Here is a 113,690-nt window from a genome sequence, read left to right as displayed (position 1 = left end):
TCCCATTTGTGACAACATGACACAATAAAGATAACAAGTAAGGTTACACACTTTATTTAAAGCCAACAGAAAAGAGTCACTGGATACATGAAATCTTAGAAGGAACCCTAACCCTTCAACGATGGACAAGAAGTGAGATGAAGGCAGTGAGTGAGTGTAGCAAGACAAAGGTAGGTATCCACTACATTTTTTCGTAATGAAGAACAATGGATCAGTTTAGCAAGTTATAACAGATATAGCCTAGAACATAGTCATAACAACTTATGGTTAATATAACTATTTAATTTTACCCTAGAAACACGATATTCGGCAAAAAATCATAATTGACAAAGAAATGGTACATATACTTTGTTCAAGCATACAATGGAAGCTGATAAGAGATATACTCGATACAGTACCCCTGTCTCATGACACTGCAAAAAGAACTCAGGAGTCAAAATGCTAACATGTACCATCTGAAAGAATACAATGAAGTAGAACTAACCTATCCCCCGTTCTTTTAAAATTTCTCATTCAATCTTAAATAACCTGCACCAAGCAACTCAACGCTACAAATCCCATGAATTTGTTTATGCAAGTAATCCTTAATTACTACAATATCGGAAAAAAAGGGTACAAATAAAAGTTATCGGTCTTAAAATCTTTGAGCCATAAACTTTACAACTCTGAATTGTATCAGTTATTTTAGAATCCTGTGTTTAGAGTAAAAAACATCTACATGAGGTTTTATAGATTACATTTCAAATCCATAAAAGACATAGCTTGAAGTTATGTTTTATGATCCGAAGTCCTCACACTAGTGGTTTAAGTATAGACAAGATGCACATACAAAATCACGAATCGACAAGATTTAAAACAATATCTGAGACAAGCATCTAATAAGAGAATTCGACACGAGCTTCTCAAATGAGAACCCCAACACACATACCCATCTACGAGTTTAACGCATTCAAGTTCAAAATCTTCATTAGAATAAATAATGCTAACGTAAGAAAAATATTTATATCTTTAGAATAAGATTTTGAATTACAAAATATTTATTGGGAGTTCCCTTATATAAATCCAATCCATTGTAATATATCAACTTTTTATTAGGCTAGAGAGTTTATACCTGTCCCCAAGTTGAGCCAATCTTTTAGAGTTGGCGTCACTGTTAGAGTGTCAGACATAAGAGTTAGTAAGGGAACACTTGGCTAATCCGGTTATCAACAAACATGTCCAATCAGGGAGTTTCCTTGGTCAATTAGGCGAATCGGCTCGCTGAAAACTTGGACGCCTAAAGGTTGAAAAGACAATTGGACATCATGTGGTCCAAAACTATTTGGTAACTCAAATTTGTTTGTTCTACTACTTTTCAAACAACAATATGTATATTTATACATATACTATTATTTTGTTTTTGTAGTGCTCTATTTTGTAGGTGTACATATATCATTATGACTTTCACTCTCATGTTTATCCTTTAATGGATATGGGGAACGCGACTTCCTTTGCGAGTGATGGAAACTCTTGAGCCTCCAACAAAGTAAACCCATCTTTCTTTTTCTAATATTTTTCATTTGTAAATCGGACTAGATGTAAAATGCTTATTAACTAAATCGTCATATTCGAAACAACAAACCAAATCGGTGATGGTGTATAGTGTTGGACGAAATATTATCAGAGCATTTGTACCAGTCTGATCGGATTATCTCTTAGTATCGATTCTCTATTCCCATATGTTCCTCTGTTTCCTTTTAATATTGTTTTTGGGTGATCTCTAGGGCCTACCTATTTTCAGTTCTATATTTTTAGTTTTAGGTTTTTATATCACTTCAACATCTGTGAATCTAAAGTTTATTTATTGTATCTTTTACATTGCAGATTTGTAAACGTACAATCTTCCCTGTAGTTCTTGAGTGTAAATATCATAGTTGCACATTTATCTTACTCGCTTATTTTTCAAAATGACGTATGTACTCAATAACATGGGTACAGAGTAGTTGGATTGATTAACCATAACCTAGAGAAACTCCGACCTCCAACCAATCTCAAAACATAATAAATTCTCTATTGCAGACTTGCAAAGGAAAAAAGTGCAATCTTCCCAACAGTTAATGAAATGAAGTAAATGATCCGAAAATTTGTTTGTTACGGTGTCTAAGAACTAATATCGCATAACCAATCAAAAACATTATTGCTACTTCCTTAGCTTCTAAACTAATCACAAAGAATGTAGTAGAACTAACCTAATTCATGTTCTATTTGAATTGCTCATTCAATCTTAAATAGTATGCGCCAAACAACTTAATGCTACACATCCATAGATTTGTATACGCAAGCTATCCTTGATTAGTACAATATTCACAAGATTGCGGTAAAGATAAAAATTATCAGGCTTATAATCTTTAAAGCAAAAAAAACTTCACAGATTTGATTTATATTAATTATTTTGAAATCCTATGCTTAGAGTGTTTTAGCTCATAGTTTTGAAATGAAAACATATTACAGTAAAAAGATCTACATGATGTTTTAACGATGACACTTCAGGTCTTAAGTGTCATTCGATCTTACCCTCACCTTAACATGGGCTGTATATACCTGTACAGCTTACAAGCGTTCACATATAGATTTTTTATTTTTATTAGGTTTTCACCTGGAATTCTAACTATTTAATCAACCCTGGTCAAATTATCCTCGAAGACGCCAACTTAAAGTGATGTTGATCATCCTAAATTCTAACACTATAGATTGCAACTACACACAAGATGCATTTACAAAATCGTGTACCGGACAAGACTCAGAAGAGTATCCAAAACGAGCACCTTGTATGAAAATCTAATAATATTATCCATACCTAGCATGGCAGAGAATCTACAAATACAATTAATGCATTCAATTTCACAATATTCATTAGCATTAATATTTGCTAGAATAAGAAAGAGACTTGTATCTGTAGATGAAGATTTTGAATTACTAGACACTTATTGTTTGTTCCCTTCTATAATTCCACCCATCCAATCTTCAAAATTTTGAACATTTTTAAACATTTTATTGTGCTAAGAGTATTTATGCTTCTCACAAAGTTGAGCCCAACGTTTAAGAGTTGGTCGGTCTTAGATGCATATTCATTTCATAGGAATTTACGAGGATAAGTTTGAAATTACATGACACCTTTAAATGTGCTCATTTTTAGACCTTCACTTGGAATACATGTTGCTAAAATTGGAATATATATATATATATATATATATATATATATATATATATATATATATATATATATATATATAATTAAACCCAAAATAGTACTTTTTATAGGCATCAACCATATCTTTGAATTCTAAATTATTTCATACCATCTTATAGGCTAAAATGGTAATAGTTCTTCACCAAATAAGCCTAAAGGTGAAGCAACATTGGTCCTATAAGTATAATTCTTAACCAAAAAAGTCATTACCTCGAGAACTAGCTCAATTGGTTCATACTTGGATTATTATACCAATAATTGAAGAAGAAAGAAAAATTTAAGATCCCACAGATTTATTGTCTAAATCAAGTGAAATTTAATACTGGTTTGATGTTCATTGGTTTTGACTATGTCTAGCATCTTATAATTTCATTCAACACATTATTATATTTTTAAGGTGTAGGGTTTTATATCAATTTAAATTTTAACGTATTATAGCTTCACATTTACATTAATCGCTTAATTGAACAAGTACGTGATGAAAACGATTCAGTTATGAAAGAAGGCAATATAGCATGTGAAATTTAAGTACAACTACAAAAAGTATATATGTTAAGTTATCAAACAACTAATATTGCATAACAATCAAAAACATCATTTGGACATTCTATAAAGAATGTCGTTGAACTAACCTAATGCTTGTTCTTTTAAATTGCTAGTCCAATATTAAATAGCCCGCGCCAAACAATTTATCGCTACAAATCCCATATATTTGTCTATGCAAGTTATCCTTGATACTACAATGTTTATCAAATAATGGTAAAGATAACAATATCGGGATTATAATATTTAGGACAAAAACTTCACAGTTCTGAATTATATTAATTATCCTTGATTACTAATCTTTTAAGTATTTTAACTTGTAGTGCTGAACATAAACACATATTACATTACAAGATCTACAACAAGTTTTAATTACGATACTTAAAATCTTAAAAGACATTTTATGTTACCTGCTACTTAACACGGACACTACATGTCTTACGGATTACAAGGGTTAGATATCTTTTCATTTATAAGATTCCCTACTTCTCAACTACAATTTTAACTATTTGATCAACCACGGTCACGTTATCCACAAAAGACGTTAACCTAAAGTGATGTTTTATGATCCCAAGTCCTAACATTGATTGCAAGTCCACACAAGATGTAAAAGAAATCATGTACTGAACAAGACCCACAAGAGTATTCGAGATGAGCATCTCGAACGAGGATCTTACAAAATTATCCACGTATCCACCATGTCAAAAAATTAAAAAATTTAATGCATTCAAGTTCGAAATATACATCAAAGTAAATATTGTTAAAGTAAGAAAAAGACTTTTTTTTTTTTTTTGATGAAAGTAAGAAAAAGACTTGTACCCTTAGAATAAGATTTTGAATTCCATATCATCTATTGCGTGTCCCATTATATAATCCCACCAACCTAATTTTAAAACATGGACAATTCTTAACATCTCATTAGGCTAGGGCATTTATACTTGGAGTTGATTTCATTTTGGCCCCTAAAGATGACCAACTCACTGAAATGCCCCCTTAAAGATTCACCTATACCCTTTCCTCTTATATTTCCTTGCCAACAAACAACGGCAATAGACAACTGGCTGGCCACCTGCCGAAGAGTTAGTTTTCTTTTCTCTTCTTCCTTCTTTGAATAACTTATATTGGCCACGTGCCAGCACCCCTACTTTATAAAAGAGTTAGTTTTCCTTTCTATTCTTCCTTGTATCATGAATAACTTACATTGGTTTGAACTTAGAAGGTAAATTAGTGATTCCATTGTATAACCATTTGATTTTTGTAAGTTCTGATTTATTCAGTTTTCTGTTTTATTTGTAGAACGATACGACAACTATTATGACTTTTTTTCTATGATTAATAGAAGTGTAAACCTTACTACCATAATATGGGGCATTTCAAAGGTGATGGTCAATGCAATTTTTAATGGAACAAGCAGCGGGACACAAAAGATTATTAAGGACCTCCAAGCTCTTCTTTATCATTAGAGCTGAAATGACAAGTAAAATTTTTTCTCAGGGTCGTGTGGTGGGGGGTGTGGGCCGTGCGCCCGCACAGGGCCCTCCACCACACGAGGCCCCCATTTGTTAGCTAACATCTAAACTGTAGCCGCTCCATTGGTATGATGCTTACCTATCCACGCAAGAGGTCTTGAGTTCGAGACCAATTGCCGAAAATTTGGACTCTTTTTAATAACACAATGCTTATGTGCTTTGCTTTTTTTCTCTTCGAGCACAACACTTGGTGCTTTCTGTCCTCTTTTCATTTTCTTTTTTGAGAGAACCATACTTGTGTGGTTGTTAGTTGATTGTGCCGTACTCAATTTCAGTTTGATTTTAATATCTTTTAGTTCGTTAGTTCTTGCACATCAAATAAGTATTAAAGACTGCAAATAAATCACTCTTCATCACTCTCTAGCGTACATATCTCCAAATTTTTCTTTCTCTGCTCATAGACCTCACCTCTCTTTCAAGTTTGTTCTAGGTCAAAATATAATGGGCAATCATAAATTGAGAAGATGATAGTTCAATATTTCTCGTATCTTATCGAGCACTAAGATTTGATTATCTCAAAAAGAAGTTTTTGTGTTATCATGGAAAAAGCAAACAAGCTTAAATGTTAATTTCTTATTCTCGTAGTAAAATTTTCATGTTGTAAACTTAAAAAGAATGTTCTACGAAAAAAAAGACTCGTCAAAAAAGAGAAGTTTTACACAAAGAGTGTTACGTCAATCATATATTAACATCATACATTGAGCTTGGACTCGTCAAAACAAAAAATTGAGGTAAATAAAATTTCAATTCTCGTGTTTTTCATATAAAGGGGCCCCGTTTCAAATTTGGAACCGGGCCCCCTAAGTTGTCAGGCACGACCCTGTTTGTTCTTTACTAGATTTTACTGTCATTAGATGCTTGGATAGGAACATTATAATGTAACTTGTAGTTTTTGGCCTGCGAAAGCCTCCTCTATTTCGTTCTCATTCCTTTTGAATGAGGTTTTGTAAACTCCCTTTTGTTTTCAATTATAATTTAAATTGTTAAAAAAAAACTGATTACTTTATTAAGCTTCTTCATTCTTACTAGATATAGAATTTTAAGAATGTTTTAGGTCTCTTAGTTATATTTTCCAACTAAAATGAAACATAATGTTGGTTTGGCAATAATGTGTTTTCAGCTACTATCATTAATGCTATAAGTTACATTAACATAATGGCACTAAATAGGTCGACTGTAACTTTTTGCCTAACCGAATACCTATTAACCACTTACAATTTGCAGATGATGCCCTAGTGGGGGCAACCCAGACGCGTCTGGTGAAGTCTCCATGCATCTTGGACCAAGTCTGAGATGCACCCGGGTTTACATGGGGTGCGTCCTAGACGCGCCCTTAAACCCGAGACGTTTCCAATCGAATGTGAAGACCAATAGCTCCAATTATAGCTCCTTTACTTGAGACACCCGAATGATCAACTTGATACCCTACTGGTGTTGTTAGCTAGAACTCCAATGGTGGTTTGATTAAAAATTCTTCTTCTTTGACTAGATAGATAGTTGGGAGTTATCTCTCTTTCTTTCTCTACTTGATGTTGTAGAGCTAGAAAGCTTATTGAGATTATTTCGCACCTTATTCAAGTCTTAATAGACATTATATAGAACCCTAAGTCAGAGTCCAACCCTAATTAGGTTTCCTAAAAGTCTCTTTTTAATAAGATTCAGGAAATAGACAAGAATAGAAACTAGTTTCTGTTTTTCTGAAGTCCCTCATTATGACCGGCCAGAGTAAGTCCTAATAGGGAAGATCTGGCTGGCCCCTATAGGCTGGTCACCCAAGCATTGCCGACCCCTATAGTGGACCCAAGAGGTCGTTTTAGGTGCCCGGCCCAAATTCCCTTTGTTCGGGCCGTTTGTACTATCTTTTTCTAAACTTCCTTTAGGCCTTTTGGACATATTTATGGATCTAACCCATGACTATATGTATCATCCCTCTAGTCATATCATCCGATCAAATCGTCATTCTTTGGTGTAACCCGATGTAGGATACAGTCGAAATTAGCCGCGAATCACCCCGTGATTCGACAATCGTAGTTGTTTTCTAGCTATACACTAGGACCCCTAAATCGTCTGGACTTGATGATCTTCTTCATCAATTGTCCTATCCGACAAATCGCTTGCATTGCATCTTTGATCGAAAGACGTCTCCTTCAAAAATATATGTTGAAAGTGTTCTTTTTATAGGCATCAACCATATATGTTGCTAAAAGTGAGAGTTGAGATTGTGTGGTTGAAGAGAAGTCTAACTCTTGGGGGATAATGAAGCCTGTGAAAAGGTTGGCTTAAATGTCTACATGTCCTTGCATGAGTCACATGCGATTATGTTAAGCATTTGGGCCTCAGTAATGTTTGGGCCTCAGTAATGATGGATATAGTGGAAAGTCAAAGATTAATCCAATGGTTAAAATCATTGGGTCAACATCTCACCATGTGTGCGCCAATTGGTGTGGATGGATATGTCCACTCAACAGTGGCTCTTTTTTCAACATTCGTCTTCACATATTAAATATGATATAAATACATCATAAATAGATATATGAATTCAATAAATCTACGAATTTATGAGAACATGGGATTGCCTCCTTAAAATGCGACGACATGATCAAGAGTGTCGGAAGCAGGGGCCGCCTAGTAGAGCTTCTTACTATTTGCTATGTTTGTTTCTGGGAGGGGGGGTTTCCATTGACACTGAGTAAAGAACTGAAGCAGCAGCTCCTTCGAGTTCACTGGGGGTACTCGGGGCCAAAGAACAAATGGAATTGACTTTGTCGTTGTGAAACGAGTCCAAAAGGAAGGATAGAAGCTCCTCAAAACTGTACGAAAGAATGTGTTCCAAATATGGCAGCTATTGGAATGATTCCTCTCTTCGTCCGGATAAAAAAGAAATTCTCGGGCTCGACTCAACAACCAGAACAAATAGGACGCCTGTCTACTGGAATTGTTGTTCGGATCAGGGCCGGGGCGTGACAGGTGACTTAGAAAAGGGCAGATACCCCGATGCGAATAGTTTGTTTTTTGATTCAGGCTTGCACTTGATTGATCTCACAACTTCCAATATAAATAAATAACAAATATAATTCAAGTGGAGTTTGTTTTCCCTCCTTTCGCTTAAAGTAATATCTAAGGGGAAGCAAGATACAGAGACAAAGATAAACCTATCAAACGGAGAAAAATATACAGGGGAGGGAAAAGGAAAGAGGAGAAAAAGATAGATAAAGTAACAGACCCATCTAGACAACTCTTCTTTGTAGACTAGTCGATTTCAGATACTTTCTTAATAGAAAATATAGGGAGGAAAGTTATTCTGAAAACATGACAAGAAAATGAAACTAATCAAGAAGATAAAAGTTAACTAACAAAACATACGATTTGCGGAGGTGGTCAATTTTAGATGGTCATTTTAATGAGTTAATCATATTTAGGGGCCAACCCAAAATTTCTATCCTTCCCTTTAATTTCTTCACCATCCCTCTTTTCTTTAGTATGAGAAATCGAAGATAAGTTGAAAAGAAAATATCTCATCTATAATAAGTTAGGAGTGAATAATCTGCACCGTCTAACTCTATTGATTGCAAGTATAGACAAGATGACCATACGAAATCTAATATCAGACAAGATTTCCAACAATATACAAGCATTTCATAAGCAAATTCGACACGAGCATCTCAAATGAGAGCCCGACATGCAGAGGCGGAATCAATATTTCATACTAGACAGGGCAATCTCTATAAAGTAAACTTCTACATATAATACGTATGACTTTACAAGATACAACACAAGACAGTTTTTTTAAGAACATCCTTACATATCATGATTTTTTACATTTATCTTAATAATCTAAATAAAACAATAGAAGTAAGTTTTTGACTTAAATTTACAAATTAACTTAACATTGGATAACTGAATTGAGTACTAAAATATCGATAGATCTTATCAATTATTCTACATCTTAAAGAACAAAAAGTCGCATAATTTTATTGATGTTTAATCTAAGGTCTTCGTGTTATAATTATTCGATGACACTTGAAGTAGAAAAAGTTACATAGCTAAGAGTGTACCCAAGCTAAAAAAAAGATTTTTTCTAACAATTGGTCAATTAATTTAGAAAAAATGAGTGAGAGATCCAAATTTTGGGGGGTAAATGAGAGCCCAATCCATTTTTGGTCAAAAATGTGAAGCAGGTCCAAATGTCAGAAAACAGTACTATTTCCTGGTTTTTTTTTCCTCCCCTTCTTGCCCTTGGACGGGATATTTTTCAGTTTTCTGACACTCTGACGCGAGTCAGCGAATTAATTAGTTTCCCGTACATGACGTCACAACAGAAAGACATTCAGATTTTTCGAAATTTCAAAAATGGCGCCATTTTTGGCGAAATTTCGGCCATTTTTTTTGGATCCCGCCCATTGTATTCTGTTTCAATTCCTTCTTTGTTCCTATTTATAAATCCAAAAATCTTCTTCATCATTCTTATTTTGCTTCACATTTTATCTTCTCCATCTCTTTCAATCTCTAAAAACATCAAAGTTTCCAGTTCTTTCTCTCTCTAAAAATTTTATGGTCTTATTTATCTCCTTCATCTCTTTCAATCGATTTATTTATTTCTTCATCACTTTCAATCTCTAAAAACATCAAAGTTTTCAGTTCTTTCTCTCTTTATGTTTTATGTTCTTATTTATCTTCTTCATCTCTTTCAATCGATTTATTTATTTCTTCATCTCTATCTTTTTTTTTAATTTATTTTGTTTCCAGATCTTTCCAGATTTATACATCCAAGATCTTCTTCATCATTCTTATTTTGTTTCACATTTTGGAAATATTTGGTTTAAAGTTTACCAGTACATCCAAGATCTTCTTCATCATTCTTATTTTGTTTCACATTTTGGAAAGATTTGTTTCACATTCTTATTTTGTTTCACATTTTGGAAAGATTTGGTTACAAAAAAAAAAAAGAAATTGGTTTAAAGTTGACCAGTACACAGAACAATTTCCGGTACACAAGAAAATTTCCACTACAAAAATGTCTAGTACAGAACCATATTTCCAGTAAACAAAACAATTTTCAGTACACAAGAAAATTCCCCAGTATAAAAATGTCTAGTACATAACTAGATTCCCAGTAAACTGAACAATTTCCGGTACACAAAACAATTTCCAAAAAACAAGAAAATTTTCCAGTACAAAAATGTCTAGTACGTAACCAAATTTCCAGTAAACAAAACAATTTCTAGTACACAAGAAAATTCCCTAGTATAAAAATGTCTATTACATAACCAGATTCCCAGTAAACTGAACAATTTCCGGTGCACAAGACAATTTCCAGAAAACAAGAAAATTTCTCAGTACAAAAATTTCTAGTGCATAACCAAATTCCGAGTACACAGAATATATGAAAACAAATCAATGGAAAACTATCAAAAATAAGGAAAATTTAATTTTAAAGAGATAAAAAATAAATCTGGAAAAAAGAAGGAAATTTGTTGAGATTGGAGAGAGAAATTTGTTGAGATTAGTGAGAGAAATATGTGTGGGAGAAAATAAAAAAAGAAATAAATATGAAAAAAAAAAAACGAAAATGGCAAGTTGGTAATTTTGTAATGGCAATTCTATAATTTTGTGGGAAAGTACAAGGTTTGATGTCAGTGCATCAGACTAATTTTCAAAAAATTTCGTGTTTTCCGGAAATTTTTCGGTGGCAATGTTGTAAATATGTGGGGAGTACACTGTCTGACAGCCTGGTGTGTCAGCTAGTTTTTCAGAAATTTTCGCTTTTCTGGGAAACTTTTTGATGGCAATTTCGTAAATTTCGAAAGGAATAAGGACTTTCCGGACATTTCATTTCTTGGTCTGACGCATTGGACCTGCTTTACAATTTTGTCCAAGTTTGGGTTGGGCTCTTATTTTGGGCCCAATTTTGGATCTTTCATCCATTCCCTCATTAATTTAGGGTCCCTTGGCAGTTAGAAACTAAAATGAAGAAAAAGAAGGAAGGGATTTGAAGCTATATCTTTGGGATGGAAGCATACAAACTCCACCACTAGAGCGAAAGTAAACTATAGCCCGGCCTGATCTCCACATAGTTCCGCACCTGCCAACATGGATACCCGTCTACCAACCACGACAGAAAAAGTAACAAGGTTAATGCCTTCAAGATCAAAACTTTCATTAGGATAAATATTGCTAAAATAAGAAAGATATTTATGTCTTCAAAAGAAGATTTTGATATTGAGAACATTTATTGGGCCTTACCTTTTATTCCCACAAACCCAATCTTTAAATTTTGGAATATCTCTTTAACTTCTTATTAGGCTAGAGCATTTATACTTCTCCATTCAAATTGAGCCTATCTTCAAGAGTTTAGGATTATAAACTTCTCGGGATAAGTCCACAACCACGTCCCACAATGACCACACCTTAAATTCATTCAAATTCTAGACTTTTCCTTGGAATCGAAGTTACTAAAATCGAAACTAAAGGATTTCTTTTTTGTCCCGTATACAAAGGTACCTACCATATCTTTGAATTCTAACAATATTTCTTACCAATTTATAGACTAGAACGTTAATAACTCTTCACCAAGTAAGCCTATAAAGTAGAACCGACATTGGTTTCTATAAGCATAATGTCTGGTTTTATACTATGTTACCAAGTCTTGACTCTATTGTTAAATTGGTCCAAACATTACCATAAAACTGCAAGATTTTCATTAATTTGAAATATTCTTTCCAGAAGATCTTTAAAATTTTAAATAGTTATTGTCCACAAGCCCAATATTTAATTTATAATCTCTCCTTATCAGTTTTCTCAACAATTTCTCGCAAAAGCAGAGCAAAAGACTTCAAATCCCACCCTATAAATAAATGAAACCAATCTATAGTTTCATCACAAGGTCTGCAATATTTTCTTCAATTTTGTATTCAACTGTCTGAGTACTTGGTACAAGTTACTTTCTCTCATATCTTTTCATTTCTCTTCTTTGGTTCACACAATAAGTAAGGGACCATTTGGTTAATCTGGTGATCAACGACCATGTTGAATCAAGGAGTTTTCTTGGTCAATTAGTCGAACCAGGTCACCGAAAACTTGGACGGCTATAGGTTGAAAAGACAATAGGACCTTATGTTGGTCCAAAACTATTTGGTAATTCAAATTTGTTTGTTCATTTACTTTTCAAACAACAATATGTACATAAATTTACATATAATATTATTTTGTTCTTCTACGTGTTCCTCTTGTAAGAAAATTTATTCAATATAAATTTCTATTTTGCAGGAGTACATAATCTATCATTATGACTTCCACTCTCATGTTTATCCTTCGTCGATGCGTTTGGGGAACGGCGACTTCACTTGCAAGTGATGGAAATTGTTTGGCCTCCAACAAAGTAAACTCATCTTTCTTTTTCTAATATTTTTCATTAGTAAATTGGACTAGATGTAAAATACCTATTAGGCTATTAACTAAATCGTCATATTCAAAACAACAAACCAAATCGGTGATGGTGTATAGTGTTGGAAGGAATATTATCAGACCATCTGTACCACTCAAATCAGATTATGTCTTAGTATTCATTATCTATTCCGATATGTTCTTCCGTTACTCTTAGTATTTTTTTGGGTTGGTCTCTTAAGACCTACCTATTTTCAGTTCTAGATCTCTTCATCTTTTTCATCTATAACTAGTAGAAGTTAACCCTAGATGGTCCCTCTAGTCAAAAGATCAATAATTCGATTTCCTAACATTGAGATTGCTTTTGATTTTGATTCAGGGGTTACATGACATGTCAAACTCTAGCTGATATGATTAGAGGAAAAACACTAGCTCAGATTCGTTCGATATTCGACATAGAAAATGACTTCACCCCAAAAGAAGAAGAAGCGGTTGAGATGGAGAACCAGTGGGCTTTTGAGTGATCGAAAGCCAGAAACCCACCAGATCTGACAATTCAAAAATAAAGAACAATCTCAATGCTATATGACTCCGACAAGATATTCATCGTAGAGTATCGGCTAGAGTAGGAGTTCCTTTTGATGATTTGTTAGTGTACTTTTTTGGTTACCATATGGTTATGAAATCAATATATTACCTCTTTCTCAAAAAAAAAATATGGTTATGAAATCGCAAATACTCTATTTGTTTTTGCTCTATATAAATGAAGTTCGGTAGGATATTCTGATTTTTCTTCTGTTTTATTGTTGTGGTCTAAAGGCTTGTTTGTTATCATCTATATCTGTATTCTCAACTGATTCCATTGTTGAAGTCCCACTAGGGCTGATAGAGTGAGAGGTAAGTTGTTGGAGCTGATGGCTTAATAAAGGAGCTTTATTTTCCGAAAACTATATCAACCGAATACAGTGAAACAAATCAAGTTTCTGAACTACCAATAGTCATTTATGGCCGCCAAATCTTTCGTTATTTTCATAATTTTCATGAGTTTTTATTTGATGAAGAAACTTTATTTTTTTTATTTTTTGAAAATTGGATCCCATCAAAGTAAATTTTGAAAATTGCTGAAAAAAGTAAAGAAAGTTTAGACGTGTTACAATTGTCTCGAGACTCCACAATAGTGTGGCTTACTAAAAGATTCATCAGGGGTATTTTAGGTATCAAAAGCTGGCTCACTAACGTGTGAAAGAAAAAATGACTGGAAAATGAAAAAGGGGGTCGAATTAGAAGTTGGTCATCTTTAGGGGGCCATTTTGGTGACTTGGTCATCTTTAGGGAGCCAACATAGAATTAAACTTATTGAATATAAGTGCAATCTTCCCAACAGTTACTGAATATAACCAATAATAGTTGCAAAATTCACATTACTCAGTGAATATGATGTAGAATTTGAGTAAAATAATTCACGATATATCAATTATGTTGTCCAAGAACTAATACCGCATAACTAATCAAAAACATTTTTGGGACTGTTTTAGGCACTAAACCAATCCTAAACACTGTAGTAGAACAAACCTAATTCATGTTCTTTTTAAATTGTTCATTCGATCTTAAAAAGTCTGTGCCAAACAACTTAACGTTGAAAATCCCATAGATTTGTCCATGAAAATTATCCTTGATTACTACAATATTCATCAGATAACAGTAAAGATTTGTCGGGCTTATAAGCTTCACAGATTTGACCATCTCAATTATATCAAGTACTTTGAAATCCGGTGTTTACATTATTGTAGCTCATACCGAAAAGATTACATATTAGTACAAATTTCGACATGAAGTTTAACTATGAAACTTCACATCTTGGACGTCATTCTATCATTACCTCGACTTAACATGGACATTAGACATCTGTATGGCATTGGCGCCTAGGCCACCCATCTTTACCTCGTTTTCGTTTAATCTTGGACAAATTTCCATGTATTAAATCTAATTTAGTTAATAAACCTCCGTGTTTTATTTGTCCTCTTGCTAAACAATCACGTCTACCATTTAATCGTAGTACTACACGATCACGTAGACCTTTTCAATTAATCCATGCGGACATATGGGAACCATTCTCTATCCCCTCTCATTTCAGATGTCGCAATTTTCGCACTATTGTATACGATTTTTCTTGATGCACGTGGATCTTTCTCATGCATTCGAAATAAGAAACTACAAAAATCTTAACAAATTTCTTTACCTATGGGACAACTCAATTTCATCATAAAATCTCCTTTATTAGTTCCGGTAATGGGGATTTATTATTTCCACAATTACAAACTTTCCGTTCTAATAATGGTACGGAATTTTTATCTAATGACATACAACGTTAGTTTCAAGAAAAGCGTATCATCCACCAACGTAGTTGTGCCTATACACCTCAACAAAACGGGGTTGTTGAAAGAAAACATCGACATATCCTCGATGTTACTAGAGCTCTTCGCCTTCAAGCAAATTTACCTCTCTATTTTTGGGGAGAATGTGCCCTTACGGCCGTCTATCTCATAAACAAATTACCTACTCCTCTCTTGAATAGAAAATCACCTCATGAGATGTTAATTGGCTCTCCGCCTTCGATTTCACCTTTGGGTGTTTGGTTGTCGTTGTTTTGTCCACAAGGGCAAAAGGGCTATCGTATTTACGACCCCACTAGTAATAAAATATTCTCCTCTCGTAATGTTGTCTTTCACGAGAATATCTTCCCTATGCACTCTAATACCGGCACCGATCGCCCTCCGCGGCCCTTCATCACGCTGTCGGATAACGGGTCTTTCGTCTATCCGACGCCCGTCATTCCTCCCATCATCGGTCCGTCTAGTGGGTGCCCACAGACAGAAGACCAACACCCGGGCCTGATCGCAAACGATCTCCCTGCAGGCACTACCGAGCCAATTTTGGAGGGTTACATTCCTGTTTCTGACGGCATCCCCTCACCCACTGTTTCTAACGGCGCCTCTGTGCCCACATTACAAAACACATCCTCACGAGACTCTGTAGGCACTCTTGTGCCAGATTCTACAGACACCTCGCGAGATACACTCGGCTCTACTCTGCCGACGCCATCTCTGGATCAGGGACAGGGTCGACCGACCCGGTATCGCCGTCCACCAGCTCACTTGGCCGATATGACTGCAACGCTATCTCGTTGCCTTTTTCGGATAACTCCGCTTCTGTTAATCACCCTCTCTCACACTGCCTTTTCGTATCGCAGTTTTCTCCCTCTCATCAGGTTTTTCTTGCTACAATCCTTAATGCAGAAGAACCCACTTCCTTTAAACAAGCGGTGACCTCCCCCTCTGGCGAGAGGCTATGTTTAAAGAGATCATCGCTCTTGAATCTAATAATACTAGGACTCTCACTGAACTCCCACCTGGTAAAAAAACCTATTGGATGCAAGTGGGTCTACAAGATTAAATTTAAAGACGACGGCTCGATTGAGCGTTACAAAGCTCATCTGGTTGCAAAAGGATACACTCAAATTGAAGCACTTGATTATCATGACACTTCCGCCCCAGTCGCCAAACTAGTGACTGTACGTATCCTTCTTTCTATAGCCGCCATTAAAGGCTGGCCTCTCCATCAAATGGACGTGAACAATGCCTTCTTACAAGGAGACCTGGATGAAGAGGTTTTTATGAAACCACCTCTAGGTTTCCACAGTAAGGGCGATAACCGAGTCTGTAAATTAAATAAATCCCTTTATGGTCTCAAACAGGCTTCTCGCCAATGGTTCTCCAAATTCTCGACCGTTTTAGTCAATCATGGTTTCAAGCAGTCACTTTCTGGCTACTCCTTATTTACGTACTCTCACGAGTCTGTTCAAATCAATGTACTTGTTTATGTAGATGACATTGTTATCACCGGAAACGATTCCAAGACAATTTCGGACTTAGAAATCTTTTCTGGACAACACCTTTTCTCTTAAGGATCTTGGTCGTCTTCAATATTTTTTAGGCATTGAAGTTTCTCGCTCTGACAAGGGCATCTTCCTTTGTCAGAGAAAATACATCGTGGATATTTTACACGATTCTGGCCTCACGGCTTCTAAAGTCTCCCCATTTCCTATGGAACAAAAATCTCGCTTAATCGTTTCAGACGGTACGCCACTTCCTGATCCTTCGATTTTCGACGATTGATTGGACGTCAATTGTACCTTACAGTTACTCGTCCCGATATCTGTTATGCAGTAAATAATCTTCGTCAATTCATGCAAAAACCGACTGACATTCATCTCTCTGCAGCTTATAGAATCCTGCGTTATCTTGAAGGATCTATCGGCAGAGGTTTATTCCTTTCTGCTGATAGTTCCCTCACTATTTCGGGCTTCACTGACTCAGATTGGGTAGGCTGCCCAACTACCCGTCGCTCTATGACTGGATATTTGACCATGTTAGGTTCTAGTCCGCTGTCTTGGAAACCAAAGAAGCAGCATACGGTCGCTCGTTCCTCTGCGGAAGCAGAATATCGAGATCTGTCTACCCTCACTTGTGAATTACAATGGCTAAAGTCCCTTCTCCATGACTTTGGCATTCCACACTCCGATCCAATGCCTGTGTATTGCGACAACAAAGCAGCTCTCCATATTGCTGACAATCCAGTTTTCCATGAACGAACTAAGCACATTGAAATTGACTGTCACTTAGTTCGTGAGAAGATAAAATCAAAAGCTCATCCTCCCTCATTACACGCCAACTTCCGAACAACTCGCAGACTTCTTTACGAAGCCACTTGGAGCTGAAGCCTTGCAGCGAAGTTGGGCCTCATTGCAATTCCTGCTCCAACTTGAGGGGGAGTATTAGGATAGGCGGATTGCCTATCCGACCCGACTGGGTCCACCGACCCGGTCGGTTAGAGTCCATGCTTTATGGTTATCATTATTAGGATAACTATCAAGCTAGTTTTTGTATTTATCAAAATAGCAATAGTGTTTGTATTAGGATTAGTCTCCCAGCGGGTTGCCTATCCGACCCGACTGGGTCCACCGACCCGGCCGGTTAGAGTCCATGCTTTATGGTTATCATTATTAGGATAACCATCAAGCTAGTTTTTGTATTTATCAAAGTAGTAATAGTGTTTTTCTTAGGATTAGTCTCCCATTACTATAAATAGGGATGTAACCTCATTATTGATGTACAAGAAAGATAATTTACCAAGTTCTCTCTCTCTCTCTGCCATCTCCCTCTCTCTCTCGGCCGATTCTCTCTCTCTCTCTCTCTCGTCCATCTCTCTCTCTCCCGGTATTTACTACGTGAGTGAGAATTTCACAAAGGTGTCTAAGAACTAATATCACATAACTAATCAAAAACATTATTGCTACTTCCTTAGCTTCTAAACGAATCACAAAGAATGTAGTACAACTAACCTAATGCATGTTCTGTTTAAATTTGTATATGCAAGTTATCCTTGATTAGTAAAATATTCACCAGATTGCGGTAAAGATAAAAATTATCAGGCTTATAATCTTTAAAGAAAAAAAACTTCACAGATTTGATTTATATTAATTATTTTGAAATCCTATGCTTAGAGTATTTTAGCTCATAGTTTTGAAATGAAAACATATTACAGTACAAAGATCTACATGATGTTTTAACAATGACACTTCAGGTCTTAAACGTAATTCTATCTTACCCTCACCTTAACATGGATAGTTTACACCTGTACAGCTTACAAGCGTTTACGTATAGATTTTTTATTTTTATTAGGTTTTCACCTAGAATTCTAACTCTTTAATCAACCATGGTCATATTATCCTCGAAGACGCCAACTTAAAGTGATGTTTATCATCCTAAATTCTAACACTATAGATTGCAACTACACACAAGATGCATTTACAAAATCGTGTACCGGACAAGACTCAGAAGAGTATCCAAGACGAGCACCTTGTATGAAAATCCGATAAGATTATCCATGTACCCACCATGGCAGAGAATCTAGGAATACAATTAATGCATTCAATTTAACAATATTCATTAGCATTAATATTTGCTAGAAAAAGAAAGAGACTTGTATCTATAGATGAAGATTTTGAATTCCTAAACACTTCTCACAAAGTTGAGCCCAACGTTTAAGAGTTGCTTTGTCTTAGATGCATATTCATTTCATAGGAATTTACGAGGATAAGTTTGAAATTACATGACACCTTTAAATGTGCTCATTTTTAGACCTTCACTTGGAATATATGTTGCTAAAATTGGAATATATATATATATAACTAAGTAGTAGATCTCAAACCCAAAACAGTTCTTTTTAGAGGGAATGGATGAAAGGCCCAAAACCGGGCCCAAAATAAGAGCCCGGTCCAAACTCGGCCAAAAATGTAAACCCAGTCCAAAGTGTCAGCCACCCACGAGAAATTACCGTGACCCCCTCGATTTTCCATCAAATTTAGGGAAGCTGCCATCCAGAGATTTTGAATTCCTAAACACTTCTCACAAAGTTGAGCCCAACGTTTAAGAGTTGCTTTGTCTTAGATGCATATTCATTTCATAGGAATTTACGAGGATAAGTTTGAAATTACATGACACCTTTAAATGTGCTCATTTTTAGACCTTCACTTGGAATATATGTTGCTAAAATTGGAATATATATATAACTAAGTAGTAGATCTCAAATCCAAAACAGTTCTTTTTAGAAGGAATGGATGAAAGGCCCAAAACCGGGCCCAAAATAAGAGCCCGGTCCAAACTCGGCCAAAAATGTAAATCCAGTCCAAAGTGTTAGCCACCCACGAGAAATTACCGTGACCCCCTCGATTTTCCATCAAATTTACGGAAGCTGCCATCCAGAAATTTACGAAATTGCCACTCTGAAAAATCACGGGATTCTCCACTCCGCATTTTACTTTCTCTCTCTACTGTTTTACTTTCTCTCTCTAATTCTCTTTCCAGATTTATTTCTTTTTATTTATTTAACCAAATCCTAATTTCTCTCCTAATTTAACCAATTTCTAACTAATTTAGATTTTTTTTCTCTCTCATTCTTATTCTCTCTCCAATCTCAACAAATTTCTCTCTTTTCAAAATTTTCTCTTCAGTCTAAACAAATATTTCCAGATTGGTTCAAAATTCTTTCTTTTTTTTATAGATTTGTTTCTTATCTCAAATTTCGATTTTTTCAAGATTGGTTCAAATTTCGAATTTTTCTCTCTAACTTTCCAGACTTATTAATTTAACCAATTCCTAATTTCTCTCAAATTTTAACCAATTTCTAACTAATTTCGAATTTCTTTCTAACTAATTTCTCTCAATTTTTTTCCAGATTGGTTCTTGTTTACGGAAATTGTTTAATTTACTGGGGATTTCTTGTGTACTAGACACTTTTGTGTTGGGAAATTTTCTGGTTTACTAGAAACTGTTTAATTTACTAGGGATTTCTTGTGTACTAGACACTTTAGTGTTGGGAAATTTTCTGGTTTACCGGAAACTGTTTAATTTACTAGGGATTTTCTTGTGTACTAGACACTTTTGTGTTGGGAAATTTTTTGGTTTACCGGAAACTGTTTTCTTTCTCGGAAATTGTTCTGTTTACTAGCCATTTTTGTACTGGAAATTTTCTTGTTTACCGAAAATTTTTCTGTGTACTAGCCATTTGGTTATATACTACACACTTTTCGAATTTATCTCTAGATTTTTCCTATTTTCCTCTAAATTTTAGTCTTTTTTCATATTTTCTCTCCACATTTTTCTCTCTCCATATTTCCTATTTTTATTCTTTTTATTTCTGTTTAAACATATTTTGTCTCTCCAATCTTACTACTTTCCTTTTCTCAAAAAGATAGAGATGGCAAGAATATAATCGATTTCGAAATATTTATATAGAGAGAGAAAATTTCCAGAAACTTTACATATCTTCTTCCTCTGTTTCTCTCCAAAATTTACAGAATTTTTTTTAGAGAGTGATATTAGAAGTTTAGAGAGAGAGGGGAAGAATTTTCAGAAAATTTTTATAGAGAGAAAGAGAGGAAGATTACTTCAGAGAGATAGAGAGGAAAAAGATAATCAACGTCCATGGTATTCTGAAAGTTTTAGAGAGAGAGAAAAAAAATTCCAGATTTTGAAATATTTATATGGAGAGAGGGGAAGAAGATAATCAACATCCATGGTCTTCTGAAAGTTTTAGAGAGAGAAAGAAAACGAGAAGAGAGAGTTTGCTCGCGAGATTCCAGAATTTCGTTTGAAAATTTTGAATTTTCAAACCAGGGGCAAGAGGGGGAGAAAAAGAAATGAAAACCAGCCAAAAATGAGTTGTCCTGACATTTTAGACTGGAAGCTCATTTCTGGCCGAAAATGGTGTTCCCGCTCATTTTCCCCCCAAATTTTGGATCCCTCACTCATTTTTCCTTCTTTTTATAGTCATGAACCATATATTTGAATTCTAAATTATTTCATACCATTTTATAGGCTAAAACGGTAATAATTCATCACCAAATAAACCTAAAGGTGAAGCAACATTGGTCCTATAAGTATAATTCTTAACCAAAAAAGTCATTACCTCGAGAACTAGCTGAATTGGTTCATACTTGGATTATTATACCAATAATTGAAGAAGAAAGAAAGATTTAAGATCCCACAGATTTATTGTCTAAATCAAGTGAAATTTAATACTAGTTTGATGTTCATGGGTTTTGACTATGTCTATCATCTTATAATTTCATTCAACACATTATTATATTTTTAAGTTGTAGGATTTTATATCAATTCAAATTTTAACGTATTATAGCTTCACATTTACATTAATCAATTAATTGAACAAGTACATGATGAAAACGATTCAGTTATGAAAGGAGGCATTATAGTATGTGAAATTTAAGTACAACTACAAAAAATATATATGTTAAGTTATCAAACAACTAATATTGCGTAACAATCAAAAACATCATTTGGACATCCATAAAGAATGTAGTTGAACTAATCTAATGCTTGTTCTTTTTAAATTGCTAGTCCAATATTAAATAGCCCGCGCCAAACAACTTATCGCTACAAATCCCATATATTTGTTTATGCAAGTTATCCTTGGTACTACAATGTTTATCAAATAAAGGTAAAGATAACAATATCGGGATTATAATCTTTACGACAAAAACTTCACAAATCTGAATTATATTAATTATCCTTGATTACTACAATGTTTTAAGTATTTTAACTTGTAGTGCTGAACACAAACACATATTACATGACAAGATCTACAAGAAGTTTTAATTAAGATACTTTAAAGATGTAACCTCATTGTTAATGTACAAGAAAATAATTTACCAAGTTCTCTCCCTCTCTGCCATTTCTCTCTCTCTCTCTCTCGGCCGATTCTCTCTCTTTCTCGTCCATCTCTCTCTAACGGTATTTACTACGTGAGTGAGAATTTCACATGGTATAAGAGGTAGACACTAATTAAAGTCGCTTGGTTTAATATTTTTCTCTATTTCCCTCTCTATGGCTTCCGAAACTGATACCGGTTCTGAAACTATATCAACTTCTTCAAATCCCATCTTTGATGTTCATCATTCGGATTCTCCGACTTCTATTCTCATCACCCCACTTCTAAACGGAGATAACTATGCCTCCTGGTCTCGTGGGATGAAGATGGCTCTACGAGCTAAAGACAAATTCGGGTTTTGTGAGGGATCAATCTCAAAACCATCCTCTATCCTTGACTTGCATGCATGGGGACGTTGTAATGACCTAGTAGCAAGTTGGTTGGTCAATTCCGTTACTCTGGATATTAGACAATCAATTCTCTATGATGAATCGGCGGCCGCTATTTGGCAAAATCTTTTTGAACGATTCCATCAAACTAACGCACCTAAGATATTTCAACTTAAGCGTGCTATCTCTTCTCTTAAGCAAGATGGAATGGACGTATCTTCCTATTTCACTAAGCTCAAAACTATTCAAGATGAACTTCAATCTCTCATGGTACTCGAAAAGCGATCTTCCAGGAGGCGCCTCCAACAACTTCCATGACCATGGAACAGTACACCTTTTTAAATAACCTCCTGGACCAATAGCATTCTGCTGTAGGCACCTCCGCTGGAGGCACTTCTGTTGTAAGCACCTCCGCTGGGGACGCCTTTGCTGTCCACGGGCAGCTCGCGCCCCCTAGCAGGCCTTCGGGCATCACCTCTTCGGCTGATCACACCTCCGCTGAAGGCACCCCCAGGTAAACTCTTCTCTTCTCTTCCTTAGATAGTAGATTCTGGTGCGGCAAGACACATATGTTGCACCCTTTCATCCTTTTCTAACTATGTAATTGCTACACCCAATTACTTTGTTCGCGTACCCGATCGTTCTCGTTGCCGGGTATTTCATATAGGTTTATTTCTTTTACAAAAGAATTATCTCTATGTAATGTCTTACATATTCCTAGTTTCAAATTTAATCTTATCTCCGTCTCCCAAGTTACCAAGTCTCTTTCGTGTGATGTTAGTTTTAACTCATCCTCTTGTGTCTTTCCGGACTCAACGACGAATCGAACGATTGGACTTGGTGATCAACTTGAAGGTCTTTATTTTCTACGCATGGAGCATAGGATTTTTTCTTTTTATTTTTGTAATACGAGTGATTTTCATGTATGTCATTGGCGCCTAGGCCACCCATCTTTACCTCGTTTTCGTTTTAATTTCCATGTATTAAATCTAATTTAGTTAATAAACCTTCGTGTTTTATGTGTCCTCTTGCTAAACAATCACGTCTACCATTTAATCGTAGTACTACACGATCACGAGACCTTTTGAGTTAATCCATGCGGACATATGGGCACCATTCTCTATCCTCTCTCATTCCGGATGTCGCTGTTTTCTCACTATTGTAGACGATTATTCTAGATGCACGTTGATCTTTCTCATGCATTCGAAATCGGAAACTACAAAAATCTTAACAAATTTCTTCGCTTATGCGACAACTCAATTCCATAATAAAATCTCCTTTATATTAGTTCCGGTAATGGGGATTTATTATTTCCACAATTACAAACTTTCCATTCTGATAATGGTACGGAATTTTTATCTAATGACATACAACGTTGGTTTCAAGAAAAGGGTATCATCCACCAACGTAGTTGTGCCTATACACCTTAACAAAACGGGGTTGTTGAAAGAAAACATCGGCATATCCTCGATGTTGCTAGAGCTCTTCGCCTTCAAGCAAATTTACGTGTCTCTTTTTGGGGAGAATGTGCTCTTATGACCGTCTATCTCATAAATAAATTACCTACTCCTCTCTTGAATGGAAAATCACCTCATGAGATGTTAATTGGCTCTCCGCCTTCGATTACTCACCTGCGGGTGTTGGTTTGTCGTTGTTTTGTCCACAATAACCATATCAAGAACAAGTTTGATGCGCGAACTATAGAAGGTATCTTCGTCGGTTACCCACAAGGCCAAAAGGGCTATCATATTTACGACCCCTCTAGTAATAAAATATTCTCCTCTCGTAATGTTGTCTTTCACGAGAATATCTTCCCTATGCACTCTAATACCGGCACTGATTGCCCTCCGCGGCCCTTCATCACGCTGCCGGATAACGGGTCTTTCGTCTATCCGACGCCCGTCACTCCTCCCATTATCGGTCCATCCAGTGGGTTCCCACAGACAGAAGACCAGCACCCGGGCCTGATCGCAGACAATCTCCCTGCAGGCACTACCGTGCCAATTTCGGAGGGTGACATTCCTATTTCTGACGGCACCCCCTCACCCACTGTTTCTAACGGCGCCTCTGTGCCCACATTACAAAACACATCCTCACGAGACTCTGTAGGCACTCTTGTGCCAGATTCTACACACACCTCGCGAGATACACTCGGCTCTACTGTGCCGACGTCATCTCTGGACCAGGAACAGGGTCGACCGACCCGGTCTCGCCGTCCACCAGCTCACTTGGCCGATTATGACTACAACGCTATCTCGTTGCCTTTTTTGGATAACTCCGCTTCTGTTAATCACCCTCTCTCACATTGCCTTTCCGTATCGCAGTTTTCTCCCTCTCATTTGGTTTTTCTTGCTACAATCCTTAATGCAGAAGAACCCACTTCCTTTAAACAAACGGTGACCTCCCCCCTCCGGCGAGAGGCTATGTCTAAAGAGATCACCACTCTTGAATCTAATAATACTTGGACTCTCACTGAACTCCCACCTGGTAAAAGACCTATTGGATGCAAGTGGGTCTACAAGATTAAATTTAAATCTGACGGCTCGATTGAGCGCTACAAAGCTCGTCTGGTTGTAAAAGGATACACTCAAATTGAAGGGCTTGATTATCATGACACTTTCGCCCCAGTCGCCAAACTAGTCACTGTACGTGTTCTTCTTTCTATAGCCGCCATTAAAGGCTGGCCTCTCCATCAAATGGACGTCAAAAATTCCTTCTTACAAGGAGACCTTGATGAGGAAGTTTTTATGAAACCACCTCCAGGTTTCCACAGTAAGGGGGAGAACCGAGTCTGTAAATTAAATAAATCCCTTTATGGTCTCAAACAGACTTATCGCCAATGGTTCTCCAAATTCTCGACTGTTTTAGTCAATCATGGTTTCAAGCAGTCACTTTCTGACTACTCTTTATTTACGTACTCTCACGAGTCTGTTCAAATCTATGTACTTGTTTATGTAGATGACATTGTTATCACCGGAAAAGATTCCAAGGCAATCTCTGACTTGAAATCTTTCCTGAAAAACTTTTCTCTTAAGGATCTTGGTCGTCTTCAATATTTTTTGGGCATTGAAGTTTCTCGCTCTGACAAGGGCATCTTCCTTTGTCAGAGAAAATACATCGTGGATATTTTACACGATTCTGGCCTCACGGCTTCTAAAGTCTCCCCATTTCCTATGGAACAAAAATCTCGCTTAACCGTTTCAGACAGTACGCCACTTCCTGATCCTTCGATTTTTCGACGATTGATTGGACGTCTATTGTGCCTAACAGTTACTCGTCCCGATATCTGTTATGCAGTAAATAATCTCAGTCAATTCATGCAAAAACCGACTGACATTCATCTCTCCGCAACTCATTGAATCCTGCATTATCTTAAAGGATCTATCGGCAGAGGTTTATTCCTTCCTGCTGATAGTTCCTTCACTATTTCGGGCTTCACTGACTCAGATTGGGCAGGCTGCCCAACTACCCGTCGCTTTACGACTGGATATTTGACCATGTTAGGTTCTAGTCTGCTGTCTAGGAAATCAAAGAAACAACATACGGTCGCTCGTTCCTCTGCGGAAGCAAGATATCGAGCTCTGGCTACCCTCACTTGTGAATTACAATGGCTAAAGTCCCTTCTCCATGACTTTGGCATTCCACACTCCGATCCAATGTCTGTGTATTGCGACAACAAAGCGGCTCTCCATATTGCTGACAATCTAGTTTTCCATGAACGAACTAAGCACATTGAAATTGACTGTCACTTAGTTCGTGAGAAGGTAAAATCAAAGCTCATCCTCCCTCAGTACACGCCGACTTCCGAACAACTCGCAGACATCTTTATGAAGCCACTTGGAGCTGAAGCCCTGCAGCGATTAACTGTCAAGTTGGGCCTCATTGCCATTCTTGCTCCAACTTGAGGGGGAGTATTAGGATAGGCGGGTTGCCTATCCGACCCGACAGGGTCCACCGACCCGACAGGGTCCACCGACCCGGTCGGTTAGAGTCCATGCTTTATGGTATCAAGCTAGTGTTTTTATTTATCAAAATAGTAATAGTGTTTGTATTAGGATTAGTCTTCCATTACTATAAATAGGGATGTAACCTCACTGTTAATGTACAAGAAAATAATTTACCAAGTTCTCTCTCTCTCGTCCATCTCTCTCTCCCACGGTATTTACTACGTGAGTGAGAATTTCACAAGTAAGCTTAAGGGTTTTGCTTTATTCGTTTATAAAATGACTGAGGAATGTAAGAAGGCATTAGAAGTACCGATTAAGCAGTTTGAAGGTTGTAAGTTGCAACGCCAAAAAGCAATTCAAGGGCTTAACAAGGAAAATAATAATCAAACTAGAGAGAATGTGGTGGTTTTGACAGGATCGGCAGTTCTTGCTTGTCAGGATCATGGTCTGGATGGGCAAGAACTTCGAATAGTTCGATCTGGGATTTTGGGCGAGAAAGAAAATACAAAAATTGTATTTATCCCTCCATTTTGGTCCCTCTCCCAGCCATCCGCCGATGTAGCGACATATCACTGGAATATATTTTCTCACAAATCTCTCTCCAATTGCTCCACACTCAAGTGATATGTTGCCACATCAGCGGAGGGCTGGGGGAGGGACCAAAATTAAGGGATGAATAGAATTTCTAAAGAAAATATGGTAACAATGCATGAGGTAATGGATGCGCAATGGGTTCAGGTTATTTACAGGGAGAAGTGTTATTTGATACGTATTACTATGCCGCTTGGGGTTCTCCTAATTTACAGAACGACCATGAAGCTTTACGAGAACGTTAGTTTGAAAAGGATTGCGAAGCATACTCAGTTCGGCAGAGAAAAGATGGATGTGATAGACTTGGAAGATGATAAAATATTTGTTGAGATTCTGATTCAATGGTTGTTTTAGAGGAGCACTTCAAGAGTGCTCTAGGAACGACCAACCCCTCATCTCTCCATGTAACAATCGTTGGAGTGCCTAATGTCGGTTGGGAAGAAATTGGTAGTCTTGAAAATATCAAGAGGGAGCTTCAAGAGACTATTCCATATCCAGTGTGGCATCCCGAGAAATTTGAAAGTTTGGTACGTCTCCTTCAACAGGAGTTATGTTTGATGGTCCTCTTGGATGTGGTAAAACACTTTTGGTTAAGGCAATTGCTAATGAATACCCAACAAACTTTATAAGTATCACGGGCCCTAAGCTTCTCAATATGTGGTTTGGAGAAAGTGAGGCTGATGTGCGAGAAATTTTTGTCACGGTCAGGGGATCAACTCCTTGCGTCCTCTTCTTTGACGAGCTTGATTCTATTGCTACCAAGAGAGGAAGCAGTGTAGGAGATGCAGACCGTGCTGCCGATAATATATTTGACCAACTCTTTCCTGAGATGTATGGAATGTCAGCTAAATAAACTGTCTTTTTAATTGGTGTCCTGCAAATTCAATGCAAAACTTGTTCAAAGTGGGAGTTGAGGGATAGCTTTGGTAACTTCTTTGTATGCGTTAACATCAAGTTTTTTTTTTCAGAAATGGTTCAGGACGAACCTCTTGAGAGAAGGGGAGGCTGATGCAGATCATATTGGGCCCTCGGCCAAGCCTAATGGCCTCATAGCCATGAGAGGGAAGACCCACATGGCCAAGTCTAGTTAGGTTAGATTTAGGGTTATTATTATTTGTTTCCATATTCATCAGATTAGATTATTTAGCAAACAAGAAACTAGAGTTTAGGATTTATATCTTTCCTAATTTATGTTTATCTAGGAGTAAGAGCCCAATAAAACGGAGTCTATTAGGTCTTGTTTTTCAGCTTTCGAATATCAATAAGAAAATTATCTTGTTTGCAACCTTGTTTATCAGTTATTTAGTCTAGTTTATTAGTAGTTTTGTTCGTAGTTTAAGTCTTCCGCTGCGTCTACATCACTTCTATAGAAGAGCATCTATGAAAGAAGATCAACTCAGCTCTGGGACCATCAAGATGGTATGGAGACCTCCAATCCCTCCAAGAATTCACCTTGTGGGAGGCAACTCTCTAAAGACTACCGACTGTGGATCAGCTCAAAAAGCGGGGAATGATCCTAGTGAACAGATGTATCCTATGCAAGCAAGCAGAAGAATCTATAAACCACCTATTTCTCCATTGCCAAGTAGCCTCAGAGCTTCGGACATATTTCCTCTCGTCCATTAAACTGAATCTATTAACCACCTATTTCTCCATTCCCAAGTACCCCTGCATCATGACATTGCATATAGAGCTTAAGTCGAAATGCTTAGCATGTACCGTTTGGTGCAGATAATTTAAGATCGAATGAGAAATTTAAAAAGAATCACATGAATTAGGTTAAGTAGTTTCTACTATTTGACTCTATACTTCATCACGTTCTTTCGTAATCATGCTACAGCAACTCTACTTCATTGTTTTCTGTCATATTATTGTATGTTAATCCTGTAATTTATTGAGTCAAAATAAGATTCCATCTACCTATTTTGTTTGACTATAAAGTTATACATTGATAATTGGTATAACAATTAAGATCTCTTTGTTGTCTGTCATGATGTTACTTCATCACTAGCAGTACTAATAACCTGACGATGGGGCCCAATGAGCACCCGGGGTTACTTTTACCTGCTACTCAAGTTCCTGGTAACCGGTTTATAGGTCATCCGGTTACTCTTAGTATCTATATAAAGAGAGAACCTTGTAAGATGGAGATCATCATCTTGTAACACAACAATAATAACTTTGAATAATATTCTCCTTCTTCCATCATCACCCTTTCTTCCACTAATCTTTCCTTCCACTAATTGCTTGAAAATTCCAAGCTAGTTCTTATTACTTCATCTTTATCTCTTTCTTCGAGAGAGTGGTATCAGAGCCAGATTAGTAGGTATGTAGTATATTATGGTTTATAGTTCCATTTAGTTTCGTTTAATTTCTCGTAAATTTAAATTCTCGAAAATTTATGTTTTATGTTTTTATTGTAATCTTTGTTTTAAGTAGTTGCCCAAATTAAATTTCTTTAAATACTATTATACTTATTAAGTCTTGAAGGGTGACTTTGGTGAACCAAAGTATTTTTGTCCTGTGAAACCCGGGGAAACCCTAAGTCGCGTAGCCTAGAATTCCCGTGTTAGCCGGTGAGGGCGTTGTAAGGGATTGGCATAAATCGTTGACAGTGATCAGGAGCAAATATGCTTGGGATAACCAGAGCCATGTCTAAGAGACATGATAAGGCTAATAGTAGCTGTAATAAAGAAATTTTGTTAAAAGAAAATTTTGAAAAATCTTTACAAAACTGGAATTTACCAGTTCAAAGTTCTGTTTATAAACAGAAAGGAACTTTTGAATTCACCTCTGATTATATCGTAAAGACTGTAGAAGAGGCTATACCCTTAACTGAGGGTTACAACTCATTCCAACTGTTGTCAAAAAATTTGATTGATAAACATAGACAACAATACAAATTCTTGCATATTGGGTTAATTCAAGTAGGTTTGAAACCTGCTACCCGTTTAGGCTTAAACACGTCCGCAATTATTTGTGTACGTGATAAAAGGCACAACAAATTTCATGACTCATTACTTGGAATAGTGGAGTCTAGTCTTTGTGACGGACCCATATTCTTTTCGTGTTTTCCAAATTTTACTCTGTCATTAAATGACCCCACAATTATGCACTCTCTTTGCCTTGACATTAAATCTGATGGATTTAATATGATGCAAGGAGCTGAAAACATAATCCTTATTTACAGGATTCAGTATAAAGTTATGAACACCGTAGTACCCAAGATGAAAAATATTTTACAAGATCAAAAGGGGTCTACTACTTTGTTTATAACCAATTTAGAAAAAAGCAATGTAAAGGTCCCAAAAACGATCACATGGGATCATGTTAATTTACCTGAAAAATGGATACTTGAAAAGGCTAATGAGCCTGTTAAAAAAGATAACCGTGAACTCGAAGAAATCAAAGAGTTCCCTGACGGTGATGTTGAAATTGTTTTCTCTAATCAGAGAATTGCAAGGTTAAAATTGGAAAGCCTAAACAACAAAGTTATTCCAGGTAGAAGTTCTACTTCGTCAGTTCCAACAACTAATTATGAAAAAATTTCTGGAACAAAATTTACCTCTGACAGAGTAAACCAACCTGAATATAGGGTTAATTTACCCACTTCTGAAATTAATAGTGAAAGAACATCCCCCACTCCTTCTGATATGGGTTATTATAGCCTTTCGCCTATAACGATCCATAAAGAAGAAAAATTCAAATTTAAATTTCCTTTTAGGGGACTTCCAAAGGAATTATTTTATTCCAAAGAAAACAAATTTAAGAGAACATGGTTTTTCCTTGTTAAAGACTCTAAGAGTCATGAAAAATGGTTTTCTCGTTATAAAAGGTTTTTAATAAAAAATGGAGAAGTTATTGATTTCTTCATTTTTATGGAACAATGTTATGAAAAATTTCCTGACTTCAAGGATCAAGATTTCATATTTTCTGTTGAAGCTTCTTATAAGAATTTTATTGCTAAAAATGGAAAAGTTTTTAGGAGTGTTCATCCTCCGGAAACCCAATTAGCAATAAGAATCAACAACGAAGAAGTTGTAGCAACTCCTTACAGGAAAAGCGACAACATTGAGGCTGTTGTTGAACAAAACAATTTTACAAATTTAACTCTCAGAACAATGGGAGATCAATTAAATAGAATTGAGAAAAATATTGATTTTGAAAAACAAGAAAAGGCTTCAAATGTTTCTAAAATTTCAGAAACTACTTTTGAAGAAAAGGTTTTATTCAAACCAATGAGTTCTGAAAACTTTGATTTCAAAATGGATCCTCAGAATTCTGAAATGGTTGATGAGATTATAAAAAGATTAAAAAATCTTGGAATTAAAGACAATGAATGTGCTCCTCTAGAGACACATGAGTCAGATTATAATTCTGACGCTTCTTATGATGAAGCAGAAAATTCTTCAAAAACAGAAGATAAGATCAATCTTCTGGAGAATATGTTCTTATCAGAACAAAAAAATAATGAAAATAAATTTCAAATAAATAAGCTTGCATCTTCCTACAAAAAGAAAATGGCTTATAATATTCCTGCAAAGCCCTATTATCATAGGCCTACACCTGTAGACCTTCAATTAGAACAACATGATGAATTCATGACTGTTCAATTTGATGGAAAATCCATTAATGAATGGAATATAGATGGCATGTCAGAATACCAAATACAAACGGTATTGCACTACATGACTATGTATGCAACTGCTTGTAAAGCACATGGTAATTCTGATCAAAATATTGCCAAAGCCTTAAGTCAAGGATTTACTGGTCAATTGAAAGGATGGTGGGATTTCTACCTTCCTGAAGAAGCCAAAATACATATTTCACAGGCTGTTAAAACAGAAGTTAGAGACAATCAGCCTGTACAAGTTACAGATTGTGTCAATACACTTCTGTATACAATAGCAAAACATTTTATTGGCACTACATCGTTGCTTATTGATAGATCTCAAGAGCAACTGATGAATTTAAAATGTCAGAACTTATCTCAGTTCAAATGGTATAAAGACGTATTCTTTTCAAAAGTCTTCACCAGACATGATAGTCAAAATGATTTTTGGAAAGAGAAGTTCTTATCAGGACTACCCCATTTCTTTGCGGAAAAAATACGCAATCGTATTAAGCAAAGACACAATGGAATTATTCCTTATTCCGAATACACTTATGGGGATTTATCCTCAGAAGTGGTTGCTGAAGGCATTAATTTATGCAATGAAATAAAACTGCATAGACAAATCCAAAAGGAGAAAGTCCTTGGCAAAAGAATTATAGGGGACTTTTGTGAGCAAATTGGCTTACCGCCTATTGGAACCTCTATCGAAAATAGAGGGAAAAGGACCAATAAGGTCTATGCCAAGCAGAAGTATTTTCCCAAACAGAAAAAGAAAAAAATTTTTAAAGAAAAGAAAAGGAAGTCTGAACCTGAGAATAATTCTCGGCAAAAGACTATCCCTGTCTGCTGGAAATGCCAGAAACCTGGCCACTACGCTAATAAGTGTAGAATGAAAAAGAAAATCAATAGCCTGAATATTGATGAAGGCCTTAAGAGGTCACTTGAAAAATTACTTCTTAATGAAGAAGGAAAAAATTTTAAAGTAGCCGCTATTGCAGAAGACAATCCTGAGGAAGAATCATCTTCAGAGGGATCTGTTGATCAAATAGAAGAATCTGAGGATGACTCTTGCGAAGGAAATTGTGATTACTACAAAGCCTTATGTCAGGCAAATGGTCTATTTCCTTTAACAAAAGAGGATAATTTCATCCTTGACCTTATTGATCAACTTTCTGATCCCATTGCTAAAAGACAAATGCTTCAAAAGTATTTGGAAGATTACAATGGAAAGAAAGGTGACAAAAGGTTAAAATTTGAAGAACCAGAGACTTATAGTCTAAAAGAAATTTTACAAAGAGCTAAGGCTTCAATTTCAAAAGAAGAAACTCCTGGAGAATCTTCTCGCATTAATGAATTACTGCATGAAGTCAAAGTCCTCAAAAGAGAAATTAATACTCTTAAATCTAGAGTAACTTCTCTTGAAATTAAAAAGGATAAATCTATTCTTTCTGAGTCTGATTCTGATCAAGATGAAGAAGAATGGAATTCCTTAAAGGAAAAATTAGATACTTTAACATCTGTTAAATCTTCAAAAGACGAAGGATCTTTGAAGGATGAATCTTTAACATATGTTAATATGTTAGACAGGGTTATTACCCATAAATGGCATATTAAAATAAAAATCATTGTTCATAGAGAATATACTCTCTCTGCAATTGCCATGGTAGACTCTGGAGCAGATTTAAACTGTATCAATGAAGGATTGATACCCTCCAGATATTTTTCAAAAACTACTGAAATTTTAAATGCTGCAGATGGTAGAAAAATGCTTGTAAATTACAAGCTACAAAATACTGCAGTTTGCAATAATGGAATTTGTTTAGAAATGCCATTTATAATGGTAAAGAATCTTTCTCATGATGTTATTTTGGGAAATCCTTTTCTTCACATGTTATATCCCATTAAAAGCATTAATGAGAAGGGTATAACAAGTTCCATTAATTCTCAAGAAATTACATTTAATTTCGTTACTGAACCTTGTTATCACGAGATTGATTTGTTACAAAAGAAAATTCAAAGAAAAGAAAATTTTCTTAACTCCTTATCCAAGGAGATCAGTTACATGAAAATTACTGAAAAAATCAAACATCCTTTAATTCAAAAGAAAATAAATGATCTTCATGATCTTATTGTCAAAACAATATGTTCTGATTTCCCCAATGCCTTCTGGGAAAGAAAGAAACATATTGTTAGTCTGCCTTATGAGCCAGACTTCAATGAAAGGCAAATTCCCACTAAGGCTAGACCTATTGCTATGGGACCTCGCCATTTGGAAATTTGCAAAAAAGAGATTGATGAGTTATTACTCAGAGGTTTAATTAGAAAATCATACAGCCCTTGGAGTTGTCCTGCATTTTATGTTGAAAATGCTGCTGAACTTGAAAGAGGTGTTCCTAGGCTTGTAATTAATTACAAACCTTTGAACAAAGCTCTTAGATGGATAAGGTATCCAATCCCTAATAAAAGGGACTTATTAAATCGGCTGTTTTCAGCCAAAGTTATGTCCAAATTTGATATGAAATCTGGGTTTTGGCAAATTCAGATCGATGAAAAGGATAGATACAAAACTGCATTCACAGTTCCATTTGGCCACTATGAGTGGAACGTGATGCCTTTTGGGCTTAAGAATGCCCCCTCAGAATTTCAAAATATAATGAATGACATTTTCAGTCCTTATACGTCATTCTGTATTGTTTATATCGATGATGTTTTAGTGTTTTCTGAGAATATAGATAAACACTTTAAACATCTTCAAGCATTTATTAATGCTGTCAAACATGCGGGTTTAGTTGTGTCAGCCAAGAAAATCAAATTATTTCAAACAGAAATAAGATTTCTTGGCCATACCATCAAAGAAGGGACTATTTTCCCTATTGATAGAGCTATTACTTTTGCGGATAAATTTCCAGATGAAATCAAAGAAAAAACTCAATTGCAAAGGTTTTTAGGAAGTCTTAATTATATTTCTGACTTCTATAAAAACTTAGCAATTGATGCTAAGCCTTTATTTAACAGGCTTAAGAAAAATCGTCCTGGTTGGACTAATGTTCATACAGAAGCAGTCCAAAAGATAAAATTAAAGATTAAGGAAATCCCTTGTCTTGCCATTGCTAATCCAGAAGCTTTTAAAATTGTTGAAACTGATGCTTCTGAATTAGGCTATGGTGGAATCCTTAAACAAAGGATTAATAACAAAGAAACCCTAGTAAGATTTACTTCTGGGATATGGCAAGGGCCAAGGAAAAATTATTCCACAATTAAAAAAGAAATCCTTTCTATAGTTCTGTGTATACAAAAATTCGAAAGTGATTTATTAAACCAAAAATTTTTGGTCAGGGTTGATTGCAAATCAGCCAAAGATGTTTTAGAAAAAGATGTTAAAAATTTAGCATCAAAACAAATTTTTGCCAGATGGCAAGGCATATTGTCTGTGTTTGATTTTGACATTGAGTTTATCAAAGGAAGTAGTAATTCACTACCTGATTTCTTGACTCGTGAATTTTTGCAGAATCATGAGCAAGAAGTCTGATAATGGAAAAGGGAAAGCTAAATTGGCAGTTTCTCCCTCAAACGCGAGTTCTCAGTCTTATAAGACTATGATTTGTAAAACAACGGAACAGCTTAAAGCTGAAGCCTTAAAGGCGACTCCTAAGGAGTTAAAATTAAGAGAAGATGCTTATTTAGCAGCAATTCAGTCTAATCAGACTAATGAATATATCTATCCATATATTCCTTACACTACTATATGGATAGCTCCTATTGAGCTAAAATACGCTCATCTTTCTCCAGTTGAAGCTTCATCCTTTTACCTTAGGGAATCAGCAGACCCATTCCTTTATCCTAAGGAATACAATTTTTACTGCGCAATCCTGCAAGTAACTCAATCAGTGGAATTTGATTCTGTCATAAGGTCAGGCGCAGAATGGGCTTATTCTAAAGCCTTTATTAAGAAAGTTGTTACCCCTGAAATTTGGCAGGGTGATTTATTCAAATATCATGAAATACCCAGAGCTGGAAGAAGAGAATTGGATAAATATTGGTTTAACTACTTCGACTACATTAAAGCCTGGGAAGGAGCCTTCTGTTATGAGAATAGACTAAAGAAACACAGTTGGTTCCTCCAATTTCGTGATTTCAACACCACTAATCTTCCACAGTGGTTCATCAAATGGTTTTACACTTGGGGATCACACCCTATAATTTTCCCTGACAAAGTTAGAAATATATTTGATGATTTTATTAAATCTAACCCATCATTAAAAAATCCCGAGCTTATCTTTGCAGCTTATTATCAGGTTCCATGGATAGCTAGATGGGACGTTGTTATTGCAAATTGTCCTATTAAAAAAATTGAGATAACAGTCTCTCATATCCCTTATTTGGGAAGAAGAATTCTTATTAAATGGTGGGATAAATTTGAATTCTTTAAGGATTCGATATTTTCTGAAAAAGGAATTATTTCATTTGAACCAGCACCTCCACCAAAAGCTCCTAAAAAGGATGTCTCAGATCTTCTTAAGGAACTGCTCGCTTCATCCTCAAAGTCAGACCTAAAGAAGCAGTTGAGAGAAATTTTAAACAACTCATCTGATGAAGATGATGACACTGAAGATGATGACTCTATGCAAGATTCCCAGGACCCATTTGCATAAAAGTCTAAATCTCAATTATGATCGCTTTTATTAAAGCCAAGCATTTTGTAAAAGGAAGGATATTATTATATCCACCACAATTATTCGCACTTTAAGTTGTCGGTTATTTTACTTTCCTTCAATACTACAATCATCAGAAAAAGGTACAAATAAAATTATCAGGCTTATAATCTTTAAGGCAAAAATTTAAAGGTCTAAATTATATCTATTATTTTGATATCCTGTGTTTAGAGTACATAACATGGACACTATCCATAAAAGACTTTTTTTGTGTTGCAAGTATCCATAAAAGACTTAACCTAAAAAAATGTTTTATGGTCCTAAGTCCTAACACTGTTTATTGCAAAATCACATACCAGACAAGATTTCGAACAATATACAAGCATCTCATAAGCAAATTCGACACTAGCATCTTAGATGAGAGCCCGGCATGGTTATCCATCTACCAACCATGACAGAAAAAGTTAAAAGTTTAATGCATTCAAGATCAAAACTTTCATTAGAATAAACATTGCTAAAATAAGAAAGATATTTATGCCTTTAGGAGAAGATTTTGAATTTCAGAAACATTTATTGGGCCTTCCCTTCTATGATCCCACAAACCCAATCTTTAAAATCTCGAATATCTCTTAACTTCTTATTAGGCTGGAGCATTTATACTTCTCCGTCAAATTGAGCCTATCTTCAAGAGTTCAGGATTATAAGAACTTCTAAGGATACGTCCGGCAGTGAACACACCTTAAACGCATTCTATTTCTAGATTTTTCCTTGGAATCAATGTTACTAAAATCGAAACCAAAGGATTTCTTTTTTTGTCCCGCATACAAAGTCATCGACCATATCTTTAAATTCTAAAAATATTTCTTATCAATTTATAAGCTAGAACGTTAATAATTCTTCCCCAAGTAAGCCTATAAAGGTGAACCAACATTGGTTCCTTTAAATATTATTTTTATTGTGATACTATGTTAGCGAGTCTTGACTATATTATTATATGGGTTCAAACTATACCATAAAACTATAAGATTTCCGTTAATTTAAAGTATTGTAGAAGATTCAACTAGCTGGTAAATGAGAATAGTTTAAAATGTAAAATAATTATTGACCACAATCGCAACATTAAATATAGAATATTTCCTTACCAGATTTCTCAAAGTCTTCACAATTCCTCGCAAAACCAGAGCAAAAGACTTCAAATCCCACACTATAAATAAATGAAACAAATGTATAGTTTCATCACAAGGTCTGAAACATTTTCTTCAATTTTGTATTCAATTGTCAGAGCACACGGTACAAGTTACTTTCTCTCATATCTTTTCATTTATCTTCTTTGGTTCACACAACTAGTAAGGGACCTCTTGGCTAATTCAGCGGTCAACAACCATGTTGAATCAAGGAGTTTCCTTGGTCAATCAGTCGAATCAGATCACTGAAAACTTGGACGCCTAAAGGTTGAAAAGACAAGAGGACCTTATGTTGGTCCAAAACTATTTGGTAATTCCAATTTGTTTGTTCTTCTATTTTCAAACAACAATATGTATATAAATATACATACTATTATTATGTTCTTCTACGTGTTCCTCTTGTAAGAAAGTTTATTCAATATAAAGTTATATTTTGCAGAAGTACATTATCTATCATTATGACTTACACTCTCATGATTATCCTTCGTGGATGTGTTTGGAGAACTCGACTTCCCTTGCGAGTGATGGAAATTGCTTGGCCTCCAACAAAGTAAACTCATCTTTCTTTTTCTAATATTGTGCATTAATTAGTAAATTGGCTAGATGTAAAATGCCTATTAACTAAATCGTCATATTCAAAACAACAAACCAAATCGGTAATGGTGCATAGTGTTGGACGGAATATTATCAGAGCATTTGTACCACCTAGAAAGTATTGATTCTCTATTCCGATATGTTCTTCTGTTTCTTTTAAATTTTTTTTTGGGTGATTGGGGCCTATCTATTTTCAGTTCTAGATCTCTTCATCTATAACTAGTACAAGTTAACCCTAGTTGGTTCCTATAGTCGAAGGATCAATAATTCGATTTCCTAACATTGAGATTGTTTTTTATGTTGATTCAGGCTTACATGACCTGACATGTCAAACTGTAGCTGACATGATAAGAGGGAAAACACCAGCTCAAATTTGTTCGATATCGACATCGAGAACGACTTCACTCCAGAAGAAGAATAAGCGGTTGAGAGGAAGAGCCAGTGGGTTTTTCAGTGTTTGAAAGTCAAAAACCCACCAGATCTGGTACTTGAAAAATAAAGAACAATCTTTCTGCTATATTATACCGACAATATATTCATCGCAGAGTATCGGCTAGGGTAGGAATTTCTTTTGATTAATTGTTTGTATACTTTTTTGGTAACCGTATGGTTCTGAAATCACAAATACTTGCTCCCTTTGTTGTTGCTCTATATAAATGAAGTTTGTTGGGATATTCTGATTTTTCTTTTGTTTTTATTGTTGTGGGGATTGTGGTCTAAGGACTTGTTTGCTATGTATATTTGTATTCAGAACTGATTCCATTGTTGAAGTCCCACTAGGGCCGAGTTGTTGGAGCTGATGGCTTAATAAAGGAACTTTATTTCCCGAAAACTCTATATCAACCGAATATAATGAAACAAACTGAGTTTCTGAACTACCAATAGTCATTTATGGCTGCCAAATCTTTCTTTATTTTCGTAATTTTCATCCTTTGGATCCCGTCAAAGTAAATTTTGAAAAAAAGGTAAAGGGATGATTAGACATGTTATAATTAGTCTTGGGACTCCAAAATATTGTGGCTTAAAAAAAGATTCAGCAGGGGTATTTTAGGTATGTAAAGTGTAGGATTACGTATGTATCTAATACACTATCTAGTGTTTATTGCGGAATCTCAAACATCTATATGTTAACACTAGACATCCAAGATCGATATTTACATGACTAATCAATGAACTAGAATGGAAAGAAGACAACAAGTAAGGTTACACAATTTATTTAAAGCCAACAGAAAAGAGTCACGGAACACATGAACTTTTAGAAGGAACCCTAACGCTTCAACGGTGGACAAGAGGTGAGATGAAGGCAGTGTGTGAGTGTAGCAGACAAAATTAGGTATCCACTACATTTTTCGTAATGAAGAACAATAGATTAGTTTAGCAAGTTATAACAAATTTAGCCTAGAACATAGTTATAACAAGGTTAATATAACTATTTAATCTTATTCAAGAAACACGATATTCGGCAAAAAATCATAATTGACAAAAAAATGGTACATATACTTGGTTCAAGCATACCATATATGAAAGCTGATAAGAGATATGCACGATACAGTACCTCTGTCTCATAACACTGCAAAAAGAACTTGAGTCAAAATGCTAACTTGTACCATTTGAAAGAATACAATGAAGTAACATCATGACAAACAATAAACTGAATCTTATTACTTATTATACTACTTAGCAATTAATAGCAACATAAACTAATACAATGATACCACTTGTTTAAAAAAACTAATACAGGTAAATGTGGGACTCAAGTTAAATATATCTCCAAGATACAGATACACTAGAATTAGAATTATTTCTATATTTATGTTATTTATTTCCAACAGTTGTGTTACTCTTCTATTATATATAAACCTGGAGGTATATGGTTTTCCTCAACCAAAACCAAAATCTCAGAGCTACAAAAATCTAAAGAGTATAGTTTGGATCCTATTCTGCTTCCGCTTAACCGGCAGCGGTAGCCGCTTCAATGACTACCGTCCGCCGGAATATATATTTTTTCTCCTTTATTTTCTCTTTCAGTTTTTTTATTAATTTTGTTCATACTTCTAAATAAATTTAGTCAAGTTTTACTGTCAAAATTTTTTAAAATAAGGTATCATTGGTGGAGATTCTAGTTATCAATATTATCAGCTAGGGGTTTGGGAGGCTTTTGTTATCGATGATGGACAAACTATTCATAATGTGAATGGGATCTTCAATCTTAATGAGTTTTGTGCATGGATTTAAATTGGTGTTCGAGAAAGTTTACAGTTAATTCATTATTGGTGCAAGAATAGTAAGAAAAAAAAAAGTGGTAGTTTTGGTTTTTTTTTCGCCGATCGATAATATCGGCCGTCGTAGTCTGTCGTCATTTAGGGGCAAGGTTGTTGCCTCCTCGTCAGTGCTTTTTGTCAGTTTGTCTTTACAAGGAAGATGTCTCGTGTTGTTGTCATGAGTCTCTGAACCCAGAGTGGTTATGCTCACTAAGTGCAACTTTTTTCGTTGTTACTATGTCGTGTTTGTTCATTATTACTGCCGTAATATTTCTACAGATCTACACCAAAAATAAAAGATTCTTCGTCAACCAATTCCATGATTGTCTTTTAACGAAAGAATGTGCCAAAGAATCTTCTTATGAGGTTATTTCCAAAATTGAGCTTTCAGTTTGATCCTCGTTCAATCTGCGCGAGGGTCATAAGGGTAAATGCGGGACTCAAGTTAAATATCCCTACCAAGATACAAATCAAGGGAAATATTATCATATATATCTCCAAGATACAGATACACTAGAACTAGGATTATTTCTATATTTATGTTATCTATTTCCAACCGTTGTATTACTCTTCTATTATATATAAACCCGAAGGTATATGGTTTTCCTCAACCAAAACCTAAATCTTTCATAGACAAAAAAAATAGGTCGATTAACTCTAGTTTTGACTCAATAACTGACAAGAATAACCCACGATGATATGAAAGAACACGACGAAGTAGAGAGGCAAATAGTAGAAACTACTTAACAAATCGTTCAAAATGTAGGGAGCAGTGGCGTAATGTGTATCATCAAGAGGACTTACATGGCCTCTAAACCATCATCCACAATGAAGTAGAATTAACTTATCACATGTTCTTTTTAAATTTCTCATTGGATCGTAAATAACCTGCACCAAGGAACTCGACGCTACAAATCCCATGCATTTGTCTATGCAAGTGATCTTTAATTACTACAATATCGGAAAAAGGATACAAATAAAAGTTATCGGGATTAAATATTTAATGCAGAAACTTTACAACTCTGAATTATATCAGTTATTTAGGAATCCTATGTTTAGAGTAGGAAAACATCTACATGAAGTTTTATAGATGACACTTCAAACCTTAAACGACATTCTATCTTACCCTTTACATAACATGGACGCTATACGTTTGTACAGATTACAATTTACAAGCATTTACATTATATTTTCACTTTTATATTAGGTTTCCTTTTCGCCTGCAATTTTAAGTATCTGGTCAACAATGGTCGCATTATCCGTAAAAGACTTAACTTGAAATCAAGATTTAGAAAAATATCCGAGATGAGCATCTCATAAGAGAATTCGGCACGAGTATCTCAAATAAGAAGCCAACACGCATACCAGTCTACGAGTTTAATGCATTCAAGTTCAAAATATTCATTAGAATAAATATTGCTAAAATAAGAAAAATATTTATATCTTTAGAAGAAGATTTTGAATTACAAAACATTTATGATTTGTTTAGAGGCTAAGGAAGTAGCAAAATGTATTTGATTAGTTATGCGATATTTTGTATTTTATATCTTTAGAAGAAGATTTTGAATTACAAAATATTCATTAGAATAAATATTTATACGTGTCACCAAGTTGAGCCAATCTTCAAGAGTAAGTCACTGTTAGAGTGTTAGACACGTGATAATTTTATAGGATTATAAGAACGAGTCGTGACTCACTGAGCTCAACCACATTCAACAGTTAATAAATTGAAGTAAATGATCCAAAGATATATCTGTTAAAGTGTCTAAGAACTAATATCCCAATATGGCGTAACTAATCAAATACATTTTGCTACTTCCTTAGCCTCTAAACAAATCATAAAGAATGTAGTAGAACTAACCTAATTCATGTTCTTAAATAGTTCGCCCAAACAACTTAACGCTACAACTCCCATAGATCTGTATATGCAAGTTATGCTTGATTAGTACAAAATTCATGAGATAACAATAAAGATTAAAATTACCGGGCTTATAATCTTTAAAGAAAGAACTTCACAGATTTCATTTATATTAATTTTTTTGAAATCCTTTGTTTAGAGTATTTTAGCTCATAGTTCCCAAATGAAAACATATTGCAGTACAAAGATCTACATGAAGTTTTAACGATGACACTTCAAATCTTAAACGTCATGAAGTTTAAAAATTTAAAATAATTATTGTTCACAAGCCCAACATTTTAATTTAGAATATTTTCTTGCCGTGTTTGCTCGAAGCCTTCACAATTCCTCGCAAACCAAAGGATAAGACTTCCCATCTCACCTATAAATAAACGAAAAACAGTGTTTCATACATCATAAGATATGCTAATACTTTCGTTCATTTTTTTTCATTTTTGTGGAGTCCTACATATTAAAAGATGATAGGACCTTCCCTTGGTTCAAATCTATTTGGTAATTAAGACTTGTTTGTTCTTTTACTTTTCAAACAAAAATGCGTATATATACCATTATTTTGTTCTTTTAGTTGTTCATCTGGTAGGAATTTATTCAATATAAAGTTCTACTTCTCATGGGATATTATCTATAATTATGACTTTCTCTCTCATGTTTATCCTCTCGTGCACTGGTTTGGAGAACTGGAATTCCCTTGCTGGTGTTGGAGATTGTTTGACTGTCTAACTGGTAAACTTATGATTTTTGTTTGCTATTTTTTCAGTCGGTAATATCAGACTAGTTGTAAAATGCATATTGACTAAATTGGTTGGAATTACTTTTGAGTGACTTAGATACGTTGGGGCAGGAAGACCCTTTTCCAGCTCTAGATAATCTCTTCGTCTCCTTCAACTAGTACAAGTTTACCCTCGATGGTTCTCTTTTAGTGACGGGATCGCTATTTTGGTATCCTAACATTGAGTTTGTTTTTGATGTTGATTTAGGACAAGGATGAAAAGCTGGTTCTTTCACGATGGGCCAGGGTGGGGAAGCTGTTGAACTCGACCCCCAAACTAGCGCAAGGGCTAAATTTTTTTACGGGATCCGAGTTGCATTTGTGTTGAAAAACTACTACTAAGAGCCATGTCTGGGAATATATTACTCACCTTCACAAGTCGACCATCGACAACGATTTGTAACACCTGTGCGAACATGTAAAAGATCATTGACGAAGTTACATTCAGGAGCTTCATTTCTCACGGTTGGAGACAAAACAAAAGTTATTACCTTGAGAACTAGCTCAATTGGGCCGTACGTGGATAATTATACCAATTATCAATATATGGCATTATAGACAAAAAAAAGGTAGATCAACGCTTATTTTGACTCAATAAATGACAAGATTAACACACAATAATAAGACAGAAAACAATGAAGTATAGTTGTTGTAGCACGATTATGAAAGAACACGATAAAGTAGAGAGTCAAATAGTAGAAACTACTTAACCTAATTCATGTGATTCTTTTTAAATTTCGCATTCAATCTTAAATTTTCTGAACCAAACTACTTAATGCTACAAAATCCATCGATTTGTCTATGCAAGTTATTCTTCAATATTACAATCATAAGAAAAAGGTACAAATAAAATTATCGGGCTAAATATGTTTAAGGCAAATAGTTAAAGCTCTAAATTATATCAGCTATTTTGGTGTTCTGTGCTTAGAGTACTTCAACTCAAACTTACGAATATGAAAACATCTTCATGAAGTTTTATTGATGACGCTTTAAATTTTAAACGTCATTATATCTTACACTTTACTTAACATGGACACTATCCATGAAAGACTTTTTCTTTTGTTGCAACTTGCAAGTATCCATAACGACTTAACCTAAAGAAATGTTTTATGATCCTAAGTCGATTACCAGTACAGACAAGATGAACATACAAAATCACGTATCGGACAAGATTTACAACAATATACAAGCATCTCATAAGCAAATTCGACACGAGAATCTCATAAGCAAATTCCACACGAGCATCTCAGATGAGAGCCTGACAAGAAAACCCATCTACGAACCACGACGAAAAGGTTGGAAATTTAATGCATTCAAGATCAAAACTTTCATTAAAATAAGGGTTATTTCCCAAATAGCCCCTAACTTTGTGACCGGTTTTCTGCCTAGCCCCTTACTTTATCAAAAATACCCAGATCTCTTTTTCAGATTCCGTTATAACACCGTTAACTAGTCATCATTTCTCTCTCTTCCATCTCATCACCTCTCTCTGCCACCTCATCTTCTCGCCACCTCATCATCTTCACCGGCCATCGCAAACCGGCCGGCGACCTTCAAAAAAAAATTTCTCTCTCTCTTTCTCAAAATTTATCTTTTTTCTTTCCTCTCTCTCTAGAACAGATCTAGAGAGAGGAATCACGAACAAACAAGATTTGTTCGTGTTCTTCACGAACAGACCAAGTTCTATTCGTGATTCCTCTCTCTCTCTTTAGATCTGTTCTAGAGAGATAGAAAGAGGAAAGAAAAAAAAATATTTGAGAAAGAGAGAGGAGAGAGAATATAATTTTTTTTTTTGAAGGTCGCCGGCTGTAAAATTGGTCGGCCGACGACCTTCGCCGGTGAAGATGATGAGGTGGCAGAGAGAGGTAATGAGATGGAAGAGAGAGAAATGATGACTAGTTAACGGTGTTATAACGGAATCTGAAAAAGGGGGTCATCTGGATATTTTTGATAAAGTTGGGGGCTAACCAAGAAACCGGTCACAAAGTTGGGAGCTATTTGGGAAATAACACTTAAAATAAATATTGCTAAAATAAGAAAGATATTTATGTCTTTAGAAGAAGATTTTGAATTTCATAACATTTATTGGGCCTTCCCTTATATAATCCCACAAACCCGATCTTTAAAATTTGGAATATCTCTTAACTTCTTAAAATTTGGAATATTTATGTCTTTAGAAGAAGATTTTGAATTTCATAACATTTATTGGGCCTTCCCTTATATAATCCCACAAACCCAATCTTTAAAATTTGGAATATCTCTTAACTTCTTATTAGGCTAGAGCATTTATTCTTCTTCATTCAAGTTTAGCCTATCTTCAAGAGTTTAGGATTATAAGAACCTTAATAATTCTAGACTTAAATGCATTCAAATTCTAGACTTTCTCTTGGAATCAATGTTCCTAAAATGAAACATGACATATACATATGAAAGATCTCGAAACCAAAGGATTTCTTTTTGTCCCGTATACAAAATTACCGACCATATCTTTGAATTCTAACAATATTCCTTACCAATTTAAAGGCTGGCACTTTAATTATTCTTCACTAAGTAAGCTTATAAAGGTGAACCGGCAGTGACTCCTATAAGTATAATATTTATTTGGGTTTTTTGAGCTTACCCCCTCACAATTAATTGGTAATTGAGTTTACCCCCTTTAGTAATTGGTAATTGAGCTTACCCCCTTGAATTTAGATTTTTTGTCAAAACTACTAAGGATATGTTTGATTTGTGATAATAAAATCAGAAAGTAAATGATATATAAACAAAATCAATCTTTACTAATCATATTCCTGGCCAAATCAAACAATAAAATGAGGTAGAATCCCTAATATGAATCGTATTGAAGAATAGTCGTTCTTGGTAGTGACAATTATTTCACGTACGCCAAACATAATCTTTGTGTTTTTGTCACTAATAGTAAGTCTAAGGGGGTAAGCTCAATTACTCATTATTGAGGGTGGTAAACTCAATTACCAATTAGTGACGAGGGGGTAAGCCCAAAAAACCCTATTTATTTTTATACTATGTTACCGAGTATTGACTATGTTGTTAAATTGGTCCAAACATTACCATAAAACTGTAAAATTTCCATTAACTAAAAATATTCTTTCTAGAATATTTTAAAATGTAAACCAATTATTGACCACAATCCCAACATTAAATTTTTAATATTTCCTTACTAGTTTTCTCAAAGTCTTTAGAATTTCTCGCAAAACCAGAGCAAAAGACTTCAAATCCCACCATATAAATAAAGGCCGCGGCTTTGGGGAATAAAGAAAATTCTCCGGGGAATAAAGACTTTTCTTAAAACTAGTCAAACAAGATTGACTTTTATGTTTTTTTTTTATTACTAAGGGACTTCTAATTTTTGGGAGTTCTCCTCCATCTCATCACCTCTCTCTACCACCTCATCGCCATCTCATCATCTTCTCCGGCGAAGGTCGCCGGCCGGCTAATTTTCCGGCCAGCGACCTTCAAACATAAAAAAAAAAAATAAAAAAAATTCATTTAATTTTTTTTTATCTCTCCTCTGTCTCCAAATTTTTTTTTTTCCTTTCCTCTCTCTCTCTAGAACAGATCTAGAGAGGGAGTAGATCTCCATCTACACGAACAGACCTGCCAGGTCTGTTCCTGTAGATGGAGATCTACTCTCTCTCTCTCTAGATCTGTTCTAGAGAGAGAGAGAGGAAAAGAAAAAAAATGGAGAGAGAGAGTGGAGAAGAGAGAGAAAAAAAATTTAATTTAATTTTTTTTTTTTATGTTTTAAGGTCGCCGGCCGGAAAATTGGCCGGCCGGCGACCTTCGCCAGAGAAGATGATGAGATGGCGATGAGGTGGTAGAGAGAGGTGATGAGATAGAGGAGAACCCCCAAAAAAATGTATTTTGTGTTCCCATAAAAATTTATTCCCCGGAGAATTTTCAAAATAATCTGGATTCCCTCGAGAATTTATTCCCCGGAGAATTTTCTTTATTCCCCAAAACCGCGACCTAAATAAATGAAGCCAATGTATAGTTAAGCACAAAGTCTGCAACATTTTCTTCAACTTTGTATTCAATTGTCAGAGTACTTGGTACAACTACTTACATTCTCTCATATCTTTTCATTTCTCTTCTTTGGTTCACACAACTAGTAGGGAACACTTGGCTAATCCGGTGATCAACAATCATGTCCAATCAGGGAGTTTCCTTGGTCAATTAGGTGAATAGGCTCGTTGAAAACTTGGACGGCTAAAGGTTGAAAAGACAATTCGACCTTATGTCCGTCCAAAACTATTTGGTAATATTCAAATTTGTTTCTTCTTCTACTTTTCAAACAACAATATGTATATAAATATACATATACTATCATTTTGTTCTTGTGCGTGTTCCTCTTGTAAGAAAGTTTATTCAATATAAAGTTCTATTTTGCAGGAATACATTGTCTATCATTATGACTTTCACTCTCATGTTTGTCCTTCGTCGATGCGTTCGGGGAACACGACTTCCCTTGCAAGTGATGGAAACTGTTTGGCCTCCAACAAAGTAAACTCATCTTTCTTTTTCTAATATTTTTCATTAGTAAATTGAACTAGATGTAAAATGCCTATTAACTAAATCGTCATATTCTAAACAACAAACCAAATCGGTGATGCTGTATAGTGTTGGACGGAATATTATCAACATTTGTAACACTCAGATCGGAGTATCTCTTTGTATTAATTCTCTATTCCGATATGTTCTTTCGTTTCTTTTAATATTCTTTTTGGGTAATCTCTTGGGGCCTACCTATTTTCAGTTCTAGATTTCTTCATCTTTTTCATCTATAACTAGTACAAGTTAACCCTAGATGGTCCCTCTAATCAGAGGATTTATAATTCGATTTCCTAACATTGAGATTGCTTTTGATGTTGTTTTAGGGCTTACATGACCTGACATGTCAAACTGTAGCTGACATGATAAGAGGAAAAACACCAGCTCAGCTTCGTTCGATATTCGACATCAAGAATGACTTCACTCCGGAAGAAGAAGAAGCGGTTGAGAGGGAGAGCCAGTGGGCTTTCCAGTGATTGAAAGTCAGAAACTCACCAGATCTGGTACTTGAAAAATAAAGAACAATCTCTCAGCTATATGATACTGACAATATATTCATCGTAGAGTATCGGCTAGAGTAGGAGTTTCTTTTGATAAACTGTCCTTTTTTGGTTACCGTATGGCTCTGAAATCGCAAATACTTGCTCCCTTTCTTGTTGCTCTATATAAATGAAGTTTGTTGGGATATTCTAATTTTGCTTGTGTTTTATTGTTATGGGGATTGTGGTCTAAAGAATTTTTTTGCTATCTACATCTGTATTGACAACTGATTGTCCCACTAGGACTGATAGAGTGATAGGTAAGCTGTTGGAGCTGATGGTTTAATAAAGGAGCTTTATTTTCTGAAAACTCTATATATCAGCCGAATACAACGAAATAAACTGAGTTTCTAAACAAAAATAGTCATTTGTGGCTGCCAAATCTTTCTTTATTTTCATAATTTTCATCATTTGGATCCCACCAAAGTACATTTTGAAAATTGAAAAAAGTAAAGGGATGATTAGACATGTTATAATTAGTCTTGGGACTCCAAAATAATGTGGCTTACAAAAAGATTCTGCTGGGGTATTTTACGTATGAAAAGCCAGCTCACTAACGTCTGACTGGAACATGAAAAATAGGGTTGAATTAGAAGTTGGTCATCTTTAAGGGGTCATTTCGGTGACTTGGTCATCTTTAGGGGCCAAAATAGAATTAACCATATTGAATATAAGTGCAATCTTCTCAATAGTTACTGAATATAACCTATAATAGTTGCCTGTTCACATTACTCAATGAATATCATGTAGAATTTGAGTAAAATGATTCACGATATATCAATTATGTTGTCCAAGAACTAATATCGCCTAACTAATCAAAAACATTTTTACTACTGTTTTAGCCGCTAAGCCAATCATAAAGACTATAGTAGAACAAACCTAATTCATGTTCTTTTTAATTTGTTCATTTTATCTTAAATAGTCCGCGCCAAACAACTTAACGCTGAAAATCCCATAGATTTGTCCTTGATTACTACAATATTCATCAGATAGCAGTAAAGGTTTGTCGGGCTTATAAGCTTCACAGATCTGATCATCTCAATTATATCAAGTACTTTGAAATCCTGTGTTTACATTATTTTAGCTCATACCGGAAAGGTAACATATTAGTACAAATATCTACATGAAGTTTAACGATGACACTTCACATCTTAAACGTAATTCTATCTTACCCTCGACTTAACATAGACATTACACATCTGCATGGGTTACAAACGTTTACTAGTATATTCTCATTTTATTGGGTTTCCTATTTTTCACCTGCAATTGTAACTATTTGATTAACAATTGTCACATTATATGGTGAAAGTCCTAACACTATTGATTGCAAGTACACACAAGATGCAGAAACAAAATCATGTATCGGACAAGACTCGGAAGAGTATCCAAGACGAGCATATTATACGAAAATCTGACAAGATTATCTATGTACCCACTACGACTGAAGATTTACGATTAATGCATTCAACTTCATAATTTCATTAGCATCAATACTTGCTAAAATAAGAAAGAGACTCATATCTTTGGAAGGGGATTTTGAATTCCTAAAACATTCATGGTTTGTTCCCTTCTATAATTCTACCCACCCGATTTTGAAACTAATCAGACTTTGAATTCCATTCGTTTTTGTTCATTTTGTAGGATTATCGAAATTTACGAGGATAAGTTTGAAATCACATGTCACCTTTAAATGCGTTTAATTGTAGACATTCACTTGAAATATATGTTGCTAAAAGTGTTCTTTTTATAGGTATCAACCATATATATATGAATTCTAAATTATTTGTTATCATGTTATAAGCTAGACCGCTAATACTTCTTCATCAAATAAGCCTAAAAGTGAACCATCATGGTCCTATAAGTATAATCTTTATATTCATACTATGTTAGCCAGTTTTGATTGGGTCCGAACTATTCCAGTAAGCTTAAATATTCATTCTATAATATTTACCAGACCTTCAAATGAAGTTCTTTTTAAATAAGCTATTATAGAAGTTTCTTAGTTTTACCCGTTCTGTTGTTCAACTTGGAGTTGTTAGGTTCCGCCTCTTGAATTCGAAGCTACCACGCAATACCACTTTTACCCCTGACAATAAGTTATCATAATAAATGTCGTACACTCAAAATTATATCAGGATATTTGTTCGAAGACTAAGCCATGTGATTGTTGTCAACAATCAGTGATCCTAGTGAATATCCATAAACAAGATATCTATCCACGAATTAGTGGCAACTAACTATCCCATTTGTGACAACATGACATAAAAAAGTTAGCAAGTAAGGTTACACAATTTATTTAAAGCCAACAGAAAAGAGTCACTGGACACATGAACTCTTCGAAAGAACCATAACCCTTCAACAGTGGACAAGAAGTGAGATGAAGGCAGTGTGTGAGTGTAGCAAGACAAAATCAGGTATCCACTACATTTTTAGTAATGAAGAACAATGGATCAGGTCTCCGCTCCAATTATGGTGGAACATGAAAAATATCTAGGATCGTTAATTCTCAAGAAAGGTAATCGTATTCAGAGTTATTCTTGGCTAATTGAGAAATTAAAAAACTCTCTATCAAATTGGAAAGGCAAGTATATAACTCAAGCAGGTAAAACTGTCTTAATTAAATCTATTCTATCTGCTTTCTGTACTTACCCTTGCAGCTTTCAGCTATTACCAAAAAAGATCATAGAACAATTGGAGAAAATAGAGAGGGATTTTTGGTGGAACCATTCTGATCAGGAGACAAGAATTCATTTTACTAAATGGGATATACTAACTAGTCCAAAACATAAAGGTGGTCTGGGCATTAGATCAATAGAAGAGGTAAACCAAGCCCTGATTGCAAAAATGACTTGGAGGTTTGTCACAGAGAGAAATTCAATTTGGGTTAAACTTTTAAAAGCAAAATATCTCAAGCAAGATGACTATTGGAATGAAACAACCACAACAGGAGCTTCAAGTTTTTGGCAAGCAATGGCAAAGACTAAAAATACTACCAGGAACAATGTCATATGGATGGTAGGAGATGGTACTAACATAAAGATAAGATCGGATCCTTGGATTCCAGGCATACAAAACAATACACCAATCATAACTAATGAAATGCCTACTTACATCTACTGGGTGTCTGATCTAATAGGTAGTAATCACAATGCTTGGAATATGGAAATCATAAACACATATTTTGATGCAACTACCATTTCTGCTATTCAAAACATCAGTTTACCACAATCTGTTCAAAGAGATAGGTTAATTTGGTGTCCTGTGGAAAATGGGAAATTTACCACAAAGTCTTACTATACCCAAATCAAAAATTTGCCTACAATTTCAGCATCAGCCATAACTTTTCCTTGGAAATTATTTTGGAAAAAGAATCAGATGGAACCAAAGGTTCAATTGTTTATATGGAAGATGGTGCATGATGGTCTACCCACGTTGGTAAACATTGGGAAAAGGGTGAATCATATCGTTCAAACTTGTAAACTATGCAACACAAATCAACAGGAAGATAGGTTTCACCTGTTTGGAGACTGCCCTAAATTCAGAGAGCTTGCATCGATGGCTGGGATCAATTACCTGTACCAAGGAGATCGAGAACCCATTAGTTTATTATCAAATACCATCACATCAAACCAACTCGATGATTCAGAATGGTACAAAATCACATACCTACTGTGGGAATGGTGGAAATCACGAAACGAAGCTCACTTCCAAAACAAAGAGATCGACCTGGCTAGATGCCTCTGGAAAGCAATGGATCAAATAAGGTATGTTTCTAACCTTGAACCAAATCAGGTTTCTAACAACTTTTTTTTTTTGAAAATTAGATTGAATATATAAGGAGAAAAAAACTATATACAATAGGTGGGGATTCAAGGTTGATGTCTCACATCATCCAAGTATCCCAGTTTAATACTACTTCAAGATAAGATACATTCTTATATTTTTTCTATTCTCCTAATCCAAGCAAAGATAGTGCCCTTCACGTCTTCAATGTCAACTGAAGAGTTGAGGTTTTTCTCTTTAAAAATCTTGTTATTCCTGTCGCTCCATATGCTCCATATGATCGCTGCAGGGACTAGTTGCCACACTTCCCTTCTATGGATTCCCCCTCCGATAGGTAAGATCAAAATAAATTTCGATGGAGCATATAGGGACAACATGGCTTCGTGTGCGGCCATTGCCAAGAACAGTGAAGGAGTAGCCATGTATTCGAAATCAAAGCTTTTACAACCAAAATCCCCAATTTATAGTGAGATGGAAGGGTTGAAGTGTGGCTTGGAGCTGGCAAATGAATTAGGGCTAGAAGGTTTTATAATAGAGGGGGATTCTAGGGTTTCGATTGAAGCAATTTCAGCCGTTGATGGAGATATCCCGTGGAGATTGAAAGGATTAGGGTTATCATCCTGGAAAAGAACGTGGAGGTGTCTTATTGTAATAGAGTCTACAATAAGGATGCCCATTTGTTGGCGGCTTCGCTTTTGGTCCCTCTGTTGTAACATTTGGTTTTTAGTCCTTCATGTTTCCCTGTTGGGCTGTAATGTACTCCAGTTTTAATGTTATGGGTTTATTCTCAAAAAAAAAAATGGATCAGGTTAGCAAGTTATAACAGATATAGCCTAGAACATAGTTATAACAACTTACGTTTAATATACCTATTTAGTTTTACCCAAGAAACACGATATTCGGCAAAAAAACATAATTGACAAAGAAATGGTACATATACTTGGTTCAAACATACCATGGAAACTGATAAGAGATATACTCGATACAGCACCCCTGTCTCCTGACACTGCAAAAAGAACTCAAGAATCAAAATGCTAACATGTACCTTCTGAAAGAATACAATGAACTAACATCATGACAAACAAAAAACATAATCTTATTATACTACTTAGCAACATACAGCAACATAGACAAACAAGGTCTATTAACTTTGGTTTTGACTCCATAAGTGACAAGAACAACCCACAATAATATGAAAGAACACGACGAAGTAGAAAGGCAAATAGTAGAAACTACTTAACCAATCACCGAAAATGTAGAGAGTAGTGGTGTAATGTATCATCAAGAGAACTTATATGACCTCTAAACCATCATAAAGAATGAAGTAGAACTAACCTATTACCTGTTATTTTCTAATTTCTCATTCAATCTTAATTAACCTGCACTAAGCAACTCAACACTACAAATCCCATGGATTTGTGTATGCAACTTTATCCTTGATTACTACAATATCGGAAAAAATGGTACAAATAAAAGTTATCGGGCTTACAATCTTTGAGGCAAAAACTTTACTGAAAGTTTTTGTAAATCTCAGAGAATTTCTTATTTCATTCACTTTGAAGATTACAATTTCTTATTATGAAACTCTTTAATCTCTCCTCTATATATACAACTGTTTTAGTAAAACCTAGAGAGAGAAAGTAAGTACAGTTGGTTAGTAAAGTTTCTTAACAAACTTAACTAACAGCTTAACAAGAATTAACCTAAGTAATTACAATACGTGTGAGTCACACGATAGACAGTGAGTGCCCATATAGTCTGTAAGTTCGCAAGTGTGCCCATATAACCTGTGATCTGTGAGTGCCCATATCATTACTTATCTAACTCTGAAAGTTAGGTAAGTTGGTTAACTTCTTCTTCTTGAGCTCATCTGAGTGTATCTTGCATCCCCCCTCAAACGAAGCAGTAGCCGAAGGAAAATGCATGAGTTTAGAGCTCAAGTTTTGAAACTAAGACACCAAAAGCCCCTTTATAAATATGTCAGCTAGGTTCTCATCTGAAGCAACAAACTTGATAGTTAAAGTTTCGTTCTTCACCAAATCCCTGACAAAATGAAAGTCTATCTCAATATGTTTTGTTCTGGCATGGAATACAGGATTGTAAGCCAAGAATTTGGCTCCCATATTATCACACATAAGATCCACTGGACATGTAATCTGCTGGTGAAGTTCATCTAGTAAGTAGGTGATCCACATCATTTCTGATGTAGCTAGGGACAAAACCCTATACTTTGCCTCTGTCGAAGACCTACTAACTGTGGTTTGCTTCTTGGAAGACCAAGACACAAGTGTGGAGCCAAGAAAAATGCAATATCCACTAGTAAATCTCCTAGTATCTGGACAACCTCCCCAATCAGAGTCTGAAAACCCAGATAGACTAGATAAATCACCTGCCTTAATCAAAATTCCAGCTCCAATAGTACCTTTTAGGTACCTCAACACCTTTTTGAGTAAAGTCAAGTGACTCAGACCATTCCATGTTTGTGTTCAGCTCTTCTCAACATATGTTGGTCTTCTTTCATTATGTGGATGACATTATACTCACTGGCACTTCTCTGACTTTGATGGATGAATTGGTTACTGATCTTAGCAAGACTTTTGCAATGAAGAGGTTGGGTAATCTTCACTATTTTTTGGGTATTGAGGTTCAGCAGAGTTCTACTCATCTTCACCTATCTCAAACAAAATATCTCCTTGAACTCTTACACAAATCAGACCTCATGGATTGTAAGATTCAACATACCTTGAGCATAGGTCATATGACTTGTAGCTCCTGTGTCTGTTATCCGTCTTTTGTCCTTATCAATTTGAGGAGATGACAAGTTTGCTTCCTCCATGAGAGATACATTACAGTCAGCAAGAGCACCAAAATGTGCTTGTTCATCTTCATTTTCTTGAACTTCAAACCCCTCATTCTCTTCTTCTTCTTCTTCTTCTTCAATTTCTTGTAGATGAAGATTAGCAAAGTTTCTTTGAATGGGTCTGTTGGAAGATTCAGAGAAGTCTTTGAATCTCATTCTACATTGCCTGGCTGTGTGTCCCCATTTATAGCAAATACCACATGGAATGGTAGTATAATCAAAGAAATTGTTCCTTACTTGACCTTGAAACTGTTTTTGTTTGAATTGATTCCTTTGAGTTGAGTCAAGATTTTGGTTTCTTTGATAAGATTCAATACTTTTCTTCTGTGGTGAGAATCTTTGAATTGCTTTAAACTGGGTTGCTCTATTTGGAAGTCTTTTCACAAAATATGATTCACTCATCTCTTCTTGAGGTTCTTGCTCTTTAAGCCATTGTTCATGATGAATTAGTCTACTTCTTAGCTCAGCAAAGGTTAATCCTCCATCTCTATTTTGTATAGCTATGATGAATTGAGAGTATTCTCTTCCCGCACCTTGTAATGCTATTCTAGCTAACTCAGCATCACTCACTTTGTCATTCACAGTCACAAGTGAATCAGCTATGGTTTTAATTTTACTCAGATATTCAGACACAGAACTAGGGCCTTTCTTGATGTTTTGAATTTTGTTTCTCAATGAGGATTTTTTAGCTTCAAATTCTTGGAGAAAAACCAATTCAAGATAGGACTAGATTTCTCGAGAGGTTTTGAGTCCTAATATATCTGATGCTATTGATTGAGATATTGTGGCTTTTATACATGATTTTACAAAAGAATCTGTTTTCCGCCATTGAAGATAGGCAGGGTTAACCACATCTCGTCCATCAACAACAATCAATTGTGATGGTTCAGTATATGTTCCATCTATATAACAGACTAGGTCATTTCCTATTAGGGCATTCTCGATTTGATCTTTCCATATTAGGAAATTTGATCCATCTAACCTAGCAGAAATTAAACTAGTAATGTTGGCATTGTGAGTAATTTGATTTGGATTAGTATTCATACCTTGATGTGGATGAATTTCCATTAGATGATTTTCTTGTCTCTGGTTCTTTCACACAGAAGATCGAAGAAGAAGATGATTGCGTCTCTGGTTCTTTCACACAGAAGATCGAAGAAGAAGATGATTGCGTCTCTGGTTCTTTCACACAGAAGATCGAATTCTTGTTTCACTATTTCGTTTTGTCCGAATTAGGTTTTCGAACTTCTTGATTTTGGGGTTGAAAATCACTATTTGTGGCTCTGATACCATGAAAGCTTTTGTAAATCTCAGAGAATTTCTTATTTCATTCACTTTGAAGATTACAATTTCTTATTATGAAACTCTTTAATCTCTCCTCTATATATACAACTGTTTTAATAAAACCTACCGAGAGAAAGTAAGTACAGTTGGTTAGTTAAGTTTCTTAACAAACTTAACTAACAGCTTAACAAGAATTAACCTAAGTAATTATAATACGTGTGAGTCACACGATAGACAGTGAGTGCCCATATAGTCTGTAAGTTCGCAAGTGTGCCCATATAACCTGTGATCTGTGAGTGCCCATACCATTACTTATCTAACTCTGAAAGTTAGGTAAGTTGGTTAACTTCTTCTTCTTCCTCGAGCTCATCTGAGTGTATCTTACATTTACAACTCTGAATTATATCCGTTATTTTGGAATCCTATGTTTAGAGTAGGAAAAACATCGGCATGAAGTTTTATAGATGACACTCCAAATCTTAAACGTCATTCTTTCTTACCCTTAACATAACATGGACACTATACGTCGTCTGTACATAATACAATTTACAAGCGTTTACATTATATTTTCATTTTTATATTAGGTTTCCTTTTCGGGTTTGGCCTGCAATTTTAAGTATCTGACCAACCATGGTCACATTATCCACAAAAACTTAGCCTGAAATGATGTTTCATGATCCTAAGTCCGCACACTTTTGATTCTTGTACATGCAAGATGCACATACAAAATCATGAATTGGACAAGATTTACAAAAATATCCGAGAGAAGCATCTCATAATAGAAATCGACACGAGCATCTCAGATGAGATCCCAACACGCATACCAATCTACGAGTTAAATGCATTCAAGTTCAAAATATTCATTAGAATAAATAATGCTACAGTAAGAAACATATTTATACCCTTAGAAGAAGATTTTGAATTACAAAACATTTATTGGGCCTTCCCTTATATAATCCCACAAACCCAATCCTTAAAATTTGGAATCTTTTAACTTTTTATTAGGCTAAAGAGTTTATACCTGTCACCAAGTTGAGCCAATCTTCAAGAGTTAGTCACTGTTAGAGTGTTAGACACATGATAATTTTATAGGATTATAAGAACGAGTCGTGATTCAATGAGCTCAACCACATTCAGCAGTGAACAAACCTTAAATGCATTCAAATTCTAAACTTTTTCTTGGAATTAATGTTACTAAAATTAAAACAACTGTCCATCAGCCTTTGGTGCAATGGTTGGACACCCCTCTTAATCCCATGAGGTCATGGGATCGAGTCTCGGTGGAATCAGTCTGCCATCAAGATTTATCTCATGTTATAAATAAAGTAAATATGTAATAACTTGTCGGGATTTAGGCCTCTTTCATGTTGTTAGGCTTTAGGCCTCTTTCGTTCATGGTATAAATATGGCGGTTATCGTGCTTATCACATCTTCATGATGTATCAACGTCTTGTAATGACTAACGTAGATCGAAGTCAAATTCTCAAAAAATATTTAAAAACAACTATATATATATAATTAAAATGAAGATCTGGAAACCAAAAGATTTCTTTTTTGTATAAAAAGCACCAACCATATCTTTGAATTCTAAAAACATTTCTTACCAATTTGTAATCTAGAAAGTTAATAATTCTTCACCAAGTAAAAGTAAGACTCTAAAGTCTTCATCAAAAAAAAAAAAAAGTAAGACTCTAAAGACACCACCATTTATTTTTATAAGTATTTTCTTTATTTTCTTACTATGTTAACGAGTCTTGACTATTATTAAATGGGTTCAAACTATACCATAAAAATTTCCATTAATTTAAAATCTTCTTACTCGAAGATTCAACTAGCTCGTTAGTGGGAATAATTTAAAATGTAAAATAATTATTGTCCACAAGCCTGACATTAAATTTGGAATATTTCCTAACCATTTTTTCTCAAAGCCTTTACAATTTCTCACAAAACTAGAGTGAAATACTTCAAATCCCACCCTATAAATAAATGAAACCAATGTATAGTCCATTATAAGGTCTGAACATTTTCTTCAACTTTGTATTCAGTTGTCAGAGTACTTGGGTAATCAGATGATCAACAACCATGTTGAATAAGGGAGTTCCCTTGGTCAACTATGCAAATCCGCTCACAGAAAAGCCAGACCTTATGTCGCTTCAAAACTGTTTAGTAATTCCAATTTGTTTATTATTCTACTTGTTTGGCCTCCTCAAAGTAAACTAATCTTTCTTTTTCTAATATTTTTCATTGGTAAATTATACTAGATGTAAAATGCCTATTAACTAAATCAGTTAGCATTATTTTTTAGCGACTTAGATATGTTAGGGGTAGGGAGGTCCTCTTTTTCGGCAGATTCAGGACAACAAACCAAATTGGTGGTGGTGTCTACTGCTGGACCAAATACTATCGGAGCATTTGTGTCATATCTTTTAATATAGATTCTCTATACAAATATGTTCTTTCGTTTCTTTTAATATTTTGTTTTGGATGAACTCTCAGGGTCTACCTAGTTTCAGTTCTAGGAAGGAATGACGGATCAGTTACTCCTCGTTTAAAAAATTTATACAGGTCCAATTTCGAATTTTTGACAAAGGCCGGAGGGTCAAGTACAGGTTGCTCATTTACTATAGTTGAACCAAAAAAAAGATGGCATATCAAGTGTCATCATAGCGAATATGTGATTGACCCGGAAATTGGCACTAAGGGATCATTGCTAGTTGATCCATGTTGCACTGGTGTTGAGCAAATGCTGCAAAGAACTACGTTAGAGAAGATACACATTCTCCTCTCAAGTCCAGCAAGCAAGCAACAACAACAAGAACGTCTTGTGACAAACGGACAGTACAAACTCGTAAAATATCATCATGAAGGTAGAGTCAGGAGCTTCATCATTCAATTGGGACACCAAAAAGACATAACATGGTTCTAACCCTTGAGACTAAGTTGAATCGTTATACCAAGAGAAAGAGAGATTTAGATCAAATAGCTCAGTTTGTCTAAATCCAAGTGAAACTTAATATTGATCATGGGTTTCGATTATGTCTACCTTCTTATAATTCTTAATCAATTAACCCAATGTAGCTATTATGACTTGCTCACTTATTTATAAAAATGAAATTTTTATTCAACACATTGTTATATGTTTTTAGGATTTTAGGTTTTTATATCACTTCAACATCTGTGAATCTGAAGATTATTCATTGTATCTTTTACGTTGCAGACTTGCAAAAGTACAATCTTCCCACTAATTCTTGAGTAGCACATGTATCTTACTCGCTTATGTTTCAAAATGACGTATATACTCAAGAACATGGGTGCAGAGTAGTTGGACTGATTAATCATAGCCTAGAGAAACTCCAACATTCAACCAATCTTTTTTTTCTGTTTTGAGAAATCGACTACGATCTACGTTAGTCGTTACAAGGCATTGATACATCATGAAGATGTGATGAGCACGATAACCGCCTAATTTTAAACCATAATGGAAGAGGCCTAAAGCCCGACAACATGAAAGAGACCTAAAGCCCGGCAAATTTATTATGTTTACTATATATATATATATATATTGCTTAAATTACATGGGATAAATCTTGCTAGAAAACTGCTTCCACCGAGACTCGATCCTACACCTCATGGGCTTAAGAGGGGTGTCCAACCGCTACACCAAAAGGTGGTGGACTTAAATTATAGTGTAAATTCTCTGTTGCAGACTTATAAAGGAAAACGTGCAATCTTCCCAACAGTTAATGAAATGAAGTAAATGATCCAAAAATATGTTTGTTAAGGTCTCTAAGAACTAATGTCACATAACTAATCAAAAATATTATTGCTACTTCCTTAGCTTCTAAACTAATCAAAAAGAATGTAGTAGAACTAACCTAATTCATGTTCTATTTGAATTGCTCATTCAATCTTAAATAGTCTGCGCCAAATAACTTAATGCTACAGATCCCATAGATTAGTATATGCAAGTTATCCTTGATTAGTACAATATTCATCAGATAGCGGTAAAGATTAAAATTATCAGGCTTATAATCTTTAAATTAAAAAACTTCTCAGATTTGATTTATATTAATTATTTTGAAATCCTATGCTTAGAGTATTTTAGTTCATAGTTCCGAAGTGAAAACATATTACAGTACAAAGATCTACATGAAGTTTTAACGATGACACTTCAAGTCTTAAACGCTATTCTATCTTACCCTCGCCTTAACATGGACAGTATACACCTGTACGACTTACAAGCGTTTACGTATAGATTTTTTTTTATTAGGTTTTCACCTGAAATTTTAACTATCTAATCAACCATGGTCACATTATCCTCGAAAGACGCCAACTTAAAGTGATGTTTTATCATGATCAGTTATAACACTATAGATTGCAACTATACACAAGATGCATTTACAAAATCATGTACCCACCATGACAGAAAATCTACCAATTTCACAATATTCATTAGCATTAATATTTGCTAAAATAGGAAAGAGACTTGTATTTTTAGATGAGGATTTTGAATCCCTAAACACTTATTTGTTCCCTTTTATAATTCCACCCATCCAATATTCAAAATTTTGAACATTTTATTGTGCTAAAGTATTTATACTTCTCACAAAATTGAGCCGAACCTTTAAGAGTCGGTCTGCGTTAAACAGATGTCCATTTTATAGGATTATAGGAATTACGAGGATAAGTTTGAAAATACATGACACTTTTAAATGTGTTCACTTCCAGACCTTCACATGGAATATATGTTGCTAAAATTGGAATATATATATATATATATATATATATATATATATATATATATATATATATATATACATATAATTAAGTAGCAGATTTCGAACCAAAAACAATTCTTTTTATAGGCATCAACCATATCTTTGAATTCTAAATTATTTCTTACCAATTTATAAACGGTAATAATTCTTCACCAAATAAGCCAAAAGGTGAAGCAACATTGGTCCTATAAGTATAATCTTTATTTCTCTCATCAAAAAAAAAAAAAGTATAATCTTTATTTGCATAGTATGGTAGCCGGTTTTGAGTATATTATAAATTTATATATTTGGCCCGAACAATACCATTTCCAGTAGCTTAAATATTGTTTCTAGAAGATTTACCAAGCCTTTTAAGGAGAAAAAAATTAAAATCTAAAATAATTATTGCTCACAAGCCCAACAGAAATTTAGAATATTTTCTTACCGTCTTTGCTCAAAGCCTTCACAATTCCTCGCAAAACCAAAGCATAAGACATCCCATTTCACCTATAAATAAATGAAAAACAGTGTTTCATCCATCATAAGATGTGCAAATTCTCTTCAACTTTATAATCAATTGTGAGAGCAATTGGTACAGCTAATGCTTCGCTCATTGTTTTCTTTTGTCACTCCATTACTAAGGGTAACCTGTGAAGGGGCACTTGACTAATCAGATGATCAACAACCATGTTGAATCAGTGAGTTTCCCTGGTCGATTGGGTGACTCTACTCTCGGAAAACTTGTGGGAGTCCTACATGTTAAAAAATGATAGGACGTCCCTTGGTACAAAACTATTTGGTAATTAAGATTTGTTTGTTCTTCAACTTTCCAAACAAAAATGTGTATATATATACCACCATTATTTTGTTCTTTTAGTTGTTCATCTTGTAGGAAAATTTATTCAATATAAAGTTCTACTTGGCAGGAGTTATTATCTACCATTATGACTTTCTCTCTCATGTTTATCCTCTCGTGCACGGGTTTGGAGAACTCGAATTTCCCTGCTGATGTTGAAGATTGTTTGGGCGCCTAAAAGGTAAACTTATGATATTTGTTTTGCTACTTTTTCAGTCGGTAGGTTAGACTAGCTGTAAAATGCCTATTGCCTAAATTGATTGGAATTACCTGCGAGTGACTTAGATACGTTGGGGCAGGCAGGCCCTTTTCCAGCTCTAGAATGTAGATAGTCCTCTTTTAGTGACGGGATCACTATTTCAATATTCTAACGTTTAACTTGCCTCTGATGTTGATTCAGGACAAGGAGGGAAAGCTGGTTCTTTGAAGATGGGTCAGGGTGTGAAGCTGCTGAAATGGAGCCCCAAACTAGCACAGAGGCTAATTTTTTTTACTTCATCCGAGTTGCATTTGTGTTGAAAAACTACTACTAAAAGCTATATCTGGGAATATGCACTCACCTCCATGAGTCGAGCATCAACAACGATTTGTAACACATGTACAAACACGTAAAAGATCATCGACGAGGTTATATTCAGAAGCTTCCTTTCTAACTGTTGGAGACAAAAAAAAAAAATATTACCTTGAGAACTAGCTCAGTTGGTCTGTACTTGGATGTTTATACCAATAATTGAAGAAGGGAGAAAGATTTAAGATCCCATAGATTTATTGTCTAAATCAAGTGAATTTAATAGTGGTTTGATGTTCATGGGTTTTGACTATGTCTATCATCTTATAATTTCATTCAACACATTATTATATTTTTAAGTTGTAGGGTTTTATATCAGTTTAAATTTTAGCGTATTATAGCTTCACATTTACATTAATCGCTTAATTGAACAACGTACATGATGAAAACGATTCAGTTATGCTAGGAGGCAATATAACATGTAAAATTTAAGTACAACGACAGAAAATATATATGTGAAGTTATCAGAAAACTAATATTGCATGACAATCAAAAACATCATTTGGACATCCATAGCCTCCAAAGCAATCATAAAGAATGTAGTTGAACTAACCTAATGCTTGTTCTTCTTAACTTGCTTGTTCAATCTTAAATAGCCCGCGCCAAACAACTTATCGCTTCAAATCCCATAGATTTTTCTATGCAAGTTATGCTTGATTACTACAATGTTTATCAAATAATGGTAAAGGTAACAATATCAGGCTTATAATCTTTACGGCAAAAACTTCACAGATCTGAATTATATTAATTATTTTGAAACTCTGTGTTTAAAGTATTTTAACTTATAGTTGTGAAAATAAAAACATATTTTAGTACAAGATCTACATGAAGTTTTAATTAAGATACTTCAAATCGTAAAGGCCATCTAATCTTACCTGCTACTTAACACAGACTCTACATGTCTTACGGATTACAAGGGTTAACGAATATCTTTTCATTTTTATAAGATTTCCTACTTCTCACCTACAATTTTAACTATTTGATCAACTACGCGCGGTCACGTTATCCACAGAAGACGTTAGCCTAAAGTGATGTTTTATGATCCTAAGTCCTAACATTATTGATTGCAAGTACACACAAGATGTAAAAGAAATCATGTACTGAACGAGACCCACAAGAGTATCCGAGATGAGCAACTTGGACGAGAATCTTACAAGATTATCCATGTATCCACCATGTCAGAAAATTTACAAATTTAATGCATTCAAGTTCTAAATATTTATCAAAGTAAATATTGTTAAAATAAGAAAAAGACGTACACCTATAGAATAAGATTTTGAATTCCATAACATTGGTTGTGTCCCATTATATAATCCCACCAACCCAATTTTTAAAACATGGACATTTCTTGACATCTGATTAGAGCATTGGAATTAGAGCATCTAATGCAACACTCAACAAAAATTCAATTAATCCAATGTGTTAAGTATGAATTGAGAACCTCTTTCCTAGTCGGCACTATTGAGATCCTCTATTCAAAATACTTATCCAATACAACACTCAAAGTGCCCAACATTTACTTTAGATTTACTGTTGTTTTCTATTTTAATATATAAAATGATAATGTGGGAACCAATTGAGATATAACAATAAATATTCGAATACTAAAAAGAAAACTCAACAATTGAGTTTTCTTTTGAGTAACTCATCATTTATTGTTGCCATATCATATTGAGATTCAAGTTGAGTGTTGCAATGGAGAATGTTTTTACTTAAAAAATCAAGTAATCCTAGGTGTCAAATGGCCCCTTAAAGATTCACCTATATATATCCTTTCCTCTTACTTTTCCTTGCCGGCGAACAATGGCCGAAGGGCGACTGGCTAACCACCTGCCGAAGAGTTAGTTTTCTTTTCTCTTCTTCCTTCTGCTATGAATAACTTATATTGGTCACCTGTCGGCGACCCTACTTTAAAAAATATTTAGTTTTCTTTTCTCTTCTTCCTTCTCTTATGAATAACTTATATTGCTTTGCACTTAGAAGGTAAACCGGTTACTCCATTGTATAACCGTTTGATTTTCTAAGTTCTAATTTTGATCAGTTTTTTGTTTTATTTGCAGAACGATACAACAACTATTATGTTTTCTCTGTGATTAATAAAAGTTTAAACCTTACTACCATAATATGGGACATTTCAAAGGTGATGGGCAATGCAATTTTTAGAGGAACAAGAGTCAGGACACACTTATTGAGGATCTCCAAGCTCTTCTGTATCATTAGAGCAGAAATGATATGTGGGCTAAACTTTGTTCCTTACTAGATTTTATTGTGTCGTTGGATGCTTGGATAGGAACATTAAATGTAACTTTTATTTTTTGGCCTGCGGAAGCCTCCTCTATTTCGTTCCCGTTCCTTTTGTATGAGGTTTTGTAAATTCCCTTTTGTTTTCAGTTATAATTCAAATTGTTAAAAAAAGAAGATGATTCCTTTATTATTGATACAGGGAGACGTTATGTTTTTTTTTTTAATTGTTCAGCGTGTCTTGAACCCTTGACCTTTAGGATGGAAGACTATACCTCTTACCACTTCAACCAAGGGTTGTTACAGAGAGACGTTATGTTGTTAAGCTTCTTCTTTCTTACCAGATATAGGAATGTTAGGAATATTTTAGATCTATTAGTTATATTGTCCAACTAAAATGAAACATAATGTTGGTTTGGCGGTGATGTGTTTTCGGCAACCATCATTAATGCTATAAGTTACATTAACATAACGGCACTAATAGGTCGACCGTAACATTGTTATATCTTGCCTACAATACCAGAAACTGGACCAAAAATTTAAAGCAAAAATGTTAGTGAAGTAAAATAACATTTTACCCTGCCGAATACCTATAAGGTGCCTCGGCCAACAGTGATAAGTATCCCAAACAATGACTGATTCATCATGGCAGAAAACTATATCTGTATTGTTATCACGTGATGGAAAGAATGGTGTTCGACTACAAATGGATGAGCTGGATTTATGGGTGTGTTTTGTCTGCTGCGTTTTCTAACCTAATCAATGGTAGACCTTCCAAACTTTTCTCGTGGCCTTAGACAAGGAGACCCAATATCGCTTATGCTTTTCTTGCTAGTGGGGGAAATTTTGAGTCATTGTCTTCAGAAGGCTGAGGAGTTAAATTGGATTAGAGGCTTCAGAGTTAGTGAAAAGGGTGAACCTATTAACCACTTACAATTCGCAGATGATACCTTTTTCTTCATTGACGACAATAGGAACAAATTAAGGAGTCTGAGAGATATTCTAATCTGGTACAAGTTGGCTTCGGGCCTTAAGGTAAATCTACTTAAATCTCTGATATTTCGAGTTAATGAACAAGAAGGTGGGGAGCAAAATCAATCCGAGCCAGAAGTTTCAACACTATTTAATTACTCAGGTTAGATGGTTCTAGAACCATCTCACTCGTGACTAATTGGTATCAAGCCCTCAATTCAATCTACATGTTTTCTCGCGCGATTAATATGAGAAGAAAGATGGTTTCCTTGTACCAACTACCAAGTAACTACCAACTTACCACAGTTAGGATGAGACGAAAATTTTATGTAGTTCTTTTTGGGCTATTTACAATTAAGGTTATGATTCGTATATGACTCGTGAGAGGAGATGTTACGTCGTTAACATTCCCACTAGGTATTGAATTTTAAAGATGTGTTTATCTTTTCCCTTTAACGAAGCTCAGTTCGATGACCGTCATTTTATTTCTACGAGCTACATTAACCAAATATTACTAGTAAGGCCACTATACTGTTACTAAGTTTTCCCTACTAGAATACAATAAATGGAACGAAGGAAATTCAAAAAAAATTGGTAGGTGTGATAGTTGTTACCCTGCGAAATTGTTTCGTTGACCACACATAGCTTCGCCCAATTCTTCCTCTGTGAAATATGCTACGTGGAGGTTGTGCAGATCACATACCACTTCCTCTATATTTTTGCCAATACCTGCAAGAAGATTCTAAGTTAGAAGGTTCATACTACATTAAGTAGCTTACTAAAGAAACTGGAAACATCTGTATAGGCCCTCAAGTATCTACATTCTTGAAAAAAATTAAAATGTGTCGTAACTTAATGTAAATGTGAGCACATATACATTGAGCTCTAGATCCTACCAAGAGTAAGTTTTACTGCTGGTAACTTAATCATGGCGTACGTGTAACGAGAGATGGCACTTAAGATCACGAAAAAGAAAAAAAAAATCTATGCACAGGTTATGATCCATGTTTAATACTTACTTCCCAATTTAAATGCAGTTTTTCCAGAGTTCAAAGATTATTTTTTTGAAAATTAGATTGAATATATATAATGAGAAAAGCTATTTACAAGAGTTGGGGATACAAAGGCGATGTCTCACATCATCCAAGTATCCCAATTTAACACTACTTCAGAATAAGATACATTCTTATATTTCTCTATTCTCCTAATCCAAACAAAGATTGTGCCCTTCACATCTTCAATGTCAACTGAAGAGTTAAGGTTTTTCTCTCTAAAAATCTTGTTGTTCCTATCACTCCAGATGCTCCATATTATCGCGGCAGGGACTAGCTGCCACACCTCCCTTCTATGCTTTTTCTTATAGAGCCCATCCCATTGAGTGATCATGTGATTAATAGAGTTAGGGGCACACCATTGGCCGGCCATAGATTGAATAAAGAAGCTCCACAGGTTTGAGGCCACCTTACAGTGCAGAAACAGGTGCTCCATCGATTCTTCCTCTATCTTGCATAAGACGCATCTGTTAGGTATCTGGAATCCTCTTCTTTTCAATGCATCCACCGTGGGGATTTTGCGCAGCAAAGTTGCCCACATAAAGAAACCCACCCTAGGAGGCAAAGCTTTTAGCCACACGTAGTTAGAGACGCATTGCTCAAGCAAACTGTCATCTATGTCCAATCTCTTATAGCAATTTGACACGGATAGTGGCTCTTTCTCCTCAGAGCGCCATATTCTTGTATCCGTGCCTTCTCCCCAACTGACTTCATGGAGGATTTGCAAAAGATGGACATACTGTTGGAGTTCCCAGTCATTCAAATTTCTTCTAACTGTTATGTCCCAATCCCTGCTAATACTGTTGAAAACCTCTGCCACAGTTGCTTTCGGTCTCATAGCCAGCCTATAGATACTAGGGAAAGTAGCTTGCAACGTTTCGGTCCCCAACCATAGGTCCGTCCAAAACTCAATTTTTGTCCCGTCACCTAACCTCCACTTAGTGAGGCTATGGTACTTCCCCACATTAGATAAAATGCCTTTCCAGACGCCACATCCATAGGAAGTTCTTTTACATTTATCTATCCATTCCTTATGGCACCTACCATATTTGCAACTTATAACCCTTTGCCACAGTTGATCCTTCTCATGATCCATTCTCCATAGCCATTTGGTAAGGAGGGCTTGATTCATAAGTGCTAGGTTTTTTACTCCCATACCTCCCTTAGCTCTGCTGGTAGAAAGTTGCTTCCACTTCAGCCAATGAAGACTTTTCTGGTGCAAACTGTTGTTCCAAAAGAACGAACACATCTTCTGCTCAATGCATTTCAGGACCCCTTTTGGTATTGAGAACAGAGACAGGTAATAAGTTGGTAACGCCTGGAGAACTGACTTAAGGAGGGTTATCTTGCCCCCTTTAGACAGGGTATGACCTTTCCATGAAGCTAATCGCTTGTTGATCCTTTCTAGCACAGGATCCCAAAGCTTCTTGGACTTATAGGTCTCTCCCAGGGGTAAACCAAGATAAGACGTAGGTAGGCAACCAACCTGGCATCCAAACTCCTTAATCATTTCATGATTCATATTCTGGTCACCCACTTTAGTAGCACTATATATATAAGATTTCAGCATGTTCCCCTTAAGGCCAGATGAAATTTCATACCATATGAGGATATCTCTTAGGACCCTTAATTGGCTACCATCCTCATCTATGAAGAATAAGGTATCATCCGCAAATTGTAGATGATTTATTCTTTCCCCACCATTATGCACGTTAAAACCTTTTACCCAACCTTCTCTCCCAGCTACCTGCAGGCATTGACTAAGAACTTCAGCCACTAGCAAGAATAGAAGGGGAGACAAGGGGTCCCCTTGTCTAATTCCTCTAGAGCTTTGAAAGACCTCCGAAGGCCTACCATTAATCAGGACGGAGAAGGTTGCAGTCGAAATACAAGAGTAGATCCAGCTTCTTCATTTGTAACCAAACCCCATTCTTTCCATAGTTTTGTATAAGAAATCCCAACTAATTCTATCATATGCCTTTTCCAAATCAGCCTTCACTACTAACCCACTGGTGCCTGCTTTCCTTCTGGAGTCAATCAACTCATTAGCTATCAACACTCCATCCAGGATCTGTCTGCCATTGACAAACTCTCCCTGGAAAGGTGAAATTAGGCTGCCCAAGACTCTAGACAGCCTTGAGGCCAGGACTTTAGAGACAATCTTATAGGCTCCTCCCACCAAACTGATTGGTCTGTACTCTTTGAAGCTAGAGCTATGATGGGTTTTGGGAATAAGTACAATGAAAGTATGATTCAGCCTCCAGTGGAAATGAGCTCCTGACATAAATTCACATATCATTTCCATCAGGATGGTTTTAATGGTATCCCATGTTCTCACAAAAAAGGATATAGGAAAACCATCCGGCCCAGGAGCCTTGTCCTTAACTAACTCCATAAGTGCACACAACACTTCCTCCTCTGATATATCTGCTTCCAGAAGGTCAGCTTCTACATCAGACAAGGAGGGAAGGTGCATATTGTCTAGGCCTGGACGCCACAACCTCGGTTCCTCATACAAGTTGCTAAAGTATGTGACAGCCTCCCTTCTGATCTCCTCCTCCTCAGAGATTGCTGTCTCTTCCTTCATAATTACACTTATCCTGTTCTGTCTTTTTCTGCACTTCATAATCTTATGGAAATATGATGTGTTCCTGTCCCCGACTTTCAACCACTGTGACCTGGATTTCTGTCTTAGGCTAATCTCCTCGAGGCTAAGTAACTTATCCAGATTGGCCTTCATCAGGTTCTTTGAAGTGAACTCACTATGAGATAGGCCTTGACTTTCCTCTTTCACCTCTAAATCCTTAATACCATTCTGCAACTCATTGAAGTCCTTAGAGAAACATCTGAACTTCTCTCTCGACCAGGATTTGAGTTTATCTTTCAGGAACTGTAGTTTGGTCCATAGTGTGTGCCCAGCTGAGGTTCCAGAAGGACCCTCCTGCCACCAACTAGCTATTTTGTCCTTGAAATCTTTATCCAGCATCCACACCTCCTCCATTCTGAAAGGTGGGGGGTTGGTCTGGTCGATCTCAGCTCGGAGCAAAAGGGGAGTATGATCTGATGTGGGTCTGGGTAACACAATTTGTTCAACCCCAGGGAACTTATCCTCCCAAGTCCCATTGATCAAAAATCTATCCAACACACACAAAGTAGGGGATTCTTGATTGTTTGTCCAGGTGAATTCCAGTCCTTGCTTGGGCAGGTCTAACATAGCATTCCTATCAACCCAATCCCCAAAATCTTTCATAGCAGGTGAGATAGTAGAGTTTCCTTTCTTTTCATGGAGGAATCGGATTACGTTGAAATCACCACCTACACACCAGGGTTTATCCCAAGTAGCTGCTACTAAGTCAAGTTCGATCCATAAATCTTTCCTCATAGAGTTCACACAAGGTCCATAGACACCGGTAAAAACCCATTCAAAATTATCATTCATATTCTTAAACAAAAGAGAGATGCTATACTTACCTTTCAATACATCACACATTGACAAGGCAAGTGAATCCCACAAACACAATATACCCCCTGAGGCACCCTCAGAGGGAATCCCATCCCACCCACACACATTAGAACCCCACAGACTACGAAATAAAGAAGGCTGAAAATCACTAACTTTCGACTCCTGAATACATAACAACGAAACATCAAACTGCCTAAATAGTCTACGTACTGCTAGCTTCTTGCCTGGCTTGCCCAAGCCCCTTACATTCCAACTAAGATGTTCAGGGGCATCAATCATCCACGTTCCCTTGTCCTGAGTTCTTCTTATCCTTCTTAACCCTCTTGGACTTCCTCTTCCTGTCAGCTGAGCCCCAAACGACTTTCTTCAACTCAACTCTTTTCTTCTTCTTCTTGCCTTTGCCTCTGCTAGATCCTTCATTTGGTTCCTGGTCCACAGAACCAACATAAGGTACAATCGCTCTGCATTCTAACTCCTGACCTGATGGAGGGGCGATGACTGAGAGTGGTTCTACTATCATGGCTTCCTCATCCCCGGTGGTATCTGTGTTCTTGAAACACACCTCAATGTTCTCCTCCCGAAGGATTTGGATCACCCTCTCATACTCTTCCCCCCTGAGAAACCCAAACTAGCTCCGGTCCGATGGAGGTGCTCCAACCTCTCATCTTCATTCATGATAACAAACTTCTTAGCAGGTTCCTCTGCTTGGGCCTCAACTTTAGGATCCACGTCCTTACCTCCTATCTTGATACCTGATGATTTCCGCACCACTTTCTTCTTAGGGCCTTCTCTAGACTTAGGAGACGAATGGGAAGTTCCTTTACGTTTCCTAACATAGGTAATTCCTTTGGCCCATTTGTTTTCACTGTTCACCAGGTCGGTCATAGCTTTGACCATTTCTTGACGAATTTCAATTCCAATCATATCCTTCATTCCCGCCAACTTTTTTGAAATATCGTCTGGGTCGAGCTGGACAACCGACCCCGCTTGTGCTTTTCCTTTCCTGGGATCTCTGACAAAAGGTGTTTCTGTCTCCTCTGCAGTCGATTCTGTCTGATTCACTGTAGCTTCGCCCACCTTACTGCCGCTTCCACCCACCGACCGTCCTACGTTGTCTCCTTTGTCATTATCCATCCTCTTCTCCGGGAGTGATTGACCACTCGCCGGCGTTGGAAATTCCAATACTGTCGCCGTATCCTTGTGGTGCCAGATCCTCTCATGCTTCTCACAGATAGTAATGGTTTTGAAATCTATGTTGTAGCCAACTCCATCCACTAAGAGAACTTTTCTTTCAGCCAACTTTCCCCCATTCTTAACTTCCACGTTAACTGAAGCAAACTTGAGGTTTTTCAGATACAGAGTATCCTCCCCAATCTCGACAACTTCCCCTAAATCTGCTACCAGATCAGAGAAAACTCTTTCGTTCCAGAGATTAAACGGAATACCATACATTCGTACCTCCACCAACTGTTGAGTGATGACCACCGAATTGCATTCCGGATACCATGGCCTGAAATAAATCGAACCCCTAGCAAAAGGGTGAATCACCGACCTAACCTCCTTCAGGATCTCAAGGGAGGATTTAGACCAAATAATTGCATCCTCTTCGGTGAACGGACGTACCACAAAGTCCGACGAGCCGATGATGTTCCTAACAACCACTTCCACATCCTTCCACCTACTGTCATGACATTCAACCGACACAACCATTGTTTTGGACCAGTCTACCAAATGAATCTCGGACGAAGCCATTAGAGGGTAAGAGGAAGAGGAAGGAGAAAGAGAAGGTGCTTTCGAGGAGTGAGAAGAGGGTTTGGGGATGAAAGAGTTGTGGTACTTACCTCCTTGCTGAACTTGAGCTTTATAGGCATGTGTCCTCTCCTTATGACGTCTTTTCGTATTCCCAACCGTTGGAGCAGGCCTAGCCGCGCCAGCTGCTGCCGCCGTCACCTGTTGCTCTTCCACCTCGGTATCCTCTAGGATGTCAAATCTGTTGCTGATGGCCACTTTATTAGGTGTTATCCTATTCCCCAGATGGATCTTAGAATAAGGAATGGATGGAAGCACCCTCAATCCTATGTTCTCCTAGGTTGCTTTCTTGGCCTGAAAACCAACCTCCACCAAAGCCTTTAACTCCGCCGCCATAAGCCTCCACCCACTGGCTTTAATCCCCATTGGGATGCAGACCGACTTCCTACTATTGTTACCTTCCCCTACCCTATGAGCCCAGATGAACTCACCTCTGGAGTTAACCATACTTTCCCATTACCAGAGAGAGGAGCCATCTCTAAATCTAGACATCTTCCTGTCTAGAATCTTTCTGTCTCTATCCTTAGCCAACTCCGATAAGAAGTCAGACAGACTCACTATACCAGAAGACGGAAGATCAATACTCCATTCCCTGAAGAAACCGAGCTCAGATATACCACACCTACCATATCTAGACCTAGAGAGAAGATAACGTTTATGTTCTATTCTGATATTCTTATCGTACATGGTTGTCTTTGACTGAGGTCGATGAGACGGTACTCCCTTTTGATGCAACTCAGGTCACCAGACGGCGCTATACCAGAATCCAAGATTCTGTGCAATGGCAGTAGCGGTGGGCTGGTTTCCTGCGATCTCCAGGGAAGAAATGCTACCGGACCTTAGCTAGGGACTACCTCTTCTCCGATTAGCACCCAACACACTGGTCCTATCGATGCACTCAGTTAACCGGTCGACGCTATACCAGAATCGAAGATTCAGTGCAGTGGCGTTAGCGGTGGAACGGTTTAGCTGCGATCTTTAGGTTTGGTGTGTGTCCGGCGTTCGTCGGAAAAGTGACCTGTGTCAGAGCTTCTCTCTCCACTGATTTCTCTCCTGCCAGAGTTCAAAGATTCTAAAGCAGCTTTCAATTACTAGATTTTGATATTCACGACATAAATAAGATATATATATATATAGCATGGCACTATAACCACTCCCACTTCATAATTCATATAACCACGATGAAATGTAAATCGTCGTATATTAAATAGCAAGAATCAACACCTTAATGGATAAATGATCCGACAAAAACAGATCGCACATATATACAAGTAAGGTACATAGGAGTAGGACCATTAGTAATGGTGCAGATGCTCACATAGCATCGCTTTAGACGTGACACAATAACTTCACTGGCCAACAAAATAGCTTTTTGTATAATATTTCATTCATTAGAAAAACCTATTAAGATTTCCAACTGCAAAATGTCACAATTTGTACAAGAATGTGAAAGGAAAAGAAATAATATGAAATAGAATGAAAAGAAACATCTTTTGTTTCTCTTCCTTTGAGGCAAAAAAACCTTCAAGACAAATTCTAGAGTTTGGTGAGACGCCTTGTAGGAACTAGGACTACGGACTGTTATGACTCACGAAAGTGACAACAAAGTTTAGGAATAACATTCTCAAACTAAAATTCATGCATGTGTTTCAAAGCACGATGGTTAACATTTCTTTCTGAAGATCTCAACATCCACCAAACCTTTCTCACTTCATTCGATTGAAAAGACATTATCTAATAAGTTATTACAGGTCTATATAAGTAAATAGACGTATTCTGATTACGTCATCCGAACTTTCATGTAGATGATTACTATTTCAGTAACAAAATAAATAGTGAAGAAGTGTACATGGAAGCCCAAAGCCTTCATAACTTAATTATTGATCAACCCAACATTAAATTTAAGATATTTCCTTACCATTTTGCTCAAAAGCCTTCATAACTCCACGTGAAGAAACAGAAAAGCAGACTTCAAATGTCATCCAATTAATGTTTTCACCATGACAAGGTGATGTAGGACAGAAATGGGAAACTGGAATTAAGGAAGCAACTAACTTGATTATATTATAGATATAAGAAATAACGCACTAGTATAGTAGTATCACACCAGTACAAACTAGGAATCACTCCTAGAGCCCTTAGGCATCACACCTTTGGGGTATTTGCATCACACAAACACATAAAGCTTAACTAGCTGCTGGAATACTCTCTGTCTGTCCCAAACAGCAGAATTACATGCCTTATATAGGCCTAAAACCCACCTTTGCCATCTTTACTTGTAGACTATTGAACTTCTAAACTCCTAGAGCACTAAAAGACATTATAAAGGACATTTAAGACATTAAAGAGACACTATGACATTAAAGACATTAAAGAGACACTAAAAGGCATTAAAACATTAAACAAGGTGGAACCATTTTGGATTAGGCCCACATTATTCAAGATTCCAAGTGGGCCCTTCATCTAAGACATGCCAAATCAGAATTTGGGCCTTAGAATCTTTCTTTTGACGCCTCCGATACACCTTTTGTGGTTGTTGCTGCCATTCTTCTCTATCAACTCTCCCTGGCTTGAGAAAACTCGACCCCGGCGAGTTAATTGCATGAAACTTCTCATAAAGGTCTTGGTCGAGTTTTTGAAACTCATCATCTCTAATCCAAGTACAATCCGAAAGTGGACGTCCCCTCCATTTAATCAAATACTTTTGATAACCACCTGCCCTAGTAGAAACAATTTGATGATCCACAACGTCTTCAATTTCTTCTTTTGAATGTGGGGCTGGTGGTAGGCGAATGACAGGATCCTTGTCAACTACATAGCTGTCGTGTTCATGGTACAAAGTAAGATCCTCAATGTTGAACACATTACTTATGCCCATATCTTTGGGTAAGTCGAGAACATATGCATTAGAGCTGATCTTCTTAAGAACCATATATGGACCAGCACTTCTAGAGTGAAGTTTCTTAAAAGTACCTTTTGGGTACCTTTCGGGCATGATTCGTACCATAACCATGTCTCCCTCGTTAAACTCGATAAACTTCCTCCTCAAATCAGCATGTGCTTAATAATTTTGATTGCTGATTGCAATCTTTCGCCTTACCTCATCATGTATGTCCCGAATGTGCTTACTAAAAGCATCTGCTTCAGCACTAGGGTGTGCTTCAATTGGTAAAGGAACCAAATCAATAGGCTTCTTTGGCAGTATACCAGTTACTATTTCAAAGGGGCTGCGACCAGTAGATCTGTTAACTGAACTATTATAAGCAAATTCAGCCATAGGAATGACCAGATCCCAGCTAGGAGCATGGTCACCGACTAGGCAGCGAAGTAAATCACCCAAACTTCGATTAACAACTTCTGTTTGACCATCCGTCTGTGGGTGAAAAGAAGAAGAAAACTTCAGCTTTGTATTCAGCATTTTCCATAGAGTACGCCAAAAATAACTCATAAACTTCACATCATGATCCGAGACAATGGTTGTAGGCAACCCGTGAAGTCGAACCACCTCTTTAAAGAAGAGCTTAGCAACAGATACAGCATCAGCAGTCTTTGTACACGGAATAAAATGTGCCATTTTCGAAAATCGGTCCACAACCACATATATGGAATCATGGCCTCTTAGGGTTTTTGGTAACCCAAGGATAAAGTCCATGCTTAGGTCTTGCCATGGTTCATGAGGGACAGGTAATGGCATATATAAGCCGGTATTTTTCCGCCTTCCTTTTGCTGTTTGACAAGTTCGACAACGAGAAACGACTTTGGCAACATCTCTTTTCAAGCCTGGCCAATAAAATCGATCTTCAACCATCACAATAGTCTTATCTCTTCCAAAGTGACCTGCTGCTCCTCCTGCATGTAATTCCCATATTACTTGCTCTCTAAGAGACGTGTCGGGTAAACAAAGTTGAGTCCCCTTGAACAAGTAGCCATCGTGTATAGAAAATTCAGTATGTACTCCTTGCTGTCCAGCCAACAAATCAGCATAAATGATGCTGAAATCTTTACAAGAGGGGTAGTCCTTTTTTAGTAAATCAAAACCGACAACTTGGACTTGCATGGAAGAGAGGATATGAACTACTCGACTTAAAGCATCAGCAACCTTGTTTTCAGTACCTGCCTTGTGCTTGATAACAAAAGCATATTCTTGTAAGAAAGAAACCCACTTACCATGACGACGATTTAAATTCTTTTGAGAGTTTATGTATTTGAGAGCCTCATGGTCAGAGAATAGCACAAACTCTTGAAAAATAATATAAGTCCGCCAATAACGAAGGGCTTGAACAACGGCATAAAATTCCTTGTCGTACGTGGAATACTTTTGCTTTGCCTCATTCAGTTTTTCGCTGAAAAATGCAACTGGATGTCCTTCTTGACTTAAAACACCTCTGATTCCCACATGTGATGCATCACATGTCACTTCAAACACCTTTGAGAAGTCAGGAAGGTGTAAAACAGGAGCTTCTGTCATCCTTTTCTTTATCTCCTCAAAAGCTATTGCTGCTGCCTTCGTCCATACATATTGCCCATTCTTCAAGCAATTAGTTATAGGTGCCATGACCGTACTAAAATTCTTGATAAAACGCCTATAGAATGTTGCCAAACCATGAAAGCTTCGTACATCATGTACTGTACTCGGAGTTGGCCAATTTGTGATAGCTTTTACCTTTTCCGGGTCGACCTCCACACCTTTAGCTGAAACAACAAAGCCTAGAAAAACAACATGTGTGCTCATGAAGGAACACTTCTTCAAGTTAACATACAACTTCTCTTGGCGTAAAAGCCTCATAACTCGTTGCAAATGGACAAGATGCTCCTCTTTTGTTTTGCTGTATATAAGGATATCGTCAAAGTAAACAACCAAAAATTGACCAACAATAAAGGGTTGTAATACCTGGGTCATGAAGCGCATGAATGTGCTAGGGGCGTTAGACAGGCCAAAAGGCATGACTAGCCATTCATATAGACCATCCCTCGTCTTAAATGCAGTCTTCCACTCATCCCCTGGCCTAATACGTATTTGATGGTAGCCACTTTTGAGATCTATCTTGGAAAATATTAGAGAACCAGCCATCATGTCTAATAGATCATCAAGTCTAGGTATTGGGAAACGATACTTGATGGTAATCTTATTGATAGCACGACTATCAACACACATACGCCAAGTACCGTCTTTCTTTGGTGTGAGCAACGCGGGGACAGCACAAGGGCTTAAACTTTCACGAATAAAACCCTTGGTTAACAACTCTTTAACCTGCCGTTGTAACTCAGTATGCTCACTTGGATTCATGCGATAAGCTGGAAGATTAGGTAGTTGTGATCCCGGAACCAGGTCTATTGCATGTTGAATAGTACGCATAGGAGGCAGTTCATCAGGTAGTTCTTCAGGTGCCACATCAGAAAAATCAGCCAATAACTTCGACACTTCCGAGGGAATCGAAGGGGCATGGACAGCAGCAGTTTTATCAACTTCTTTCTGTACTACAATATACACAAATCCCGATTCTTTGCTGTCTAATTCAAATTCCTTCCTGGTAATCATGTGAAGGGACTTTTTATTGCTTGCAACAACAGTTTTGGGCTTCTTTTCCTTGTATTTTTCAATTTCAGCTGTACTCATAGGCTTCAACACAATGTTTATGTCGTTGAATGTGAAGCTGTATGTGTTCTCCTTCCCGTGATGGTGTACATCACGATCATAAAGCCATGGGCGCCCAAGAATTATGTGGGCAACTTTCATAGGAATCACATCACACCAAATCGAATCACTATAAGTACCACAAGAAAGTGAAACGAGGCAGCGATGACTTACCGGAATTGAGGTATTATCTATCCATGCCACTTTATAAGGATGTGGGTGCGGTTGGGCAGCAAGCTTAAGGTGTTCAACTGTGGTTGCTGAAACAACATTCATGCAGCTCCCACCATCGATAATAAGCTTTTTAGCTTGGTCACCACAACGAACCAACATTTGGAAGATTGAAGTACGTCGTCAATCTTCTTTCTCAACTTTTGGAGATGCTAGGATGCGCCTAACAACAGATAAATGAGACGTATCTTCTTCATCTTCTTCTAAGTCATCGGGGTTATATGTCCCGTAATCAAACAAATTTTGATTCTCCTCATCTCCTTGTAGACCGGCCTCCGTTTCGTCTTCTATACCAATATGTAAGTTCTTCTTAGGGCATTGGTATGCCAAATGACCAGTCTCCCCACATTTGAAGCACTTATTTGCTGAAAAGGGTTTGCCATTGGCGTTATCTCTTGCAGAAGAACCCCTAAAAACTTGAGATTTGTTGGCCTGTTGATTTGTTGCTGTCCGAACTCCATAATTAGCATCATTAGACCTTCGATTTGCTGTTTCCATGGTTTGACTCCCAAACTTCTTTGTTATAGGGTAGCTTAGGTACTCATCCATGTCCAACGCAAGTTGGAACGCATGTTCCAGATTGTAGATTGGATGTCGAAGTAATTCCCTTCTTATATCAGCTCTTAGGCCTGCTTTAAATCGAGCAAGGGCTTGTCGAGGATCTTCCACCACTTCACTCCTAGTTTTAAGCTCATCAAATTTCTGCATGTATTGTATCACTGACATGCTGCCTTGCTTTAAGTTAATAAGTTGATCACACAATTTGTCATGATAGTTTGCTGGCATGTATTTCTCTCGTAGTTTAATCTTCATTTCTTGCCATGTGTCAATTGATGGCAGTCCTTTTCGTCTGATATCTCCTTCAACACCATTCCACCACACTTTTGCTAAGCCCACCAGTTTCATCTTAGCAAATCTAACTCGTCGCTCATCAGTCATATCAAACCAATCGAAGTACTCCTCGATTGATATAAGTCAATCTGAAAATAGAGTTGGATCAACCTTACCTTCAAAATCTGGTACTTCAATCCTTACTTTCTTTGTAATATCACCAGCTGCATCATGTTCTGGTACCCTCATGTTTCTTAGTGGTTCAAAAACACGAGTCCTACGTCTTGGGGGACTGTTTTGGGGTTGATCGTCTTGATTTTCCTCCTCATCATTACCAACTTGGTCATCTTGTCCCGCAGCTTCAGAATTATTACCTGGATGGCGTGTTCGAATTTCCATCTCTCCTAGTCTGATTTCAATATCATTGAGAGTATCTACAATTCTGAAAAGGATCTCGTCACGCTGGTCATCAGTTATTCTTCCTCGCAAATTTCTTCCAGATCTATTTGCCATACGTAACCTCGCTCTGATACCAAAATGATGTAGGACAGAAATGGGAAAATGGAATTGAAGAAGAAAATAACGTGATTATATTATAGATAGACACTAGCATCACACTAGTACAACTAGGAATCACTCCTAGAGCCCTTAGGCATCACACCTTAGGGGTATTTGCATCACACAAACACATAAAGCTTAAGTAGCTGCTGGAATACTCTCTGTCTCCCAAACAGCAGAATTACATGCCTTATATAGGCCTAAAACCCACCTTTGCCATCTTTACTTGTAGACTATTGAACCTCTAAACTCCTAGAGCACTAAAAGACATTATAAAGGACATTTAAGACATTAAAGAGACACTATGACATTAAAGACATTAAAGAGACACTAAAAGGCATTAAAACATTAAACAAGGTGGAACCATTTTGGATTAGGCCCACATTATTCAAGATTCCAAGTGGGCCCTTCATCTAAGACATGCCAAATCAGAATTTGGGCTTTAGAATCTTTCTTTTGACGCCTCCGATACACCTTTTGTGGTTGTTGCTGCCATTCTTCTCTATCACAAGGTCTGCAGAATTTTCAGAGTACTTGATACAACTAGTCAGATGATCAACAACCATGTTTAATCAGGGGGCCAACTTACCCTATATGATGTAGATCTCACTGATAATGGTTAAAGTCTTTACCAGCTTCAGCATTTCCTAGCTGTTATTGCACTTCTTATTGATTCAGAACAGATTGTAGCTATAAGTCTATAACTACTAAATTTGATTCTTATCTACATCACAACATCTGCAAAGGCCTAGAGAGAACTCGCAAGAGCAGAATGGCACCTGCGTATAGAAGATTTCAGTTCAGATTTCAGAATAAGAGAATTATTTCCCTTTTATGCTCACGATACATGAACCATGGTAACCTAAATATTTAAATATGAAAGAGATCAAACATAGAGAGAAATTTACAGGTAGAAGTTCCCCTTGAATTAAAATACAGCAGAGAAATACTTCTCCAAATTCAATCACCTGCATTTGTAGAAAAGGAAATAAAAATAGTTCTCACTTCCAGACCCATCTTCTACGTTTAGATACAAAATGGCAACTGCAAAATAAAACCATCTAGAAGATTCATTATACAGTGTTTTCAATAGTCTACTTAATTTAGCATCAAATGTTTGGTCCTTTATATGTGGCTTCTATGATCTAGTTGTGAGCTCAAAACTTTTGCATCCACTGAACAAACACAAAAATGTACTTCCGAATGGAACTGGCCAACCAAACAAGTGTGAGACAAATTAAAAAAAACTGTTCCAATTGTGCGGTTTTCTATTTCTACAAAATTACTCGGAGATTTAAGACCAAAGTGCAATGGATAGAACAATGAAGTGTCTATGTAATGGCTTTGTGGGTCTTTTCCTACTCTTGATCTGTTTGGGTTTCTATGATTACCACGAATCAACCGAAGATCTAGAAGGGTAGATCCAAAGTGCATACGGTATGATTCACAAGAGAAATGACAGGGTACTTCAATGGCGAAAATAAAGAGAAAATGAGGAACAAGATGACATTGTAGTTAAATGGAGGGAAAACATGCGTAGAAGAAGACGAACTACAGGGTAGTGCTAGAAAACCGTAGGCAATGAAATGGCACAAAGGTTCCAGAAAAACACCAGGAATAGAAATATCAAACACCAGAATCTTAATCCTCACTACACAAGTAATAACAATAAATCAAAATTTCGATCATCTACAGAAATAGAACAAAAACAAAAGCACTGCCCTTTAGCACCTTTGATTGAAAACCCACAGGACCCGTGTTAGAGTCAAACCCTAAAGCCTAGCCTTAACTTAGAATAAGTGGTCATTGGAACCAACTATAGAATAATATAAACTTACAAAATATTTCATCATTTTTAGTTCTAAACATATTTCAGCTATTCAAACCAATTAATATCACTCTACAAGATTTCAAAAACAAAAAAAGAGTGACAAATAGTAAGAATTATCGAACTTACGTACCTTTACCATATTTCGAGCAGGCTCTGTTGTAGCTAGGTTCAAGACCTGCAACTAGAACTCAAGAAGTTAACATTCCCTTTTTGGCTCGTCGCTCTCCATACTTTTCTTCATATGCAGTTGGATAAGCTGCTTGACTTGATTCTCAAGATCTATCATGATAGTCATTGTACATGCTAGTATAAACACTTTTACCTCCTTATTCTGAATTTGTTTTTCATTACCCACTGAAACATAAGCCTCCTAGTGGGTTTCAGATTTAAATCACTAACCAAATAGTAGTGATGATTAGCATGGAAGGAAACCATGTGCTTTAGCTGTCCTCGTGATATCATTACGATCAAATCTTATGTTCATTCGATATTCGTCATGTTAGAACAATCTTATAATGCCGAGCATGTGAACATATATATATATATATATATATATATATATTGAAAAAAACAGTTAGCACTAACCAAAGCAGATAAAAAAACAACGAACTGTATCTTATGTTCAACTCCCTCAGCGTGCATTACACTTTCATAGCCCACCAGGGAACCTTCTCTAAGGAGTGGCATTTCATTGGGGTCGATTTGAAACATTTTAGAAATGTCTGTGTTTGGTCGCCCAGACTTGGGTATGTCATACCACAGGAGCTTCCCCTTCAGCTCCCTCGACGTGCATTTGCACCTTTTGCTCCAATCTGGAAGCTTCCTTAGCTATTGTGCTTTTTTGAAGTCTTTTGGACACTTCCAAATTTTCTGCCTTCGGTCGCTCACATTGTGCCTCAAGCGACGCCTCTTCAGCACCCTCAACGGGCATTACACCTTCCTGCCCGACCTGATAATCTTCTCTGCATATTGCACTTCCTCCGGGCATTTGCAAATTTCCTACCCCACTTGAAAGCTTCTCAGGGTGCTGCACTTAGTTGGGGTCAATTTGTAACAAGCGATGTAAATGAGTTTTCAGCAAAATAGACTTTCGTCTCTAAATAGTGATTTCCACACTAAATCTACATATGAAAGTTCAAATTTTGATGGTATATAGTCGCACTAAAACCTTCCAGAGACTTTGTGAAGAAGCAGGGTACATCGTACATGTAGATAATATGTGAATCCCAATATCAAGTATTTACAACTATTATTTCGAATATAGACTACCACCAACGTTAATTTTGAAAGCCAGCAATAAATGACAAGTTGCAACTTGTAAAAGCTATTGTAGATTGTAGGGAAAGCTTAACTGCCAGTAATCGAGTCCCCCAAATGTTATTTCGAGTACATCACAACGCCACCTTAATTTACCACCCCAAAAGCAGTGATCTCAAATAACTACTGTATATATGAAGCTTACAATAAAGAATTCTAAACCCGAGCAAGTTTATGCTAGTATAAAACCACAAAGGTTAACCATCTGCCAACCATTATTATAGTTTAATTTGTAATCTATAACAAGTCAATCTTGAATGAACCCACATTCCTTGAAGTCATACCTAGATGTATGAAGATACTTATAAAAATTATAGCACTATTAAAAATCATCATCATAAAATAAAATAAGCATCTTTGAGCATCACATATATAAGCAGAAAATGTAGACCAATTGCCAACCATTATCTTGAGTAAAACCAATGCCTACCCATAACCTCGAGTGAAGCCCACGGTTGTTGGTAGAAATATATGATGTCAAAAGAAACTAAAAATCACAAAATTGTGTGTTAAAAGAAAGAAGGAAATAAAAATAAGTTTAAGCTGTAGGTAAGTCTCTACATAACAGTTGAAATCAATGTAACACCCAATTTAAAGTATTTCCGTAAGCAAACTGGAATAAATCTCACTACCATCATTTGTCCGCCATTAGCCGACATTATTGGGCAGCCTATTGTGATGTGTGAGTTAACACTACAACGACATATTGTCAAAAAGAGAAAAAACTTTACCATGGTTTGTTACATCGTACCACGACATATGCAGAGACTCGCACTACTTTAAAAACTTCTGAAATAATGTTAAAAACGAAAAAAAATATAAACATCTCCATATATTGCAAGTATAAGTGCATAGCCACCCAAAGGTATATCAACTGCCGGCCATTATTTGCAATTCACTTGATACCAATCTCAAACAGAAACTCAAATTTTTGGGTGTCAAACCATAATAGATGAAGATGCTTACACAAATTACAAACTAGTAAATGTTTTTTTTTAAGATACAAACTAGTAAATGTTATATACAAAAAACTATTATAAAATATATTGAAACATAGTCTCTAAACACAACCCAAGAGAACATTAACCACCGATATTAATTGTTGTCTGTCACAACCTGAGATTCTGAATATAGTACACTAACAACCTTAATCTCATATGAGCCCACAATTTTAGGTGGCTTTTTACAATTTGTGTCCATATTAAGACTTGAGAGTCATATTTCTGAAAAATCCATGTATAACACTATTACGGTGGTGCACAACTGGGTAACTTGTTAATGATATAAAGAAATGGAAAAGGAAAACAAAAGTAGAAGAAGAATCTTCACGCATCATATGTATATGCACAACTGTAAACCAACCTTCATCACCTTCTATAGGACCCATGCCTCTTAGTGTCATACAATGATGCATGAAGATAAAGACGCCAGTAAAAAAATAGTAATTATTATTACTAAGAAAATATATTAAGTAACAAAAACGAAAGAGAAAGTCTATGCATATAACAGTTACCAACAAGATACAAGTAATGTGTACATCTGAAATAGAGTCAACTGTGGAACATAATCTTGCACACGCGCACATCTCTAGGTGCCTTTCACTAATGTGTACACCGACTTCTCAAATAATATCCATGTATCTTGGTGGTGTACTATGGCGTATAAAGACATTTAACTTCAAAAACGTGGAAAATACAATTAAAAATAAACTCAGTATAAGCATATCCGAACATCATATATATAAGCACAAGCCTTAACCAACTACCAACCAGTATGTCCAATTAAACGGATTCCAACCTTCCTCCCCACATAGTACCCACATCTCTTAGTGCTATACCATGATGCATGAAGATACTTAAACGAGTAAAAAAAGAAGTATTGTTACTGAAAAAATATGATAAGTAAAAAAATAAAAGAAGTCTCTGCATACAGCAGTTACCACCAAGATACAAGTAATGTGTACATCTGAATAGAGTCAAATGTTGAACATAATCTTGCATAAGTACACATCTCTAGGTCCCTTTCAGTTTCAGTAATATGAACCACCAACTTCTCAAATAATATCCATGTATCTTGGTGGTGTACAATGGCGTATGAAGAGACTTAACTTCAAAAACTTGTAAAATAAAATTAAAAATAAAATACTAAGAAAATATGTTTAGTAAAAAAGACGAAAGAGAAAATCTATGCATACTACAACAGTTACCACCAAGATACAAGTAATGTGCACATCTGAATAGAGTCAACTGTTGAACATAATCTTACATAAGCACGCATCTCTAGGTCCCTTTCAGTTTTAGTAATGTACACACCAACTTCTCAAATAATATCATTGTATCTTGGTGGTGCACTATGGCGTATGACACTTAACTTCAAAAACTTGTAAAATACGATTGAAAATAAACTTAGTAATAGTATAAGCATATCCACACATCATATGTAAAAGCACAAGAGTTAACCAACTCTCAGCCAGTATTTTCAATCAAATGACTTCCAACCTTCATCTCCATATAGTAGCCACATCTCTTAGTGCTATAACATGATGCATGAATATACTTACACGAGTAAAAAAAATAACAGTATTGTTACTGAAAAAACATGATAAGTAAAAAAATAAGAGAAGTCTCTACATACAGCAGTTACCACCAAGATACAAGTAATATGTACATCTGAATAGAGTCAACTCTATGTCTCTTTCGGTTTCAGACTTTCACTAATGTGTACCACCAACTTCTCAAATAGTATCTATGTATCTTGGTGGTGTACTATGGCGTACGTAGAGACTTAACTTCAAAAACTTGTAAAATACAATTAAAAATAAAATATATACAATACATCAAAACAAGTAAAAAAAACTAGTAATTATTGTTACTAAGAAAATATATTAAGTAAAAAAAGCGAAAGAGAAGTCTATGCATACAACATTTACCACCAAGATACAAGTAATGTGTACATCTGAATAGAGTCAACTGCTGAACATAATCGTGCATAAGAGAACATCTCTAGGCGCCTTTCAGTTTCAGTAATGTGTACACTGTACACTCCATATAATATCCATGTATCTCGATGGTGTACTATGGCATATGAATAGACTTAACTTCAAAAACTTGTAAAATACAAATTAAATATAAAATACATACATAATATCAAAACAATAACCACAAATGGGAAGCCAAGTAACCGCCATCAAACATGAAATTGTATTGGACACATTGCCAATCCTAGTCTCGAATGAAACCTACCACGAATGATATTTTTGCTGGCTAATTAATCGCAACTTGTAAGAACTATCAAATATCAATGTAATAACTTTAACTGCCAACAGCAAGTATCCAACTGTTGTTTCAAATACAAACCGACATTGATTTTGCAGGCCAACAACTAATTACAAGAAAAGCTTAAGTGCCAATGTCAGGTATTTCCAACTATTGTTTCGAGCATAGACAACCACCAACATTAGTTTTGCAGGCCAACAATTAATTACAACTTGTAAAAGCTAACGTATATCGAGGGAGCTTAACGCCAATATCAAGTATTCCAACTGTTATTTCGAGTATAGCCCACTGCCGACCTTAATTTTCACCCACATATCTTAATGGTGTACAGGAACTAACTAATCGCAAGAAAATCCCACTATAAGCATAGGAACTAACAACCAGCATGGGAGTGTATTAGAGATAATGTCAAACGTAATCTCGAATGAAGCAGATTTTAATGCATTCATGTAATTAGTCGTAACTTGTAAAAGTTATTGTATAAGAAATTATAAGTATGTACCAATTTTCGATTTGACCTAACAACCTTATACTTACTTACCAATTTTCTATATGCAATAAAATAACAGCCAAGGCGGGTTTAGAATTCTTGAACGATCCAAAATGATAAATTTCAAAAACCCCATTACTAGGGTTTGAAAGGGATAACCAAAAACGAGATGCATTTATGCTCACTCATGGGGCATTTCAAGATTGATTCAAAGACACAACAACTAGTAATTACCAGCAATATCCAGCGACAAAGATCGAACAGTAGTGCATCCCACTATCGAGTTCCACATGTGCGAATTTCCTCACTGATCGAATCAATGGGATCAGTATCCATGATGTACAACACTGGATCGCTAGATCAGATCCAAACACAAAAAGGTTCAAAGAATGTCGAGACTTAAAGATTAAGTCTTACCAAAGTAAGAGAGGCCAAAAAGATACTCACAAAGAATTTAGGGTTTTCTGATATCGTTCAGAGATTGTAACACTACAATCAGCCTAATCTTCTTGAGAAAGATTTCGTTCTTGATGTATGTTTCTTATATTCACCGCTCCCTCTTGCTTAGTAGTTAGGGTTTCTTCATCTTTCGTACAATTAGGGTTTTCTGATGACCGCGTCGCCAACGGCCAAAAACCCGAGAAAGTTTAAATTGATAACTAGTTTCGTTAACTGACCCAAGGAACTAGTGTTCTCTTTTTCTCAATCATCCTTGTAGAGAGACATTTTTACATCTTTTTAGGTTCCCTTCCTCTTTTTTTTTTTTGACGAAAAATAAAGCCTTAATAACATCCCCGTCCAATTTTAGTGGGCTAAAAGACTTCGGTGCTGTTTGTTTTTTTATTTATGTCTGAATCTGAATTGTCTGAATCTGAGTTGGCTGAATCTGAATTGTCTGAATCTGAATTGAGTGAATTTAGATGTTTGTTTTTAAGTCTGAATTATAAAGTCTGAAAAGATAAGATTACGCTTATGCCCCTCGTTACAAAAAGTTCAACTTTTGTCTCCCGGCCAAATAAAAGTGAAGAACTATAAAAGCCCTAAAAATCTAGGGTTACATTCTCTCTTTATTTGAAAACAAAAAAGATTGAGAAGTCTCCATCTCCCTCACAATAACCCTAACAGGAAGTCTATATTTTTTTCAAATGTTTTAGGGTTGTTATCATCTCCCTCACCATAGCCTTTTTCAAATGTTTTGGGGGTTTTGATAAAGTTAGGGTTTCTTAGGTGGTGGCTATGATGATAGTGTTTTTTATAATCCCAGCTCATTATGAGACCTTTCATTTGTTGGAAGGTCAGGGAAAAGAACCATTAACCATTATCTGAGCTTTTCATCCATTTGAGCAAAGCTAACCCTTGCCAGATCCGGTGAGGGTCTCCCTCTTCCCCCTCTATTTCTTTCTCTCTGCGGTGGCCGTGATGTATGGCGGTGGTGGTGGTCGTGATGTGTGGTGGTGGACGTGAAATGTGTTATTGATGTGCTTTGGTGTTGTGTTGACACTTGACAGTGGTGGTTGCGGTTTTGGGTTGACGGTGGTGGTTGTGGTTTTGGGTTGACGGTGGTGGTTGTGGTTTTGTGTTGACGGTGGTGGTCTGACTTAGGTTTCCGGTGGTGGCTTTTGTGTTGTGTTACCGGTGGTGGTGGTGGTGGTGGTGGTGGCCTGACTTATGTGGTGGTGGTGGCCTGACTTATGTGTTGGCGGTGGTGGTCTGACTCATGTGGTAGTGGTGGTCTAACTCAGGTGGTGGTTATCTGACTCAGGTGGTGGTGGTTGTCTGACTCAGATGGTGGTGGTTATCTGACTCAAGTGGTGGTGGTGGTTGTCTGAGCCAGGTGTTGGTGGTGGTCTGAGTCAGGTGTTGGTGGTTGTCTGACTTACATATTTGGATGAGAAATTTTTTGTAAAACAGAGGGTATAAAGGTCATTTGGTCTATTTCAGCATTTGGGTCTCCTTTTCAGACTTGTTTTGAAGTCTGAATTATATGGGCTCGTTTTCAGCCCGTTCAGACCACAACCTAATTCAGCTACATTTTCAAATTTTCTTAAATTAGAAAACAAACATCTGAAATCTGAATTGTGTCTCTATTCAGATTTCAGATCTGAAAAAAATAAAAAACAAACAGCACCTTCCTCTACTTAGGGGTTGGTGGCGCAAGCTCCCCTAATTCCTCTCCCGGAGCAGTTATTGGCGGTTTTTTGTTTGAAACTTTGATTTTATCCCTACAATTCCTCAAACCGACTCCAAAATCTATCTTTGGTCTTCCGTTTCTATACATTTTCTCAGTTAATATTCACTTTAAACTTCATGATTCGACAGAAATAATTTCCAAATCGACAACTCTCCATCATAGGTTAGATCTAGTAAAAGAGAATCGATTTTTGCATCAGTGTTGAACGAAGATGAAGATGAACTTTAGAAGATTGTGTTTGGGGTTAGATTTAGAACAGGATCAAGGAATTCAAGAGATATTTTGAAGTCTGATTCCAAAGATTTAGTATTTTCCTCCTCAGACGGTATATACAACTTCCCTCGGAGATGACGGTGGCTTTTCCGGTTATGACGGCAGTTTTCCGGCAATTGTGGCAGTTTTCCGGCGACAATAACGGTTTTTTCGGCGAATGTGACGGGGATGTTTGATTAGTATTTTCTTTTTTTGTATTATCAGTTGTTTTGTTGACCTTTAGGGTCTTTTCATTTGTGATCTTTAGGATCCTTTCATCTTTTTTCTATCTTTCTTCGTCAGAGTCTAATCCAATTTCTTTCTTATCACGAGGTACTTGCATTAAAAGGTATGCAACTCTCATGAAGTTGGAAAAGAGAAATAACACTTTCATCCATGTAAACAATGTGATTTTATCCATGTAAACAATGTGATTTTATCACTTATGAATGGAAATCGATTCTCGTGGTTTCAAAAAAAAAAAAAAAAAAAACGTTACAAACCCGGACTAAACTTATAACAAGGTTAACCATAAGGACAAAAATTATCTTAATAAATTTGAGGGGGTGAAGCTGAATCAGCAAGAGCATGCGCTTCCTAGTTGTAAATCGGTTGCAGTACACCACTTTAAGTTGGAGTTGGTTCACCCTTAATCGTAGTCCGTCGATTTCATTTGATAATCTCCAAGGAACGTCGCAATCAACGGTTGTAATTAAGTGAATCAACACCTGTGCATCACCTTCTATTATAAAACCCACTAACCCCAAATCTTCGTCTAAATCTAGGGCCTATTCTAACCCCATTAGCTCACTGTAAATAACCGATATAGGGGAAATCTCTTTCACTTTCGTTCCCAAAATCCGACCTCCTGAGTATCTTGCTATGGCTGCACATGAAGCCTTTTCTTCTCTGAATGCTCCATCAAAATTTATTTTGATTAATCCGAATGGAGGGGGACACCATCTACCTTCCTGTAAAACATTGTTAGTATTAGAAGAAATGGTTAAGTTAGTAACATACCTCAGAGATTCTTTAGTACTCCACCAACATCTTTCGAGATCTGGTTGCTTTTGCTGGAAGTGTCTATCACATCTGATTTTCCACCATTCCCACATCAAATAGGTGAAGGTAAACCAGTCTTTGTTTCCTATATCTCTTTGTAGTAGCAAATACTTCAAATTTTTTTATTGGATCTACGAATCTCTGTTGCAGATCTATGGTTCCAGCTCTGATGGTCAGATCTACAAATAAGGGACAACTACCAAACAGATGTGTTATTGTTTTCGTTTCTCCTTGATTACATATTAGGCACAGTTGATTAATGTGGTGTACTCTTTTACCAATATTGCTGAGAGTCGGTAAGCCCCCATGAACCATTTTCCAAATAAAATTTTGGACCTTCGGATTCATTGATTTTTTCAACGAAAAACGTTTCCAAAGGAAGTCAGAAGCTTCTTCATTAAGTGATGGTAAAGTCTTGATCTCTGCATAGTAAGATTTAGTCGAAAATTTACCTGTTTCAGTAGGGCACCTGATGTGACACGAAAATGTCACATTTGGAGAGCCTAACTAAGCCTAGTTAGTTCGTTTTCGAGTGTTATCAATAATATTTTATGTGTTTTTCATGTTAGGTACCTATTTTGGAGTTAGACATGAAAATCGGAATAAAGGGAACGAATTGTCACTATCATTTCATGTGCCGAAAACGAGGGAAAAAGCTTTCAAGCAAATCAAATTACAAGTGGAGGCAATGGCGAGTCCAAGGGTGAAGACGAAAGTCAATTCCGAGTTCGGACGGGGAAGATGTGAAAGATAGAAGCCAAGGTCTTTTCTTGAAGGCACCCCCCTTTGGTTCTAAATGTAGAGACAAGATGAAGACACTCCCTTAGTTTTTAATTAAAGCCCAAAGCCAAGTCCAAGCCCACAAAAGAAAAGAAGAAGAACAAGATAAGGAAGAATCTTGGAGGCACTCTCTTTATGGATCCAAGTCTGAGTCAAAGTCAAAGCCTTGACCTAGGGTTTTAGTAGTTTAGGCGACTATTCATCATCTTCTACCTTGGAACCAAGAGGAGGGAGAAAAGAGGAGGCAAGAGGCTAGGGTTTTCAAGCTTCTTCATCACTAAAGTTCAAGGTTCAAGAGCTTGAGAGAGAGAAAAAGAGAAGAAAGAGAAGGAGGAGTGCCGGCCAAAGCTAGGCCGGCAGGAGCTCGGGCTGCACGGCAGTAGCTCGAGCTGCTCGAGAGAAGCTGCAAAAGAGCACGGGACCGCAAGGAGCAGCCTTCATCACCAGCTCGGGACACAGCAGCAATAGCAAGCTCGGGTAGCTGCTGCTCCTGGCCGGACGCAAGGAAGCTGCTGTTCGGGATCCACAGCACCAGCTCGGGACGGTCATGGCACGGGACTCTATCAGACGCAGGGTGGGGCGGGACCATCTGAGATACCGTGCACCCAAGAAGGCGATGTTCATTATACACCATCAACTCAAGAAAATGACTTTTTTTTATCAAGCACACGGTCATTATGCTCAGTTCATGGCACATGGAAGTGTATGTGTTTCTATCCTACTTCTATAGCGTAATGTTACCAACAATATAATATAACTTAATAACATTTATATCATTTTAGGTTAACACAAGCGGAGAACATTATGAGAACGTGTCGAGTACATCAGTTCCGCCATATTTTCACTATGCAGACCTCCTAAAGCAAGTTGATCAAAGATACGACAGTCTAGATCAAAATTGACGAGTTGTTTCATTTACTTATATTTACTTATGAATGTTAGTTTTCTGTTATGTATGAATGTTGGTTTTTAATTATATACTAGGTTTCCTCCCCGTCCGTAGGACGGGGAAGCCCTCTTGGCTAACTCCTTTGAGGAAGAGAAAAATAAATTTAAATTACAACATAAATTACATTAATTTCCCTTAATTTGTAAATCATATTATAAAATCAATAGAGGAGAGATAACCGTGTTTTAAAGAGGAGAAGTGAAAACTGTATTTATGGAAGAAATATCACTAACAGAAAAGATTCGATAAAAAAAATTGAAAGATTTAATTTCAATTTTAAGTGAAATAGTTATGAGAGAAATTGGGAAGATATAGGAGAGTGGGTTAGTTATTTAGATGTCTCATATTCTACTGTAAAGTTGGTAGTTTCTAAGATGTAATCCGTGAGAGAAAAAAAATAGGGAGAGAAATATGTAGGTAGTTATTCTAAAAATTTTGAGTTTATAGCCCAAAAAACGGGTCCTAATAGGAGATATAGTCCTCTATAATCCTAAAAAGGATTTCAAAACCTAAATAATAATTTAAATGGATATCTAGTCCTTTTGGTCTCATCTAGAGAGAAAACACAAATCCATATAATACATATTAAAGATTTAATACCTATATTAACCTTCTTTAATATCAAAACGTGATTTACATTCTAAACTGTTAAAGATATTTTTTCCATTTTTATCTCAACTTTCTCTCTCCAATCACGTTTCAATGGAAAGTAACCACTATCTTCAATATATTCCGTGATTGAAATCTGGTAACTTTCTCTCTCTCTCTCTCTCTTTTTTTTTAAAAACTAAATCTTCAATAAACCTCCATTAAACTCACCAGCAGCAGCTCAAGACTTCATTGTTTCATCTTCATACAGCAGTAGTAGTAAAAACCTCCATTGTAATTCAGGTTTTAAACTATTTCTCTATTTATTCAAACCATTGATAAGATCTAATTTTTATTTCCTCTCTTTTAAACTCGAAGCTAGTTGTTAAACCTCCATTAATCTCAGAACTTTTCTTTCATCTTCATTAGATTGCTCGAAAATCATTCATCCTTCATATGGTTTAAAATTTACAGTTTTGTATTAACACCATCGTTAAAATCTAATGATGATTCTTTTTTTCCATTATCAGATTACGATGCTCTATTATTGAACATATTACATTTGTGATCCAACTACATAAGATCTGTTTCCATCTTAACTAGCTTCGAATGGAAGATTTATAATTTCTCTCTATAAAACTTTCATAACTCTTTAAGATCTTTGATGTTTATTTCTTATTTAATGATTTCTTCAATTTTAGTATGTTATTTCTCCTTCCAATGTTCATTGTGTATTTCTTCATATCTACGTTAAATCCTTTTTTTTTTGCAGATCAGAATCATCTGTCCGTACAATTCTTGATCTTTGTGATTATCCACACTTATTCTTATAACAGAATATAAAGTACAGGTACTTTACGATAACTTTCTATACTTTCTGATACAATTTGCTAATAATATCTTGATGTTTATCCTTTCTGATTCTTGTAACAGAATAAAAATTACAGTTACTTCACGATAAATTACCATACTTTCTTATACAATTTGCATATATTTCACGTAAGATGATATTATTATTGAACAAAGGTGCGTAAAGTATGAAAAATTTATCCAACATTACACGCCCTTTTTTTACCAGAACAGTGGTCATGACAAGCATATAAAACTTCTCATAACCTAATAAACAATTGTGTTTTTTCATACATTATACATAATTTATTGATCTGTACCTGTTATTTATGATACATCTCATTTGTTTTTTTATTAAATGTTTCATTATTAATGTATGTAAATTTGATATCACAGATGACCTTTTGTGTTTGGCATCTAAGGAACAAACTGAATTTAAGAGTCCTTTAAACCGAATTTAGGAGTCCTTTAAAATAATCTGTACCTGTTATTTATGATACTTTTTCATTATTAATGTATGTAAGTTTTTGTGTTTGGCAGATAAAAGGTGAAAAAGAGGGAAACAGAATTTTCATTTTTCACCTTTTAAGTTTTTTTAATGATAAAATAATCATATAGTATTGTTGTTTAAACAGGTACACAGCTATATCTTCTCAACTATTAGAGTCCTTTGACAACCAGATTCGACATGCTCGTGGACTCCCAATAACATCTTCAATTTATAATTTTTAGAACTCCCAACAACCTGTACTATAAATTATAGATCAGAACTGTACATGCAACCATATAGTATGTAAAGTATACATACTTTATGATACATTATTGATTTACTTAAAAAATAAAAAAGAGTATGATATATGTAAATTAATGGCTACTTAGAAGAAATGAAAATGTATATTAAATTTTGAACACTGATACGTAAATGATACATACTTTAGACAGTATTTACATACATTAACAATAAATTACTACAAATTTCAAACACATTACCTCAGATATTGATGTTTCTTTGGGTCTTCTTCTTTCCAACATCTTCTTCAACAACAGATTTTCTTTTAATGGACATCAAATTATTCTTATTAAATGATTAGTATTTGTAAAATATAACTCATACTTTATCATAAAATCAAAATGCAACAACAGATTTATAAAGCTTTCACCTGAATATAACGACGATTCGTTTTTAAACAGATTTGAAAACGAAATGGTGTTAATGAACAATCTTATCTTTTCACCTGATAAAAATGAAAAGGAAAAGTTGAGAAGAAGAAAGGATGCTACCTTTTCAGTAGTTACGATTTTTTTAGGGTTCGTATTCAATCGATTCGGGATAATTTTTTATTTCCAAAACGGTTTTGAAGAGAGAGAAAATTCAATTTCAATTTGATACCGTTGCCAGCTTTAAACCCTCAAATCACGTCCTTTCCACTTTAGAAACTTTCCGAATTCAGCCGGAAAATCTAATATACCCGCGATTTTGTGAGGAGGGACATGGACGGTATTATGTAATAAAGTATGTGTTATTTATGTCCATAATGTAAAAGGACTAAATATTCATATTTTGGGAAGATTGGATCATATACCTTTTTTGAACATTATTTTGGTCTATATACCCATGGACTCGTTATTCTAACCAATTTTGACGGATTTACATAGATACCTTCTTTTTTTTAGTGTATTTACATAAAAAGATTTTATATTATCCGTTGGATGTGTTCCCAATTAAATTTCTAAAATAAAATGGACGGTCAGATTTATCCCCTGGATAACCGATTAATCCTTTTTAATATAATAGATGTATGTTAATTTTAAATTATTCAAGTACTCTTCAACTTCAGAACTATAACTTCACTGAGAGAGATGAAGTGGGATGAGGACTCTTGAAGTGAGCCCTCAAGATGCTTCCATGAAAACGTTTAATTAATTTCTTTGTTGAAAAGAAAATGTTAGATAAATGTGGCACTGAAAGGATTAAACATTCTTCCACCTCACCATTAAATATAGAATCTTTACTAAGCAAACTTCGGTTCAGATCATTGAAAGGATTAAACACTCTTCCACCTCACCATTAAATATAGAATCTTTACTAACTAATAAGTGTAGGAAACAACCAAAGCAACACCAATGGAGACCTCCATCGACACCATTTCTCAAGATTAATATATATGATTCTTCTTTCAGGAAACTCACGGAACCAACAGGAATAGGTTGTATTATACATGATGAGCATGCTAACTTTGTTATAGCAGCCGCAGATACAGTTCGCGGACAACACGCAGAGGAATGTGAGAGTCTAGCCTTACACTTCAGCATAACATGGCGGGCAATACAACTTCAAATTAAATTCATCCATATCGAAAGTGATAACCTAAATATTATAAACTTTGCAAACAACCAGAGTGATGGACTGCTGTGGCAATCGAAACGGATCATTTCATCGACAATGGAGCTCCGTAAACACTTCACCGAAATAATCTTCACTTACACTCCCAGAGAATGTAATGTGAAAGCTGACAAACTGACAAAATGGAGTAGAATCAATCGACAAATGAGGATTTGGAATGCAGCGCTGTCTTTTCTCACGAATGTAGCGTAATTAGTTAGTTTTTTTTTTCCTGTTTTGCTTTATTTCTCATCAAAAAGAAAAGATAAATGTGGCACTAACACGAGAAGAATATAATTTACATTTCTTTTAGATAAAGCGGTTAAATTGAAAAGAAAAGTTAAATTATTGGTGCCACCTCATCTTTGTTCCTTCAAAATGCTTCCCTTACCAAAATTGCCTTCCAACTCACCAATACGGTGAACGTGATGGTCAAAAAGATGGCAAGGGAAGCATTTTCCCTCTTACTAACGGCTTCATTTCTACTTCTCACACACCTCCATGACCGCCGGTCCGCCTGAAATTCTCTACAGCGTGATTCTCTGATAAACCCTAGACGACGTCGATCGAGCAGTCAAGAAACAACAGCTAGAAATGGCAGCCAAATGTAGCAAAAACTGCTCCAAAAACACGGCATCTGGTTGGTAAAACCTTGGCATCATCTCATTGCCTTTCATTTTATGTATTTAGAACAAAGTCTTAAGTCTATTTCAAGCCCTAGAATTTTTTTTTTTCTTTACTGTTAGGAATTTGTTCAGCTTTTTGAATCGCTTTCTAATTCTAAGTTATAATCAATCTGAAGATAATTACTTGTTTACTCTTATCACACTTTGGTTTGATGATTTATATTATTTGTTGTGAAAACTTGTTAATCCCGCTAGGTTCTTCGGGAGAGACGAGGGACTGGCTACAATTACCACCAGAAATTACGACAATGATATTTCAAAAACTAGGGGTAGTTGATACCCTAGAGAGAGCACAATGGGTATGTTCTGAATGGGAAAGGCTTAGCCACGAGCCTCATCTATGGTGTTCGATACATTTGCCTAGGGAATGGAATACATATAGAATGCGGGAAATTGGGGTAGAAGCCGTGCATAGGAGTCGTGGGCTATTGGAAGATTTCTTTATTGAAGATTGTGCAACTGATGAGCTCTTAGACTATGTAACGACTTGGTTAGTGTCTCGATATCTTGCTTTTTTTTTTTTTTGTTTATGATTTTCATCTTTTATTTGCAATTTATGTACCCATTCACAAATAGTAAATTTTCTTACTTAGCTTACAACTAGTATTGTAGACCGTTTAGAATAGGGTCGTTTTTCTATTGTATGTAACATGGATACACTTCTTTTAATATACTCGTCTATGCTGATCAACGTGTTGGACACGTCTCGTATTTACTTGTGCGATTGTGTTGGGATTTAGAAATTTGTGAATACCCTGTTCATGTTTTAGGCATTTCCAGCCTGCTACTCATGTCCTAACAGATACGACACCATACCCTTTTCCATTTTATGTAGCAACGCAGCATGAAAAGTCCCTTTTGTAGTGTATACATTGTTATTGTTACTGATATTGTCTTACAACATCTTGTTGGACATGAATCTTCATTGTGTATTTTAGGAGCATGGACATGAAGCGTCTACGGATGGCTTACTGCGACGGAGTTTCAGACGATCGGTTGATTAATATGGCTTACAGACTTCCCGATCTGGAGGAAGTTGAACTGCGCCGCTTTCCATTTGGAACAGAAGTTATTGCAGCTTTTGGTGAAGAATGTCCTCGGTTGAAGTCTTTCCGTATAGATTACCCAGCAGGCGATGAGTCGAGTGATGAGTATGCGCTAGCCATTGCAAAGAATATGCCTCATCTACGACACCTTTGTCTTTTCTTCTATGGATTATCAAAGCATGGTCTGAGGGCCATTCTTGATGGTTGTCCTCACCTTGAATCTCTGAACCTTTTACAAATATATCTCCTTACAGATGATGATGATCTATATAAGAGATGCGTAGATGCTGGAATTACAATATTAGGGGGTTCAGACGATTTCGACGAAGACGATTCTGAAGAAGAAGAAGAAGAAGATTCTGAAGAAGAAGAAGACGGGAAACTTGGCTGCTCTTTTTCCTACTTAGAGAACTTTAACCCTAAATAATTAGTGAGCTTCTATGCCTATATAACTTTGCTAAAGTTTCAGTTTTTTGTAATACCAATTTTATATGCAGTAAATATTCCCATTTTGATGATGAAGGGTATTTCATCAAAATTCCCATTTCGACGTATTATGTCATGTGTTTCTGTATGGCATCCTAATCATTTGACTGATTTGTAGATCTATAAGTATCAACTTATGTCTGAAACTGACTCGTCTAAATAAGAATCACATGTCTTGCATAAATTAGAACCACTCTAAATTAGTCAAGCATATCACACATTATCCGACGACGATGCCCCTTTCATCATTATCAAGTAACACATTTTCTAAGTCATGAACCCAAGAATGCGGTAAGTCTTACCAACAATCCGAAACTCTAGTATTTCGACAGGAAAAGGTAACTCAAAAATCTAGCCCATAGAACATAATTGATGTTTTTGACAAATTTAAATAATTTTTTTTTTGTAATAAATGAATCATCGGGGATGGTAATTCGAAAGGGATGTCATTCTTTTTTAGATTATACCGGTATGACCACCACCATATCTGTTCCTCTCTCCTGATCGTCTCTCTCCTTCTCCAATTTCTCTCTACTTCTTGCCGACGGGCAGATGGGTTCTATTAGAATATATAGTTAGTCCCACATTGTTCAAATGCTTAAACTTTTCTCTTGTACTACTCCTTATAAAGATCTTATGTAATAGCTATGAGAATCAATGCAATTAATATAATTTCTCTTTTCTTACATGGTATCAGAGCTTCTAGGTTTCTTTCTTGGGTTAGTCAATAGAGTCTTCCGCTTGCCGGCGGCGGTAGTCCCATTAATGGCTACCGTCCGCCGGGCTTTTATCGATTTTTAGTTCAAGTTTAGTGTTTTTTTTTTCCTTTCCAATAAGAGTAGTTCTTTTCTATTGTTGAGATCTAATCATTCTTCAATACTTTTCTCAATAGTATTTGAAGATGATGAAGATTAACAAGAAGATGAAAGATCCAAACAAGAGTGATTTGTTGAAGAAATCACATGATATACTCTTCAATGATCTCAAGCATTTCAAATGTCAAGTCCTCCACAACATCAACTCTATGTGTATCCATGGTCTATGAAGTTATATTTTGAGAGAAATTGGAAAGCTATTAGAGAGGGGGAAAAGAATTCATGGATTTATTGTTAGAATAGTTATATTATCTTGATTTCCAATATGATGCACATGAAGTGTTTGATAGAATGTATTAAAGAAATCATGCTTATTCTCAAAGATGGTTTTCTTTTGATGTTTGAAAACATGTTTGTGGGTTCCTTTATGGCAAAAGAGTTAATTCTCTTACTTGATTTGCTCATACTTCTTATATTCAAGATGAGAACTCTCAAATGTTTGTTCCTTTAATATGCTACTTGGTTCCATTATATTTTCTATAAGATCAAATGAAGAGGGGATAAGTGGAAAGAGTATAAAGAGGAATTCAAGTGGGAAAGATCGAGAACGGTGATTGCTAGTGTTTGAAAAAGTATAAAATCATAAGATCAAGGGTTTGCACTTTATTTTATTGATGATGGAGTAATAATCATGTGTGAGGGCTATTGAGAAAAAAAAAGCAATGGAGGAAGAACTCCAAACAACACCAATGGAGGAAGAACTCCAAACAACATCAATGGAGGAAGAACTCCAACAAAAACTTGACAATGGTTTATATTGTCAAATTTCTCTTTAAATAGAGAATACAACAAATCGACAAAATGATAAAATGACAAAACCGGGCAATGGTGCCAACTTTTCTTCAAATGGACTTCCAATGGAGAAAAGAAAAAGAACAACAACAAACAAGATAGCAAGGAGTATATCTCCGCCCACAACCGGACAATGGGTTATAATTGTCCGCTTTCTCTTTAAATAGAGACCACAATTCTCTTTAAATAGAGAAAATACCTGGCAATGGAGCCAACCTGGCAATGGAGCCAATAACAACAACAAACAAGATAGCAAGATAGCATAATACGAAGTCCAAAATCTACAATTTGTTTGCAAACTCATGAATTTTTCACTAGCAAAAGTCATTCGTTTGAGGGGGAATATTAGAATATATAGTTAGTCCCACATTGTTCAAATGCTTAAACTTTTCTCTTGTACTACTCCTTATAAAGATCTTATGTAATAGCTATGAGAATCAATACAATTAATACAATTTCTCTTTTCTTACAGGTTCCCTCTCCTGCTGGTAGAAAGTAGACAGATTATATGACGGTGGTGGTGGTCACTTGGTCAAAGTTGGTGGTCAAGGGCGATGGTGAAGGAGAGAACAACAACAAAAAAGAAATTGTATTTTTTGGGCAGTAGTACCAAGCTCAACATTCAGAGGAAGCAGTCGAGCAAATACTATCAAGCTCACTACCTAACTCCACTTACAACGACCTGCAAAAGCAAGGGGTCAAGATTACGTTACAACTGGCCCTCTGAATGAAGCATTCGCTACACTTTGAGATTGACCCTGCTCATGGGACCAAATTGGGTGGAAGAGAATCAACTCATATGGCCTGAAGATATTCAGCATCCTCTGATCCTTTCTGGATTCATCTGATATATCCCTTTGCATCTCGTGTCCACCCTTCACTTGTTAAGGTTCCTGCTACTTTATCAGTTCCATAATGTATCTCTTCAGTTGTATAACCTATTATCCAACCACAGACCAACTTCTTCTTGATTTGGGGTATTTCATAATAATGTGGAAATGTAATCAACATCTCTTTGTTGTGTTGCACTTTTATTTGGGCTGCTTCAACAGTCCTTGCGGCTTTTATTAGGTTTCTTCAAGGTTTTCAAAATTTTGGTCGGCAAGACCCTCAAAAGTCAAAACTTGTCGCGGATACCTCTCCACATGTTTTGGTTTATTTGCTGCAAGCGCGAAGTATGTAGCATGCTCAAGTAGACTGTTTGCATCCTCCGTGCACGAATTATTTTTAATAAACAGACAAATAAGAAGAAGATCAATGACTGCCACAAACAAGTGGTCAAAGGCTAAATCTTGGATTTTTGTCCGTTTACCCCTAAATGTATAATAGAAATCATACATTAATTAGCTTGGATGCATCCTAAGGATAGATTTGCTTATAACTACTGTAAATTATCGTTGTAAAGAGATATAAACACTTTAAAGATCATAAAAATAACAAACTACACTACTATATAACCAATCACTTAGATCCAAATAATGTATTTTTCCGCCCACACCACTTTTAAATTGTTGGGATGATTGACCGGCTCTATTTCTAGCAAAGATATGTGGACGACATGATTCCACAGAAAATAGACATAAAAAATAATAACACATGCCTTTAACGGGTCGTCCTAAAAGAATAAATTTGGCATGCTATTATTTAAGTCAACCATTACATAAAAATAATAGCACTACTTATTTAACAATATTAACTTTGAAGAGGAACACATTTAATTTGTTTTCCATACCCACTGAAACATGGGACTTTCAAGTTTCAACTAGTGACAACCACTGTAACAAAAAAAACTAGTGACAACCACGTGTGACATCTGGATCCAAGGAATCCTCCTTATAGTTGACTTAATTTTGACCCAACTTCCCATTATCATTCCCATTCTAACTGTCTAGGGGTGGCAATTTGTCCGTACCGACCGATTTTTTCCCAAACTCGCTCGGAACGGGTTTTACCGTCCTGTTAATTAAACGGTTCGAGTTTAGTATGAAGTTAAAAAAAATTAATCGGGTTCGGAGCGGGTTTGGTATTAGATAGTAAACTCCGCCCCGAACTGATTAGTATGTTATATTTTAAATTTATATTTTATCTAAGGTTATGTTTCTAAAACTTTAATCTTTTTTTTGATAAAAGGGGGCAAATGTCTCAATTTATTAGCTACTCGAGCTTAAATTATTGTTGGCTACATCTGTCGCCAACTGACTTACAATACAACTAGGATTTTGTAGGATCTCCATAGTTTGATTTAAGTTTAAATTGAAAGCATGTTGTGCTAATTGATGTGCAACATGATTTGCCTTTCGAGGACCAAAAGAAAATGAACAATTTTGAAGTTTCAAGACTTCACTTTTAATCTCCATAATGATAGGTCTGATCTTCCATGGTGCCTCGATTGGGTCCCTCGAGCATGCATTAATAACTGTTAACGCATCACCTTCAATAATGCAATCATATTCAGGAATACTCAACGCCATAGAAAGTGCCAACTTTGCTGCCTTTGTTTCCGCTTCCAACGCCGAGTATGTCAATACTTTTGCGGTGGTTGCCATTACGAATTCACCACCATCATTCCTACAAACCGCAGCCAGAGCTGCTCTTCCAGCCTTGAAAGCAGCGTCAAAGTTGATTTTAAGTTTGCCTTGATCTGGCGGGATCCAATTTTGTATTGGATGATGAGAGCTCTCTTCATTGGGGGCATCTAGATTTGAATTTGAGCATGCGAAGTCTGTTAATAAAGTCAGAGCCTCTTGAATAATTTTATAGCTATTTGGGAATGTGCCTTCGAACACACATTTATTACGAGCTTTCCATAAGCACCAGGCTATATAAATTCGAAGTGCAATAATCTCCTCTTCTTCTTTACCTATTATCCATCGACATAGTAACTCTGGAAAGCTTTCATCACCGTCGACTCGCAGATTTAGCGGATAGGCCAGCCAAGTTTCTCTAGCAACTCTACACTTTCGAAATAAATGGTCCAAATCCTCATCTTCTTCTTTGCACATTGCACATGTTTTCGAGGCCTGTGGATTGAATTTTAGCGATCTCATCTTAGTTGGTAATGCATCATGTAAGAGCCTCCATAAAAACATTTTAACTCTTGGTACTAAGTTTATCTTCTTCCATATCACATTCCAAGACAATCCAGATGGTAGTTCCATTCTAACTGATGAAGATGGTTTCTCTTTATTAATAGTGGTATAGAGGGATTTTGAAGTAAACTCCCCTTTCGCCGTATGTACTCATATCAATTTGTCGCTCATTCCTGATTTGTTTAAAGGTATCTGTAATATTGCTCTGGCCGAGATCTCATCAAAAGTATCATCAATGATACTCCTCTTCCATTCTCCTTGTTGGTCTATAAGATCACGAACATAAAAGAGATTCGGAACTTCTTGATTCTGCAGTTTTTTACTTGGCTTAAAACCTCTTAGGTTTGGCACCCACGGATCCTCCCAAATTCGAGCTACTGAGCCATCACCAACCAAATAGCAGGTTCCATCTTCTAAGAATTTTCTCATTTCTAGTATGCTTTTCCAAGTAGAGGAACTGGACTGTTTTGCTTTATGGGTCCAAAAGCTTCCGGTTTTTAGGTATTTGGCCTTCAATAGTCGAACCCATAGTGCTCTTGGTTCTTGTATGAAGCGCCAAGTCAGTTTTCCTACCATTGATTGATTGACCATTCCCATATCTCTAATGCCTAGTCCCCCTTCTTTTTGACTTGCTTGCATCTTCTTCCAATTTATGTAATGCATCTTGGATTTCTCCGTATTGTGTTCCCACCAAAAGTTTCGTTGACATTGCTCAATTTTTGTAATAAGTCCTTTAGGCACTATATTTGTTGATAGGAAGTATATAGGTATGGATGCGAGCTCACTTTTGAGTAGTACAGTTCGGCCGGCATGAGATAAAGAGCTACGCTTCCATCCCGATAATTTCTTCTCTATCTTGTTCACAATAAAATCATAGGATGCTATTTTGTGCTTCGACTTCAATAAATAATTGCCCAAGTAAACATCGTCTTTCTTCATCTCCTTAACTCCCAAAATGCTTAAGATTTTTCCTCTTCTAACGGGATCACAATTAGAACTAAATTGGATAGAAGATTTGTTGTAATTTATTAACTGACCCGAGCAATTCGAATATTTATCCAGTATAATTTTCAATTGCTCTACATTGAAATCCGAGGCTTTTCCGAAGAAGAATAAGTCATCCGCGAACATAAGATGACTAATACTTGGTGCATAACGATTTACTTTAAGCCCATTGTAGAGACCATTATTTTCTGCCTGAACCACCAATTTTGTAAGAGTTTCTGAACACAAAATAAATAAGTATGGGCTAAGTGGACATCCTTGCCTGAGTCCCCTTTTACTGTAGAAACGACCTTTCGGTCTTCCATTTAATAATATTGAGAAAGACGCCGTAGTTACACAGTTCATGATGAGCAAGTGGGTGTTTGCAATGATTCCATACCGCTTGAGAACCTCACTGAGAAAATTCCAATCTATCCTATCATAAGCCTTTGCCATATCAACTTTAAGCGCAAAGGATCCATCTTTAGCCGATGTATTAGCGATAGAATGAAATATCTCCTGAGCAACTATTATATTATCACATATTTGGCGACCTGGTACAAAAGCGTTTTGAACCTCAGATATTAAATTTCCAAGCAACGGTCGAATCCGATTGGTGATGATACGGTAGAGGACATTACATAGAGCAATAGGTCTGAAATCAACTGGAGTTTCGGGTGCCTGCACTTTGGGGATTAATGTTATAAAGGTATGATTCAAGTTACCTGGGAGTTGGCCTGATTCAAAAATGGTTTTGATTTGAGAAGTCACCTCATCGCCAATAATACTCCAACACCGTTTATAAAAAATAGCAGAGTATCCATCGGGTCCCGGTGCTTTACATGATTGCATCTTCTTGATTACTTGCCAGATTTCTTCCTTTGAAGGTACAGTGCTAATCATCATATTTTCTGTTTCTAATAACGGCCGATCAGATAATTCAATTGCCGGGGGGAACTCTTCAATTTGCTCCGCTCTTGATGCCCTGTAAAAGTGATTCAAAAACTCGTTAGTAATTTTTGTTGGATCCGAAGACCAGCTATGATCTGCCAATTTAACCGCGTGTATATTATTTTTTTTTCTCCTATTCAACACGGATAAATGGAAAAATCTAGTGTTCCTGTCATTATCTTCAACCCAATGTTTCTTAGCTCTTTGTTTCCAGAAGACCTCTTCTAATTTTCTAAGTTTCTCCAAATTAGCTAATACACAATTTTCTTCTTTTAAATTCTCCACCGTTGGTGTTCGATTCTGAATCTCTAGGAGTAAGGTTTCGTTTTCCTTTAGTTGTGTGAAGAGTTGGCCGACTCGATTCTTACTCCAATATGAAAGTTTACTAGCCAATTGTGTGAGTTTATGAGTGAAGCTGCCACTAGTTTGTTGCCAATTCTCTTTCATAACATCTGCGAAGTCACTATGAATAGTCCAATGTGCCTCAAATCGGAAGGGTATGGGTCCCTTAATTTTTTGCTTTTGACGTATTCATGAGAATCGGAGCATGATCACTATTAATTCTCGGCAAGTGTTTAACTATTGTATCAGGAAATCTAATACTCCAATCTGGGCTAACAAGAACTCTGTCTAATCTTTCCCGAATATGATGATTAATTCCACGTCCATTCACCCAAGTGTAAGCCGGTCCAGAGTATCCAAGATCAATCAGATTACAATCATCAATCATATTTCTGAATTGTTCCGCAGCTTTTCTATTTAGACCATTCCCTCCCCATTTTTCAACTTCTTCTGCAATAGCATTGAAATCACCTATAACACACCAAGGTTCACCTGTTTGTGTTCCAAAGTTCCTTAAGAAGTTCCAGAAACCCTCTCTATCTTTAGTACTAGGAGGTCCATAAACTGATAATAAACTCCACTTCTGCCTTTTTCCAACTTCTTTTATTCTAGAATGGATGTGATTCATCGAAGATGAAACAATCTCAATATCAACCTCGTCATCCCATAACAACCATAACCCTCCGCTCAATCCAATAGCCGGAACAATAAAATAATTCTTGTATAACAATTTACGAATCCAGATTTCTGATGAATTTTGCGATAATTTTGTTTCAGACAGAAAAATAATTGAAGGTTTCACTGCCCGGAGGAATGAATTCAAGGACAGAATTGTCGGAGCATTCCCCGCTCCCCGACAATTCCAACTTTGTACTATCATTTGGTGAGCGGCCTTATTGGGCTGGCCGCTTTCACCCTCACATCATCACTGTGTTCAAGTACAATTTTTCTTCTCTTTCCATCATCTACAAGCTCTTCTTCATCAGCAATGGTACCCGCGACTCTTCCACGTTTTGTAGGTGTTCCAATTGACTTGTTCATCCCTTTTTGCTGGATGTAAATTTCTCTCGCCATCTTCCTCCATGAGCCACGACCATTTGCATGCTTTATACGATTAAATTGTTTTGTTCCCGAAATTTTATTCACTTCGTCATTTAATCCTTCATCCTCTTTATTTAAAGGCATATTTGGAATTTGATTCTTGATCTCCTATTGAACTTGTGGTACTGTCAAATTAACTTGGGTCTTGCTTACTTTCTGCACATGTGGTGACACCAATGTTGTATCCCATTGCACTATTCCTTGTAAGATCTGTTTTTCGACTTGGGGTTGTTTGTTGACATCGGGATTAGGCCGGCAAAGTAATTGTGTTCGCCCTATTTCAATTTCCATAGGCGCATGCTCCTTTACGTTATTATCTTGCATGGAGATACCTACCTCTAGCAATTCCGTAAGTGATTTGGTAAGTTCAGCATTTTTTTCCTTATTTTGCTCATTCCCAGCTATCAATTCTTGAGAAATTAAGCTCTTTTCATTGCCTTCTCTCGGTTGCTGCTTTTTAGTAATAACTAGATCATTTTCGCCAATTAGTTGAGTATTTTGGAACTGTTCTACATTATTCTCATCAATGTAGGATTGGTAAGTTATTATCTTCTTTCCTTTCGTTACTTCCTCCATGATATAATCGGAAACAATTTTATTGGAATTTGAATTTTGAGTGAAATTAGGCAACTTGCTTGAATTAGTCGATTCATTAACATCTTCTGACCTTTTTCCCGGATTCTTCCTAGATCTTCTATCCGGGTTCCGGCCATCACCATCTTCTCCGTTCGACCAAGGTTTGTAATCTAACTTTGGTCGACTTCTAAATTCGGCTTTCATCTCATCCGAGAACTTTGGTATTAGTAGTTGTTGTGCTTTTTCCTGAATTTTGACTCCCCATTTATCAGAGATAGCCTCTCTTACTTTTGCTCTGATGATACAATCTGCCATTATATGACCAAGCTTACCACAATAGTGACAACATCTTATCAACTTCTCATATTTGATCTTCAACGTGCATTGGGCCGAGTTCGACAATTCTACCTCAATCTCTGGTTTCAGAGGTTTTGTAACATCTAAACACACCCTAGTTCTGGCATACTTCCCCCATTTCTTTTCTTCTTCTTGAGGAATGAATCTAGTTTCACCTACCCTATCACTAATTTTCTTTACCGCTTCTTTTGTTAGATAATCGATTGGTAGTCCATGAATTTGTATGTAGAAATCTACCTTTGTGAAAGAATATTTTGCAGGTAGTTTGTTTCTCTCACACTTTTCATAAAGCAAAAGTTCATCTTGAATATACCAAGGACCTCCATCTTCCACCTTCTCTCTATCTGTAGTTAGTTCAAAGGTACAAAGATACGAAGTGCCATAAAATTCTTTTAACCATAATTTTCCTAATGGTTTCCACGATTTCAACAGAATCTCCTTCATTATGTTTATGTTTATTGTCTTCCCTGATATTAACTTGAACGCCAAGCTTCTTCTTCCCTCCTCATCGGATATTGTATCTTCTTCGGATAGTTTCAGTTTTCTATCATCTTTCTTCCCCATCAGTTCTCCCATAAGGGATACCATTGTTTCATAATCTTTTTCCATAGTTCTTAATAACCTACTTTTCAATCAAGTGAAGCCGATCTATCAATCCCTAGTACTGACTTCCGGCGAGAACGTAGTTTCTCAGAGAAATATGTATATGAATACTCGGAGATCAATAAAATAACTTTTACTCGGCGATGATGTTTAGATTGAAATCACCTTTCTAAAACTTTAATCTTATGTTATCAAATATATTTGATAATTATTTTATGTTTTATATTATTTAAGTAGTTGTAGTGTTTATGATTGATAAACTCAAAGTCTTACAAAATTTTGTTAACAATTGTTATGTTACTTCAAACTAAAATAACTTTTGTGAAACAAAATAATTTGAACCCGACCCGACCCGTTTTATATTAAACGGTGCGGGACAGGGCGGTAATGGTTTAACAATTTTAAATTGGGACGGTTATGGTAATTGAATATCCACCCCGATTGATTATTGGGACGGTTATGGTAAAACCCATTTACTAACGGGACGGAGTTGGGAAGGGGATGAACCGTCCCAAACCCGCCCCGTTGACATCCCTATAACTGCCGTATTTATTTTAAGGAAAATTTGTTTTAGACATCACAAAATATGGGTAGGCATACTTTTTTAGTCTCTTTTATTGTTTTCTATTTTTTTTTCTTGTAGACAATAAATCATAGGGTGCTTCTAAAGGCACCGGGCCAAAAGGCTGTTAGCATCCGAAAATTTTATTGACTCGGGTCAATAGTCATTGACCCGAGTTCTCTATAAGCACCAGTTTTTGATGTGGGTGACATTCACCTTCATTTGCTTCTTCCATCTTCTTCTTCCAAAATAAAAAGAATACCAATTCATTTTTTTTCGAAAACAAAAATCATGTGTGCTCATCTAGATAGTGTAAGTAAAAAAAAATTTCATTTTTTCTTATTTACTTTCTAATCCTGTTAGTAAATACACAAAATTGAAAAGAATTGGTCCACTCTCTTCTTCCTTCTTCACCAAATCTCATCCACAAAATAAACTCATTTTCTCTCCTCTTCCTTCTCATGTTCATCTTCATCCCTTGAAGAAAACCTTTGTAAATGTAGAAGAAAGATTGCAAGATTCAGAAAGGTAGAGAGATGAGAATAAGGGGTTTTAGAGAGAGAAAGATGAAGAAAACCTTGCGAGAAGTGGCAGAGGAGCTGGTCATGGTCGAGTTCACGAGAAAGAGAGTGAGGATTGGGATGTTTTTCAAGCCCCGGATCAACAGATCCGTTTTGCCCTCTTAGGTCCCGGATCAGCTGATCCGTTTGGTCCTCCTAGGTCCCGGATCAGCTGATCCGTTTGGTCCTCTTGAGTCCCGGATCAACTGATCCGTTTGGTCCTCTTAAGTCCCGGATCAACTGATCCCTTTGGTCCTCTTAAGGCTCGGACTGGTTCAGTCCGTCAGATAGATTTTGTTTGATTTTGTGATAAACGGATGGAGGTGTTAGGGTTAAGTTGGCTTTGACTGGTGCCTACATAGTTGAACGGTGCTAACAAAGAAATGAGCAGTTGAGCCTGATGCTAATAGAGATGGATGCTAACATCCTTTTGGCTTGGTGCCTTTAGAAGCACCCTAAATCATAATATGAATCTAACATAGATCTGAGTTTCATGTATGAAACTCGTGATCTGTCGTGATTCGCACTTCTATAGATCAGAATCATCGGAAATACGAAGTAAATTAAATATTTTTTTTCTAAAATCTATCTGATTTTTCTGGTTATCCAGTATTTATCCATCACTTTAGGTTTGATTCATGAAATCTTTTTTTCTTTTTGAATGGTGGATTCATGAAATCTTGCTCAACTAAATATGTTTTTGGATACAATAAGGACTTATCTATTAACCTAATATTGAATCACTTTTTGACCCTAGATAAGAACCCTAATTTCCGTCAATCTTGACTAAACTTTCCTTTTTTATTTCACAGTCATTACCAATGATGTTAAATCATTCCATTACATTACCACCAGCAACCATGAATTCCCACTAAAAACCCAACCCCCCTCTTTCTCTTTTCTCTCTCTAGAGAATTCATATCTTTTCTTACAATCTAAGCTTTCATTTCCAATTTAAAACCCCCCATCTCCAGAAATCCCTTTCAGAACTCACTTTCAGGTACCCAAAAATGGCATCAGTTTGTATATCAAATTGTGTGAATGAGACAATAGTTCCGGTGAAGAGAGCGACGTATGTGAATTTATACAAGTGGCCGGAATCTGACGCAGAATTTGTTCGATCAGTTAGTAACGGTGGAAGAAGTACCAAAAGTGAACAAATGACTAGTAGTAGAATTGTTGATAGTATTTCATGTCGACAAATGTATTTAAGAAGTTATACATTTTCAACAAAGAAAGAAACTGTACCTGAAAAAACCAGGAAATGTTTTGGAAAAGTAAAAGAAAGGGTAGTTCAAAGAAGAAAAGTGATGAAGAAAATGAAGGAATTATCATGTAATGCTCTGTTTTCTCTGTTTCATAGATTGTTATCTTGTTCTACTAGTGTAGATGTTGTTGATCGTCAAGATTGACAATTTTTCTTGTTTTTGATCTTGTTCTTTGTTTAATTTCATGGGTTTTTCTTGGATTTTAATTTGGTAGAGTTTTGATGATTAAGATTATAGAAATGGGGAAGGATGATATCATAAGAGACAGAGTATTATTGTATATTTTAAGAAAGTTTTGATTTTTTAGGTATTAATGTTTGATTTACTTAATTAATTTCTTGATTTGTTTTTGGTAATTAGTGAAATTATATTGGGTTCTTTGGATTCTTGTTATTCTTGACCTAATTTGACTTTATTTTGTTGATTTCATTTAGGTACTGTATTTTTTTTTTTTTGATGAGAGAATTTCATTTAGGTATTTATCTGTTTTTTCTTTATGATCTTTCTTTATAAGTCATCGAGAAAAAGACAGAGAGATAATTGCATGTGGTAAAATAAGAAGACAAATATGTTACTTTCTCTGTGTGTTCTTAATTTTGTGGGACCCTTCACAAACAAACTAAACAACGATGATCTTTTTTAGGGCTAACATTAGTTTTTTTTTTTTTTTTTTTTGTTGAGGAGGGCTAACTTTAGTTTGTTAATATATTATAATTCTTTTTATTAGCAAAGTACACAAAAATTTATTCAAATGGTTAGAAGCCTACACATTATTTTTTGTCCACATTGCATGTCCCACTATTCCTCCTAAGACGACCTTCCTAATAGGACTAAGAGATCTACATAAGATAGTATGTTTTTGGCTTTTTGCTTCCTCCTCCGTCATCTAGTCCGAGTCGTCTCATCTGTATCTAAAGTTATGCAGAAATAGAGTCATATTTAGTTTTTGTGTGGAAGATTGACATCCTAGTTACTGTGGACACACCACAGTGTATTTATGTTTTTTTTTGTTTTTTTTGTTGAAGAGAATGCCACCAGAAAGAACTAACTAGCTAGATCTAGATTCATATAAGTCCTCGAGTGCCATAGTCGCCTTATGCTGTGTCGTCGTCTCCATTTCGCCAGTTTGTCTGCCGTAACATTAAGAATTCTAGGCACGTGGGTGAATCTAGTGCCCTCGAAGTCTGATTTAAGTGCTATGATGCTGACCAAAAGCTTGTTAGATTGCCAATCGATCTCCTGTCTTTTGTCGTTGAGGTAGTTAATTAAGTTCAGGTTGTCGCTTTCGATGTGAAGGTGTGTGATTTTGTAATTTGAGGCCCATTGAATCGCACTTAGAATTGCTAGGCATTCACATTCCTCTGCTGTTTGTCCCCTGATTGTGTCGGTCATTGTTGCAATCAAGTCGCCTTTCTCATCATGTAGTACCCGTCCAATTCCTGCTAGTTCGATGCACGCTTTGAAGGAGACATCAACTTTGAACTTGAGAAACGGAGCTTCTGGCGGGAGCCAGGTTGTGTTGTTGTGCTCTTTTTTACTCTGGGTCGTTATGTTGATAGTTCTTGTCGATCCTTGGATCATCCTGATAACCTGCATTGGGGTATGTTCTTTCGATCAAAAACATTTTTAGCATCTCACCTTCCATATAAACCACATGATTTTGGCCATCATAGTCATATTATGCCCATCCATAGTTTTCCAGTAAATTATCCAGTCATGGATATTAGCAAAGTTTTCTGTAATGATACCAAAGTAATGATATGAGTAATCGTTTCATTACTATAACAGTAACTACATTTGTATATAGCCTATATATTTGTTGAAATACAGTATTTATTTATTTATATAAGTATGCTAAAATTTCATTCCCAAAGAATAACTTAAATATTAGTTATTTTCTTTTTGACTCTTTAATTTGTGATCAACTTCCTTTTCGTCCCCTACTTTATGTAAATTCAAAATTGACCTCATTTTTATAAGCTTCGTCTTGTTTATGTTAGAGACAATGTTTTTCTTCCAAAAATACCCATGTGTGTTAATGTGTGTAATGCCGTTAATAATCCTCCTTTCCAAGGTTGTTATATCAACCACTTCAAATTAAATACCAAGTTTGTTGATATATTATAAAAAAAAACGGTCTTTAAGCATTTTCATTTTCAAGAGATTTTTGCAAGTTCTATTCAAGAACAATCAATCAATTTGATTCTCAACCTACTATTGGATTATTCACAAAACTCACAACCAAGCCAACAAAGCACTCCAAATTCACAGGAAATGTACTAAATCAAACTGTTCAATTTGTAGTGTTCATTCAGTTTGTAAATCTAAAGACAAAACTAAAGGTACCTATAAACTTAAATCAACAGATATTGCTTTGAGTTTGATTTCATGGAAAGTTATTTTTTTTTTGTTGAACTTAAAAAAAATTTCTGCAACTGCTATTTTGAGTCAATTGTGTAATAATATTGGGATGATCAGGTAGATGAAGAAGATGATTCTTATTGTCTTTTTTGATTTGATGGGTATTTGATTTTCTGGGAATGAGTAAAATCAAAAGTCGATGATTTTTGAAAAAAAGTTATAGATTGCTTGACTGATTGATCATCTTTCTTTAAGTAACAATTCATCACCTTAGACAAAAATAATTACAATTGAATGAAGATTTGTAGGGTGATAATGAAATTGTGAATTCAAAATCAGGGGAAGAAGATGAGTGATGTGATGAAGATGATGGAAGTGTTTTCGATCTTCCATTTCTTGATCTTGCTTTTCCCATATCTGGGAGTAATAACTGCACAAATTTTAGAGAGAGAAAGAAGACCATTTTTATTCAAGTTCATTAATATTCTCTCCGTCCCAAATTAAGAGTCCACTATTCATTTTTTAGACGTCCCAAATTAAGAGTCTCATTTTTTTTTATCACATAAAATCCTTTACTTTTTCATAAATACCCTTTCTTATATGTTTTCAATATATAGTGCATTAATTAAGCTAACTAAGACATTTGATGATTTCCAATACAGAAACTTGTTTTTCAATGAACAAATCCACATTTTTTGGATTAATCAAGTGAGAAATTAATATGGTTACGTGTATTTCTAGAATGAAAATTGCAATCTTTCAATTACTTCAAGAAAAATTATCAAATAATTAAGGACAAACATGGAAGAAGAGAAAATATGAAAATAAGTTGGATTCCCAATATGAGACTCTTAATTTGAGACGGAGGGAGTAATAAAGAAGAGGAAAATGAGTCATTGTGGTATTTAATTTCAACCAAATATCAAAATGAAGAGAAACTTACAATTGTTAACCTTGGAAAGGAGGAGTATTAATTACATTAAGCACGTTAACACATAGGGGCACTTTTGGAATAGTATCATTATCTCTAATGGAAACAAGACGGAGTTATAAAAAGGGGGTTAATTTTGAATTTATAAGACATAGGGGGCCAAAAAGAAAACTGGTCTCAAATTTGGGGGCCAAAAAAGAAATATAATCTTATAGATCAAGGACTTACAAAAGAATAATGCTAGAGAATAAGAAAAACTAGACGGACTTTGAACATAATCATCTATATGATCTTTTGTGATTTACGGTTCAATAGACCAGAATAATCGGAAACAAGAATCACCTTAAACCTCATAATATTTATGTCTGTAATGTACCTGGTTTGTCTTGTTCTTTAATATTTGTTATAAATGTTGGATAATTAGAGGTGGGAGGATTGAAGGGGTAGAGAACTCATTGGGATATTGTCTGGTGCACACAGCACGCATAATAGTTAATAAAATAAGAGGAGGTTTCTAGTTGTTGGGAAAAAAAATCAACACTTTTTACCAACTATACTAATGGATTCCAAGTTTGCAAGGGAAGGGAGAGAGAAAGTAGTTAGTTGAGTGGGGAAATCTGTTATAAAGAAAATTGCAAGAGCAGTAGGTGGGATTTTTGACTAACCAAACTGAGGTTATGTCCAGATAAGGAGTGGGGGTCAGATGGTGAGGATATTAAGCTGGATTCTCGCGCCTTTTTTAATTTTCAACAATTGTCTTTAGGAAAAGGATGTGTCTCTAGTGTATCGGGACACAATTAGTGAAGTAAATTATAGTGTAACGAGATACAATTCGTTAAGAGAGGATAAATCTAAGGCCCAAAAACACAGCCCAAATAGGAAATCCAACCCAATAGGGATTTATATTTCAAAAAAAACCCAAAATGTTAGATTACCTCTCTATCCCTCCAAAAGAAATTGTTCCCTCTCTTATCCCTCACACATTTCCCGCCAACACACCCAGCCTTTCTCTTTCTCTCCCTGACTTTGATTAGACACAACACACATCCCTCTCTTGGCTTCCGCGCTCTCTCTCTCTCTAACTTGAAATCCTATCTTCTCCCTCCATCAAAACGTTTCATCTCTATCTCTCTCTCTATTTCGATCAAACTCTCTCTCTTCATTCATACCGGCGCATCTCTATCTCTCTCTCTGTCTCTTTTTCAAGCGAAATCCCTCAGCCATTAACGCCTCTAAGAGTCCAAACGTTA

General features: G+C 36.0%; 3 protein-coding genes, 4 long non-coding RNA genes, 1 other non-coding gene and 1 pseudogene across 12 annotated transcripts; 7 read left to right on the top strand and 2 right to left on the bottom strand.

Moving 5' to 3' along the window:
- Window positions 1-12,130: 12,130 nt before the first annotated feature.
- Window positions 12,131-13,336, top strand: LOC147568365 (uncharacterized). Its single transcript, XR_015238206.1, has 3 exons — window positions 12,131-12,435; window positions 12,568-12,679; window positions 13,064-13,336. It is a non-coding gene; the product is annotated as an uncharacterized LOC147568365 (long non-coding RNA).
- An 8,812-nt stretch (window positions 13,337-22,148) lies between these two features.
- LOC147568364 (uncharacterized) lies at window positions 22,149-22,679 on the top strand. The gene has a single exon (XM_086659456.1). It carries the CDS (start codon window positions 22,149-22,151, stop codon window positions 22,677-22,679), a length of 531 nt encoding a protein of 176 aa, XP_086515582.1.
- Window positions 22,680-26,584: 3,905 nt separating this feature from the next.
- LOC147568363 (cell division cycle protein 48 homolog pseudogene) lies at window positions 26,585-27,752 on the top strand (annotated as a pseudogene).
- A 22,257-nt stretch (window positions 27,753-50,009) lies between these two features.
- Window positions 50,010-73,650, bottom strand: LOC147568362 (uncharacterized). Of its 2 annotated transcripts, none has more exons than XR_015231027.1 (6): window positions 73,567-73,650; window positions 65,939-66,053; window positions 61,814-62,196; window positions 61,133-61,194; window positions 52,742-52,792; window positions 50,010-50,089 (listed from the first exon to the last, which is right to left on the bottom strand). It is a non-coding gene; the product is annotated as an uncharacterized LOC147568362 (long non-coding RNA). The 2 variants fall into 2 exon arrangements; XR_015231028.1 differs by having other exon boundaries at window positions 62,104-62,196.
- On the top strand, window positions 64,067-80,878 carry LOC147568361 (uncharacterized). Its single transcript, XR_015231029.1, has 3 exons — window positions 64,067-66,371; window positions 72,709-73,656; window positions 79,416-80,878. It is a non-coding gene; the product is annotated as an uncharacterized LOC147568361 (long non-coding RNA).
- On the bottom strand, window positions 79,408-86,540 carry LOC147568360 (uncharacterized). Of its 2 annotated transcripts, XR_015231026.1 has the most exons (4): window positions 86,264-86,528; window positions 86,051-86,171; window positions 79,872-81,761; window positions 79,408-79,682 (listed from the first exon to the last, which is right to left on the bottom strand). It is a non-coding gene; the product is annotated as an uncharacterized LOC147568360 (long non-coding RNA). The 2 variants fall into 2 exon arrangements; XR_015231025.1 differs by lacking the exons at window positions 79,408-79,682; window positions 79,872-81,761 and having other exon boundaries at window positions 85,780-86,171; window positions 86,264-86,540.
- A 502-nt stretch (window positions 86,541-87,042) lies between these two features.
- Window positions 87,043-87,152, top strand: LOC147568359 (small nucleolar RNA snoR69Y). The gene has a single exon (XR_015231648.1). It is a non-coding gene; the product is annotated as a small nucleolar RNA snoR69Y (small nucleolar RNA).
- A 7,220-nt stretch (window positions 87,153-94,372) lies between these two features.
- LOC147568358 (putative F-box/LRR-repeat protein 9) lies at window positions 94,373-99,580 on the top strand. 3 transcript variants are annotated; one of them, XR_015231024.1, is made up of 6 exons: window positions 95,337-95,510; window positions 95,752-96,046; window positions 96,495-97,032; window positions 97,549-97,644; window positions 99,228-99,344; window positions 99,459-99,580. XR_015231024.1 is itself a non-coding variant. In XM_086654819.1 (5 exons), exons 3-5 carry the CDS (start codon window positions 95,465-95,467, stop codon window positions 97,027-97,029), a joined length of 876 nt encoding a protein of 291 aa, XP_086510945.1. In that variant the 5' UTR covers window positions 94,373-95,086; window positions 95,184-95,313; window positions 95,404-95,464; the 3' UTR covers window positions 97,030-97,140. The 3 variants fall into 3 exon arrangements, 2 of the variants coding, with proteins under 2 accessions (XP_086510945.1, XP_086510946.1); XM_086654819.1 differs by lacking the exons at window positions 97,549-97,644; window positions 99,228-99,344; window positions 99,459-99,580 and adding exons at window positions 94,373-95,086; window positions 95,184-95,313 and having other exon boundaries at window positions 95,404-95,510; window positions 96,495-97,140; XM_086654820.1 differs by lacking the exons at window positions 97,549-97,644; window positions 99,228-99,344; window positions 99,459-99,580 and adding an exon at window positions 95,274-95,313 and having other exon boundaries at window positions 95,404-95,514; window positions 96,495-97,140.
- Window positions 99,581-108,496: 8,916 nt separating this feature from the next.
- On the top strand, window positions 108,497-109,532 carry LOC147568357 (uncharacterized). The gene has a single exon (XM_086670874.1). It carries the CDS (start codon window positions 108,891-108,893, stop codon window positions 109,290-109,292), a length of 402 nt encoding a protein of 133 aa, XP_086527000.1. The 5' UTR covers window positions 108,497-108,890; the 3' UTR covers window positions 109,293-109,532.
- The last annotated feature ends 4,158 nt before the right edge of the window (window positions 109,533-113,690 follow it).

This window comes from Eschscholzia californica, unplaced genomic scaffold (genome assembly GCF_041429995.1).
Source record: "Eschscholzia californica isolate CP2 unplaced genomic scaffold, dmEscCali1.0.p SCAF_1, whole genome shotgun sequence".
NCBI lineage: Eukaryota > Viridiplantae > Streptophyta > Magnoliopsida > Ranunculales > Papaveraceae > Eschscholzia > Eschscholzia californica.
The sequence above is the reverse complement of the archived record's forward strand: the minus strand, read 5'-3'. Positions and strand labels throughout refer to the sequence as shown.

Coding starts and splice junctions, on each gene's coding strand:
- LOC147568364 (XM_086659456.1), top strand. CDS start 22,149: ATGGCTTCCGAAACTGATACCGGTTCTGAAACTATATCAACTTCTTCA.
- LOC147568358 (XM_086654819.1), top strand. CDS start 95,465: ATGGCAGCCAAATGTAGCAAAAACTGCTCCAAAAACACGGCATCTG. Junction 95,511..95,751: donor CTCCAAAAACACGGCATCTG/GTTGGTAAAACC, acceptor TAATCCCGCTAG/GTTCTTCGGGAGAGACGAGG. Junction 96,047..96,494: donor TTAGACTATGTAACGACTTG/GTTAGTGTCTCG, acceptor TGTGTATTTTAG/GAGCATGGACATGAAGCGTC.
- LOC147568357 (XM_086670874.1), top strand. CDS start 108,891: ATGGCATCAGTTTGTATATCAAATTGTGTGAATGAGACAATAGTTCCG.